General features: G+C 45.6%; 1 protein-coding gene across 3 annotated transcripts; it reads right to left on the bottom strand.

Annotated features, from left to right (window-relative positions):
• Positions 1–66,147: 66,147 nt before the first annotated feature.
• On the bottom strand, positions 66,148–142,105 carry LOC135051049 (NF-kappa-B-activating protein-like). 3 transcript variants are annotated; one of them, XM_063957237.1, is made up of 8 exons: positions 141,941–142,105; positions 104,183–104,392; positions 103,121–103,168; positions 102,807–102,866; positions 102,270–102,320; positions 102,090–102,147; positions 77,837–78,467; positions 75,278–75,365 (listed from the first exon to the last, which is right to left on the bottom strand). In XM_063957237.1, exons 2-6 carry the CDS (start codon positions 104,388–104,390, stop codon positions 102,104–102,106), a joined length of 411 nt encoding a protein of 136 aa, XP_063813307.1. In that variant the 5' UTR covers positions 104,391–104,392; positions 141,941–142,105; the 3' UTR covers positions 75,278–75,365; positions 77,837–78,467; positions 102,090–102,103. The 3 variants fall into 3 exon arrangements, with proteins under 3 accessions (XP_063813306.1, XP_063813307.1, XP_063813305.1); XM_063957236.1 differs by lacking the exon at positions 75,278–75,365 and adding an exon at positions 66,148–66,472 and having other exon boundaries at positions 102,090–102,320; XM_063957235.1 differs by having other exon boundaries at positions 102,090–102,320.
• Between the last annotated feature and the right edge of the window lie 2,074 nt (positions 142,106–144,179).

Here is a 144,179-nt window from a genome sequence, read left to right as displayed (position 1 = left end):
TGGGCTCAAGCAACCATAGTCTCGCAGGGGATTTCTGATAACACGGGCGAGACAACGGAGTTAGGGTGCCAGGGGTTACTAGGCTTTCCAGCTCCCACAACCTGTATTTCATTCCTGTACTCAGATCTCTGCCATAAGATCTTCTCCAGTCTGGAGTACAGGAATCGTAACATTATCACCGGCCATACCACAAAAAAGAAATAAAACTTTTTTTTTTCTTTTTTGGCCCAGTCCAGTGTCTAGTCTAGAATCCAGTCCTGTCTAGAATTCAGTGTGCAGAATCCAATCCGGTGTTTAGAATCCAGTCCTGTATAGAATTCAGTGTGCAGAATCCAGTCCGGTGTTTAGAATCCAGTCCGGTGTTTAGAATCCAGTCCGGTGTTTAGAATCCAGTCCGGTGTTTAGAATCCAGTCCGGAGTTTAGAATCCAGTCCGGAGTTTAGAATCCAGTCCGGAGTTTAGAATCCAGTCCGGAGTTTAGAATCCAGTCCGGAGTTTAGAATCCAGTCCGGAGTTTAGAATCCAGTCCGGAGTTTAGAATCCAGTCCGGAGTTTAGAATCCAAAAAAAAAAAAAATACAAAAAAAAAGTCTTGATTTGTTTAGCAAAATTTAGTCTTGCCTTGCCTTGCCTTGCCTTGCCTTGCCTAGCCTTGCCTAGCCTTGTCTTGCCTTGTCTTGTCTTGTCTAGTTTTAAATCCTCCTATGTCTACTATGCAAGCCCTGCAGGCATCTCTCGCAGCCCTGAACTCTGTATTCAGTGCTTTGAGACCAGAGCGACTAGAAGCTTTTCAGCAATCCCTAAAGCAACTGCAAAACCTTCTGACTAAAATCTTGCTTATTTTGCCAGAAGTCGTTGAGAGTACATCTATCTCTAAAGAGACTCTTGTTCACAGTATGGTGACAAGAGAATCCTCTGGTTTAATTGAAGAGAAAAAGTTTAAAAGTTTTCTGCGGCCCAGGCTCTCAGAAGAGGAGCGTCTGCGTCGCAGAAACTTAAACTTATGCCTATATTGTGGGGGTTTAGGCCATTATCTGCAGACCTGTGAGTTGCGCAAGCCAAAGTGTGGTGACGAGTCTTGCCCTCTGTCCAAGTTGAGTCATGATACAAGACCTACTCCTGTCTCTACTGTGGCAGAGGTACTTGTCACACAACCCACACAAAAAAGCTCTCTGTCCTATAATTGGGGTCCTTGGGCAAGGGAGCCCCATTATAGATTCAGGAATCAAAAGAGAATGTTTCTCTCCTCTCTTGAGGTTCCTGTGGAAGCGGAGTTGCAAGTTCCTGGAGTGGTGCCCGTAGCCCAGGGTCCTGGAGTGGTGCCCGTAGCCCAGGGTCCTGGAGTGGTGCCCGTAGCCCAGGGTCCTGGAGTGGTGCCCGTAGCCCAGGGTCCTGGAGTGGTGCCCGTAGCCCAGGGTCCTGGAGTGGTGCCCGTAGCCCAGGGTCCTGGAGTGGTGCCCGTAGCCCAGGGTCCTGGAGTGGTGCCCGTAGCCCAGGGTCCTGGAGTGGTGCCCGTAGCCCAGGGTCCTGGAGCGGTGCCCGTAGCCCAGGGTGCTGGAGCGGTACCCGATGCCCAGGGTGCTGGAGCGGTACCCGTAGCCCAGGGTGCTGGAGCGGTACCCGATGCCCAGAGTGCTGGAGCGGTACCCGATGCCCAGAGTGCTGGAGCGGTACCCGATGCCCAGAGTGCTGGAGCGGTACCCGATGCCCAGAGTGCTGGAGCGGTACCCGATGCCCAGAGTGCTGGAGCGGTACCCGATGCCCAGAGTGCTGGAGCGGTACCCGATGCCCAGAGTGCTGGAGCGGTACCCGATGCCCAGAGTGCTGGAGCGGTACCCGATGCCCAGAGTGCTGGAGCGGTACCCGATGCCCAGAGTGCTGGAGCGGTACCCGATGCCCAGAGTGCTGGAGCGGTACCCGATGCCCAGAGTGCTGGAGCGGTACCCGATGCCCAGAGTGCTGGAGCGGTACCCGATGCCCAGAGTGCTGGAGCGGTACCCGATGCCCAGAGTGCTGGAGCGGTACCCGATACCCAAGCTTATAGAGGGAAATCAAATATTGTAGCTCAGGTTTCCATACCAGAAGGGGTCTCAGAAGCTGTTACCCCAGGTAGGGACTTGAGGAGCGCAACCCCAGAAAGGGTATCTAAAACCATAGTTCTTGAAGGGAACTCGAGAAGCAAAACCCCTGAAGGGATCTTTGAAGTAATATCCCCAAGTGGGGTCTCGAGAGACGCAGCCCCAAAGAAGGGTCTAGAAGTCGCTTCCCCAGGAAAGAACTTAAGAAGCATAGCATTAGTGGAGGATCTGAACGTTATTGCTTCAGCAAAAGTCCCGGAAGTCATAGTCACGGAAGAACTTTCGATAATTATCGACTCAGAGAGGGAGGCCGGTGGCCCGATCCCAGTCAGGGAGGCCAACGGCCCGGTCCCAGTAAAAGAATCCGAGGTGCTGACCCCAGCGGGGTTCCCGGAGGCCACTGCCCCAGCGGGGTTCCCGGAGGCCACTGCCCCAGCGGGGTTCCCGGAGGCCACTGCCCCAGCGGGGTTCCCGGAGGCCACTGCCCTAGCGGGGTTCCCGGAGGCCACTGCCCCAGCGGGGTTCCCGGAGGCCACTGCCCCGGGTGGGGTTCAGGAGGCCACTGCCCCGGGTGGGGTTCAGGAAGTCACTGCCCCGGGTGGGGTTCAGAAAGTCACTGCCCCGGGTGGGGTTCAGAAAGTCACTGCCCCGGGTGGGGTTCAGAAAGTCACTGCCCCGGGTGGGGTTCAGGAAGTCACTGCCCCGGGTGGGGTTCAGAAAGTCACTGCCCCGGGTGGGGTTCAGAAAGTCACTGCCCCGGGTGGGGTTCAGAAAGTCACTGCCCCGGGTGGGGTTCAGAAAGTCACTGCCCCGGGTGGGGTTCAGAAAGTCACTGCCCCGGGTGGGGTTCAGAAAGTCACTGCCCCGGGTGGGGTTCAGAAAGTCACTGCCCCGGGTGGGGTTCAGAAAGTCACTGCCCCGTGTGGGGTTCAGAAAGTCACTGCCCCGTGTGGGGTTCAGAAAGTCACTGCCCCGGGTGGGGTTCAGAGAGTCTCAGCCTCGAGTAAGGTCAATAGTGACCAGGTCCTAGCAAAGCACTCCAGTCAGTCAGATGAAAAGGAAACAGATCCTGACTCTGATATTTCAACATCCATAACCTTTGATGGGGACTTCGCCCAATTTATGGCGCTTTTCAAACACTATTACACTATTATGTTGTCTAGACCATTTCTGGGCATCACTTCAGAAAACCTTGGGCTCTATCTGATTTATTCTTTTAGAGGAGAGCCTTCTGAGTGGGCAACCAGCCTAATGAAAGCTGAAGATCCCATTCTTCAGGATCCCCAAGCATTCTGTGATGCAATTGTTAAAAGATACGGTTTCAAAGAAATTGGTTCAGGTTCCTCTAAGTCACCCGTCTTGTCTGCTGAGAGTCCACCAAATACTGTAAACTCGGCACAAGAGTCCCAGCCCGTTGCTTTGACTGCAGGATGTGCTTTTCTGACTTCTTCTTCTAATAATAGTACTTTACCAGAAAGTTCAGCTCCCAAGGGTAAGAGACCTGTCTCTGATTTGAACGCAGCCTTGCTGGGTGGTACCATCAGTTCAGACAATGTTTGGGGAATTACCTTGGTCAGACCTAAAGAGCTTTGTAAAAAGAAGAAGAAGAAAAAGAAATAATTTTTGACTCTTGCCTTGATAAAAAAAAAAAAGAGAGATTTTTTTTTTTTTCTCCTTGTCTTGTGTCCAGTGGCCACCATCAAGGGGAGGGCACTGTTACAAGTTGTTGCTACAGCTTGTTTTTTGTTTTCTGGTCTGTTAGACCAATGTGTCAGGTTTTTTTTTTTTTGTATCCCTTGTTCTGGATAGTCTGAATTTTGGGGTCTTTTGACCCCTCCTCAAGGGGGGGGTAATGTTATGAGCCACGGCTGTGGCTCATTCCTGTTTTGCATTTTTGTTAGGTATTTCATGTTTATTAGTTGTCTTGCATGCCAGGATTTCCTGTTGCTCTGTTTTAGTATGCTCTTGTCTGCTGCCGCTGGTTAGTCTGTGTAATTGCAGCTTGTTCCATGTGTTCAGCCTCACCTGGCTGCTGATTGCATTTTGTCAGTTGGAATCATGCAGTGGGCCAGCTGCTCTGGATTGTTTAATTAGGACTCTCTGTTAAAAGCACTCCCAGGACTCCTCACAGACGCCGGTGATAGCTTCCTGTTTGTCTGATTCTGCTGCTGAGAGAGTTCCCAGTCCCGGTCTGTTCGTTTGTTCCTGTTCTCAGTGATCCTGTACTCGGAAGTTACCATCTGTTCCTGGAGTCTGATCGAGCACCTTTAACATCTGGTGGTGTTCGTGAGTCGCGGCGCAGCCGTGTGTTGCGGCTTGTCCGCTATTATTTATTATTTTGTTTATATTGTGTTCTGGAGCTTTGCGGAGGATTCCGCTTCCACAAGATCCACTCTGGTGTCCAGCGGTGCCGGATAGGAGTGTCGGATCAGTGGATCTTTGGTTGTCCTTTTCCCTGGCGGCTAGTCCGCACATACCTTTTGATTTAGTTAAGTTAGCTTGTAACCCCTGGCTTGGTTGCTTAGTCAGAGGGCCCCTTGTTATCACCCTGTCTCGGACTTCCCCTTGTCTCCCATTAAGACCTGCGGGGGCATCGGGGTTGGGCAGACATAATCCGCCCTTCGAACGCGGCTGCCATGGGCTCAAGCAACCATAGTCTCGCAGGGGATTTCTGATAACACGGGCGAGACAACGGAGTTAGGGTGCCAGGGGTTACTAGGCTTTCCAGCTCCCACAACCTGTATTTCATTCCTGTACTCAGATCTCTGCCATAAGATCTTCTCCAGTCTGGAGTACAGGAATCGTAACACTCGTTACCACTTCTTGCTTCAGATGATGGCAGGGCAGGTTCAGTAGTTTTTGGTGGTGCTCCAGTCTTCTGTACGTGGTGCCTGTACGCCGAAAGTGTCCCGCAATTCTTCTGGCCACCGACAGCATCTCTTGCACGCCCCTGTCGTTTTTTAAAAAATTCTGCACCACCAAATTCAAGGTATGTGCAAAACATGGGACGTGCTGGAATTTGCCCATATTTAATGCACACACAATATTGCTGGCGTTGTCCGATGCCACAAATCCACAGGAGAGTCCAATTGGGGTAAGCCATTCCGCGATGATCTTCCTCAGTTGCCGTAAGAGGTTTTCAGCTGTGTGCGTATTCTGGAAAGCGGTGATACAAAGCGTAGCCTGCCTAGGAAAGAGTTGGCGTTTGCGAGATGCTGCTACTGGTGCCGCCGCTGCTGTTCTTGCGGCGGGAGTCCATACATCTACCCAGTGGGCTGTCACAGTCATATAGTCCTGACCCTGCCCTGCTCCACTTGTCCACATGTCCGTGGTTAAGTGGACATTGGGTACAACTGCATTTTTTAGGAGACTGGTGAGTCTTTTTCTGACGTCCGTGTACATTCTCGGTATCGCCTGCCTAGAGAAGTGGAACCTAGATGGTATTTGGTAACGGGGGCACACTGCCTCAATAAATTGTCTAGTTCCCTGTGAACTAACGGCGGATACCGGACGCACGTCTAACACCAACATAGTTGTCAAGGACTCAGTTATCCGCTTTGCAGTAGGATGACTGCTGTGATATTTCATCTTCCTCGCAAAGGACTGTTGAACAGTCAATTGCTTACTGGAAGTAGTACAAGTGGGCTTACGACTTCCCCTCTGGGATGACCATCGACTCCCAGCGGCAACAACAGCAGCGCCAGCAGCAGTAGGCGTTACACGCAAGGATGCATCGGAGGAATCCCAGGCAGGAGAGGACTCGTCAGACTTGCCAGTGACATGGCCTGCAGGACTATTGGCATTCCTGGGGAAGGAGGAAATTGACACTGAGGGAGTTGGTGGGGTGGTTTGCGTGAGCTTGGTTACAAGAGGAAGGGATTTACTGGTCAGTGGACTGCTTCCGCTGTCACCCAAAGTTTTTGAACTTGTCACTGACTTATTATGAATGCGCTGCAGGTGACGTATAAGGGAGGATGTTCCGAGGTGGTTAACGTCCTTACCCCTACTTATTACAGCTTGACAAAGGGAACACACGGCTTGACACCTGTTGTCCGCATTTCTGGTGAAATACCTCCACACCGAAGAGCTGATTTTTTTGGTATTTTCACCTGGCATGTCAACGGCCATATTCCTCCCACGGACAACAGGTGTCTCCCCGGGTGCCTGACTTAAACAAACCACCTCACCATCAGAATCCTCCTGGTCAATTTCCTCCCCAGCGCCAGCAACACCCATATCCTCCTCATCCTGGTGTACTTCAACACTGACATCTTCAATCTGACTATCAGGAACTGGACTGCGGGTGCTCCTTCCAGCACTTGCAGGGGGCATGCAAATAGTGGAAGGCGCATGCTCTTCACGTCCAGTGTTGGGAAGGTCAGGCATCGCAAACGACACAATTGGACTCTCCTTGTGGATTTGGGATTTCAAAGAACGCACAGTTCTTTGCGGTGCTTTTGCCAGCTTGAGTCTTTTCAGTTTTCTAGCGAGAGGCTGAGTGCTTCCATCCTCATGTGAAGCTGAACCACTAGCCATGAACATAGGCCAGGGCCTCAGCCGTTCCTTGCCACTCCGTGTGGTAAATGGCATATTGGCAAGTTTACGCTTCTCCTCCGACAATTTTATTTTAGGTTTTGGAGTCCTTTTTTTTTCTGATATTTGGTGTTTTGGATTTGACATGCTCTGTACTATGACATTGGGCATCGGCCTTGGCAGACGACGTTGCTGGCATTTCATCGTCTCGGCCATGACTAGTGGCAGCAGCTTCAGCACGAGGTGGAAGTGGATCTTGATCTTTCCCTAATTTTGGAACCTCAACTTTTTTGTTCTCCATATTTTATAGGCAGAACTAAAAGGCACCTCAGGTAAACAATGGAGATGGATGGATTGGATACTAGTATACAATTATGGACGGACTGCCACGGTTAGGTGGTATAAAAAAACCACGGTTAGGTGGTATATATTATAATAATAATACAATTATGGATGGACGGACTGCCTGCCGACTGCCGACACAGAGGTAGCCACAGCCGTGAACTACCGCACTGTACACTGGTTGATAAAGAGATAGTAGTATACTCGTAACAACTAGTATGACACTATGACGACGGTATAAAGAATGAAAAAAAAACCACGGTTAGGTGGTATATATTATAATAATAATACAATTATGGATGGACGGACTGCCTGCCGACTGCCGACACAGAGGTAGCCACAGCCGTGAACTACCGCACTGTACACTGGTTGATAAAGAGATAGTAGTATACTCGTAACAACTAGTATGACACTATGACGACGGTATAAAGAATGAAAAAAAAACCACGGTTAGGTGGTATATATTATAATAATAATACAATTATGGATGGACGGACTGCCTGCCGACTGCCGACACAGAGGTAGCCACAGCCGTGAACTACCGCACTGTACACTGGTTGATAAAGAGATAGTAGTATACTCGTAACAACTAGTATGACACTATGACGACGGTATAAAGAATGAAAAAAAAACCACGGTTAGGTGGTATATATTATAATAATAATACAATTATGGATGGACGGACTGCCTGCCGACTGCCGACACAGAGGTAGCCACAGCCGTGAACTACCGCACTGTACACTGGTTGATAAAGAGATAGTAGTATACTCGTAACAACTAGTATGACACTATGACGACGGTATAAAGAATGAAAAAAAAACCACGGTTAGGTGGTATATATTATAATAATAATACAATTATGGATGGACGGACTGCCTGCCGACTGCCGACACAGAGGTAGCCACAGCCGTGAACTACCGCACTGTACACTGGTTGATAAAGAGATAGTAGTATACTCGTAACAACTAGTATGACACTATGACGACGGTATAAAGAATGCAAAAAAAACCACAGTTAGGTGGTATATATTATAATAATAATACAATTATGGATGGACGGACTGCCTGCCGACTGCCGACACAGAGGTAGCCACAGCCGTGAACTACCGCACTGTACACTGGTTGATAAAGAGATAGTAGTATACTCGTAACAACTAGTATGACACTATGACGGTATAAAGAATGAAAAAAAAACCACGGTTAGGTGGTATATATTATAATAATAATACAATTATGGATGGACGGACTGCCTGCCGACTGCCGACACAGAGGTAGCCACAGCCGTGAACTACCGCACTGTACACTGGTTGATAAAGAGATAGTAGTATACTCGTAACAATTAGGATGACACTATGACGGTATAAAGAATGAAAAAAAAACCACGGTTAGGTGGTAGGTATATAATAATAAATAATACAATTCTGGTCGGACGGACTGCCTGCCGTGTGCCGACACAGAGGTAGCCACAGCCGTGAACTACCGCACTGTACACTGGTTGATAAAGAGATAGTAGTATACTCGTAACAATTAGGATGACACTATGACGGTATAAAGAATGGAAAAAAAAACCACGGTTAGGTGGTAGGTATATAATAATAAATAATACAATTCTGGTCGGACGGACTGCCTGCCGTGTGCCGACACAGAGGTAGCCACAGCCGTGAACTACCGCACTGTACACTGGTTGATAAAGAGATAGTAGTATACTCGTAACAATTAGGATGACACTATGACGGTATAAAGAATGAAAAAAAAACCACGGTTAGGTGGTAGGTATATAATAATAAATAATACAATTCTGGTCGGACGGACTGCCTGCCGTGTGCCGACACAGAGGTAGCCACAGCCGTGAACTACCGCACTGTACACTGGTTGATAAAGAGATAGTAGTATACTCGTAACAATTAGGATGACACTATGACGGTATAAAGAATGAAAAAAAAACCACGGTTAGGTGGTAGGTATATAATAATAAATAATACAATTCTGGTCGGACGGACTGCCTGCCGTGTGCCGACACAGAGGTAGCCACAGCCGTGAACTACCGCACTGTACACTGGTTGATAAAGAGATAGTAGTATACTCGTAACAATTAGGATGACACTATGACGGTATAAAGAATGAAAAAAAAACCACGGTTAGGTGGTAGGTATATAATAATAAATAATACAATTCTGGTCGGACGGACTGCCTGCCGTGTGCCGACACAGAGGTAGCCACAGCCGTGAACTACCGCACTGTACTGTGTCTGCTGCTAATATAGACTGGTTGATATTTAAAGAGATATTAGTAGTATACAACAATACTATACTGGTGGTCAGGCACTGGTCACCACTCCTGCAGCAAAAGTGTGCACTGTTAATTAATATAATTGTACTCCTGGCTCCTGCTAACAACCTGCAGTGCTCCCCAGTCTCCCCCACAATTAATTATAAGCTTTTAATTTATACATTGATGACTGTGCAGCACACTGGGCTGAGCTGAGTGCACACAGACTGAGTCACACTGTGTGACTGACTGTGCTGTGTATCGTTTTTTTTTTCAGGCAGAGAACGGATATAGCAGAGAGAAGTGAACGGATATATTATATTAAATAAAAGTTAACTAGCAACTGCACTGGTCACTGACTGTGGTAAACTAACTCTGTCTGCGACTCTGCACAATCTCTCTCTATCTAATCTATCTATCTCTATTCTAATGGAGAGGACGCCAGACACGTCCTCTCCCTATCAATCTCAATGCACGAGTGAAAATGGCGGCGACGCGCGGCTCCTTATATAGAATCCGAGTCTCGCGATAGAATCCGAGCCTCGCGAGAATCCGACAGCGTCATGATGACGTTCGGGCGCGCTCGGGTTAACCGAGCAAGGCGGGAAGATCCGAGTCGCTCGGACCCGTGGAAAAAAAAGTGAAGTTCGTGCGGGTTCGGATTCAAAGAAACCGAACCCGCTCATCTCTAATTATAAGCTGTGTGAGCTGAGCAGTCAGACAGATATATATAATATTATATATAGATAATAGATGATGCAGCACACTGGCCTGAGCCTGAGCAGTGCACACAGATATGGTATGTGACTGACTGAGTCACTGTGTGTATCGCTTTTTTCAGGCAGAGAACGGATATATTAAATAAACTGCACTGTGTGTCTGGTGGTCACTCACTATATAATATATTATGTACTCCTGGCTCCTGCTATAACCTATAACTGGCACTGCAGTAGTGCTCCCCAGTCTCCCCCACAATTATAAGCTGTGTGAGCTGAGCAGTCAGACAGATATATATAATATTATATATAGATAATAGATGATGCAGCACACTGGCCTGAGCCTGAGCAGTGCACACAGATATGGTATGTGACTGACTGAGTCACTGTGTGTATCGCTTTTTTCAGGCAGAGAACGGATATATTAAATAAACTGCACTGTGTGTCTGGTGGTCACTCACTATATAATATATTATGTACTCCTGGCTCCTGCTATAACCTATAACTGGCACTGCAGTAGTGCTCCCCAGTCTCCCCCACAATTATAAGCTGTGTGAGCTGAGCAGTCAGACAGATATATATAATATTATATATAGATAATAGATGATGCAGCACACTGGCCTGAGCCTGAACAGTGCACACAGATATGGTATGTGACTGAGTCACTGTGTGCTGTGTATCGCTTTTTTCAGGCAGAGAACGGATTATAAAGTAAACTGCACTGTCCTCACTAGTAAACTCTCTCCACTCAGTCTCTACACTTCTACAGTAACAGTACTCCTCCTAGTCAGCTCCAGTAAATCTCTCTCAGTCTCTTATAATCTAAATGGAGAGGTTGCCAGCCACGTCCTCTCCCTATCAATCTCAGTGCACGTGTGAAAATGGCGGCGACGCGCGGCTCCTTAGATAGAATCCGAGTCTCGCGATAGAATCCGAGCCTCGCGAGAATCCGACAGCGTCATGATGACGTTCGGGCGCACTCGGGTTAACCGAGCAAGGCGGGAAGATCCGAGTCGCTCGGACCCGTGAAAAAAAACATGAAGTTCTGGCGGGTTCGGATTCAGAGAAACCGAACCCGCTCATCTCTAAGAGTCTGAATGCCAAAAATGTCCAGAAAGTTTTTGGGCCGCAGGCAGCACCTCCTGCATACCCCTGTCATCTTTTAAAAACCTTGTACCACCAAGTTGATTATGTGAGCAAAATATGGGACGTGATGGAATTCACCTAATTTACCTAAATCACTACAAATTCCAATATAGTATTTGTGGTGTTACCAGAAATCACAAATCTTGAGGAGAGTCCAAGTGGGGTCAGCCATTTTACTATGGCATCCCTTAGTTTTTCTAGGAGGTTGCCAGCCGTTTTCTACACAGAGTAGCCTGCTTCTGAAAGAGCTGGCATTGCTTGTTAGATACTGCTGATGCTGAAGACAATTAATCTACCATGTCGGCCATCACTGTCATGTAATCTTTAAATTTCCCACTACCACTTGTCCACATACAGTATCTGTGGTTAAGTGGACAGTGGATACAATGGCATTTTGTAGGCCAATAATTAGGTGTTTTTTTAGCATCCTGGTACAGGTGAAGTATCAGTTGTCAAGTAAATTGTGTGGGATGAAGATCCATCCCCGGCAGCAGCAGCATGCCTAGTGCTGAATGATTCATATGAGGAATCCAAGATAGGGGAGGTGTCATCTAGCCTTATCAAATTGGATGCAGGACTATCTCCAATCATTAGTGAGGATAATGAGGATGAAGTTGTTGGCAGTGGAGGTTTCAGGTGCTGTGGTCTAGTTGAGAGAAGCTGATGCTGAGCTGCTTGTAATTTTTTTAGCAGAAGTTTCTGATGTTGACAAAAACGTTTACTTAACAGGGAGGAGGTTCCTAAATGGTTAATGTCCCTACCTCTACCTACTGTGGTTTTACAAATGCTACAGATGGCTTGACAATTGTTATCAGGATTTGGGTAAAATAATTCCACACATAAGAGGTGGATTTTTTGGTCCTATGCCCAGCCATGACAATGGCATTCGTCTTATCATGAGCCAGAACTGCTTTTACTGGTGCCTGACTTACGCAAACAACGTCATCATCCTCAACATCCTCATTAGCGCTGGCATCAGCTACACAAATATCACCATCATCCTCTTGCATTTTCATGGTGGCATCCTTAATTCTATGTCATCAGCTATACTTTTGCTGCTCATCCCCAAATTTGCAGTGGGAGCAGAAATGGTGGAAGGCAGCTTCTCTGTGAGTACAGAGAAGTTCAGGCTCACACACAGCACTTGTGGATACACTTAGACTCTTCTCAGGGATTTGTGACATTTCTTTTTAAATAGAGGTGCTTTTTCTTTACAACTGTAAAATATATATTTTTTTTATTTCAGATGTACTGACTTAAACCCTCTATGTCCTTGGGCATCAGTTTTAGTAGATGAAGTTGAAGGAATAGTATGATCATGACTAATGGCAGCAGCTGCAGCGATAGTATTGGGTTGATGCTCCTGCTCTTCTCTAAACAGTTTGTAGTTATGTGACTGGCGGTCAGGAGACTGCTGGTAACTATACTGATGCCGGGTTCCCGACTGTTTGCCTGCCCGACAGTCAGCATGCCAACTAACAGGGACTATTCCCACTCATGAATGTCTACAACACCCATAGAGTGAGAATAGAACAACAGAACAGCACTGCACCCCAGCCCCGGCGATCCCGTCAGTGGATGTGTACTCCCGATATGTCTGTGAATGACATAGTTCAAAGACATATTGTGAAGGCTATGTGTACGGGCAGTCTGCCAATCCCCTATACACTTGCTAAGAGGGGAGCACATCACAACTGGGCGGGCTGGAGATCCTGACCGAAACATTGAGTGTCCGATCGGTAAATGTGTACACTTACTGTACCTTGATCGGCTGCTTGATCAGCGTGGCAGTGGGTCCACCAGCTGTGTATCCAGCCTAAGGCTGGACCAAAGTTGTGGAATTTTTGCCTGATCCCTCTGTGTACTGGACAGCCAGATCAACACAGTGGGGTATGGTGTTAAAGGGAGTGGTGTGGGGGAGGGGTGTTACAGTTTTGTGATCCAAGGCCATAGGCTCATCCTTTTCTTTGCTGGACACCTGTAACCTAGGGCTCCAAAAGTTAAAGGCACTTTGCACTTTGCATTACAGCAAGGCATACTCGTAGTCAGCTGAGGTTTGTTTTGAGGCAATTGGGGGAAGAGAGACAACAGTACACTAGTGCTACTTCAAAAGGGAAAAGAAAAGGAAGAACAATTGTGCTGTGAGAAGAGCTCAGCATGCTTCAACTGGCTATTGATGTCCATGTGAGTACTGAAAGTGTAAATGATGGCCTGAGCTCTGCTTCCCAAATGTCAGCTGTAGTAGGATGAAAGAGTGAAGTGCCAGAGAATTCCCGAAATACCTTAAATTCTAGGAGCCCGGCCATGGGTTAATAAATACAGCTCTGGTGTGATCGCATCATTGTGGCTATGCCCCCACTATACAATGCTGATATAACCGGCTTTCACCTGAGGGGCAGAAATGGTTATGATAGCACAATTCAGTGTGAAACCCGTCATCGGTCACCTAATCTGTCCACTTCACTCGGTAAGTGGGCAGCTGGGTGCCAGTAACAACCGGCTCCAGGAGCGTAGGCAAATATGGGCTGTACACACACTGGGCCTGATTCAAGTCCTATCACTAATCTGCAAAATTCACAATGTACAGATGTTTGCTTCACATGTGTGTATGTGTTACAGATGTGCACCCTACACTTTTGGGGTTTTGTGTTTTGGTTTTGGATCTGGATCTCCATTCATGTTTTGGATCTGGATTGGTTTTGCCAAAACCACCCTTTCGGGTTATGATTGTGGTCCTGGATTTATTTTATTTAAAAAACAACAATATAAAAACAGCTAAAATCACAGATTTTTTTTTTGTTCCTACAATATTAATAACCTCAATAACATTCATTTCCACTTATTTCCAGTCTATTCTGAACACCTCACACCTCACAATATTGTTTTTATGCCAAAAGGTTGCACTGAGGTAGCTGGATGACTAAGCTAAGCGACACAAGTGGTCCATCTAGGTGTGGCACTGCAATGGCAGATAGGAAGACAGTTTTAAAAACTAGGCCCCAAAGAGCACATAATGCAAAGAAAAAAAAGAGGTGCAAGATGGAATTGTCGTTGGACCCCACCACCCACCCCTATGTTGTATAAACAGGATATGCACACTTTAACAAACCAATCATTTGGACTGCCACACGACTGTGGTTGAAATTATTGCTTTGTTTGGGCCCCCACCAAAAAAGAAGCAATTAATATCTCCTTGCACAAACTGGCTCTACAGAGGTAAGATGTCATCCTCATCCTCCAATTTCTCACCCCTTCAGTGTTTACATCCTCATCCTCACAGAGTATTAAATCATCCTCACTGGAATCAGTGGTGCAAGTAGAAAAAATGTCTTACAGGTACTGTGTGCGCACCCGCCAAAAATGGGTGTGGCCAAATGCCATATGGGGCGTGGCCAATGAAAATGTGGGCGTGATACACATATTGGGGAGGGGCAGATATACATATGACCCCCACTGTGCCAGATACACGTTGCCCCACAGTGCCAGATACACGTTGCCCCACGGTGCCAGATACACGAATGCCCCACAGTGCCAGATACACGTTGCCCCACAGTGCCAAATACACATTGCCCCAGTGCCAGATACACGAATGCCCCACAGTGCCAGATACACGTTGCTCCACAGTGCCAGATACACGAATGCCCCACAGTGCCAGATATACATTGCCCCCCCACAGTGCCAGATATACATTGCCCCCCACAGTGCCAGATATACATTGCCCTCCACAGTGCCAGATATACATTGCCCACAACAGTGCCAGATATACATTGCCCACAACAGTGCCAGATATACATTGCCCCCCACAGTGCCAGATATACATTGCCCCCCACAGTGCCAGATATACATTGCCCGCCACAGTGCCAGATATACATTGCCCCCCACAGTGCCAGGTATACATTTCCCCCGACAGTGCCAGGTATACATTGCCCGCCACAGTGCCAGATATACATTGCCCCCAACAGTGCCAGGTATACATTGCCCCCCACAGTGCCAGATATACATTGCCCCCCACAGTGCCAGGTATACATTGCCCCCCACAGTGCCAGGTATACATTTCCCCCCACAGTGCTAGGTATACATTGCCCCCCACAGTGCCAGATATACATTGCCCCCCACAGTGCCAGGTATACATTGCCCCCCACAGTACCAGGTATACATTGCCCCCCACAGTACCAGGTATTCGTGAAGCAGCAGCAGAATCTCCCCCCCCCCCCTCCCCTTCCCCTGCTCACCGCTGCTGCTGACTTGTGTGAGAGGGAGGAGAGCGCAGCCTGCGCCTCTCCTTCCCCTCAGTCTCCGGCGGGTGAGTTCAATATTCAGCGCCGATCCGTGAGCCAATCAAAGCTCCGCGAGCTCTGATTGGCTCACGGGCGGCGCTGATTTGAAAGAAGACATTGAGGGGCAGGAGAGGCGCAGGCTGCACTCTCCTCCCCTCACATCAGCGGAAGCGAGCGGTGGCCCGTCGGTGTGGGTACGGCGTACCCACGGTGAAATTCTTAAGGGTACGCCGTACCCACCCGTACCCGCATACTTGCACCGCTGACTGGAATCCACCACCACAGGTCCCTGTGTACTTTCTGGGGGCAATTGCTGGTAAAGGTCTCCCTAGAGGATTTTATCATTAATTTTGATGAAAATCATCTTCTCAACGTTTTGTGGAAGTAACCTCCTACGCCGATCGCTGACAAGGTGACCGGCTGCACTAAACACTCTTTCGGAATACACACTGGAGGGGTGGGCAACTCCAGTGTGGTAAAATAAAGTCAGTTTGTGCAAGGGTCTCCAAATTGCCTCTTTTTCCTGCCAGTATACATGCGGACTGTCTGATATGCCTACTTGGATGCTGTCACCCATGTAATCCTCCACCATTCTTTCAACGGTGACAGCATCATATGCAGTAACAGTAGACATGTCAGTAATTGTTGGCAGCTCCTTCAGTCCGGACCAGATGTCAAAACTTACATCTGACTGCCCTGCATCACCTCCAGCGGGTCGGATAGAAAATGTTATTCTTTTTCTCGCAGCCCCAGTTGCAGGAGAAAATGAAGGAAGAGCTGTTGACATGTCACGTTCCGCTAGACCTAACAATTTTCCAGCAGGTCTTTGCATCTCTGCAGACTTGTATATGCCGGAAAGAGAGATACAACGTAGTCTTTAAACCTAGGATTGAGCATGGTGGCCAAAATGAAGTTATTTGATTTCAACAGATTGACCACCCTTGAATCTGTCATGAGTATACATTACACTAGGTGCGCATCCTCTAATGTTTACCCTCCATTGCTGGAGCATCAGGGAGGTGAAAACTGATGGCACAGTTCCTCCTGCAGTGGAGAGAGAGACACAGTTTCTCCTGCAGTGGTGAGAGAGAGCGACGGTACCTACTGTAGTGTGTGTCACACTGCCTGAGCGGGACGGAGAGCAGTGGGTGGTGTGTGTTCCAGGGCTGGTGCAAGGTCTCTCTGCACCCTAGGCAAAGCTTCAACCTGGTGCCCCCTAACCTGCTACCCTCCTGCAGGAGGTGCATCAGGGCTATGAGGAGTTGCCACGGGGGCACTCCTCAGGAGCCATAGTTACATCAACCTCCTATGTGCCTTCACATGACTTCATGTTACACGTGTCGGCAAGGAGGAAGCGCTGAGGCACTATGTGGTACAGCCTGATAGTGGTGGCTGCCCCTGATTAGACCCGCAGCAGCAGTCAGCACAGTGTAAAAAGAGAAGGTCGCATACAGAGACATCCTTCAGTTTTTTGCTAGATGAATTCAGTGGCGCCCTCCAGGGGCTGGTAATGGTAGAGCCACCCTGGTGTGTTCCTTCCAATGGGAGTCAGCCTTCCATCCCATACTATCAGAGTCACTACCTTACCACAGCCGCATGACGTATAGCGATAAGTACTGCGCTTTCACTGTACCAGTCTGTTATATATATGAGTGAGTTTCTGCTGCTGCAGAACATCTCCGCACTACAAATAGGGGTGTGCACCTGTTGGATCTGGATCTTTCTTCATGTTTTGGATCTGGATTGGTTTTGCCAAAACTACCCTTTAGGTTTTGGTTTTGATTTTGGATCTGTATTTTTTTGGAAAAAAGCATAAAAACAGCTAAAATCACAGAAATTTTGTTTTTTTTGTTCCTATTCTCCTATTATTAACCTCCATAACATTAATTTCCACTCATTTCCAGTCTATTCTGAACACCTCATAATATTGTTTTTAGGCCAAAAGTTCGCACTGAGGTATCTGGATGACTATGCTAAGCGACACAAACACCTGGCCCATCTAGGAGTAGCACTGCAATGGCAGACAGGATGGCAGTTTGAAAAACTAGGCAACAAAGAGTACATAATGCAAAGAATAAAAAAGAGGCGCAAGATGGAATTGTCCTTGGGAACTCCCACCCACCCTTATGTTGTATAAACAGGACATGCACACTCTATCAAACCAATCATTTCGGCGCCAGGGTTTGCCACACGACTGTGGCTCAAATGATTGGTTCGTTTGTGCCCCCACAAAACAAGCTGGCAATTAATCTGTCCCTGCACAAACTGGCTCTGCAGAGGCAAGTTGTCGTCCTCATCAACTGATTCCTCACTCCCTTCAGTGTTGTGGACATCCTCATCCTCACAGCGTATTAATTCGTCACCGCTGGAATCCACCACCACAGGTCCCTCTGTACTTTCTGGAGGCTGGTCTTCTCGGAAGAATTGATAATTAATTTTGATGAACATCATCTTCTCCACATTGTGTGGAAGTAACCTCCTACGCTTATTGCTGACAAGGTTACCGGCTGCACTAAAAACTCTTACAGAGTACACACTGGAGGGGGGGGCAAATTAGGTAAAATAGAGCCAGTTTGTCCAGGGGCCTCCAAATTACCTCTTTTTCTTGCCAGTACAGGTACTGTCTGACATGTCTACTTGGATGCTGTCACTGATGTAATCCTCCACCATTCTTTAAATGGTGACAGCATCCTATTCAGTGACAGTAGACATATTAGAAATTGTTAACCGGTCCTTCACTCCGGACCAGATGTCCAAAGTTGGCTCTGTCTGCCCTGCATCACTGCCAGCAGGTTGGTTAGGAATCGGATATCTCAGTTGTTTCCTGGCAGCCCCAGTTGCGGGAGAAAATGAAGGAGCTATTGCCATGTCACGTTCCGCTTCAGCTGACAGTGTTTTCACCAGCAGGCCTTTGCACTTCTGCAGGTTTGTGTCCGCTGGATAGAGAGACACCACGTATGCTTTAAACCTAGGAACGAGCACGGTGGCCAAAATGTAGTGCTCTGATTTCAACTGATTGGCCACCCTTGAATCCTGGCAAAGCGAATGAAGGGCTCCATCCACAAGTCCCACATACTTAGCAGAATCGCTCCATCTTAGCTCCTCCTTCAATTTCTCCAGCTGCTTCTGCAAAAGCCAGATGAGGGAAATGACCTGACTCAAGCTGGCAGTGTATGAACTGACTTCACATGTGGCAAGTTCGAAGGGTTGGAGAACCTTGCACAACACGGAAATCAATCTCCACTGGGCTTGAGTCAGGTGCATTCCCCTATGTCATAGGTGGCTATATTGGCCTGAATGGCCTTTTGCTGCTCCTCCATCCTCTGAAGCATATAGAGGGTTGAATTCCACCTTGTTACTACCTCTTAACATAGTAACATAGTAACTAAGGTTGAAAAAAGACAATTGTCCATCAAGTTCAACCTATTTGTGGTCTCCTGTGCAGTCTTATTATAGGACTAGTTATTTTTATGTTAGGACTAGTTAAATTAACTATAATGCTGCCTACGCACCATAACCCTGAATATCTTTATCCAATAGGAATTTAACCCATTCTTAAAGGTATTGACTGAGTCCGCAGTTACTACTCTCTCAGGCAGGGAATTCCAAACACGTATTGTCCTTACTGTGAAAAAACTTTTTCGCCTCAATGTGCGGAAACTCCTCTCCTCTAACCTAAGCAAGTGACCAAGTGTCCTCTGTGCTGATCTCTCTTGCTTCAGGTGATGGCAGGGCAGGTTCAAGAGTGTTTTTGTGCTCCAGTCTTTGGCACACAGTCACTGAATGTCGAAAGTGGCCCGCAATTTTTTGGGCCACCGACAGCATCTCCTGCACACCCCTATAATTTAAAAAAAATTCTGCACCACCAAATTAATTGTGTGAGCAAAACATGGTTCGTGCTGGAATTTGTGCAGATGTAATGTACGCACAATATTGGTGGCATTGTCAGATATGAAAAATTGCCAGGAAAGTCTAAGTGGGTTAAACCATTGTGCGATGATGTCCCTCAGTTTCTGTAAGGGGTTCTCAGTGATGTGCCTCTTATGGAAACTGGTGATACACAGCGTATCCTGCCTAGGAACGAGTTGGCTTTTGTGAGATGCTGCTGGTGCCGCTGCTGATGTTGCTGTGGAAGGCAATACATCTACCAAGTGGGCTGTCACAGTCATGTAGTCCTTAGTTTGCCTTGCTCCACTGGTTCAGTGACCAGTGTGTACAACCGCATTTTTGAGGACACTGAGGATATTTTTCTTAATGTCCTTGTACAGTCTGGGAATCACTAGCCTACTGAAGTGGAATCTAGATGGGATTTGGTACCAGGGACACAGTACGTCCATCAACTGTCTAAATCCCACTGCACTAATAGCAGATACCAGATGCGCGGATACCACCAGCATAGTTGTTATGGCCTCAGTAATCCGCTTTGCAACAGGATGATTGCTGTCATATTTCATCTTCCTCGCAAAGGACTGTTGGACTTCCTCTCTGGGATGACGATCAAATCCCAGCAGCAACAACAGTAGCAGCGGCAGCAGTAGGCGTATCACTCAAGGATCCTCCGGAGGAATCCCTGATAGGAGAGGACTCATCAGTCATGCCAGTGACATTGCCTGCAGGACTACTTACGATCCTGGCTGTGGAGGAAATTGACATTGAGGGAGTTGGTGGTGTGGATTGCGGGAGCTTGGATACTACAGGAAAAAGGGATTTAGGTGTCAGTGGAATGCTTCTGCTCTTACCCAAAGTTTCTGAACTTGACAATGACTTATGATGAATGTGCTGCAGGTGACGTATAAGGGAAGATGTTCCTAGGTGGTTAACGTCCTTACCCCTACTTTTTATGGCTTGACAAAGGCATCAGATTGCTTTACACTTGTTGTCCAGATTTGTGGAGAAATAATTCCACACCAAAGAGGTGGCATTTTTGGTATTTTGTCCAGTCATCACAATGGGCTTTTTCATCCCATGGACAACAACGGTCTCCACTGGTGCTTTATTCAAACAAACCACATCACCATCAGAATTCTCATCATCAACTTCCTCCTCAGTGCCAGCTACACCAATATCCTCGTCATCATGGTGTATTGCTACAGTGACATCCTCAATCTCAATTTCAGCAACTGGACTGGTGGTGCTCCTCCCAGCACTTGCAGAGGGTGTGCAAATGGTGGTAGGAGCCTCCTCTTCCCACACAGTCTTGGGAAGGTCAGGTTTAGACATCACAACCGTGGACACACTTGGACTCTCATTGAGTATGAACGCACAGTTGTTTTATCCTATGCTTTTTTTTATTTTTCGAGAGGGAGGAGGGCTTCCATCTTCATGAGAAGCTGAACCATCAGTCATGAACATAGGCCAATGACTGAGCCTTTCCTTGCCACGTCGTGTCATGAATGACATATTGCCAATTTTCCGTTTCTCATCAGATAATTTTTTTTTTTTTTTGGTTATTCATTTTTGCTTCTTGGATATTACATGCCCTCTATGATATTGGGCATCGGCCTTAGCAGACAATGTTGATGGAATTGTATCATCAATGTCATGATTGGTGGCAGCAGCAGCTTCAGCACTAGTACTAGGAACTGGAAGTGGTTCCTGATCTTTCACTATTTTTTCCTCCAAATTTTTTTTCTCTATTTCACAGGACAGTGCCCCTTTATTATTACAGCACACAGAACAGTGCCCCTTTATTTTTACAACACCCCTGTATTTTTACAGCATACAGTGCGAGAATCCGACAGCAGGATAATGCCGTTTTGTCTCATTCAAGGATCCGAATTTGGTGGGATGTCCCGAGCTGGGCTTGGTTCCCGGCTCAGATAATGAAGTTCGGGGGGGTTTGGATCTGGTAACTCGTAAACCAGTTGTAGATGTCAGGTGATTGACCATCTGCACCCATTTGGGGATGGGGAGTAGGGCAGTGATGGTCTCTGTTTCACAAAATGGAGGCATGCTGCCTCCTCTTTATGGGAGAGCAAAGGCCAGGGTCTCCAAAGGAGATTTCCTGTCCTCTGCGATGTAGCTGCTGTGACCTCAGAGTTACTCAGCCAGCTGATGGTTTCACATGATCTGATGCTGCCTGTGGCTGCATTAACATATGTAAGTATCGCTGCTTTTCCCAAGGAAGCAGCAGTTGTGCTAAATCAGACCCCACTATAAACCACACTATCAACCCCACTATATATTGATCCGCGACATAGCCGTTGATTTTGTAAGCATACACACCAATAGACCGATCAGTGTGACTGTGCAACCATCACAATGGGCAGGTATTTAATGTATGGGCAGTTGGCAGGTCACCTGTACACTTAGCCAGACATGCCGAAATACCTGCAATATATATCACCATAGACTGTACAGCAGGGCTAATGTGACATGTTTGTGAATGACATTGTTCACAGGCATATTGAATGTACACACCCTTTTATCCACTACCAATAGTATACCCAGTCTAAGGAAAAGACATCAGTTGACAGTGGGTAGCGGTGCATACACATGGCTGGGTTGAACTGGCCCATACGGGTACAGGGGAAACCACCGGTGGATCCTACTGCCTGGGGCCCCACACCCTACTCTCGGGATCAGGTTCCAGACTGTGCTGTTTACTAATTTAGTACATTATCATGCATACACTACAGTATTTACTGTATATATTTATCTAGGGGACCAACCCATGCAAAATGGTTAGGCAAACCAATATGGTGGCTAGGCACACCCCCTCTAGAGACTGGCCACACCCCTAAACATGGGCCCATACCACTGTATTTCCCCCGGTGGGCCCTACATGCCCCAGTCCGACACTGCCTGAATCAGAGGGGAATGCAATGTTAATTTTTCAGACAGAAGTGGCCAAGTTTGCGGTTTTGCGCATGTGTCTAAGATACATTGTGCATGCATGCTGATGGTGACTATCAGTAGATGCAGTGAGAATTTGAATACAGAAATATGCAATGGCAGTTACATTCCGGGAAGGTAACAGGGATGGCTACTCAGACACAGGCATTATGCCGTCAGCAACCAAAGGCACAGTTACAGTGGCACGGTCGGCCATGTTCTGATGGACATTCTAAGCCACCATATGGGCTCAGGTGTTCAATAGTTTGATGGATGTGCAATCCATTATGTGACTGTTTACACAAAGCAGTGGAGTAGAGATGCAGACAGTGGGTGTCTCTGTATGAAATCCATTGTGGTGCTTTCCACAAATGATCAATGATAATTAATGAACGAGCTGAGCAAGCACACTTCCTGACTTCTAATCAGAGGCTAAGTGCACTGGTAATGTTGCTTCTGGGGGTCAGATCTATCTGTGTGCTGTTCCCTGACATCTCCTAGGATCAAGCAGCAATCCGAGTATCATAATAGAGTAGTGGTTGTTAAGGTCGCAGCTGTGGATATTGTCCCCAGGCCCTACTACCCTTCCCTCCATCCCTGTGATCGTGGCAATAAGCACTGCCCTATCACAGAAAGGGGTGGAGCTTTCAAGCAGTGGGGCCAGCCATGAAATTTTCTAGCTCCTCAGCCCCCCAGTTCAAACCTGCTGCAAGCTTAATTGTTTTGATCCAAATATGGACAATTTCCCCATGCTTTTATTTGCTAGATAAACCAAGATTTACAATACACTACTATCAGCGCCAATAACAAAACTCTTTCTGTTTTGTATGCATACTATATATGGCATTAATACTGCTACACAGGATGTAGTTATGTGACCCGCGTTCAGGAGAACAGCGGTCACAATATCTCCCCCTACATCCCGCAGCCCCACTATCCACAACACCCATAGAGTGGGAAAAGAACCTGTGGCGAACCTGATACCAACCTGTTCCAGACCCTAGCAAAAAAAGGCAGCTGAGAATGCTAGCAACCTTAAGACTTATTGCTTCATTGAAAGGAAGCCACCACCATAGAGGTTGCAAGAGATTTAACAGTGTTAGAGTAGCTACTTTTAAAGCTGGCTAATGTGATTCATGAATTGGTGACAAATTGCAGTCTGGTCATACCTTGAGCAGGCAGTCAAGTTAGCTGATGGATCCTTGGCTAAACAGCACTGCTGAACAACATATTGAGCGATTTGGTGCTTTATCTATGGTCTAGGAATTCAATGGCAGTGCCGATGCTCTCTTTCGTATGCCTGGGAGATTGGAAGAAGAGGAAGAAGATCAATGGGAGTAAGTGAAAATTCCTACAGTTAGACCTCTGACAATTAAACAAAGGGCTGTTCTGATCAACAAAACAGAAGTCACCATCTCCAAAGTAAATTATGATATTCAGAGCAAGCAAGACATAGGGCCTGATTCAGGGTTGATCTCAAAATCTATCTCTAAAGGGCAAAACCATGTGCACTCAGGTGAGGCAGATATAACATGTGCAGAGAGATTTAGATTTGGGTCGGGGGTGTTCAAACTGAAATCTAAATTGCAGTGTAAAAAATTAGCAGCCAGTATTTACCCTGCACAGAAACAATATAACCCCCCACCCAAATCTAACTCTCTCTGCACATGTTATATTTGCCCCACCTGCAGTGCTCATGGTTTTGCCCATTAGAGAAAGTTTTTGCTTTTGCGATCAACTCTTAATTAGACCCATAGACTAGAATCAGATTCAAGTTGAGAGCCCAGTACTCCAAAGACTTAACCAACTTGTTTCCTCTGAAAAATTCCTGAGTAAGGCCGAACAGCAAGAAGCTGACCTTGAACTTGTACAGTTACTAAGGCACCAGGATCAAATTAGTTTCTTCTTTACTGGTTGATACTGGAGGAATAGGACAATGACTTTCTCGTATAGGGGTATCAGTTCCTATTGGAATATGATGTTGAATGCCTTTAACGTGTCCAAAATCTAATGAATTTTTGCTGAATGTTCTCACATTCCTAAGGACTAATTGCAGGGCTCTTTCTTTCTCCTCCTCTGGAGTATCTTCATTGCCAATTCCCAAACATGAGGTTTTTCCGATTTTCCCAGAATGTTCCTCTGCTGATACAATCTGTTGAGATGCAGTAGACGCATGTCTCCGGCAGTACTTGTCATTGCTAGGTGATTGGGATGCTTGAGTCCTTCCGCTCCATGGCAACTGGGATGCCGGGACGATGCAGCGGAAGGGGTTGCCAAACAGCAGAGATGCAGAAGACTTCTATGAGTGTCTCTCAGGAAGCTGGTGGATGTGCAGTAGCATGGCTGCAGGGGATCATTAATTAGGGAGGCTTGGCTGTACTGTGGTTCCTGATTGGGTCATGCTCCCCTTGTGTTCCCTGCCTGTCTCTCATTCCTTGCTGGTCAAAGTTTCGTGGCTGCAGTGTGAGCCCTTGTCTCTTGTTACTACCTGTGGATGCCTTGCCTTCTTACCTTACTATTGTCCAGTGCAGGATTCCTGTGTCCAGCCCCGTGTCAGCTGCATAATCTGTCACATTTATCATCTGATATTTCTGCCAGTATTATACTCTGTCTATTTACTATTTAGTTGTGTGTCTCCTCTGTGTTCAATTTCTCCTGCATATCTTCCATACCCCTACTACCAGTAGCTCCACCTGTTGGTTCAGAGACTTCAGTGTTTTGTGCTTTCATTTTCTCTATACACTCTAGCTCATATTACACCAGCCTTGTCTTTGTTTGGGACACTCCTATCTTTATATATTTGGCTTTTAAAATTTTCCCTGGCACCGTAGTGTCATTCTCTTTCTCTTGTCTTATCATCTTTGTACTTCTCCTCTACTCTTTTGGGTCTTCCTGCCTATTGACATTGATTCAGCTCACTCAGGGTTAAGCTCGTACTGTTACCAGTGGTGTAAGTCCTGGTGGTGTCCCAGTACCTGTACGCATATCACACCTTATGGGAAAAGCAGCTATTATAGGCTAGAAGCCTTGCTGGTGAGTTTTGCGAATCTTAACCCAGGGCAGAGGCGGAACTACCGGCAGTGCAGGCAGTGCACTGCACTGGGGCCCGCCTCTGTCCAGGGGCCCAAGCATGTAATGAGTCAAACTGACTCATTACATGCCGCTGTGCGCTGCAGGCAACCGCTGCCCGCAGCGCACAGCCGCCCGGAGATAGGAGCTGAGCAGCGGTACAGACGGGGGAAGGAGGAGGGAGCCGGAGGACGGAGCCGCAGCAGCGCTTTGTTACTGGTGGAGGCGCTGCTGCTGCTGCTCCTCTGCTTCCCTATAGGCTGTCTTCCGAGAACAGCCTTTAGGGAAGCAGAGGGGCAGCAGCGCCTCCACCAGTAACAAAGCGCTGCTGCGGCTCCGTCCTCCGGCTCCCTCCTCCTCATTCTCTACTGCCCGGGAATCGTCGTCTGACGCAGCTGCACCGAGGAGCCTGAGGGTAAGTATAATTCTTCCTTCTTTCTTTCTTTCTTTCTTTCTTTCTTTCTTTCTTTCTTTCTTTCTTTCTTTCTTTCTTTCTTTCTTTCTTTCTTTCTTTCTTTCTTTCTTTCTTTCTTTCTTTCTTTCGCCTGCCTGCCGCAATGTGTAAAAAGGGGGGACTACCTGCCGCAATGTGTAAAAAGGGGGGACTGTCTGCCGCACTGTGTAAAAAGGGGGGACTGCCTGCCGCAATGTGTAAAAAGGGGGGACTGCCTGCCGCACTGTGTAAAAAGGGGGGACTGCCTGCCGCACTGTGTAAAAAGGGGGGACTGCCTGCCGCAATGTGTAAAAAGGGGGGACTGCCTGCCGCAATGTGTAAAAAGGGGGGACTGCCTGCCGCAATGTGTAAAAAGGGGGGACTGCCTGCCACTATGTGTAAAAAGGGGAATCTGCCTGCCGTAATGTGTAAAAATGGGGACGCTGTCTGCCGTAATGTGTAAAAAGGGCACGCGGTCTGCCGTAATGTGTAACAAGGGCACGCGGTCTGCCGTTATGTGTAAAAAGGGCACGCTGTCTGCCGTTATGTGTAAAAAGGGCACGCTGTCTGCTGTAATGTGTAAAAAGAGGAATCTGTTCGCTGTAAGGTGTAAAAGGGTCTCTACCTGGTGTAGTGGTGCTACTGTGCGGCGTAATTTGAATAATGGAGACTACTGTGTTGGTATTATTTTGTGGCCACACCCCTTCCCCACGAAGCCACACCACTATGTATTTTTGCGTGCGCCTACGGCGCGCACTGCCCCCGGGGTGGACTTGGATGGGGGGGGGGGCCCAAAGCATTTTGTCGCACCTGGGCCCACCGCTTGCTTGTTCCGCCACTGACCCAGGGTGTACAGAGATCACTGCCCAGAAGATCTCTGAAGTCTCCTCTGAAAGAAGATTCCTAAATTGTAACATTATGACCAGCAAAAAGAATTTAGGAGGTCAGAATGTTTTCTTTTCCTTCCCGGAGTCATTATGGATCTTTCCCATCAGAGCCCGGCACAAGTCCTAGCTAATCAAATCCAAGGCTTAACTCAGAAACTTCAGGAGCTTACCGTGAAAGTTGCCACACAGGAGGATACTATTCAAGTTGGATTCGCCTCGCATGGAAGTAGAGAGCTGAAGGTTAACTTACTGAATCGGTTTTCTGGAAACAGGGAACAATTCCTTAATTTTCGCAAGAGTTGTAAATCATATTTCGACCTCAGGCCAAATTCCTCTGGTTCTGAAGTTTAGTGAGTAAAGATTGTAATTTCTTTGCTCCGAGGGGATCCTCAGACTTGGGTATTTGGGTTGACTCAGGGTCTGAGGCACTTTATTCCATTAATTCTTTTTTCTCGGCTATGGGTCTTTTATATGATGATCCAGACCATGCGGCCTCGGCCGAGGCTCATCTTCACTTTCTCAGACAGGGTCATGGAACTGCAGAATTGTACTGCACAGAATTTAGAAGATGGGCAGTAGTTGGAATGATGCGGCTCTTCAGAGCCAGTGCGGTATTGGCCTTTCTGAGCAGATTAAGGACTGCTTAGTGTAGTATTCGCCTGCCAAGTCTTTGGATGCTCTTATGAAATTGGACATTTGAGTTGATCATCGTCTTAATGAAAGGGAACATGAGAGGGAGTTTGGGGTAGTCCCTGTCTGTCCTTCCAGTTCTGATATCCTGGAACAACTGTCTGAACCCATGCGGCTTTGGGTTACTTTGTTAACTTCAGATGAGAAGCAAAGGCGGGAAAAAGGTTTATTGTGTGGTCCAAGGCCATTTTGTTGGTGTCTGCCCTAAAAGACTGGTAAAAGACAGAGAATTTGAGGACCCTCAAATTCTATTTAGTCCCTGTGGAACTTACTTCGTATTTTAAGAAGGTTCCTTTGCTTGTGGAGTGGCAGGGAATTTTATAGATTCCACCTTTGCTTCATCCCTAAATATTCCTTTTGAGCCCTTACAGTCAGCTGTCTCTGTTTGTGGTGTAAACAGCAACTCTTTAATCCATGTTCAAATCTTGTTTCGTACCCCACCTCTGCCTCTTTCTGTGGATATTCTTCATTCTGAGAAGTTGAGTTTTTTCCTAATTCATTGCCCCCTTGCTCCTGTGGTCCTTGGGCTGCCTTGGTTGAGAGAGTATAACCCAATAGTAGATGGGATATCCGGGGAGATAATCCGCTGGAGATCTGAATGTGAGTCTCGCTGTTTCTGTCTTCCTCTCCGTTCTGTACAGACTGCTCTTAAGAATCTGCCTGAGCCATATCAAGCCTTCCAGGATGTTTTCTCTAAGAAAGAGGTGGACACTTTCCCTCCACATCGAGATTTTGAATGTCCGATCGATCTCAACCCTGATGCTAAATTGCCCAAGGGAAGATCGTATGCCTTATCCATTCCTGAGAAACAAGCCAGGGATCACTACATTTAGGAAAGTTTGGCCAAAGGATTCATATGCCCTTCCAGATCTCCGGTGGGAGCTGAATTCTTCTTCATAGCTAAAAGGGATGGGTCTTTGCGACCATATATTGATTATATAGCATTGAAGAGCAATGTGAAAAATTCTTATCCTCTTCCCCTCATCTCTGTGTTATTACCAACTCTGGGAGGCAGTGATCTTCTCTAAAATTGATTTGGGAGTGGCCTACAACCTTGTGCGGATTCGAGAGGGTGACAAATGGAAGACGCCATTTAACACTCATATTAGGCATTGTGAATATCTGGTTATGTCATTCAGACTGTCTAGTGCTCCAGCTTTCTTTCAGGATTTCATCAATGAAGTTCTCAGGGAGCATATTGGTCATTTTGTTGTCATTTATTTAGATGACATTCTCATTTACTCGAAGTCCTTGCCAGAACATCGTGACCAAAGGAGAATGGTTTTCCAAAAACTTTGTGAGCGTAAGCTTCATGCTAAATTGGATAAATGTGAATTTTAGGTGGGTGAGGTGTCCTTCTTGGATTATGTAATTTCCCCTAAAGTGTTTTCTATGGACCCGAAGAAGGTTCAGGCAGTTCTGGAGTGGACCCATGCTTCTAACCTCAAAGCTATCCAGCGATTTTTTGTAATTACCATAGACATTTCATTCACTCTTTGTATACCATTGTTGCTCCCATCGTGGATCTTGCTAAGAAGGGAGCAGATGTTCAGCATTGGTCACCATAGCAGTGTTGGCCTTCGAAAGGCTCAAGAAGGTGTTTACATCAGCACCTGTCCTTCGTCATCCTAACCCGAATTTCCTTTTTTGGTGAAGGTGGATGCTTTGGATGTTGGAGCAGGGGCAGTGTTTTCGCAAAGGGATACTGAGAACCAAAAGGTCCATCCTTATACTTTCCTCTCCCAGAAGTTTTCTTCGGACAAAAGGAGTTATAATGTTGGGAACTGAGATCTGTTCGCGATTAAGTGGGCCTTTGAGGATTGGCGCCTTTGGTTGGAGGGAGTGCTACATGTAATAACTGTGTTTACTGACCACAAAAGTCTGGCTTATATTGAAGCCGCTAAGAGACTGAACCCTTGGCAAGTTCGTTGGTTCTTCACCAGATTTAGGTTTGTAATCACCTTCAGACCGGAGTCAAAGAATATTAAGGCAACCAAAATGGCTGTTTAGAGCCCTGTTGATACCAGTGGGTCCTGCTGTTTCCAGGAGGCCCACCAACAAAGGCTGTATAAAGGGTATTTCTGGTGGACCAAGAGCTTCATTGAATTTGTCTGAGAGTTGGGATGGCTGAATGCTCCCAGCAGACTGTCAGTAATTAGACAGTTGTTGGCTGCTGGCTCCAGCACATGCCTTTGCCTCCAGTCCTGCAGTACTGTGCATGTGGCCAGTCATGACACACATGTGTATGTCAGATGCTAAGAGAGAGGAGCTGGGATGTGCACAGAAAAAATCATGATATCTTCCAGTGTACTTTATTAAAGTATTTTTATTTTATTTTATACAATATTACTTCAAAGTATATAAATTAGAAATTCTATACATTATATATAATAATACTTCAAATTCCAATCAGGTGGGAGTGGGGGATGTGGGGGCGGACAGTGTTATTTAGTGTTCACTCTAGGAATTTTTTTAGGGCAGGGTGCTGACCTTGGGAGGGCACATTTTTGATTCGGGAGGGCACATTTTTGATTCGGGAGGGCACATTTTAATTTAGAAGGTAACAATTATGTACATACTGTAATATGTATGCAGGTGTATTAAACTGGCAGCACATTGTATCTTATAAACCATCCTGGGACACCTTCGCTTCAATCTGACAGCACATTTTAAGTTTAAATGTTCCGTCAGATTGAAGCGAAGGTGCCCCAGAATGGTTTATATAGCGTTCATGTGCTGCCAGTTTATTTCTGAAGTGTCTCAATAGGGTTTATATAGTTTATTAAACTATATAAATCCTATTGAGACACATCAGAATTAAACTGGCAGCACATATTGCTATATAAACCCTATTGAGACACTTCAGAAAAAACTGGCAGCACATATTGCTATATAAACCCTATTGCGACACTTTAAGAATTAAACTGGCAGCACGTGTTGCTAAACCCGATTGAGACACTTCGGAATTAAACTGGCAGCACATGTTGCTATATAAACCCTATTGAGACACTTTAGAAATAAACTGGCAGCACATCATATTTTAAGTTTAAATGTGCTGTCAGATTGAAGCGAAGGTGTCCCAGAATGGTTTATATAACATTCATGTGCTGCCAGTTTATTTCATGTGTCTCAATAGGGTTTATGGCCGTCTTTTCGTATGGGCTCAATGGGCTCTTGCCCAAGGGCCCCAAGAGAATAAGGGCCCTAGGCTAATAGCTGAGGGTCCCCTCTTTCCAGGGGTACCAGATTTTTGAAAATCGGCCCTGGGGAACCAGAGATATCTGACTTGAAAGCAGTGGTCCCCATCCAAGCCTGTTAATTGCTCTTCCCAGCCAGATATTTCGGGTTCTGTCTGACTTTGAATATTTCTAAGGGTATAAGCCAAAAGCCGGGACTCTCCACTTTTAGTGGACACTGGCAGCTTGTTTCTACTATGCCCAGAACCAGAGATATCAGCCTTCAAGCAGCTGGTCCCTGCTCCAGCTCCACATGCCTAATATGCAGTTTTAGATTTTCGTTGGTGAATTGCTCTGGCTCCTGAACTCTGATCTCCAAGTCCCCAGAACCTTCTGGAAGGTGGAACTCTCTAGTATTTTATTCCATTCAAAGCTAAGAAATATATTTTCAGGAAATTGAGATATCTGCAGTCAAGCAAGCTGCCCTCCCACCGTAAAATGATATTAAGCCCACTCCACTAGCCACCCCTCTCCTACGTATTAAACACCCCCTACCACCCTAGAAGTCATGTACCAGGGCTTCTTCATTCAGCACAATGACCCCTTCTACAGTTTAGCCCATCTGTGCAGTAAATGAGTAATTAGCAGAAATCACTGCTTCAGGTCCTACATGCTGAGCAGAAGATAGAACACCCCCTACTGCCAGCGGGACATCAAAGCTGCTGCTGATAGCTCCTCCCACCCCTTCCACTGGAGCATGGGTAGGGGGCCCAGTGCATTGCTGTGCCCAGGGGCCTACACTGCTGTTAAGACGGCTCTGGGTTTATATAGTTCATTAAACTATATAAACTCTATTGAGACACTTCAGAATATATCAGGGCCGTTTAGAAACTGGGAGCTCTCCAGGGTAAACAAGCAGGGGATATTCTCTCACATCTGAAGCCTAATAGGTTACATCAGTTTGTGTACAAATTACTGGGGGCTGATGCTGCAGGAGTGATAGCACTGGTCCCCCTCTTCACACATCGCGGAACTGGATGAAAATGGCCGCCACACTGATACTCTTTTATAGGGTCATGTACACAGAGGAGGGCTGGGTTTGCCTCGGCGGGAGAGGCAAACCCAGCCCTCCTCATCTCACCAGCAGCCTACAGTATTGCGGAGAGCTGTGAGCGCATTAGCGCAACAAGCCTGAGGCAGCGGCGGGGAGGAGTGACAGCGCGGTGGGGAGGAGTGGCAGATGCGGCGGGGAGGAGTGGCAGCACGGCGGAGAGGAGTGACAGATGCGGCGGGGGGAGGAGTGGCAGCGCGGCGGAGAGGAGTGACAGATGCGGCGGGGAGGAGTGGCAGCGCGGCGGAGAGGAGTGACAGATGCTGCAGGGAGGAGTGGCAGCGCGGCGGAGAGGAGTGACAGATGCGGCGGGGAGGAGTGACAGCGCGGCCCGGCGCGGCAGTCCTTTACTAATCAGCAGGGCGGGCACAAACGGGCAGGGCGCGTTTCTGACACTAAGAAAAGGGGCAGGGCGCAGCGCCCCGCGAAAGAAGGCTAGAGTGAACACTATTATTTTAAGTAAAGTGTCTAACAGTCACCTGCTACAATCATGGCTGGGGAGGAGGCACACACTGACTGGTGATATATCAATATGCTATAGTATAGTGTTAAGTACTACCGTGTATATGAGACAGGGCTGTTTCTAGCCAATTTGGCTCCTAGTGCAAGATTTAAAAATGCACCCCCCCCATCGACATTCAAAAAATGCACCCCCCATAGATATAAGAAAGAGGAGCATGGCCTAGCTAAAATGGGTGTGGTCTCGCTAAAATGGGCATGGTCTTGCATGAAAAGACTACTCTACACCCCAGTCTTTGAGCCTGCACCATCAGACCTCGCCACCACAGGGAAATTAAAAATATTCCACCATATTAAGCCCCACACAGTAATGCCCCCTGCACCATATTATGCCACACATTGCAATGCCTGTGATAAATTATGCCCAACAGTAAAGCTTCTAATTACTTTTAAATTACCTGCTCGTAGCCAACGGTTTCACGCGTTGGGTGTCATGCTCGTTGCCATACTCATTGCTATGCTCATTGCCAGGGGTTTCATGCTCTGGGATGGGTGTCATGATTGTTGCCAGTGGTAATGCTCATTGTCAGTGCTCAGGGGAGTGTAATGCTAGTTGCCAGGGGTGTGTAATGCTAGGAGTGTGTGCTAGTTGCCAGGGGTGTGTAATGCTAGTTGCCAGGGGTGTGTAATGCTATTTGCCAGGGCTGTGTAATGCCAGGGGTGTGTATGGTCTGTAATGCTAGTTGCCAGTGGTGTGTAATGCTAGTTGCCAGGGGTGTGTAATGCCAGGGGTGTGTACAGTGCCTGCCTGCCAGCAGCTCCCGCCTGCCAGCCCGCATTTCCCTCCTGCCTGCTCACCAGCAGCTCCAGCCCGCCAGATGCTTCCCTGCTCCCCCTCCTCGCTCTCATTAGTACTCCGATCATGGGCGGAGTTTTGTGAAATAATGCGTTGCGTCTTGACATCATGATGCAAACGCATCATTGTGCGATACTCCGCCCTCCCCAGCGAAGTACTAATGATGGGGAGGAGGGTGAGCACCCAGAGCATGCACAAGTGCCTTGGCGGTTGCCCCATGAGATAGCACGGCTAGCGCGCTGCAATAAACAGCACTGATGGGAGATGCCTACTTCAAACAGTGGGGCACTGATATATAATCAATACAGTCACACTGACTGAGGGATGTAATAATGAGTATTATAAGGGATGGGGACATGCTAGGCTGCTACAATCAGTAAGGGGGGGGGGGGAGAGGCACTCATACATAATGCAGTCAACACTAATGTAATTGAGTGTAATAATAAGTATTACAAGGGAATCAGTGTGGATTACCAGCACCTAGGAATCCCGGCATTCATAATACCGATGCCAGGATCCCAATGTTCAAAATCCCAACAGGGGTAAATAGAGGGTATTTCCCCTCTCCTCTGCTCCCTAACCCTCTGGTCCCATAGCCTAAACCTAACCTCCCCTTTTGTACCTGAACCTAACCCCCCCCCCCCCCTCCCGGAGGTGCCTAAACCTAACCTCCCATCCCCATTGCCTAAACCTAACCCTCCCTCCCCCACAGTTGGACCCTAACCTTCCCTGGGTGGTGGCATGAACTCTGTATCACCACCCGAGGGAGAATCTCACTACCAGGCCCGCAAGGGGACTCGCTGTGCTCGCTGATAGTATTATGGCTGGGTCCTGACAGCCAGCATCCCATCAACCGGGATACCATATCCAACCCGTTGCCTGACAACATGATCCCACAAACACCAGAAGCTGCAAGGTAGACCCGCTGCTACTGGCCTTGATGAGAAGGGGGACCAGCCGCTGCCACTTGTACTGAAGGGGGCACAGTGATGCTGGGGAATAGGGGTACAGAGCAAAGTACACATACAACCTGTAACCCCCCCCCCCCCTCTATCTCTACCCAGCCCCTCTCTCACCCCCTCTCTTTTTCTCTCCCTCCCCTGCACTCTCTCCTTCTGCCCCATCTCTAAACCCTCTCTCTCACCCCCACTCTGTCTCACCTTTCTCTTTCTTTCTTTCTCTCCCCACTCTCTTTCTATCCCCCTGTCTCCTCTCTCTCATCCCCTTCTCTTTCTTTCTTTCTTTCTTTCTTTCTTTCTTTCTTTCTTTCTTTCTTTCTTTCTTTCTTTCTTTCTTTCTTTCTTTCTTTCTTTCTTTCTTTCTTTCTTTCTTTCTTTCTTTCTTTCTTTCTTTCTTTCTTTCTTTCTTTCTTTCTTTCTTTCTTTCTTTCTTTCTTTCTTTCTTTCTTTCTTTCTTTCTTTCTCAACCCTCTATCACCCTCCCTCCTTTGTCTCACCTCTCCCTCTTTCTTTCTTTCTTTCTTTCTTTTTCTTTCTTTCTTTCTCTCTCCCACTCTCACCTGCTCTCTCTCCTCCCCTCTCAACCCCACTCTGTCTCACCTTTTTTATTTTATTTTTCTTTCTCTTTCTTTCTTTCTTTCTTTCTTTTTTCTTTCCTTCTTGTCTCTCCAGTCTCCATCTCCCCTGCTCTCTCACTTCCCCCGCCCAGCTCTCTCTCAACCCTATCTCTTATCCCCTCCTTTGTCTCACCTCCCTTTCTTTCTTTCTTTCTTTCTTTCTTTCTTTCTTTCTTTCTTTCTTTCTTTCTTTCTTTCTTTCTCTCCCCTTCTCTCTATTCCCTCTGCCTCAATCTCTCACCCCATATCACCTCTTTCTTTAGCTCTTTTTTCTCTCCTTTCTTTCTCTCTCTCACTTACTCTCTCTCTCTCTCTTTCTCTGTCCCCTCCCCCTCTCTCTTTGCCCTGCTCTCTCTCCCCTGCCCCTCTCCCTTTTTCAACCCTCTCTCTCATACCCAATGTCTCACCTCTTTCTCTCTCTTTCTTTCACTCTCTTCTCACTCCTGCCCCTCTCTTTCAATCTTATCTCTCATTCTCCCTCTCTGTCTCACCTAACTCTCCCTCTCTCTCTCATTCTTTTTCTCTATTTCTTTATCTCTCTTTCTTTTTCTATCTCTCTCTCTCAACTCTCACACCCTCACTCTCTATCTCACCTCTATCTCTCTTTCTCTATCTCAAACACTCTTTCTAACCATCTCTATTGTTTTTTGCTTTATTTCTTTCCCTCTCTCTTTCATCTCCCTCCCTCCCCCTTCTCTCAACCCTCTCTCTCACTACCCCACTCTGTCTCACCTCTCTCTCTCTCTTTTGCTTTCTCCTCTGTCTCTCTTTCTCACCCTCTCGCCTCTTTCTCTCTCTCCTCTCTCTCTCATCCTGCTTTCTCTACCCTGCTGTCTGTCTCACCTCTCTCTTTCTCTCTCCTCCTTTTCTATCTCTCCCTCCTTTCTTTCTCTCCTCTCTCTTTTTCTCTCTCTCATCTCCACTCTGTCTCACCTTTCTTTCTTTCTTTCTTTCTTTCTTTCTTTCTTTCTTTCTTTCTTTCTTTCTTTCTTTCTTCCCCCCCCCACCCCCCTCTTAAACCCCTCACTCCTTCCTTCCTTCCTTTCTTTCTTTGTTTCTTTCTTTCTTACGTTTTCATTCTTTCTTTCTCTCGTTTTTTCTTTTTTCTTTCTTTTATGCTTTCTCTTTCTTTCTCTTTTTCTCTCTCACTCTTTATCTTGCCCCCGATGCTGAAGCACCTCTTTATGCCCCTGCTGCTGCAGCGCTTCTCTCTATGTCCCAGAAGCTGCAGCACATATATCTGCCCTAGCTGTTGCAGCACCTCTCTCTGCATTAGGAGCTGCTTAGTAACATGTATAAGCATCTCTACTGTGGCATAATGTATATAAGGGGCTCTACTGTATTGTATAAGGGGCTCTACTTTGTGGCGTATTGTGTATAAGGGGCTCTGCTGTGTGGCATAAAGTGTATAAGAGGAGTACTACTGTGTGGTGTAATGTGAATAACGGTGTAATGTGAATAACAGACACTACTGTGCGATGTAATGTGAATAACAGACAATACTGTGCTGTGTAATCTGAATTGGTTCTATTATGTGGCCCCGCCCCTTCCCCATGAAGCCACACCCCTATATTTTGTGCGCCCTTATGTTAATCATAGGGGCGCCCAAAGGAAACTTTTACCCTGAGCACCACTAGAACCAGCCTTGTCACCAATTTAAGATTTTAAAATATTTTTTTATTTCAAATGTAACCAAATTCAGTAAAGTGGAGGGGGCACCAAAACATGCCCTTGCTCCAGGCACCATGGCGCCTAGCTACACTTCTGCTGTTAGCTATTAAGGGTGTTGTGAACCTACAAGTCCTGTGATGCCCTACTATAATTTAGCAAATAGGGAATTTCAAAATGAACGCAAATGGGAATTTTAAAGTGCAGGCTGGGGCTTGTAATTTCATAACACTGGAGAGCAATATGTTTGCTTGATCTGTAGCTCTATTATGCCTTCACTGTAATGGAAAGTTATTTTTAACATGTTCTCCTCTTTCTTCAGTTGCTTCCCTTTTCTTTATTCATCTTCAACATCAACTTAACCAATTTCTTATTTCGAAGACATTCATAAATATATATTAATTTTTAACACTGTACCATTTTTTGTCACGTTTTTATCAATGTTTTTCAAATATAGCTATCAATTAAAAAACATTGTTTTTCTCTACCCACAGTTTTCTATGAGAATCATCAATTAAGAATGGCCCAACCATTAATACTCCACAAGAATTAATTTCCAGAGATAATTCAACAGCTCTGCTACCACGCTTACTTGTATAATGTAAAAGAATAATGTACCACTGGAGTAGCTCACCTGGATTCAAGGAACTGCTAGTCCGGCATCAAAGAGACTGTTACCCTAAAAGACTTTGAAAACTATCCCACCCGGATGAAAGGAACTGCTAGTCCAGCATCAAAAAGACTGTTACCCTAAAAGACTCTGGAAACTATCACACTTGGATGCAAGGAACTGCTAGTCTGGCATCAATTGGTTTTTGTACCTTGATAATGTCGATATTATCTTAAACCATAAAGAAATACCTTTAAACACACTTTTACCATGAAGCCGCTACGGCCGCTAAACTTAATGTTCACTCTATATACCTTTTACGCTATTTGCGTAATGAGTCCCGTATCGTGTACGGACTCTGCGTACAAACGCCGCGCTGGGGGTACAAAGTACACGCAGCGCGTACACACTCAATTTGATACACGTTAAAACCTTATACAGTTAGGCAATGTAATACACTTTAAACCCTAGCAGGGAAAAGAGGACACAACACCGATTTGTAGTTAATCACTGGGTTCCGACACCACAGAGTAATATATCTGAAAGGGGGTTAACAATACAATTTATACACTACAATACAACAGAGTAAATGGCTACAGTCAATGTACATACGTGAGAATATTCGCATGCGCTTCCTGGTCCAGTCCTCCGCTAATCAGGTAGATAGCGTTAAGAGTCTTCTGACCGGCCAGGCAGCAACAGGCTTTTTATACAATACTTCCAAAAGCAATACAATGGATACTGTAATCCCTTTGTCCATTGGACACAGGGATGCATCTTTACAGTACAGGAGAGGTCATAGGTTGATTTGAAAAGGTGGGCGATGTCTTTCTCAACTGCTCTTGTGGGTGGTCTTCTCTGGATTCCCGCCGCATACATAATATACAGTAAATACAGTTTATATCTATATTCTGCTTCTGCACATAACTATCCACAGGAACATGCGATCTTCCGCAAACCAACACCGGAATGTTACCCTTAAAATACCCTACAGCTGGATACCAGACATCACCTTATAACCTTAGTCTGTCCCCTCCTATCATGCAAAGGTGAATCCCTTTGTTCTGAAATCATTTAAACTGTTACTTGCTGATGTGGTGCAGGAGGACTATGTGTACAATGTGCACTATTTGGATTAAATATGTAATGTTTTGATAGCCCTCCATGCGTTCACAAACTCCGCCGTAAATACCCATACCACGCGCAGGACCGCGGGAGCGACCATACGCAAATTGCGGATATGTGCACGCACGGCGGAACAAGTGCACGCGCAGTGGGCATTTGTGTGTATTTTATACGTGCTGTGTGTTCTGGGAATATGTTTCGACTTTGACAACCTTAAAGACCCGTACAAAATCTAACCCACTCTAATTTCTAACCACCCTCAGAAACCAAAACCCTAACATTAATAAATGTGACTTTCCCAAACCACAGAATTTCACCCATCACATCTCCCAAATTCTTAAACTTTGTTAAATAAAGACAATTATTAAAATAATGCAGTTTTTATTAAAAAAATATTAGTGTACAAATGTGTTTGAATTTTATTATATTTTTCTTTTGAAGAAATCATTACTTGAATTTCATCAGATATTTTTCACCCTCGGTAAATCTTTACTGAATATCCATTTTGAAAATCTAAAAGTTAAAAAAAAAAAATGAAAAATTTTATTTTAAAGAAATTTCTTCAAAAAAATCTAATGGACAGGCCACACAGAAGAATAATAAAGCTCATAATACCTGCACAGCCCATTCTTTTCATAGATCAACCTTAAATGAGAACATTTGGCTATGACAATCAGGGCTGTGTGGTATGTGTCAGTGAAGTCAATTGACTTGTTTTTGAGAAAATTGTGACTTCTGTTTTATTACTTTCCGCGTCGGCTGCAGAGGTGGGGCTTCCACGCCATCTAAAATTCAAATAGGGGAGTTGCTTAGGTGATAGCAGAAGTAACAGCCAAACCAAATAATAGCTATTTGTTGCAAGAACAATTAGTGTTGTTCCACAATGCCAGTCAGTAGTTGTCAATAAGCACAAGCTTAAGGGGTAATTAGGTACAGTTGTGAACTTGCACATATCGGAAGACAGCGGTGCATGTAGCGATGTAAAGTGTTGTAACCCGGAGGAACCCGAACGTCCTCGGGTTATGGGGGTAATTCAGATCTGATCGCTGGGCTGCGTTTTTTGCTGTCCTGCGTTCAGATAGTCACCGCCTACAGTGGAAGTGTATTTTCGTCATGCAAGTGTGTAATGCTATGTGTACGCCGAGCTGCTAAAATTCTGTGTGTGCAGTCTCTGCGCAGCCCAGTACTTACTCTTCCAGTGTGAATGAATCAGGCTGACCGGGGCCAGAGCTGACGTCAGACACCTTCCCTGAAAACGCTTGGACACACCTGCGTTTTTCCGGACACTTCATGTAAACGGTCAGTTGCCACCCACAAACATCCTCTTCCTGTCAATCACCTTACAAACACTCATGCGTTTGGATTTTTTGCACCATCTCGTCACTGACCAGCGATGCCCGTTGTTGTTGTCCGACGCTTGAGCATTGCGGTGCATACGCATGCGCTGTTATGACCTCATCGCCTACTGTGCGAAAATGCATAGTAGCGATCAGATCTGAATTATCCCCTATGTCAGTATTGAAGCCGGTCCCATATGCTCGCGGGGGAGGGCAGTGCTGTGCTGTGGGTAATATGTAAATGGTATCCCGCTGTGTAGTTCTCTGCGTCCTCTTCACACTCTCTGAAATAGCTTCCCCAGCCATAGGAACAAGGAGGGACCGACAGCGTCTATGCAGGTCACAGTGTGCAGGCGGCAAGTCCGGGATTGTAGGATTGTAGGAGGAGTCTTAACGAGTTTAGTCACGGAAACACGTGACTTTCTCAAAGGCAATGGTGTTTGAGACATAGTGTCAAATTTAAGGCTCTACCTGATGTCCAGATGGCTTCCCCTGTGGAGCTGCTTGTCCTGTCTGACATTGTTCTCTCCATGGAAGCGGAAGCTAGCAGGAAGTGAGGAGGAGTCAGTGAGCCCGGGAAGCGTCGCCGGGTGGAGCGGAGCGGGCAGCGGGAGATCGCCAGGTGCCAGCCGGAGCGGAGCGGGTAGCGGCTGCCGCTGGGGTCTGTGTGTGGGAGCGAAGTACAGCGGAGCAGGCAGTGGGGGATCGCTGCTGCTGCTGCCGCTGTTGTGCGAGTGTGTGGTTGCTGGTGTGAGTGAGAGGGCACTGACTGACCTTGAATTGTGTGTGTGTGTGTGTGTGTGTGTGTGTGTGTGTGTGTGTGTGTCTGTGTGTGTGTCTGTGAGGTAGAGGGAAAGGGGAGTGCTGCTGCTGAGTAAGTGACTGGGGGTGAGCTGCTGGGGAGAATAAAAAAATAAATAAAATAAAATAAAAATTTGAGTGCTGCTGCAAGGAGAGAGGAGTGACAGAGTGCTGCCAGGGGAGTGAAAGAGTGTGAGGGCTTCTGGTACTGGGAGTGTGTGCTGCTGCAGCCACATCCTGCACAAGTGAGGTCTGCGTTCGGTGGGCGAAGCAGGAGCCGGAAGCCGAGTAAAAAAGAGGTGCAGAGAGCTGGAGCAACTGCAAGGTGGAGTATCGGTGCCGCAGGAGAAGTCCCACTCAGATAAGTATTGATTACTTACTTATTGTGTATTGATTGTATTGGCTATTTTTTTTTATTTTTTTTATTCATTATTGTGCTTTCGAAAGGTAATAGGGAGTTAGTTTTTCAAACTGATGGGAGGGGCCGTGATTGAGAGTCTCACTCAGTGCGTGTCGTACAAGATGTATACGCACCTGAAGCAGCTGACCCAGGGCGAATACATATGCGCGAGATGTGAGCGAACCGTTTCCCTGGAAGCCCAGGTAGCTGATCTAGAGCAAACCGTTACGTGACTGAGGGATCTTCACAATCTTGAGCGAAGTCTAGATAGAACGGTGGAGGAGTTGCAGCAGGGGTCACTGGTAGACGAGGATAATCAAGTAGGCAGTTGGGTCACGGTTAGAATGAAGAAAAAGAGGGGGAGGCACGACATCTCGGATCTATCAAACCCGAACAAATTTGCCCGATTGGATGAAGATTCGGTGGATGATAGTGACAAAATGACGGAGCCGGAGGAGACTGCTCCCTCTAGCAAACGGAGGAGTGGTCCCTCTGGCTCAGATGGGATGAAAGCTAGAGAGGTGCCCAGGCAGATGGTGGTGGTAGGGGACTCTATCATCAGGAAGGCAGATAGGGCAACATGCTACCGGGATCGTGATCGCCGTATGGTATGTTGTCTCCCGGGTGCTCGGGCACGGCACATCGCGGACCGGGTAGATAGATTGTTGGGAGGGGCTGGGAAAGACCCGGCGGTCTTGGTGCATGTTGGCACCAATGACAAAGTTAGTGGTAGGTGGGATGTCCTTAAGAAAGGTTATAGGGATTTAGGCCAGAAACTATAAAAAAAGGACGTCTAAGGTAATATTCTCGGAAATATTACCGGTGCCACGCGCTAGCCCAGGGAGACAGAGGGAGATTAGGGAGATAAATATGTGGCTCAGAGACTGGTGTAGGAAGGAGGGGCTTGTGTTCTTGGAACACTGGGCGGACTTCTCAGTCAGGCGCCATCTTTTTTCTCGTGACAGATTGCACCTGAATGAGGAGGGGGCTACGGTGCTGGGGGGGTAGGATGGTTAGTAGGTTGGAGGAGTTTTTAAACTAGGAGCCTGGGGTGAAGGTTTAGATAGAAACTATGGGTCATGCAGCAAGTATAGTAGGGATGGTGGTAGTGAGTTAATTGGGGGTGGAGAAGGGGGAAGGGAAAGAGCAGCCGGCAAGGGTATTTACATGGGTTCTAAAAAGGGTATTAACAAAGGTATTGCCAAAACATTAACTAACAACAATCTTGTGTCATCATTACAGCATATAGAAAATGTATGGGACTTAAGGGAAAATATTTATGTCAGGGTGGTGAATTTAGGCGGGAACATTGGGTTGACCAAAGAGAAAAGTAAGGTGGGCAATACTAAGTACGGTGGGGTTGGGGAGGGAGCGAGAAGGACAGTCTGTATCAATAACTCTAGGGATGCACTAGTAAACCAGGATGGGATAGCTTTAAAAAAAACAAACGAATAAAGGAACCGATAAACTAAAATATATACTTTAGCAACAAAACATCAATCATTAAAGGTTGTAGCAATTCATATTCCTCACTGAGGACCTCCTTTGAAACAGTGTATCAATCTGCCCTCTATATGATATATTGTGACTATTAAAGTTAGATGGAATTCCTTGAGATAAGCTCCACGCGTGGGCTAATTAAAACACTTGAAATCATATATTGATTGAAGGTTTAAGAGTTCATCTGTGGTAGGTATAAGAACGGTTCACAATGACAATTGACTTCTGATGAAACAGCCCCAGGATTGTGGCTGAGAAACGCATCAAGCATCCCGTTACATTGCCCGACATTCTGCCCGGCATCCTGCTGACTGCTATAATCAGAGACGGATTCCAGCAGCACGTCCCTGACGGCCTCCACCACTCAGCGTCTCACCCGGCACTTGCTCGGCACTTGGCTGACCGCACCAAACGGAGATTCAGCTCATGACAGCCAATAGCACGTTCCTGACGAGTTTCAACGGAATGTGGTGAGAGAGCGTTATAGTGTCTGAATGTTCATGCCGCTCTGAAAGATATTGTGAGCGCTCTACCTATTATCACCCACAAGCCCTTAATTCTTCTTACTGCAGTATCCAAGAGTGGGCAGCCGGCGCCCCACGGACATAAAGTAATTGTTGTTATACTGCACAAGCTGGGTTAAGCATAAATAACAGACTCTCAAATAGCGGTGAATGCTTAAACTGTTATTGTGCTACTATAAGCTTCGCTAAGAAAAGCTTGTCAATTCTGGACGTCATCATTGGGGATTAAGGGTTAATAGGGATCTCACAAATAACTGAGCGGATAATGCCATTGTGAACCGTTCTTATACTTACCACAGATGAACTCTTAAACCTTCAATCAATATATGATTTCAAGTGTTTTAATTAGCCCACGCGTGGAGCTTATCTCAAGGAATTCCATCTAACTTTAAGTCACAATATATCATATAGAGGGCAGATTGATACACTGTTTCAAAAGAGGTCCTCAGTGAGGAATATGAATTGCTACAACTTTTAATGATTGATGTTTTGTTGCTAAAGTATATTCTATAGTCACAGGATGTCTAGGTTTTTTCATAATCTTTATTAATGTGATTAAGGTTATTTTAATAAAATATATTAATACCTTTAGTGACAGCGCTTCTCTTTGTGGTTTTTACTATTATTTTGATGTTTTTTGAGGTTCAGCACCTCGAATAAGTGAAGCTGCAGTCAGTATTAATATTATCACTGTCTCATAGCCAGTACACTAGCGCCTACTTGTATTATTTCTTTGTGGATTTTTTAACTAAAATATATGCTTGCAAACGCTAGAAGTCTAGCAGGTAGAATGGAGGAATTGGAATCGTTAGCATCAAAGGCTGAGTATGACATTATAGCTATTACGGAAACATGGTGGGACGACTCTCACGACTAGGTTGCAAACTTGGAGGGGTATTCTCTTTTCAGGAAGGACAAGACAAACAAAAGAGGAGGAGGTGTATGTCTTTATGTTAAACCATCACTTAAACCATACCTAAAGGAGGTTATTTATGAGGAGACTGTCGATAATGTGGAGTCACTATGGGTTGAAATCTCAAGTGGGGGTATTGATGCAAAAAAACTAGTCATAGGCACGTGCTACAAACAGCCGGATATTAGTATACATGAGGAAGAACAACTCTTACAGCAAATCAAAACGGCTGCGGGATTGGGGGACATCCTTGTAATTGGGGATTTTAATTACCCGGATATAAACTGGAGTAACGATTCATATGCTGAGGTACAAACCAAGTTCTTAAATATGTTTAAGGATCACTACTTGTCTCACTTAGTCGAGGACCCAACTAGGGGTAAAACTACCCTGGATCTAGTAATTACTAATAACATAGAAATTATATCAAACACTAAAGTGGGGGAGACTTTGTGCAACAGTGATCACTATATGATCACTTTCGACATCAGTTTCAGGAAACATACTGTAGCTACAGGGGCTCCACCAAAATGTTTAACTTTAGGAAGGCTAAATTCAGTATGCTTAGATGTGCACTTAACGACATTGAGTGGGAGGTTCTGTCTAATAACAAGAACACTTCGGAAATGTGGGATGTTTTAAAAGGGTTGCTGGAGAGCAATATTCATTAATTTATTCCCATGGGCAGTAAATGCAGGAGTCTTAAACTCAAACCGATGTGGCTTAACAAGAAGGTTAAGGCAGAAATGGATAAAAAAGAGGGCTTTCAAAGCATTTAAATCTAATGGAAAGGAGGAGTCCTTCAAGTATTACAAGGAGTGTAATAAGTAACGCAAAAAAGCAATAAGAGCAGATAAAATGGAAAATGTAAAGCAAATCGCTATAGAGAGTAAAACCAATCCTAAAAAGTTTATTAAATACATAAATGGTAAAAGGTTAAAAAAGGAGAATATAGGTCCATTAAAAGATGAATTAGGAGAATTGATAAATGATGACGAAATAAAAGCAGAAATACTGAACAAATTCTTTTCATCAGTATTCACCAGAGAAGAAATGAGGGTGGGAGTAGAGCATAACAATTGTGACAGTAATGATTTATGGTTACATACTTGTTTAAGCTAAGAAGTAGTCCGGGAGAGACTAAGCAAAATGAAGATTATTAAATCACCTGGTCCTGAAGGACTCCACCCGAGGGTTCTTATGGAGCTTAGTTCACAACTAGCACGACCCCTACACTTGATTTTCAATAGTTCAATTAGATCAGACATGGTACCGAGGGATTGGAGTATAGCTGAGGTAGTGCCATTATTTAAAAAGGGATCCAAAAATCTTCCGGGAAACTACAGATCAGTTAGTTTGACATCTATAGTGGGGAAAATATTGGAAGGAATTCTAAGGGACAGCATACAGGAGTATCTGCAGTCAGCTAGGATCATTAGCAAGAACCAGCATGGGTTTGTGAGAGACAGGTCATGTCAGACTAACTTAATTAGCTTCTACGAGGAAGTGAGCAATAATCTTGATCAAGGAAAAGCAGTGGATGTGGTCTTCCTAGATGTTGCAAAAGCCTTTGATACAGTGCCTCACAGGAGACTGATGATCAACTTAAAGGAGCTTGGCCTAGGAAAAACTATTTGCACATGGATAAGCAACTGGTTGGATAGCAGGGTACAGCGAGTAGTGGTCAACGGGAAGTCCTCAAAATTGGTCCCCAGTAAACAACATAAAAAATATGGTGTAAATAGCGCTGTTAGCACACAAATCAAAGGGTTCAGGAGCACCACTGAATTATTTTCCATCACTACTGGGACTAGGCATTTGGGTATTCCCTGTCAGGCATCTACATGGCCGGTCTGTGCCATTCAGGTATACCCTTGTTCCATCTAATGTCCAGTATCCCATGATTCTGTATTGGAAATTTTTATTTGCATTTTTATTTATAATACATTTTTAGCCATTTAAAGTTCCCTATTTTTTTGTTTTTTTGTGTGGTCCCAATCCCGTTTGGAGAACCAGTGGTAATACCACCTCCTGTAACGAGTGATACACAGTTGGACCACGGAATAAAGAAACCGTTATGGGAGTTTCATTACCATGTGTTATGTGAGTACGGTACGTCCCGTTATGGGGATCATTGCATGAAGGTGTGTGCACAGCTGGTCTATTTATGCAACGGACATCTGGTGACTAAAGATACCTTTATGGGAGTTAATCACCTCATTATAGTGTGAGTCTTGGTACGCAGAGTGTTCTTCACATCCATCCTTCTGTATTCACGCTGGTGCACATACTTCATTTTTAAACCTACTACACTATGCCATTTTATTTAGATTTTTTTCCTGAGGTACATTCCCAACTGACAGTTACTGTATGGAGTGATGAACAGCTGTTTGACGCTTTGGATGCAAGTACTACATTGAACTCCAAAGATATATCCCGAAAAGGTTTCATTTGGACTTTGATTTGTGTGTTAACAGGACTGAGCGCTATTTACACCATATTTTTTCTGTTGTTTGCCAATTTTGGGGTCTGGTGGACCCTTTATGTGTGTTTAGCTGCATAGGTTTTTTTTTGCGCCTTGGGACAGTTCACAAATTGTGTTTCTAGTATTGGTCCCCAGTAGTCAGCGGAATACCACAAGGGTCCATACTCAGACCATTACTGTTCAACATATTTATCAATGACCTAGAGATAGGCCTGGAAAGCACAGTGTCAATCTTTGCAGATGATACTAAACTGTGTAAGGTAATTAATTCAGAATTGGATGTGGAGTCCTTGCAGAATGATCTATCTAAACTTGAACTCTGGGCGTCTAAATGGAAAATGAGATTCAATACAGCAAATGCAAGGTTATGCATTTTGGGACTAAAAGCAAACTCGCAACCTACATATTAAATGGGGAAAGCCTAGGGGAATACGAGTTGGAAAAAGACTTTGGGGTATTCATTGATAATAGGCTTAATAACCATACACAATGTCAAAACGCAGTAAAGAAGGCAAATAAGGTGCTAGCGTGCATAAAAAGGGGAATTGAGACAAGGGACTCGGATATAATCCTGCTGCTGTATAAAGCATTGGTACGTCCGCACCTGGAATATTGTGTTCAGTTTTGGGCACCATTGTATAAAAAAGACATCAGTGAACTCGAAAGGGTTCAAAGGCGAGCTACTAAATTGATTAAAGGCCTAGAGGGACTGGATTATGAAGAAAGGCTTATTAGGTTGAATATGTATACACTAGAAAAGAGGCGCCTAAGGGAGATATTATTAATATCTTCAAATATGTAAAGGGACATCACAAAGAGTTATCAGCGGAATTATGTATTAAAAGAACACAGTTTAGGACACGTGGGCACTTGTTGCGGCTGGAGGAGAGAAAGTTACGAACGCGACGGAGGAAATGGTTCTTCACTGTTATGGCAATTAGGATGTGGAATTCCCTGCCAGGGAAGGTGGTAATGGCAGACTCTGTAATTGGATTTAAAAAAGGAATGGATACATTTCTGAATGAAAATGATATCCAAGGTTATAATATTTAAAATATCAACGTGGTTAATTCGGGGGTAACATGCGTTATAGTAGTTAACTAGTCATAAAACTTATTCAGCAGGTATGTAGAATCATCACAACTTAATACAGGTTGAACACGATGGGCAATTTGCCTCTATTCAACATCAATTACTATGTTACTAGCAGGGCCGGTTCAAGCCCGCTCTGCGCCCCGGGCAGGAAACGGGGCGTGGCCTAATACAGGGGGCGTGGTCAGTTACGCCCCCTGTACATTACTAGCGCTGCTTGACTGCTGAGCGGTGCGCTACGCGTCTAGTTTCCCTTCGTGGAGAGGACCTTTTGCTGTGCGGTGCGCGATGACGTCATCGCGCACCGCTCAGCAAAGGTACACTCCACGAAGGGAAACTAGACGCTACGTGTCTAGTTCCCTTCACAGGAGGCGGGGACACAGCGGGCAGCGGAGGCGGACGGGGGACACAGCGGGCAGCAGTGGCGGATCTTGCCACGGTGCGGCGCCCTCCGGAAGGCGCCAGCGCCCTCCGGAAGGCGGCGCCCCGGGCAAAAGTCCTGCTTGCCCGTGGCAAGATCCGCTACTGGTTACTATGTTACATAGAGTCTTTTGTGTTGTGAGTGGCTCTTCTTTTTCTCTATGCCATTTCTGCTTCTAAAAGAAAAGAGGTGTATTTTAGGATCAAAATAAATAATTTCTGATTTACCTGCATGGGACAGATCATCACAAATTCAAGGAAGTGGTCACTAGCACCCAATGTTACAAATATTGAAAGAAATTACCTTGAGGCCTACTTTGCTGGACTTTAACTGGCCTCGCCACAGACACATTTCCAGATGGTCTTGTTTCCTCTTGTTGACATTGGGCTGATCCTCTGGGAGCTTGGATTTCTAAATGAAAGATTTTTTTTTTCTATTTTAGAGTTACACAATAACATGGAGACTTAAAAAAATGGTTTTCATTACCGCTTCTTCGAATGCTGGAGGCTTCTTGGCTGTCAATTGTTCCCTCCAATCTAGCAACCATCATTTATTTTACCTTCTGCTCCCAGGGAAGCCAGTGGATGTCAGTTCCATGCTGATTGTCACAATCCGTGCAGTATCTCTTCCGTGCCTGGGGTGTCACTCTCTGCTCTGGTGCTTCAGTGCTTGAGTATCTGTAGCTTGGTAATTAGCCTTTACCATAGCTGTGAGCAGCACCTGAATTCCCGGGTGTAGTATGGTATGCCGGCGCTCGGGCTCCCGGCGACCAGCATACCAGCGCCGTGAGCCCGACCGCCGGCATACCGACAGCGTGGTGAGCGCAAAGGAGCCCCTTGCGGGCTCGCTACACTCGCCACACTACGGGCACGGTGGCACGCTACGCGCGCCACACTATTTTATTCTCCCTCCAGGGGGGTCGTGGACCCCCACGAGGGAGAATAGTTGTCGGTATGCCGGGTGTCGGGATTCCGGCGCCGGTATACTGTGCGCCGGGATACCGACATTCGCATACAGAAGACCACCCTGAATTCCCTATATAGATCAGCCACACGAGCTCCCTGTTGCCAGTTCATTATGTCAAGTCTGCCTCAGTGTCTGCACTTAGGATCATGCTGCAAGCAAATATAACTTGTGCTTTCCTGATGACTCTAGGTCCTGGTCTTCTGCAACATGCTATCCTCATGCTTAGGGTTTCCACCTCATTCCTTTAGTTTTGGACACATATTAATTACACAGGTTCTGTAAAACCAGGTGAAAATGGAATCTTGAAGTCAGCCAACCACAGAACCTGTGTAATTAATATGTGTCCAGAATTACAGGGATGAGTTGGCAACCCTACTCATGCTCCTCATGTGAGTTATCTTGGACACTGCAACCTCAGTGTGTAATATATTCGCTAATTGGGACTTTGTTCATTGCCTTCGTACAAGTCTATATCAGTTTGTCTGGACTTCACCTTGCTACCAGTAATCACATACTGCATCCTACAGTTAACTTTCTATTTGGAACTACATCCTTTTTGCCTATAACTACCTGGATTTGCTGCCTGTTTATTTTACTGCCTACAACCTTGCCAGTTCTTTCTGGACATTGTTAATCAAGTGTACTTCAGCCACAGTTATCAAATATTCATTCTTTAGTGTTCTTCAGCCAGTTATCAAGTAATCATTCGTCTGTGTTTTTCAGCTACAGTTGTCAAGTATTCATTCTTCAGTGCTCTTCAACCACTTCAACCACTTTTACCAAGTATTCATTCCTCAGTGTTTTTTAACCACAGTTATCAAGTATCCTGTCTTTTAAGTAAATCTCCTGAACATTATTACTTTAATTTGTGTCGTAGCCAGTGTCTGTGGTATTTTAAAGCTTAATCTGTAAACTACTGTATTTGGACTTATACCATAGTTGTGACTGGCCTTTGATCCCTGCTGTCATTTGCTGCCTGTATACTGCATTACCCTTTATGAAATAAACCAGCTATTGCATCTTGAACATAGGCCCTCATTCCGAGTTGATCGGTCGCAAGGCGAATTTAGCAGAGTTACACACGCTAAGCCGCCGCCTACTGGGAGTGAATCTTAGCTTCTTAAAATTGCGACCGATGTATTCGCAATATTGCGATTACTAACTACTTAGCAGTTTCAGAGTAGCTCCAGACTTACTCTGCCTGTGCGATCAGTTCAGTGCTTGTCGTTCCTGGTTGACGTCACAAACACACCCAGCGTTCGCCCAGGCACTCCCACCGTTTCTCCGGCCACTCCTGCGTTTTTTCCGGAAACGGTAGCGTTTTCAGCCACACGCCCCTGAAACGCCGTGTTTCCGCCCAGTAACACCCATTTCCTGTCAATCACATTACGATCGCCGGAGCGAAGAAAAAGCCGTGAGTAAAAATACTTTCTTCATAGTAAAGTTACTTGGCGCAGTCGCAGTGCGAACTTTGCGCATGCGTACTAAGCAGATTTTCACTGCGATGCGATGAAAAAGAACGAGCGAACAACTCGGAATGAGGGCCATAATTTGTTTCCTGTGAGTATGTCCATACAGGAAAACTCCCACATGAATCTTGACAGTATGAACTGGCCCATCAAATGCAATGGCAGGGAAGGTAATTGCAGTCTGTCTGAGGGAGTTTTCTCACAGCCTGTTAACTCATCATGTCCTCAGACATCATTTTCTTTAGATTCTGTACAACTGGGGATTTTCAAAGAAAAGTTAGACCATTTGAAGACTTTGTTAACTGGTATATTATGCATTGTACGGTTTCAACCTGAATTTCAGGGGAGACTGTTAAACCCCATTAAAGTGGCTTCAGAAAAGTAGTTTTCTTGGGACCCTGGGACTATGGGGGTCATTCCGAGTTGATCGGTCGTTAGCAGTTTTTAGCAGCCGTGCAAACGCTAAGCCGCCGCCCACTGGGACTGTATTTTAGCTTAGGAGAAGTGCGAACGATAGGATCGCAGAGCGGCAGCAAAGTTTTTTTGTGCAGTTTTAGAGTAGCTCAATACCTACTCAGCGCTTGCGATCACTTCAGACTATTCAGTTCCGGATTTGACGTCACACACCCGCCCAGCGTTCGCCCAGCCATGCCTGCATTTTCCCTGGCACACCTGCGTTTTTCTGAACACTGCATGAAAATGGCCAGTTGCCTCCCAGAAACTTCATGTCAATCACTTTGCGGCAACCAGTGTGACTGAAATGCATCACTAGACCCTGTGCAAAATTGCATCGTCCGTTATGCCCGTACGTCGTATACGCATGCACAGAACTGCTGTTTTTAGCCTGATCGCTGCGCTGCGAACAAATGCAGCTAGCGATCAACTCGGAATGACCACCAATGTGTGTTAGGTGTACTTCTCCTGCACAGACAAAAGGCAAGTTTCAGAGTTTTGCTCGCCCTAGTCTCTCAGCAACTGAACGCCAACATCGTAGAGACAATAAAGTTTGTCTGTATTGTGGAGGTCCAGGACATTTTATTCTAGCCTGTCCCATTCAGAAATAAAGAAAAAGGAGTTCCAAGCCTGTCACCCCAGGAGGAGGTTCCTAACCTGTTACCCCAGGAGGGGGTTTTGAGCCTGTTGCCACAGGAGGGTGTTTTGAGCCTGTCACCTCTAGCTCCAAGAGGGAATTCTGAGTCTCCAGCCCCAAGAGGGTGTATAAAGTCTGCTAGTCCCAAGGAGATTCATCTGTCTGCTGCTCCTGAAAGGTTTTTGAAGTCTGTTTCACCCCACAAAACTCCAGAAGGGATTTCGAGCACCAAAGCCCCAGGAGGAGTCTCAAAAGCCAAAGTCCAAAGAGGGGTCTCTAGTGGATCAGCCCTAGAAAGGGTTTATAGTGCTTCAGGACTTAAGGAGGATCTGAGTGTTCAGCCCCTGGAGGGAGCTTTGATTTTCTAGCCCCAGGAGGGGGGTTCCAGTGTCCAGCTACAGGAGGAAGCTTCCAGTGTCCAGCCCCAGGAGAGGGATCTAAGTCCGGCCCCAGGAGGGGGCTCCAAGTATCCAGCCCCAGGAGGGGGCTTTGGGCATCCAGTCCCAGGAGTGGGCTTTGAGCATCTAGCCCCAGGTGGGGGCTCTGAATGTCCAGCCCCAGGAGGGGGCTCCAAGCGTCCAGCCCCAGGATGGGGCTCAGAGTGTACAGCTCCAGGAGGGGGCGTTGAGCATCCAGCTTTAGGAGGGGGCTTTGAGCGTCAAGCCCCAGAAGGGGGCTCTGAGCATCCAACCCCAGGTGGGGGCTCTGAGCGTCATGCCGATCGCAGGAAAAGAATCTAGCGTCTTAGTTTCTCAAGCACAGCCCCTGTATCTAGGCATGTGGGCACTGCTGTACCCTTGGTTGCCAATCTTAGTACTGACTTGTTGGCTCAGGATTTGGGTGCATCCCAGTCTCCCAGGACTTCCAGCAAAGAGCAAATCCAAAAAGTGCCATATGAATCTCTGGTCAGATCTCAGCTAGGGTCATCATTTATTTCTATGGAATGCAAAAAGAATCGGAGGATGCTGCTACACTGGCACTGGATGTAGCTGCCCTGGATTGCTTACCACCCTAAGATGTCACCCAACATCTAAAACCACACAAAGCAAACAACGAATATGGGAGGTATACAACCCTGGGCGCTTTAATTTGATATAAAGTTATTATATGTGCTATGCGTTCCTTTTAAAGAAATCTTCAGTGTCCATCTTTAGATCCATTCAATACTTGACTCCCATTCGAAGTGACGTAGTGCATGAAAAAGAAATAAAAAGACAAAAACTGTGTAATACAGCTTTTTGTAACAATAACTATACATATGAATGTGATTGTTTTTCGTGTGTGAATTATTCCATGTGTTGAGCGGGCATACCGAAACTCACACTAAAAGTGCTAAGATGTGCAACAAAAGGTTTCTTTAGTGCTTGAAATAGTTTTGTTCAGAAACAGTGATAAATTGACAACGAAGAGCATACCCACTCACTGGAGTTGTGCTATGGAGCAGACATATAAAGATATCTTTTAGCCAAGAAGAAAAGGCGTACCCCAACTCACAATGATACAGATGGTTTTGAAGCACATCAAGTTATCTTTTGGATGTCTCCTATGGGGCTCCCCAAACTGATCCAGTCAAAGCATCCAACTCATATATGTACCGGGAACAAAACAGAAAAATACCCAATGTATGTACAATTAAGTTTCAAACTTTTCAATTGTATTCCCAGCCGGGATACGTGCTTTATTAATTATTAATAAAATGTCACCCCGATCATGCCCAAGCCATCCCCCCCATTTGCCTCACAACGCCTCTGTTTACCTAACACCACCCCGACAACGCTCTATCTCCGCATAGGAAATGGAGCGTTGCCACCCCCTCCTGCCCCACAAATGCCTCTGACAGGCAGAGGCATTTGCATTTACTGTGGGGCAACCGCAGTAAATGCGGACGCATGCGCAGGACGGGTCCTGTGCATGCGCACGCGTCATCATTGTCATTTTGGCGGGTGGATCACAATTGCGATCCAACCTGAATGAGCTCCTATATTCTCTAATTGGGATTTTGTTCATTGCCTTCGCATAAATCTATATCTGTTTTTCTGGACTTCACCTTGCTACCAGTAATCAATTACTGCATCCTGCAATTAACTTTTTATTCGGAACTACAGCATTGTCATTTTTGCCTATAACTACCTGAAATTGCTGCCTGTTTATTTTACTGCCTAAAACCTTCAGTTGCCAGTCTGAACATTGTTAATCAAGTGTTCATTCTTCAGTGTACTTCAGCCATAGTTATCAAATATTGGGCCCGATTCAGACCTGCAATGCGCACGCGTGTTGCCAAACAACAGCAGGCATCACCAAACAGCGACAAGCTGGTGCAAATTTTTTTTATCACACAACCAATCGCAATCTGTTTGACATGAAGAGGCCGTTTGTGGGTTTGTGGGTGGTAACTGACCGTTTTCTGGGAGTGTCAGGGAAAACGCAGGCGTTTCCAGGGAGTTTTCTGTGTGTGTGACGTGAGCTCCGGACCCTATCAGCCTGTTCTTTTTGCACTGTAGGAGTGAGTCCTGGACTGCGCACAGACTGCACACACTGAAAAATCATTAGATGGTGAGTGAGGTGAGAACAGATTTACAGCTGTCCGCTGAATGAGGGACATTTTTTAGCGTACACATGCAATCGCACACTTGTACGGGGCGAATATATACTCCCCTTGGGCGGCGACTATCTGATTGCAGGGTAGCAAAATTAGCAGCACAGCGATCAGGTCTGAATTGGGACCATTCATTCTTCAGTGTTCTTCAGCCTCAGTTATCAAGTATTCATTCGTCAGTGTTTTTAGCTACAGTTGTCAAGTATTTATTATTCAGTGCTCTTCACCCACTATTACCAAGTATTCATTCTTCAGTGTTCTTTACCCACAGTTATCAAGTATCCTGTCTTCTAAGTACATTGAACATTATTTCTTTCATTTGTGTTTTAGCCAGTGTCTTCAGACTTATACCATAGTTGTGACTGGACTTTGATCCCTGCTGTCGTTTGCCACCTATATACTGCTTTAGTCTGTATGAAATTAACAACCTTGAATATAGGTTGTTTCCTGTGAGTATGTCCATACAGGAAAAATCCCATATGAATCCTGACCTTGATGCTGACTCTCCTTCACCAGCTTCTTCTTTGTGAAGTGGCAGCAATCGTTGTAGTGTTTCTTGCACACCCCACCTTCACGTTGTGTCCCTGAGACTGCTGTAACATTTGAGGCAATCTCCTTCCGTATGCAATCTTGTCCTTGGAGGATGTCTTCGCCTCCCTAACTCCCAAAAGTTTTTCATAATGTCGATGAACTCCATCTATCAGGATGTTGTTTTCCACATTGGTAAATCTTGTGGAACTGGTTGCCTTGGATCTTTGCCTTTGTCCCGGATCTTCTTCTTCATCGGAAGCTTGATCAACTGTCCTTACAGTACCTTAAGTAAAATTAAAGGAAATTAATAAAAATATTAGGGTACCTGGGTGAGTGTTTGAGTGTACATGTGAGTGTGTGAGGGTACCAGGGTGAGTGTGGAAGTACCTGGTTTATTTAGGGGGCAGTAATGCTGTGAAGTGCCCACCTCCATCAAAAACTTGTGCAGTAATCAGGTGATTTCTCTCCTGCTTACTCCCCATCTCTCTCTGTCCCCTCTATCTCTCTCCTGCTCACTACTCCTCCCTCTTTCTCTCTCCCCCTCTATCTCTCCCTGGCACACACTCTCTCTCTCATGCTCGCTCTCTAACACTGTCTCTCTCCCACTCTCTGACAATGTCTCTCTCCTCTCTCTCCTTGACAATGTCTCTCTTTCTCACTCTCTCTCTCCCTGACACTTTCTCTCTCTCCTTCTGTCTCTCTAACACACACACACTCTCTTTCTGCCTGATATCCCCACTACCTCCCCCTCTCTCCCTTTCTCTCTCTCCCTGACACTCTCTCCTTCTGTCTCGTTCCTTTCTCTTTCTTTCCCTCCCTCGCTGACACACTGTCTCTCTCTCCTACTCGCTCCCCTCCCACTCTCTCTCTATTGCTTCTCCCTCTCCTGAAACTGTCATTCTCTCTCTCACACACTTACTCTCTCCCTCTCTCTCTCTCTCTCTCTCTTCATGACACTGTATAAGCACACACTATCTCTCTTACACTGTATCTCACTCTCTCTCTCCCTGACACTTTCTCTTTCTCTCCCCTGACACTCTCTCTCTGCCTGACAACCCCTTTCTCTCTTGTTCTGTCTCTCTTCTTGACACCCTCTATCTCTACCTCCCTATCTCTCACTGACACTTGCTCTCCTTTCCCTCTCTCTTGCTCCTCCCTCCTCTCTCTATCTCTGATGCCCACTCCCTCCCTTCTCATCCCTTTAATTCTCTTTATCCCTGACACACTCACTCTTCCTCCTCTCTCTCTCATTCCCTCTTTTTCCACAAATCTCTCTCTCTCTTTCTTTATTACTGCTCTCTTTCTCCCTGACACCCTCTTTGCTTATCTCTCTCACTCCCCTCGCTCTCTTTTTCTTTTCCCCCTAAGCAGCATTGTATTGACAAGCGGAGGGGGCCCTTTCAAGATTTTGCTATGAAGCCAACAAAGTTCTAGTTACGCCCCTGTGTGGAAGTACCTGGGTGAGTGTGAATAACTCACAATATAACAGAAGAAGAAAGTAGGTAGTTTACCAGGGTGCACTGGTTGCAGCACACAGAGCCAGTCTGTGTAAGCACCTAGCGGACATAACACAGATTATAGCCGTATGCACAGATATTGGCTGAGGAGACGCTAAAACAAAGAAACTTGATCAAATTCTCTGTGGTATTCTAACAGCTGTAATATGAATGTGTAGACTGCAATAAACAGCTGACAAGTGTATACTCACTTACTGAACTTGTTACTGAAATACAGTGAGTTTACAGCACATTATATAATATCAATGGCAGCTTTATTAAAACAGAAGTCTAATAAAGTTCTCTATGGTATAATACTGATAGCTGTGATCAGAATGTATAGACTACAATAGTTAAAAACATCTGACTAGTATATACTTACTCACTGAAGTTATAACTGAAATAAAGTGAGCTTATAGTATCCTAAATATCATCAAATAGCAGCTATATTAACTGACTGTGACTGTAAAAGCCACTCAAATAGCCTATGATGATATCAGAGATTGAGAGATACATTGTGTGGGGTGTAGTACGTTATGCCGGCGCTTGGGATCCTGGCGCCCAGCACACCGGCGCCAGGATCCCGACCGCCGGCATGCAGGCAGCGGGGTGAGCGCAAAAGAGCCCCTTGTGGGCTCTCTGTGCTCGCCGCACTGCAGCCACGCTATTTATTCTCCCTCCAGGGGTGTCGTGGACATCCCAAGAGGGAGAATAGTTGTCGGTATACTGGCTGTCGGGATTATGGCGTCAGTATGATGAGTGCCGGGATTCCAACAGCCGGCATATCAAATGCCTCCCATTGTGTGATAATAGAACATTTCAGATATTGTAAGAGTTTGTGGATGAATCTGTCACACCAGAACTAGTTACCCCTTATGCAGACTAAAGAACACTAATAGGCATATGGATTTAGTGGAATATAAGCATACCCTCTAACATTTTACACATAAAACCCGGTACAAATTAGGAAATTGGCGTGGCCACAGGTAAAGGGGGTGTGGCCACCCCCCATTCCTATACTTTCAATGTAAATTTGGAGAGTCAAAAATCTGTACAAAGCCCTTTTTGGCAGGTACAGACCATAAAAAAGGTACAGTTGGAGGGTATGTATAAGTACAAAAATATAATTTGTGAGAGATAATAGCCACTGTGCTCGCATTGAATTGATTTAAAAAAAATTATAAATAGGATAATTTTATTACACACACTTTTCATTTCTTTTTCTTTTTTATTTAACATTTCACTGTTTTAACAATTAAATTATGAGTCCCAGTGCACGCTGGTAAACGACTTAGGGGGGTCATTCTGACCCGTTCGCACACAGCGGTTGTTCGCTGCGGTGCGAACGGGTCAGAACTGCGCATGCGTGCCTTTGCCCAGCAACAGACGTCGCCAGGCAATGGAGCGCCTAGCGAGAAGAAAAGATGCAGCGCTGGACGGAAGAAGATTGACAGCGGAGAGGCGGTCCGGGGCGGATTCTCACCGTTGGAGGCCGTTTTCGGGGAGTGGTAAGAAGAACGCAGGCGTGTCCAGGCGAACGGAGGGTGGATGTCTGACGTCACAGCCGGGACCTTCATCGCTGGATCTGTCGCTCTGAGTAAGTAGCTGTAGGGCTAGTCTGAGAGAGGAAAATAATAACACTATAGATACTTTACATATATTTACTGGTGCAGGCTTTGTTTTATGTTTGTGTATATTGAGTCTATGGAAGTACCTGGGTATGTGTGGAAGTATCAGTGTGTGGGTGTACCTGAGTATGTGTGGAAGTACCTGGGTGAGTGTGTATGCACCTGGGTAAGTGTGTGGAAGTGTCTGGTTATTTGTGAAAGTACCTGGGTTAGTGTGTGGGAGTATCTGGATATGTGTGGAACTACCTGAGTATGTGTGAAAGTACCTGGGTTAGTGTGTGGGAGTACCTGGATATGTGTGGAACTACCTGAGTATGTGTGAAAGTACCTGGGTTAGTGTGTGGGAGTACCTGGATATGTGTGGAACTACCTGAGTATGTGTGAAAGTACCTGGGTTAGTGTGTGGGAGTACCTGGATATGTGTGGAACTACCTGAGTATGTGTGAAAGTACCTGGGTTAGTGTGTGGGAGTACCTGGATATGTGTGGAACTACCTGAGTATGTGTGAAAGTACCTGGGTTAGTGTGTGGGAGTACCTGGATATGTGTGGAACTACCTGAGTATGTGTGAAAGTACCTGGGTTAGTGTGTGGGAGTACCTGGATATGTGTGGAACTACCTGAGTATGTGTGAAAGTACCTGGGTTAGTGTGTGGGAGTACCTGGATATGTGTGGAACTACCTGAGTATGTGTGAAAGTACCTGGGTTAGTGTGTGGGAGTACCTGGATATGTGTGGAACTACCTGAGTATGTGTGAAAGTACCTGGGTTAGTGTGTGGGAGTACCTGGATATGTGTGGAACTACCTGAGTATGTGTGAAAGTACCTGGGTTAGTGTGTGGGAGTACCTGGATATGTGTGGAACTACCTGAGTATGTGTGAAAGTACCTGGGTTAGTGTGTGGGAGTACCTGGATATGTGTGGAACTACCTGAGTATGTGTGGAAGTACCTGGGTGAGTGTGTCGGAGTACCTGGATATGTCTGGAAGTACCTGGGTTAGTGTTTGCGTGTACCTGTGAGCAGTGACGTACTTGGCCTCCATTTCGGCCCAGGCACTCATGAGTCACCACGTGGACCAGGGCTGGTGCTAGGGTGTTCGGCGCCCTCCTGCAAAAAATGAATTTGCGCCCTTCCTCACACATATGTAACAGTGACAGATGCGCGCCAAAGGCGCACAGAAAAAATTTAGGGGCATGGCTTAATGGGGAAGGGGCGTGACCACAGAATAGTACCAATTCTCATTACACTGCACAGTAGTGTCCATCAGTCACATTACACAGTGTTACTTATACAATAAAATGAATTGCTGAGTTAATAAAGGTCATTTACGACAAAACTGAGCGCTAGTATTTGCACAAATGCTCTGATCCCTTGAGGTGGCAGAGGCCCTATCACCATACTAGTAACTGGATGTATACTGCACTTTCCAATTGCACTTGATAAGCAGATTTCTGCACACACCTGCACCAATGCAAAGCAAACACGTCATGATGTACCCAACTCTCAATATCGAGTTCAACCGAATGTTAACAGCTAAAGAAGATGTCCCAAAGTGAGAATAGGTCAGATTTGTTTTTCATTCTTTCCACCGTTTTCAGGTGGACCCACAAACCACACAGGTGCGTCCAGGGGCAATGCCTGGATGCAACTTTGTGTGACAGCAAACAGCATCCCCCTTTTTACACATTACAGCAGACAGCGTCCCACTTTTTACACATTATGGCAGACAGCGTCCCCTTTTTACACATTACGGCAGACAGCATCCCCCTTCTTACACATTACGGCAGACTGCATCCCCCTTGTTACACATTATGGCAGACAGCATCCCCCTTTTTACACACACATTACGGCAGACAGCGCCCCCCTTTTTACACATTATGGCAGACAGCGTCCCCCTTTTTACACATGACGGCAGACAGCATCCCCTTTTTTACACATTACGGCAGACAGCATCCCCCTTTTTACACATTATGGCAGACAGCGTCCCCCTTTTTACACATTACGGCAGACAGCATCCCCTTTTTACACATTATGGCAGACAGCATCCCCCTTTTTACACATTACGACAGACAGTATCCCACTTTTTACACATTACGGCAGACAGCGTCCCCTTTTTACACATTACGGCAGACAGAATAGATAGAGAGATAGATAGACAGAGATAGATAGATAGATAGATAGATAGATAGACAGACAGACAGATAGATACTTAACCATCTCTCCCCGCTGGCTCAGGCAGTCAGGCTCCTCGGTGCTGGCAGATCCCGGGTAGGGGAGAAGGAGGAGGAGGGAGCTGCAACAGCGCAGTGTAATTGGTGGTGGCGCTGGTGCAGCTGTCCCTCTCCTTCCGCATTGGCTGGCCGCCGCCGCTGTGAATGCTGGGATGAGGGAAGCGCATCCTAGCATTCACAGCAGCGCCGGCCAGCCAATGCGGAAGGAGAGGGACTGCTGCAGTGGCACTGCTACCAATTACATAGCGTTGCTGCGGCTCCAGTCCCCCTCCCTCCTTCTCCTCCGGGTCCTCCCCTGACGCTGCTCCTCTTCTCCTCTGGTGGCGCACACAGCACAGGCGGCTTGTAATGAGTCAATTTGACTCATTACAAGACGCTGACATAGTTGATGGCCGTTATCCAGCACGGCGCTTCCCTGCATTGCAGACCTTGCTGAGTGGCTAGCACCGGCCCTGGTACTACCCCTGCCCGCCTTCCACGCATACTACAATGCAGCTGCTACCATAAACCACACTCCTCACACACTACATCACCGCTACCCTGCATCCGCCTCCCCGCACACATTAATATGAACCCAAAGCACATATTAATAGGACACCCCCCTCCCCCAGCACACATTAATAGGACCCCTTCCCCTCCCCAGCACACAGTAATAGGACCTCCTCACCCTCCACAGCACACAGTAATAGGACCTCTACAGCACACAGTAATAGGACCTCCTCACCCTCCACAGCACACAGTAATAGGACCTCCACAGCACACAGTAATAGGACCTCCTCACCCTCCCCAGCACACAGTAATAGGACCTCCTCACCCTCCACAGCACACAGTAATAGGACCTCCACACCCTCCACAGTACACAGTAATAGGACCTCCACAGCACACAGTAATAGGACCTCCTCACCCTCCACAGCACACAGTAATAGGACCTCCACAGCACACAGTAATAGGACCTCCTCACCCTCCACAGCACACACTAATAGGACCTCCACAGCACACAGTAATAGGACCTCCTCACCCTCCCCAGCACACAGTAATAGGACCTCCTCACGCTCCACAGCACACAGTAATAGGACCTCCACACCCTCCACAGTACACAGTAATAGGACCTCCACAGCACACAGTAATAGGACCTCCTCACCCTCCACAGCACACAGTAATAGGACCTCCACAGCACACAGTAATAGGACCTCCCCGGCACACAGTAATAGGACCTCCTCACCCTCCCCAGCACACAGTAATAGGACCTCCACACCCTCCACAGTACACAGTAATAGGACCTCCACAGCACACAGTAATAGGACCTCCTCACCCTCCACAGTACACAGTAATAGGACCTCCACAGCACACAGTAATAGGACCTCCTCACCCTCCACAGCACACAGTAATAGGACCTCCACAGCACACAGTAATAGGACCTCCACAGCACACAGTAATAGGACCTCCTCACCCTCCCCAGCACACAGTAATAGGACCCCCCTCCCCAGCACACGGTAATAGGACCCCCCCTCCCAGCACAAAGTAATAAGACCTCCTCACCCTCCACAGCACACATTAATAGGACCTCCTCACCCTCCCCAGCACACAGTAATAGGACCCCCCTCCCAGCACACAGTAATAGGACCCCCCTCCCCAGCACACAGTAATAGGACCCCCCTCCCCAGCACACAGTAATAGGACCCCCCTTCCCAGCACACAGTAATAGGTCCCCCCTCCCCTCCCCAGCACACAGTAATAGTACAGTCCCCCCCTTTATTTATCTGCAGCAGCTGCACTAACCTGAGCCACCACTCCTCGTGGCAAGCCCCCATTTCCCTGGATACCATTTCCATGGAGGCAGCTTAACCAGAGAGCTGGAGGCTGCGCTGCGCACGGCCTTCCCTGCTCTCTGAGGTACCGGACCGGCCCACCTGCCCATCGGCCCTTCTGGCATATGCCAGAAGTACCAGATGGCCCTGCCTGTGAGTGTACCTGGGTATGTGTGGAAGTACCTGGGGGAGTGTGTGAATGTACCTGGATATGTGTGGAAGTACCTGGGTGAGCATGGAAGTACCTGGGTAAGTGTGTGGAAGTACTTGGGTATGTGTGGAAGTACCTGATGCCCCTAGGGATACATGGATGGCCATGTGGTCACATGGTATGGGGGCTGGGGGGGGCATGGGGGCCCCTAAGTGTACAAATTACTGGGGTGGGCATGCTATAGGGATTAGGGTGCAGTGGTACTCACAGGTGAAAGAAATTGGTCCTCTCTCTTCCATGTCTGCAGGTCTCCCCTGCTCCTACTGGTGCTGATGGTGCTGCTGCTGCTGCAAAAGTGATGTTTGTGTAGCCACAAACAAATCCAATTGACTAAACTTGCACAACCAATTCTACACAGTGCAGGCTGATCAAAATGGTGACTGGACTACGCCTACATCACCATTATATAGTGTGATAAAATGGCGGGAATGCGATAAGCCACTTCCCCCTACTGGGATTGGTCACGTTTTGTGAGAAGATGCCAGAAGTTCACTTCTAATAGGACAGAAGTGATAAAACAAAAGCAAATATAGTAGTTTTATCATGATGACATGAAACGTGGAGACCTGCTACAATGCCACTATTATCATGGTTAATTGGATACCAGCCAAGATTGCATTTTGGATGCACCAGGACCTTCACACACTGTTCAGCCAGCACACCACACTGACCGCAGCATGACGTGACCCAGACCACAGACGAGGAAGGAGGAAACAGGTAGCGCCACTAGCGTCAACTGAACCATACCTATATGTGTTTCATCATGGACTTCGTCGGGAGCCTGGCCCGGAAGACACTTAACTCACACTATAACAGTGCCTGTAGCCAATCCCCATTTAGAGTCACAGAGCTTATTAGCATATACTGTATAAACAAACTCACTCCCAATCACACCGTATCCCTGTCAGTGACCTTCTTATACTCATATATCCTTACTGATTTAATATGGAATCTATTTATATGCAATTTAGTAGTGCTATGTACTGTAGGGAATACCTCATAGTCTCAAAATCTTATGTACATGTTCACTGGTGTGATCTGGGGCGATTTACATATTAAAGTACACATACAAGATATACTGTACATACAAATTACAATAAAATAAAATATATATTTTTTTTAAACCATGCTGAACCTCGTTATAAACCATAGACCTACCTGTAAAATCCTAATATATTTTGATATAAAAGAACTTACTCAATATATTACTAGCAATGTACTAAATCTTGATGCTAGTGGGGAATCCAATTAGGAGCAGGATTTGTAAAAATCTTGCCCCACATATTTTTTTCCACATACAAAAAACCTTGCACTATACAAATGCACCTGTTTTCCTTGTGCGACCAATTTTTTTTTTTTTTTTTTTTTAGCACTCAGGAAACTAGAACAAGCACGAGGAAAATGAGAATGAGCATGTATTTTTATACTGGAAAGTACAGGGCTAGGCTATACAATTGAACTGGCGACCAAAAATCTTGCGCTCAATTTTTATAATATCTCACTCATTTTTTCATTCTTGTCAGTGGGGTGCGAGATTAGCACTTGATTGTGACTAAACAGTGTACAGCAACACTCCAACCCAAACAAAAGCAAGTGGTACAGTCCATAATAACTGAATGGAACATTCCCATCAATTTCCTGTTTTGAAAGAACTGTTCTTCTTCCTGAAAATTACAGGAGCAAGTCTGATTAAACACTATTTCAACTTCTCAATACAGTGATGGATGCATTTGGATTTGTTCTATGGTTGGGCCTCATTGATGAGGTTATGGAAGATGATGTTTTTGGGGTTAGTCAATCCACTGATAATGAGCATCACAAGGCACCACCTATAAACCTACGAAACTGAGTGTAACCATAACAGTTTATCTAAATTATTGTCAGCCATACATTTTTTGGGTATGGGTCGTTGGGTCGACACAACTTAGGTTGACAGTCATTAGGTTGACCACTATTGGTTGACATGCATTAGGTTGACAGGGTCACTAGGTCAACATGGTCATTAGGTCGACATGTACTAGTTTGACAGGTCAAAAGCATGTCAACCAATAGTGGTCGACTGTCGACCTAAGTGGTGTCGACCTAATGACCGTATCCCCATTTTTTTTCTGCTGGGGCATTTCAGCCCACACTTTCTGTCATTGCTGGATTTTCAAAAGCATTGTTTTCAAGGAATCTAACCAAGGTTTTAAAGATTTTCCTTAAGCTAACCCCAAAGTTCATAAAATGGCCATCTGAAACAGAATGGGTGGAGATCAAACATGATTATTTCCAAATTGCTGGAATGCCAAATGTCATGGGTTAAATAGACTGCACCCATGTAGCAGTGACACCACCATTGAGTAGTGAAGAATGTTTCCGTAATCGTAAACTTTTTCACTCTCTCAATGTCCAGATGGTCTGTGATTCTCACATGAGAATAAGAAACATTGTAGTTGACTTCCATTGATCTTCACATGATTCATTCATCTTGCAACAGTCATTTCTGCATTCTTTCATGGAGGGCAGGTGTGAACCTGGATGGCTTGTTGGTAAGTACTGTTTTTTTTGCTGATCATTTAAAAAACTGTGGTATTTTGTGTATGTACCGTATATACTCGAGTATAAGCCGACTTTTTCAGCACTTTTTTGTGTGCTGAAAAAGCCCCCTCGGCTTATACTCAAGTCAGTGTTTAGGAGGGACACGGAGGGCACAGCGCGCGGCTCACCTGTGTCCCTCCTGCGTCTCTGGCGGCAGCGGCGGGTCTATTAAATGAATTGCCCATTCGTGAGCTCTGATTGGCTCACGAACCGGCACTTCATTTAATACACACACGCCGATGCCGCCGGAGACGCAGGAGGGACACAGGAGAGCCGCGCGCTGTGCCCTCCATGTCCCTCCTTCAGAAGACAGTGCGGGAGCGATGGAGGGTAAGTAACTGGCATTGGGGGAGCATATTTGGCACTTGGGGGAGACATATGTGGCACTGAGTGCATATCTGGCACATCTGGCACTGTGGGGCATATCTGGCACATCTAGCACTGTGGGGCATATCTGTCACATCTGGCACTGTGGGGCATATCTGGCAGCATGAGGGCATATCTGGCACATCTGGCACTGTGGGGCATATCTGGCACATCTGTCACTGTGGGGCATATCTGGCAGAATGAGGGCATATCTGGCACATCTGGCACTGTGGGGCATATCTGGCAGCATGAGGGCATATCTGGCACTGTGGGGCATATCTGGCAGCATGAGGGCATATCTGGCACATCTGGCACTGTGGGGCATATCTGGCACATCTGGCACTGTGGGGCATATCTGGCAGCATGAGGGCATATCTGGCACATCTGGCACTGTGGGGCATATCTGGCACATCTGGCACTGTGGGGCATATCTGGCAGTATGAGGTCATATCTGGCACTGTGGGGGCATATCTGGCAGTATGAGGGCATATCTGGCACTGTGGGGGCATATCTGGCACTATAAGGGCATATCTGGCACTGTGGGGGCATATCTGGCAGTATGAGGGCATATCTGGCAGTATGAGGGCTGTGTACGGCTTGAGCTGCATTTCCCATCCTAGGCTTATACTCAGGTCAATAAGTTTTCCCAGGTTTTTGTGGTAAAATTAGGTGCCTCGGCTTATATTCAGGTCGACTTATACTCGAGTATATACGGTAGTTATAACTGAGTTAAATTAACTTTATTTTTTTTTATTTAACAGGTGATGCTGGTTATGGATACCTACCTTGGCTGTTAACGCCATTATCTAATCCACAGTCCACTGCTGAGAAAAAGTACCAGTCAACATATATTGCAACTAACTTACTTTTGGTGTCTCGAAAAGTAGTTTTCGGTGATTGGACCGATCATCGGGTGTGTTATTATACTGATTCTCCAAAGTATGTCAAATAGTAAATGCATGCACAATTTTACATAACATATGTGTCAGCAAAAAAAATTACACTGGACATTGATCCTGAGGTTTTAGTAGATCAGGATATTACTTTGCCAATTGACGATCATGATGCTGCTGGGAGTGGAAGTCAACTTGTCAACAATTTTTTTTCCCGATACTGAAAATGTTGTCTAGACTATTATTCTACTTGTTACTGATTGTTGTGTGTGGACTGTTTAAATCAAATCATTGCAAAAGTTTACTTTTTCAATAAACATCCATTCTGAAGATTTTTAATTTCGATAAAAAGAAAATGTTCACAAAATTAGATTTTCCTGTTTGTTGTATGAGTGGCCAGTGTGTGTATGTGTGCGTATGTGTATGGGGAGGGGGGGGGGGGTCTTGGGGGGGGAGGGGGGACTTCTGCAAGGCAACCTTTCTAGTGGTTGTGTATTGTTACATGGCTGTTCAAAAAAAGAGGCAAAGCCATGTGACAATACACAACCATTGTTAACCTTACCATCTGTTTGTAAAACAGTACCTTTACTTTACACACATTTCCTTTCTAGTGGTTGTGTATTGTTACATGGCTGTTCAAAACAAGAAACATGGCCATGTGACAATACACAACCAAAAATAAGTTTCAAAAACATACAATATTACTTAATCAAACAAGACAACTGAATATTTTTTCAGGAATTTTACTAAAACATTATTTCATTACATTTTAAAAATGTAAATTTATGGGGTCTTGCAATGAAGTTTCTTTATCCTCTTGTTTCAACTTCTTTCCATTGTTGAATAAAGAATAACCTGTTGGAAAAAGTATTGGAAAAAGTATTTTAATTTAAGTAGAGGTTGAGATTATCAACACAAAAACAATCAAAGATAGAAAAAAGATGAAGAGAGGATTATGAAGGACATGAGCAAGGAAGGAATGAATAAGAAGAGCAATAACTGAGGAGTAGGGGAGAGGGAGCAAAGAGAGTGGGAATATAAGAGTATAAGATAAGAAAATGAGGTACAGAGAAGAATGGAAGGAAAGAAAATGAGACAAGAGATGAGGAAAAGATAAGTCCTCTGAGCCTTCCTGAAATTTTTGATGTATTGATCCAACAGAGCTTGATCTTGCTTAGAGAGCGATGGATCGGAGAACTGGCTACTGGGTGAACTTTCTGTAAGTTGTGTGATCGATGTACCCAAACGCACTGTCTTCGGAGCAAATTCTTGTTGAACTGCATCTAGGAAAGCAGGAAGATCGTTTAAAATTACATCTTTGGACTCAATGAGAAGACTCGCACATTCCAAAGCCTTGCCTCTAAAGAAAAGTAGTAAATATTTAATTGCGTTAGCAGGAGTTATACTAATCGAAGATGCTGACTCAGTGAGGTATTGGCATGCTAATGCACCGAACTGAGCATAATCACCATCAAAGTAAATGGGTGCTGGAGTATCAAATGGACGGATTGACAAGAGTCCATTACTTGAATCACTAGATTGAACCAGACCGGGTTCGGAGGAACTGGAATCGGAAGGAATCGAAGGATGTTGATCCGGACAGGCGGATGGGACCGGAATAAGTCCAGAAAAGCATGTAACAACTGGGACTGGAGAAGGTAGGTCAGCACTGGACACAGAGCTACCTAGACTGGCTGGAACCCGTGGATTCTTTGGACCAACGGCTGCACCCGGATTTTGTCCAGGGATACTTGAATTGGCTTGACTAAAAGGGGCTGATCCGGACCGATGGATAGGACCGGATTGGGATCGGAGATGATTGGATCAGTAGAAGTGGAATCTGGGTGTTCAGATAGCTCTCCTAGAAGCTTGACCGTGCTGGATGCACTCTTAGAAAATGATGGACGGAAGTTCAGGTCCATATCTGGGGCCTTAGCCCTGGATACCTCCCTTGGGGCTGAAACGCTGGAAATCTCTCGTAGAGCATGCAAATCCAGTGCCCTCCTGGGGTTAACAGACTAAACATTTCTTTTGAGGTAGTAGACTCCGATGCCACTTCTTGAGCTTGAACAAGGGATACCTCACCAGGGGACAGCAGAATGGATACTTCTTCTGAAGCCACTGGGTTGACGACCCTTCTGGGGCTAAACCATGGAACACCCTTTCTGGGGTTAGAATATCAGATGCCTCTCTTGAGGCTATAGAGTCTATCACCCTTCCGGACGCAGAAAGTTCAAATGCCCCACCTTGGCCTGAACCCTTGGATACCTCTCCAGGGGCTGCACACTCGGAACCCCCTCCTGGGGCTGGACACTTGGAACCCCCTGCTGGGGCTGGACACTCAGAGCCTTCTTCTGGTGCTGGACACTCAGAGTCCCCTCATGGGGCTGGACACTCAGAGCACTCTCCTGGGAATGGACACTCAGAGTCCCCTCCTGGGGCTAGACACTCGGAGCCCCCTCCTGGGGCTGGACACTCAGAGTCCCCTCCTGGGTCTAGGGAGTCAGAAAACTCTTTAGTGAGAAGTGTTTTTAACGACCTCCTTCGGTGCCCGAATTGAAAATTGGGTCTTCCTGTCCTAGGACCCCAATCATAGATTTGAGCTTCTTTACGGATGTCTTTATTGAATTCTCTGTCGGAGGACACTGTAGATGGAGAGAACGCTTGAACTGATTTGTGGACATAGACACAGCGAGATTGGGATGTGACCTCTTTCTTAGGCTTGCGAAGAGAACAGTCTCTAATGAAATGATCAGAACTCCCACAATAGAAGCAAAGATTGCGACGTTTGCGTTCATCTTCGGAAAGTTTAGGCCGCGGGTTACACTGGAATTTTTTCTCAATGCAGGTGGTGAAGACTTAGTTCTTCCAGAGGAAGTAGCATTGATTTCCTTTGTGCAAGTGAGCAGAGAAGATGTTTCCAGTGAAGCAGGTGTTGAGGGGAGTTTTACCATATCAGAAGGGTCACCAAGAACTTCAGAAATATTCTGTACAATACTGAAGAGATGGTCTTGTAACTGCTTCAACAATGGAAGAAGAGAGTGGTCGGAGAATAAACAAACGAAGGAGTCGACCTCTCTGAAGAAATGCTTCTAACATCAGCACTATGAAGATCTTTGAAATCAGGAATCTGGATAAGAGGTTCAGTTGACGCACCTGAAATTGATGCTGGAGAATTCGGGCTAGAACTCTTGGAGGAGGCAGGAGGAAATGACGGAGAGCTTCGAACTGCAGACTGTGGTGGTGGCGTAGCCAGAGTCACCTGGAACCAGTCTTGTCGAGCAGAAAGATCCTGTAAGCCTTTAACCATCTGACGCTGTACTAACTCAAGTCCTTCCAGATGACCTGCTACTGCTTGGAGCAGGTCTGCACTTAACCCAGTACCACTAGCAGGATCCATTTGGTCAGTGCTTACTGTCACGGCTGAGGTTATTTGTGAACCCGGACTAGTACTAGACACTGGGTTTGGTCTTGAGCGCAGTGGACAGAATCGGGCTGGCTTAGTGAATGATCCGCTCATCCAGACGTGGCAATCAGGCAGTATAATTTATGGGAAAGGTGACCTATGGGTACTGGAACATTGGTGGTGGAAGCCAACAGTGCAATGGATAGCTGGGTTGTCACCTAATGGAGAGTCACATGAGAACTGGTGAGTTGACGGAATGCTGGGAGGATCAGCAATGCAGCAAAGTCACAGATCACTGGCTGGAACAAGTGTGATAGCTGTCGACGAGGCTGAGGACAACAGCAGTATTTGAAGACAAAGCTGAGGATGTCAGCGATACTTGTACATGAAGCCAAGAATGTCGGCAATGCTTGTAGCAGAAGCTGAGGACGTCAGCAATACTTGTAACCGAAGCCGAGGACTTCGGCAATGCCTGTAGCAGAAACTGATGACATCAGCATTACTTGTAACCGAAGCTGAGGATGTCAGTAACACAGGTTTCCAGATGCTGGGCAGCTGAGGTAGTACAATGGGGTTTCCGTATGCTGTGCAGTGCAGTGTCGGCACTGCTGGTTTCCCAGTAGCTGTGATGCGGTGGTTTTGCACAATGGATACTGCAATGTTTTAAATCATTCAGGGAGTCAGGCAGTGTGGGGATTGGTAACTTGCACAGAGTCTATTACCAGCAGGAGATTCTGGAGCTCACTCCAGGCTGAGAGACACCAAAGCACAGACAGTTTGCTAGTGCTTGAGACCTGGAACTTATACTCAGTGCTTACAGCTGAGTGGATGAGCGGCTCACATGATGCGGAAGTGAATACGGATTGGACCCTAGAAGGTCAGCTGGTTTTGGAGGGAACTCCTGCATGGTGTGTGCATAGACAGGCAATAATGGCCACAGGTCCTGAGAGCACAGGAAGGTATATCTGGGAAGCATGAGTATCCTCAATGATTGCTATGCAGGCACACCATGCAGAGACTTGCTGAGTTCTGAATTCACACAGAAGGTTAATCAATACAGATGCACTCATTAGCAGAGAGTGAGCTCAGCACACAGAGAACTCAAGATACTGGCGAGATGTATATCCCATGATGAAATAAGGTTTTGCAACTGCGCATGAAAATATATCAATTTGCAATGTTTGGTAATATATCTGTTTTATTTTACCACCAAATATCTTGGGATAAGCTACATACGTGTTGATGTATTCACAAAAGGATGTTCTATAAATACACAAAAGAAAAATTGAAGAAATAAAGAAGAAAAAGGAAGAAAAATAATAATAATTGACAATATTATAGGAATAATGCTACTAACATCAAAATCAAAAAATATGAAAGAATAAGAAAAATATGAAAAATATGTATAAATACATGCACAATAAACTATAAAAACAAGTGTAGATACTGAGTCCAGGTAATGTGCTGGAAAGGAGCGTGGCGTCCCACCTCCTTAATATTGCACTGTGAAGTTTGAACAATGTCTGTAACTGTATATACCCACACAGTCCTGGTTAATTGCGTGCTCCAAATTGATGAGTGGTTCTGCTATGATAAAAAGTCTATTGCAAGGGAAGATGCAAAGATGTGTCCTTTGAGGGATCCTTTACTCCAGCAGCGTTTGCAGTACACGGAGTACCCCCGGTGGATAAACGGGGGGAATGCTCAGAGGGATCTGTAACTATTAGCTCCGGACTGGCCGCTGTCTAACCCCCGTCTGGAATAGTGGAAAGTGCCTGTTGCTACAGACGCCGTCCACCAGCCAGATCGACGGGAAGCGGTCCTGTCTCTGTGGGGAAAGTGACACTAGCTTTGAGACCCGAACCGGGACTGTCCGCCATGTCCTTCCCCCTTTACAGAGCTGTTACCTGTGTCTCCTGTGATGGTTTCCCAGCATCCGTCTCCACTCGGCTTCACCGTGCATCCTGTGGCTCCTGGTGTAGAATATTTTTCCTGGTTGACGAGACTTGCGGTCACGTAACCCCAGTCTCCGTTCTCGTATCTGTGCGCCTCCAGAGTCACTTGCATGCCAAAAACTCCTGGGCCGTGTGGAATAGTTGATTTAACTGTCAAGTTGAGCAGTGAATATGTTGTACACTGCTGTATTCTGTATTGCTCCTACGCGTATCGACCCATGTGGGTCTTCGTCAGGGAGTCCTTGGTAGCCATGTTTACTGTGGGCTATTTAAGCCCATAAACGCATTACCTCATCAGAGGTGTGGGGGGGGGGGGTTGTTCAAAGTGTCTTTCAAATCCAACAGAATTTGATGGTATAGTGATGTGATAAAATAAAACTAAATAAAAATAAAAATAATTATAAATATAAAATAAAATAAAATAACAATAAATAATAATAGAAATAGAGGAAATTAGAATGAAATAAATGGAGATGGATGTATCATAGTCATAAATCTAATAAGAATAACATAAAATGTAAATTCAGAGTAAAAATTAAAATAAAATAAAAATAAATATAAATATAACAATAGTATAAACGAAATTAGATGTAAAATAAAGACACGTGCAAGTAAAAAATATATATAATATGAAATGAGAGAGGGATATAATTAATACGTATAATGTGGAAAAGTTATCCATAAACATACATCAGTTCATGGATATATGGGCATGTCAAAAAGACCGTGGTGCATGAAAATGGATGTTGATATGAATAATAATGTGAGATAAGTGTGAACAGAGAATAATTTAGATCATTTAGATAATTTAGATATAATTTAGATATAAGTATGAATGAGGATGAGACAAAAAACTAAAGCTAAAACTAAAGACAGCAACGTTTCATAATTGGTTGGGGTATAGGATATTTAACTCATTATCACTGCCCTCACTACATTATCTGCATTAAGGCCATATGGTTTGAGAGTCTTTAGTGTGTATATCCATTTTAATTCCTCTTTGTTGATTTGTTTTGTGAAGTCCCCCCCTCTCCAATTGGGTGATAATTGTTTGATGCCTAAAATCTTCATACCTGCAGGATTACTCCCATGTATCTCTTTGAAATGATTGGATAGGTTGGCATCTCCAATCCCTTTCTTACATTTCTCATGTGTTCAGAAATTCTAGTTTTTAGAGGTCTGATAGTCCTACCTACATACTGTAGGTGACACGGGCATTCTATGAGGTAAATTACCCCTTTACTTTGGCAGGAAATGTGTTCTTGTATGACAAAATTCTCCCCAGTTCTTCTTGATTCAAAACTGGTTACTCTTTTAGTGCTGCACTTTTGTGTTTTGCAATAGGCGCATGTTCCACAAAGAAAAAAACCTTTACTGAGTTTTTGCGCTGTTAATGTGCTTTATGTTAATTCTGTCTGTTTGAGATGATTGTGTGATAATTTAGATTTTAAATCTTGAGCTCCTCTGTAGACCACTTTGGGTCTGGACGGAAGTATGTTTGCCAGTGTATCATCCTCCAGGAGGATGTGCCAATGTTTATACAGTATTTTTTTTAATTGCCTGTTGTTAGTGCTGTATTGTGTAAAAAAAACTGTCTTGAATTTATCAGTCGGTTCTTCTTTGTTTTTGTATGTGAGGAGGGTATTTGTTTCTAGCTCCATGGCTGTATGTAGATCTTGCTCAAGTGTTTCTTCTTTGTACCCTTTCTCTAAGAACTGTTCTTTCATTCCTGCGGCTTGTGTTTGAAAATCTTCTAATTTGGTGCAATTTCTACTCACCCTCTTAAATTGTCCTAATGGAATGTTCCGCAGCCAATTAGGATGATGTCCACTAGTACTTAAAATATAACTGTTCACGTCTACGCCTTTTTGATAGGTTTTGGTGTGTATGGTTAAATTTTCTATAAAAATGGTTGTGTCTAAGAAATTCACTGGCAATCGGCTATAATCTGTAGTGAAAACTAGATTATTGTTGTTTGAATTGATGTGTATCAAAATTCTAGTAGACTCTCTTCCGTTCCCTGCCAGATGAAGATTATATCATCTATATATCTTCTCCAGAGGACTAGGTTTGCTCCAAAATCGTGCCCACACCAGATGTTGTTAACCTCCCACCTACTCATAAACAAATTGGCATAACTTGGAGCAAACCTAGTCCCCATCGCTGTACCTGTGGTCTGCCTGTAGTGTGTACCTTCAAAAAAGAAATGATTGTGCTGCAGAATATAATTAATGCAATCTAAAATGAAATGTGATTGTTTTGTTTCCATACTTGGATCTGACGACAGAAAATGACCCACTGCCTCTAAGCCCTGTTTCTGATCTATAACTGTATAAAGGGAGGTGATGTCACTCGTGCAGACCCAATAGTCCTCTGACAAAGTGACGTCACTCAATGTTCTGATGATGTCAGTCGTGTCTCTGATATAGGACTTCTGAGTTTGTACGTATGTCTGTAAGTATGAATCTATGTATTGTGACAAGTTTGATGTTAATGAACCTATTCCTGATATTATTGGACGTCCTGGTGGGTTGAGTTTGTCTTTGTGCACTTTTGGTAGATAATAGAATACTGGGAGGACGGGATCTGTGATGTTCAGAAATTCGTATTCTTTCTTCGTGAGCATGCCTGTTTCCAGTCCTTCCTTGAGTCATTTATTTAAACTATTCTTGAATTTGCCTGTGGGATCTTGTGTTAATGTTTCATAGGTGTTTTTGTCATTGAGAATTCTCAGTGATTCTGCCGTGAAGTCTTTTCTGTACAACAAGACTATCCCCCCCCCCCTTTGTCTGTGGGTTTTACTATTAAATCTTTGTTGTTACTGAGATCTTTAAGTGCAATCTTTTCTGTTGCTGTTAGGTTTAGTGTTCTTGGTTTTGTTTCTAATTTGTCTAGGTCACGAGTGACTAATTGTTCAAATGTACTTATGAGAAAACCTCTCATATGCTGTTGGTAGAAGCTAGATTTGGGCTTCAAATCCGAGTGTTTGTATGTTTTGTCCACATCTCTAGGTTCTGTAGTGTTGATTGGGCCTTTACTGTAATATTTTGCAAGAGTTAATTTTCTCGTGAACCTGTGCAGGCCTAAATATGTCTCAAACTTGTTTAGTTGTTTGGTGGGTGCGAACTTCAAACCTTTGTTTAAGAGTGTTATGGGTTCATCTCTGAGTGTAACTGTACTTAAATTGAATATACCCTTGGTTTATACTTTAGGTTGTTGTTTCTCTTGTTTCTTCCTATTGCCTCCACCTCTACATCCTCGTCTAGATCCTCCAGTTTTCATTTTTGTGGTGTCACTTGGTTCTGTTCGCAGGACAGATGGCCTGTCTTCTTCCCTAAAAAATAATCTGCACATATTTCTACGGTTTCTGGATCAGTAATTTGTGTGTCTATATTCATGATAGAGGTAACCTCTCCTAGGTTTGCTGATATCTGAAATCCCTTTTCTAAAGAGACTCCCGCTAAATTCTCATAATTGTCGTACTCTGCGATACTGTATGTCGAAAAATCACTATCTATTGTAGTATCGGGTCAGATCTGTCTGTACTTGCCTTCCTATCTTCAGGGATGTTAAATTTACCGGTGGTAATTAAAGTTTTGTGGTGTAACTTAGTCATATACTGTTGGTATGTCAAATTTAGTTTCTTGTAGATGGGTGTCTTGTTTTAAACTCTACAAGTTTTCTGTATCTTTCCTATTCTTGGTGTTTGTAATAGCATGGTGCTGGGCTTGTGTTTGTCGGTATGTTTCCTGTTTGATTTGACTTTACCTATCTTGTCTCTGAGAATCTTTGATTTCTTTGTGGCTATGATTTCTTCTTCTACCTTTCTTAATCTATTCTGAGAAATCGTTTCTAATTGTTGGTACTCTTTATCCTGTTTGTGTACTTCTAATGCTGTTTGTAATGACTCTATCTCTGTTTCTAGATTGCTCAATTCTGTTTCGTGTGAGCTGTATATCCCAGCCAGCAGAAAACATGCAGGTTACAGGACAAATGGCAGAGGTAAGTCACCAAATGATATGATTTTAGTCAGGATTGTGACAGTACCCCCCTTTATGGGTGGACTCTGAACACCCTTGTAGAGGCTGGAAGAATAACTTGCACACAAAAAAAAAGTGGAATCAAGGGAACACTAAAGAAAATCTAAGCAGGATTCCAAAGAAGTCTTCCTGATCCTCAGCTTCAGAACAGGTTGACCATTTATCATTGACAACATTTGAATCTCCTTCATCAGAAAGGACTGAGGAAAAAACTGCACAGGGATACTTCCCTGGATCAGAAGTGCGAGAAGATTGGGCTTTTGAAGCTAGAACTCCACTAAGGCTCAAATTAAATCTTGTCCTGAAGCTAGTCCTTTCATACAGAGGCCTGTAGACCTTGCTGGAGACTCTGGGACTTCCTCATGCGAAAAAGCGTAACTGGGAAGAACGGGACCTCCCATAACATAATCGGAGTCATCAAGAAATTCACTATCAGAGTCTGAGTCCAAGTCTAAGGTAAGCATGGGTATCTTCTGCTTAGGAATAATGATATCCGTGGCATACGATGGTTCAGGGAACCTGGAACTACACAAGGATTCATGAATAGAGTCAAAAGATGCATAACCGATTTTCAAATCAACAGCTTGATGTCCTTGAGCTGTCTTTGAAGTCCTCTGAGCCTTCCTGAAATTTTTGATGTATTGATCCAACAGAGCTTGATCTTGCTTAGAGAGCGATGGATCGGAGAACTGACTACTGGGTGAACTTTCTGTAAGTTGTGTGATCGATGTACCCAAACGCACTGTCTTTGGAGCAAATTCTTGTTGAACTGCATCTAGGAAAGCAGGAAGATCGTTTAAAATTACATCTTTGGACTCAATGAGAGGATTCGCCCATTCCAAAGCCTTGCCTCTAAAGAAAAGTAGTAAATATTTAATTGCGTTAGCAGGAGTTATACTAATCGAAGATGCTAGCTCAGTCTCAGTGAGGTATTTGCGTGCTAATGCACGGAACTGAGCATAATCACCATCAAAGTAAACGGGTGCTGGAGTATCAAATGAACGGATTGACAAGAGCCCATTACTTGAATCACTAGATTGAACCAGACCGGGTTCGGAGGAACTGGAATCGGAAAGGAATCGAAGGATGCTGATCCGGACAGGTGGATGGGTCTGGAATAGGTCCGGAAAACCTTGTACCGGCTGGGACTGGAGAAGGTAGGTCAGCACTGGACACAGAGTGCAGACTTAACATTTCTTTTGAGGTAGTAGACTCCGATGCCACTTCTTGAGCCTGAACAAAGGATACCTCATCAGGGGACAGCAGAATGGATACTTCTTCTGAAGCCACTGGGTTGACGACCCTTCTGGGGCTAAACCATGGAACACCCTTTCTGGGGTTAGAATATCAGATGCCTCTTTTAAGGCTATAGGGTCTATCACCCTTCCGGGCACAGAAAGTTCAGATGCCCCACCTTTGCCTGAACCCTTGGATGCCTCTCCAGGGGCTGCACACTCTGAACCCCCTCCTGGGGCTGGACACTCTGGACCCCCTGCTGGGGATGGACACTCAGAGCACCCTCCTGGGGCTGGACACTCAGAGCCCCCTCCTGGGGCTTGACACTCAGAGCACTCTCCTGGGGCTGGACACTCAGAGTCCCCTCCTGGGGCTGGACACTCAGAGCCCCCTCCTGGGGGTGGACACTCAGAGCCCCCTCCTGGGTCTAGGGAGTCATAAAACTATTTTTTTTGTACAATACTGAAGAGATGGTCTTGTAACTGCTTCAACAATGGAAGAAAATACTTTATTTGTTCATATTTATGGTCAAAAGAAATCCGGGTGGTCGGAGAATAAACAAACAAAGGAGTCAACCTCTCTGAAGAAACGCTTCTAACATCAGCACTATGAAGTTCATTCAGATCAGGAATCTGGATAAGAGGTTCAGTTGACGCACCTGAAGTGGATGCTGGAGAATTCGGGCTAGAACTTTTGGAGGAGGCAGGAGGAAATGATGGAGATCTTCGAACTGCAGACTGTGGTGGCGGCGTAGCCAGAGTCGCCTGGAATCAGTCTTGTCGTGCAGAAAGATCCTGTAACGCCTTTAACCATCTGACGCTGTACTAACTCAAGTCCTTCCAGACGACCTGCTACTGCTTGAAGCTGGTCTGCACTTAACCCAGTACCACTAGCAGGATCCATTTGGTCAGTGCTTACTGTCACGGCTGAGGTTATTTGTGACTAGTACTAGACACTGGGTTTCGTCTTGAGCGCAATGGACAGAATTGGGCTGGCTTAGTGAATGATCCACTCATCCAGACATGGCATTCAGGCAGTATACTTTATGGGAAAGGTGCCCAGCTATTGGTACTGGAACATTGGTGGTGGAAGCCAACAGTGCAATATATAGATATAGTGGCAGCGATGGCCCTTTAAATCATCTAGTGAGTCAGGCAGTGTGGGGATTTGTAACTTGCACAGAGTCTATTACCAGCAGGAGATTCTGGAGCTCACTCCAGGCTGAGAGACACCAAAGCACATACAGTTTGCTAGTGCTTGAGACCTGGAACTTATACCCAGTGCTTACAGCTGAGTGGATGAGCGGCTCATATGATGCAGAAGTGAATCTGGATTGGACCCTAGAAGGTCAGCTGACCAGGAACTGTCATGGCAACGTCCATAGCTGGTTTTGGAGGGAACTCCTGCGTGGTGTGTGCATAGACAGGCAATAATGGCCACAGGTCCTGAGAGCACAGGAAGGTATATCTGGTAACCACTGGACTTGTGGATGCTGACACGGAAGTATAGGACAACATGAGAATTCTCAATGATTGATATGCAGTCACACCATGCAGAGACTTGCTGAGTTCTGAATTCACACAGGTAAATCAATACAGATGCACTCGTTTGAAGAGAGTGAGCTCAGCACACAGAGAACTCAAGATACTGGTGAGCTGTTTATCCCATCCAGCAGAAAACATGCAGGTTACAGGACAGATGGCAGAGGTAAGTCACCAAATTATATGATTTTAGTCAGTATTGTGACACTAAGATTTTGCCATCAACCCGAATTTTCCAAGGAAGAAAAGGAGCGCTGAAAGTAAATGTAGTTTGTACAATACATACACAATTGGATATTTTATTAAACATAGCCAAACTATTGATAATGGTAACAATTCCAAACCAAAAGTAATTAGAATATTAAGATTGCTCATGTTTAATAATTAAAAAATAAATTATTAACTCTAAACAGTTTTGGAAAAATAATAGAATTAATAGATAAAAAAATTAAACAAAAGAAAATATTACTGTTGAGTATCTGGAGGATCACCATCATCTTCCTAGGCCTCCTCTTGTCTGGATAAATGACAACGTCTCAATCCCAGGGTTCGCCTGAGGTCTAATTCTGCAGTTTGTGGGTCATCTGACAGCATGGGTTCCTGGGTCGGTGGATCTAAAGATGCAGCTGTGGTCGTGCTCGGAGGAACCTGGATTTTTCTAAGCTGCAAATTGACCAGCAATTCCAAGTTGTTGGCTGAGTGTGGAATTAGCTGCGGATTGCTGAAAACTTGAAACCATCTGTGCTTGTCTGTGTGTTTGACATTCCATGCTGGCAAAGAACTTCACAATACACTCGATCAGTGTGTCTTGTCCTGAAGCGTTGTATTGTATTTGGGACACAATCTTCTCACGACTGACGTTCATGTTGTCCAGTTTCTTCTCAAATTTTGCAAATCCACTTTCAACAACCAATTGAAGTCTCAGATGTTGTTGCTTCATCTGTTTGCCATTTTCTGCGATGAGGCGAGTTCATCTGATGCAGTGGACTGTGAGAATTCAGTCAGAGCTGTAGCTGTTCCTTGACTCGCAGCTGTCAATTGAATGTCAGAATGGATGCTGTAGTGTGAAAGGTCTGTTGGCTGATCCGTCTCACTAGAATCTGCTTAAAAAGAAAGATCTGTTGTGAGGAAATGAGAGGTCTGTGACAATTAATATAGTTATGCCTCATTTCCCACGTCAAATATGTACTTTTTATCCCCATAGGGGCGAAGTCAAAAATATTATAGCCACATGAATCACGTGCAAACACCATTCAGAGTGGACTCTGTGCGGTTGCGTACCATCCATGCATGCACAAACCCGGATGCTGTGTACATTGGCTCGTGAAGCCCTGCGTATTAGCACGTGGTATGAGTAAATACGGTAACATATGCATTCGCATAGAAAAGCCACAAAAGTCATATTCAATATTTTATCCATATAGTGCATAACTCACACACCATCTGTACATTCTTCAATAGCAAGTTACTGTGCACACACAAATTAATCAAACCACTCATGCGTATAGAAAGGTGATTCTTCTAGAAACTCAATCACAAACAGTGCCTTGAATGTATCAGACTGTCTTGTTTACACAAAGCTTTGTTATCATGGAACATGGACCCTGACTCTATGAGGAAGGTAAATACCTTTGGTTGCCTCCATTGTTTTAAAGTGTACATTAAGACAACAGATACTGGACTGTCATTGTTTTACTAGAAGCCAGGACAAACAAGAAGACAACCCTACACAAAACACAAGCCTTGCTTGTACAATCACTAAATAGCTGACAAATTACAGACCAGACATTTAATGTATGATATATTGTATAGCAATGATATTCTCATACACATGGTCTGGACTCATCCAGCCCATGGTAATATATGTATATTTCATAACAAATTGTAATAGCAGGAATGTATGTGTATGTATACAGTATGTATGTATATATATATATATGTGTGTGTTTGTATGTGTATACATGTATATATATATATGTATATCTCAAGGATGGAAATGGATAATCATATCATGTGTGGGATCATATTGTTCAAGGTCACATAAGCAGTAATCCGGTGGGTATGAGGATATTGTTGCATATTGCAGCAATAAGTTATTCGTAATACCGGATTTATGTATAATTAATGTGGTGGGTTTAACTGGTCTTGGGGCGGGAACTCAGATGTAAACAACAGTAATCACATCTCAAGACTCAGCCATCGCCCACCGCTTGAGCTGACGAATGATCCCCAGTGCACAGGATATGTCCCACCCCCGAACCAATGGAAGAAGAGCATACAGTTTCTATTGTTTCATGCTTTGGAATATTATAAAAAAGCCAAGCCTCCTGTCCTGTCAGATTCTCCAAAGGTCATCTACCCAGATTGACTGAGGACTGGAACCGGGTGGCGAAGGCGAAACAAACGTATGTATCCATTGATTGTAACCCTTTTCTCTTATATGATTGTAATTATTGTTGTAACCCCTTTTTAGTAAATAACTGTTGGTGGGTCGGATCCCAACATTTTAAATACAAATGGTGTGGTGTTCCTTTCCTGCTAGGGGTTATAAAGTGTACTCTGCCTCACGTGTAGCTCCACCGTGCTGACAGTGTGACGGTGTGCTTACACAACTTGTACGCATCTGTTAGGGGTTTCACACACACACACACTTAGCGGTCGCAGCGGCCTGAACAGATATATATTTAAGATATTGCTTTTCTTCCTATAAGTTAATCAGCTTTAACAATTGGGGGCTCCCCCGGTTCATCACATACTCACAGACGTACAGGCCATAACAGACTTTGATCTATCAGCAAAGGGTGGAGAAGCATGCCTTCATAACCTTCAATTGTGTTAAAACCAGTTTGTGCTGTTAGATCACGTATGTTCTGTCTAGTCTAAAGAGGTGCTGGTGTAACCGGAAGGACACAGGAAAAAAGCTATTTAAAATTTGTGTGTAATTTTTGGCACGAAAAGCGCACACAAAGCGTACAGATTTGCATACTCTCTCACATATTGTTGCCATAGGTTAACAGTCATTTTAGATCTGTATGAAATCGGATACATTTGTTTGCTCTCTCTCTCTCTCTCTCTCTATATATATATATATATATTTATTTGAAATAGTGTATTAAGGGTGTAATTGTAAAACACGAAACCCAGTTCTGGCCTAGTCGTTTAGGTTTATACGGAACAAGTGTGGGTTGTGTTAGTGAGCGATAGTAGTTTTATTGCTCACTTTTATCGAGATAGTGTGGTTTATTGAATTGCGAACACACGGTTATTGCGTAGAGTTGCAGGTGCAAAGTATAACCACACGATAGTTCAATTTAAGGTGGGATTACATTTAATACAATAGCACATAACTATCCGATTTCAAAAGCAGATTAATATAATATTTTGCTTAAACTGTACTACCTCTGGGGTAAAGTAACCATCAAAGGGAGTGATATTTTATATACAGAAAAGAAAAACACAGTGTATCTGAGTGAGTGAAAGTAGGAGTGATTGTATTGAACCTGGAAGAATCGGATTGTCGTGGAAACACTGGATTAGTAGAGGCCTGGCGGCGTAAGGCCCGCTACCTTATGTGAATACAGAAGACTTGCACAGGAGCGTGATAGGGAATTGTGAATTGTGATAGAATTGCGAATTGAAGTAAAGGTTTTTTGTTACGCTCTGGCTGAGGAGCGCAGCTTGTGAAATTCGACTCCCGTGATCGTATGGCATATAGATAACAATTAGCTACAACCAATGGTGCATCGATAAAGGATAGCAAAATGATTAATCAATGTGTTAACTGTAACCCATGCCAGTTGTATCCTGTTTTGAATTTTCCCCAAGGTAGTGAGGAGGATGATGAGTCTAGCACGATATCGGCACTCTCTTTAGCAGCCACCACACAGAATACTCAGGTGGGCACGGCCCAACCACCAAGAGTAGTAGTGATGCCCCCCAGCGGAGGGATAAGTGAGGTTGTGTCCACCGGTAAGTACGGTACCATACATTATGCAGAGACAATAGCTCCCCATAATATAGAATCAAACAAAAATGATGTGGCTGAATTAAATCCAGTCAGGGTGATTGCAGTGCCCAATGGGAGAACTGATAGTCAGATACTCCCATCAGGAACATTGCAATGCATTGTCCTTGGTCCTGATCAGAACTGAGATCAATTATGTCAGAATTCCCCGATCCCAGAAAAGATCTAGTCGGATGCCAGAAATTCATTAAAGAATTGGGCAATGCCCATGAGCCCACAAATAAAGATTGGCGAACAGTGCTACGAGCGAGTTTACCCTCAAACATTGACATCCCAAAATGTATAACTGATTGTAAATTAGATGTAGAAGTGGCTCTCACTGATGAGTACAACCAGGAGAATGTAAAGAAAATCAGCCTGCAATTAGGAGGGTATTTCCCCACTGTTGTTAAATGGAACAAAATTTTCTCCATAAGACAGAAGGACAGTGAAATAGCATACAAGTTTTTCCACAGAGCACTGCAGGAAATGGCTAGATACACTGCGATAGAGGATATTAAGGAGAATGCCAACCACAGGGAGGTAGCTGTCTCTGTTCTAATGGATGGATTAAAGGAGGCACTGAGGACAAGGGTGCAAACCTCTCTGCCAAATTGGAGAGGTATCTCGGTGGCTGCGCTAAGAGAGTCCGCCATCGAGCATGATCGCAACATCAGTAAGCACAGGGAGTCACAAGGGGATAAGCTGATGATGGCAAGTATACAGGCTCTTACAGGGAAGTTCCATAAGCCTAAACCCCAGACCCCCGACGATTGGAAAAGGACGGTAACATGTTTTAATTGCAGGAGGGAAGGGCACGTTGCAAAGGAGTGTAGAAGTAATGAGACACATAACGTATATAGACCCCCTAAACATGAATACGGACCACGTTACCAGACACATAGTTGGGAACAGGGAACACATAGAAGAGATTATGAGCCGCATAGAGGGGAAACAAGGAGGTACCCACCCAGGAGGGACTGGCAGGCCCCCGAAAACTCACAGTTATCCCCCGCACATATGGTAGCTGCCAATGCCTGGCAGGAGGGTCCCAATACACAATAGAGGTTAGGCCACACCTGTAGTCTGCAGCAAGTGAAATTGACTGCTGGCCTTGGTAGTGAACCTGAGGTCATGGTTGATGTAGCTGGTGTTTTATTACCTTTTCTTGTACATACAGGGGCGGCCAGATCAGTGTTAAACTCTACCACAGGTGTAACGACCACAGGAAAAATTATTTCGGCAATGGGAGTAACAGGAAAGGTGCAGCAATACCCTTTGAGTAGACCTGCAGAGGTTACGATAGGGCCCTTGCAAACCATACATTCCTTTCTGCTGGCTGCATCGGCTCCGACTAATCTACTTGGCAGAGATCTGTTGTGTAAAATGCGGTGTGTCATATACTGTACTCCTGAGGGTGTCTTCTTAGATATACCTGAGAACCATGCACAGGAGGTGCAAGATATATTAGACACCCCTCAAAGGCTAATGCTGCACTCTACTGTTATAGACACGTGTCCATCAAAGGTAGAGGAAATGATCTCGCAAATACCGGGTTCCCTTTGGACCAAAGATGGACAGGACACTGGATTGATGATGAATGTAGCACCAGTAGCAGTACAAGTAGAAGATGGCAGGATAGCTCCAAAAATTCCACAGTATCCTCTGAAGCCAGAGGTAGAATTAGGAGTGTACCCTGTCATAGAACGGCTGCTACAGCAGGGCATCCTAGTCAGGACGTCCAGCACAGCCAATAGTCCCATCTTCCCTGTGAAAAAGAGTGTGGAGTGGGGTTACAGGCTAGTGCAGGATCTAAGGGGGATAAACAAGATAGTTGAGAGTCAATTCCCCGTAGTGCCCAATCCAGCTGTCATCCTAATGCAGATTCCCTCAACCTCAAAATTCTTCACTGTCATTGATCTCTGCTTTCTTTTCTGTCCCTCTCCACCCTGACAGCCAATACCTCTTTGCCTTCACCTACAGGGGAGTACAGTACACCTAGACTCGTCTTCCCCAAGGTTTCATTGACAGCCCAAGTATTTTCTCCCAGGCCTTACATGACTGTTTGCAATCTTTTCAAACTGAGAGTGGGTCAGTGCTAATACAGTATGTTGATGACTTGTTGTTGTGCTCTGACTCATTCAAGTCGTTCTTGGCAGACACTAAACAGCTTCTGTTTCATCTCTCCCAGACAGGACACAAGGTTTCAAAGGATAAGTTGCAGTTGTGTCGGACTAAGGTTAAATACTTGGGGCATTGCTTGATGCAGGGACTTAGGCACCTGACCACTGACCGAATACAGGCCATCCACGACATGACTCTGGCGGGTGTGGTTCGTTTTATCGACAGTATCTAGGTCGACAATGTTTAGGTCGACCACTATAGGTCGACAGTCACTAGGTCGACATGGATGGAAGGTCGACAGGGTTTCTAGGTCGACATGTGCTAGGTCGACAGGTCTAAAGGTCGACATGAGGATTTTTTTTTTGTCGTTTTCTTCGTAAAGTGACCGGGATCCCAAATTAGTGCACCGCGTCCCCTCGCATGGCTCGCTTCGCTCGCCATGCTTCGGGCATGGTGCCTTCGCTCCGCTACCGCTTCGCTCGGCACACTTTACCATTCCAATCATAGTCCACGTGGATCGTTAAGTATGAAAAAATCCCCCCCAAAAAAATGTGAAAAACTCATGTCGACCTTTAGACCTGTCGACCTAGCACATGTCGACCTAGAAACCCTGTCGACCTTCCATCCATGTCGACCTAGTGACTGTCAACCTATAGTGGTCGACCTAAACATTGTCGACCTAGACACTGTCGATCTTCAGACCGGATCCCGACTCTGCCACAAACTCAGCAACAGATCCGCACTTTCCTTGGAATGTGTGGGTACTGTCAGAACTGGATTCCAGGGTTCTCTATACTGGCACTACCACTGCAAGAAATGGTCTCCTCAAATAAACCAGAACAGGTCTCTCACACAGATGAGTCCAAACTGGCGTTTGAGAGACTAAAACAGTGCTTGTCGCATGCACAAGCATTGGGTATGCCCGATTATGAGAAGCCCTTTGAATTGTATGGTACTGAAAGCACTGGGTGCGCGGCAGGAGTCTTAACACAGAAACATGGTGAAGCCAGCAGACCGGTAGCCTACTATAGTGTACAGTTGGACACTGTAGCACGGTCTCTCCCCACTTGCTTGCGAAGAATTGCAGCCATAGCTCTCCTGGTAAGTAAAAGTGAGGTCATAGTGCTAGGACACAACTTGACCATCCATACACCTCATGCAGTATCAGCCTTGCTAAACTCCACCCAAACTAGACATGTCTCATCCGCTTGGTTTACAAGGTGGGAACTATCACTGATGGCCCCTGTAAACATCACCATTAAGAGGTGCAGCTCACTAAGTCCTGCAACTTACTTGCCAAGTGTGCCTTGTCATGCACAAAGGGTGGAGGATGAGAATGATGGTGAAGGAGGATTTAGTGCAGACACTGATACGCATGATTATATGGAATACCTGAACCAAACTTTCACTGCGAGAACTGACATCAGTGACAACCCACTGGAAGGAGTAGACTTTACCTTTTACACTGATGGTAGTTGCCACAGACAGACGGAATCGGGAGACCTGTGCACCGGATACGCAGTTGTAGATGACAAAGGTATTATAGAAGCTGAACCCCTTGGCCCACCACACTCAGCACAAGTCGCTGAGCTGGTAACACTGACCAGAGCATGTGAGTTGGCAAGGGGTAAGTCAGCTAATATATACATGGATTCTAGGTACACCTTCAGAGTAGTGCATGATTTTGGGGCCCTATGGCGCCTTAGAAATTTCATGACGGCAGCTGGCACACCAGTAGCGCATGCGTCTTAGATCAAAAGGCTTTTGACAGCAATACAGGAACCTGACAGAGTGGCTGTTATCAAGTGTAAAGCACACACTGACAACCAAGACCTAATTTCACTTGGTAACAGCCGGGCAGACGAAGCTGCAAAATCAGCAGCAAGCACTACCATACAAACTAACATCACACCGCTGATGACATTTAACACAGTTAACATTAAACAGTTAATTGAAATGCAAAATTTGTGTTCCCTACAGGAAAAGGCAGTCTGGAAGGCGAAGGGATATGGTCAGGAGTCCTCAGGACTTTGGACAGATGGACATGGTAAGCCAGTGGCCCCCAGAGCATATCTCCCAAGTCTAGCTGAGGCGGCACACGGTCTGACTCATCTAGGTAAGGAAGGTATGTGTAAACTGGTAGGAGCCTACTGGACTGCACCAGGGTTCTCTTCTCATGCAGGTAAGAAAGCAATGACATGTCTTACTTGCTTGAGGAAGAATGTTGGTAAGGCAATACCAACGGAGCCATCCCATATCCCTCCTACAGATGGACCTTTTCAGGTAATACAAATCGACTTCATACAGTTACCACCCTGTAGGAATTTAAAATATGTGTTAGTATGTACTGATGTGTTTTCAAACTGGGTAGAAGCATTCCCCACTGCCACAAATACTGCTGTGTTCACTGCAAAGAAAATAGTACAGGAATTTGTGTGCAGATATGGTATCCCTAGAATGACTGAAAGTGATAGGGGTACCCATTTTACAGGTGAAGTCTTTCAGGTCATGTGCAAACTGATGGGTATTAATAGCAATCTGCATACTCCATACCGGCCACAGGCAAGTGCAAAGGTGGAGAGCACTATTAACAATAAGCTGAGCAAAGTGATGGCTGAAACTGGATTGTTGTGGCCAGAGGCCTTACCATTAGTGTTGTACAGCATCAGAACCACTCCCAGGTCACCGCTAAACTCATCACCCTTCGAAGTTCTTTTTGGTCGACAACCCCATGTAATGATAGACCCCCAGGATGATTTGAAGTGCAATAACAAAATAACTGTGCAATATTTGGTTAGGATGAGCCAGCAACTGAGAAATCAACAAAGGAATATAAAACTGGCGATTCCTGACCTACCAAGCAGTAATTGTCATGACATTGAGCCAGGGGATTATGTGATGATTCGAAATTTTTTACGCTCAGGTTGCCTCGCAGACAGGTGGGAAGGACTGTATAAGTTTTGTTGACCAGCACGACAGCACTAAAGGTTGCCGAGAGAGAGACTTGGGTCCACTCGTCCCACTGCAAGAAGGTTGCTGACCCGGAGAAAACTCGTGACAAAGAGCAAGGTGAAGAGAACCTCGTATCACTAGAGAATTTGTGCTGGGAAAGCTGAGAGGCAGGACTGTTGACTGGCACCTGAGCGCGGAGAACAACAAAATCAAAGACGGTTGACGTACTATTTTTCTTTTTTTTCACCCCCACTGCATTTTTATTTTTGTTTCCCTTCTTACTTTTTTTTTTTTTAAATAATGTTTTATTGATTATATAAGCATATAAACAGACAAATAAACCGTTGTAAACAGTAAAAGGCATATCAAAAATAATAATGGGATATTATGATAGGGAGGGGGGGCGCTCAATAGACGTATCAATTAGCAGATATCAAACATGCCTCCGTGTAAACAGGTTACATAAACTGTTACAAATATCAATTAAAGTAAAAAAGGGAAGAAAAAGAAACAAGGTACATAATGGAGAAGGATACAGGGTAGAGAAGAGAGAACAGTGGAAGGAGGGGATTATAAAGAACAGGGGAAGGGAAGAGAGAGAGAGAGAGGTCGGCCAGTCAGAGCCATGTATAATAGTAAATTTGTGGCATAAATATAGTATAGATTAAATATTAAATATTAAATAGTTGTCAATGGCGGTTCAGCATTAAAGTGTAGGGTCCAAGGTGTCCATGTCTCAGTGAAGGATACTGGGGAGTCTCGGAGGGCAGCAGTAATTCGCTCTAGCTTATATGTGAACCAAATTGCGTTAATAGTAGCGGTCAAAGTGGGAGGGGTCACGGATTTCCAATTAGACGCAATTTGACATTTAGCCGTATTCAAAATGTGTTTAATTAGGGTTCGTTGGTGGCGTGAGGTGTCAGGAATGGGACGGGAAAGTAGTGAGTAAAGAGGCGAGTCAGGGACGGTTATATGTGTAACCTCTAAAACCAATTTATGGATTTGTCTCCAATATTGGCGGATCGATGGACAATACCACCAAACATGCAGCAGGGTCCCCCGGCACCCACATAGTCTCCAGCACTCATCCGAGCACGTGGGATAGATAGTATGTAGTCTAGTAGGAACCAGATACCAGCGGTAGTACAGTTTATATGAATTTTCAGCGATTCGAACTGAGATAGAGCTTTGGTAATTTCTTGTCTAATGTCCTCCCAGTCCTCAACGGTCTAGGTCTCTCCCACCTCTTTTTCCCAGGCCAGTTCGTGACTCTCCTTAGGGGGGACATTGTGTGTCAGTAACACCCGGTAAATGCGAGAGAGCAGTCCGTTCGTTGAGTGAGATCCGTGACACCATATCTCCAGGGGGGTAGCAATAACAGGATGGGTGGGTTTAGTGAGAGTTCCATAGAAATGTCTAATTTGCAAAAACTGATAGAATACCGAGTGGGGGAGCGAAAAGCGGGATTGTAGATTCGCAAAAGATGGGAATGAGGAAAGAGGAGCTACGTCCTGTAGAAAAAGAATATTGTGCGCAGTCCAATGGTGGAATGCAGAGTGATTATTGCTTGGAGGGAATTGCGCATTGTTCCATAGAGGAGTTAAGTAGGGGTTGTGAGAATGGAGTTGATAGAAGCGAGTACAAAAATCCCATATTGACAAGGAAAAGCGCACTGTTGGCAAGAGAAGATTAGAGGTGGGTCGGGAGCGGGATGGGCACCATAACAGGGTTGAGGATGAGAACATATGGAGAGAATGCGCCTCGAGAAAAGTCCACGTTCTCTGTGCCGGAGGTGAGTGCCAGAGAACACAAGAGGCCAAATGCGTGGCACGGTAGTAACGAATAAGGTCTGGAACACCAAGGCCGCCCTCTGAGCGGTGCTGTTGGAGCAGCCGTATCTTGACTCTGGGTTTTTTCCCAGCCCAGATGAAGTTAGATATATCTCGCTGAAGATTCTTCAATATCTTAATGGGAATGTGAATAGGCAGGGTTTGCCATAAGTACAATAACCGCGGCAATAGGTTCATTTTGACTGCCGCGATGCGACCAAACCAAGAAATAAATAATTTATTCCATGCGGTGAGATCGGATTTCAGTGAAGATATTAAACGCGGGAAGTTGGCAGCATATAACGATGAATAGGATTTGGTTAGGTAAATGCCTAAATATTTGAGTTTAGTACTTTGCCATTTAAAGGAATGGGAGGAGCGTAAAAGTCTAAGATCCCGTGGAGTGATATGTAGATCTAGAACCTCTGTTTTGTCGGCATTAAGTTTATAGTTCGAGATGGAGCTATATGTTTGGATCTCCTCAAAGAGGTGTTGTAGGGAAGTGTGCGGGTCGGTCAGAGTCAAAATGACATAATCTGCATATAGTGCATTTTTATATTCATGGTTGCCTACCAAGATACCTGAGATGTTGGAGTTCAGTCGGATTTTCGCCGCCAACGGTTCCATTATCTGGGCAAAAAGTAGGGGGGAAAGTGGACATCCCTGTCGGGTGCCATTTCTAATAGATAGTGGCGGGGAGGAAAGACCGTTAACCAGGATAGACGCTGAGGGGTTAAAATAAAGCGATGTGATGGCATTATAGAATGTACCATGAATTCCTACAGCCTGTAGGGCTTGCTGTATGAAGGGCCAGGCTACCCTATCAAAGGCCTTTTCCGCATCAAGAGCCACCACCAGAGTCGGAATGGAGTCCCGATGGGAGAGGTGTATGAGATCAATAAGGCGCCGTGTATTGTCTGCAGCTTGACGATTGGGGATGAAGCCCACTTGGTCCGGGTGAATTAATGTGGGGAGATAAGGGGCGAGTCGGTTTGAGAGGATTTTAGCGAATAACTTTAGATCTGTGTTTAACAATGAGATGGGCCTATAGTTTTTCATTTCCAGGGGATCACGATCAGGTTTGGCAATAACTATAATATTGGATCTGGTGGTGGCTGCATCGAGGGAGCTCCCCTCCATCAATGAATTGAAGAGTGAGTGTAACATAGGAAGAAGGGCTTGGGAATTTTTTTTTAAATATATGGCAGTATACCCATCAGGACCCGGGGCGGAAGAGCGGCGAAGTTGCCTAATTGTTGTAAGGATTTCCTCGTGAGTAATAGGAACGTTGAGTGTCTTAAGATCTGCTGTAGAGAGTGTCGGTAAATGACAAGAGGAAAGATACTGTTGGATAGGTGACACATGGTGTGGAGCGGTAGAGACCTCTGAGGGGAGGTTATAGAGGGAAGCATAATAATCTTGGAAGAGGGAAGCCATCAGTTTAGGGTCACACGTTGTGGATCCATCAGGGCACCTCAAAGCCAGTATCCTATTGAGCGTGCGTTTCTCGCGCAGTCGACGGGCTAACAAGGTATCTGCCTTGTTTGACTTTTCGTAAAATTTCTGGCGGATCCACAAGAGTGACTTGATCATTTTCTTGGTGAGGATTTGTGACAATTGCCCTTTCAGGGCAAGTATCTTTAGGTATAGTTTGCGTTTGGGGAAACGCTGATGGCGAAGAGTCAATGAAGCCAAGTCAGCCTCTAAGTCCGCGATCCGTTTAGACTCAACCTTCCTCTGGATAGATGTAAGGCTAATGAGGAGACCCCGCAGTGTTACCTTATGTGCTTCCCATAGTATTGCTGGTCAGATGTCAGGGGAGACGTTATCAGCAAGGTAGTGATGGATCACGGCCTCTATTTGAGACACGTTAAAGGATTTAAGAAGCAGGGACTCATTAAGGCGCCACTTGCGGGAAGTTGAGGGTTTATGAGAAAAAGCGAAATCAAGTAATATCGCATAATGGTCAGACCAGGTGATCGGAACTACTTAGGCGCTCAAAAGGGTTTGAGTGGAGTCCCTATCTACAAAAACGTAATCGATACGAGTATATAAATCGTGTTGTGGGGAATAGTGCGTGTAGCCCTTAGCGGACGGGTAAAGTGTTTTCCAACTATCATATAAATTGTGTGCCGTGATGCATGACTGGAGGAGTTTAGACAGTTTTGTATGGGGAGAGGGCCCCACGCATGGACGGGATCTGTCAACATGGGGGTCTAATGTAGCATTACAATCACCGGCCACAATAACCCAGGGATTCGAAAATTTAGAAAGATGGTCAGAGAACGTCTTAAAGAAGGAACCCTGCTGCATGTTCGGAGCGTAAACCGACGCCAAGGTGATGGGGGTTTGATTAAGGGAGCCGGAGAGAATCACAAATCTGCCATGGTCATCGAGATCTGTGTCCTGGACAACCAGGGGAAGGTCACGATGGACCAGGATGGCAGTGCCTCTGCGCTTAGCTGACATTGTGGAATAAAAGGCATGAGGATAACGCTTGGAGCTTAAAGAGGGGTGAGGGGCCCTAAAATGGGTCTCCTGTAAGAATATGATATCAGCTTTTTGTCTGGCAAAAAACTGAAACGACATGGAGCGCTTGGTCGGGGAATTGAGGCCATTGACGTTAATGGACAAGACTTTTAAAGTCATGGAGGATGAAAAACAGCATAGCTCAGTAGAAAGGATAACCCTTGACATGGCCGACCAGGGGACATTAAAAAGGGAAGAAAAAGACAAGAGTAACAGGTGAGAGAGATCGTAAGTACGAACTTAAGAGATAGACCCTTTCCTAGAAACGGGTTGGGTCCAGGAATGAAGGGGCGGGTGCCAGGCGGGCAGCCCCTTCGGTGTGGGGGGTAGCGCCAATAATAAAAAATAACAAGGAAGAAGAGGAACATACAGAAAAAAGGGGGAGATACATTCTGCGAGCCAGGGTAAGGGGTGTGGGAGAATCAGGTCAGGGAGTAAAGAGGAGTAGGAAGAGAAGAGAAGACATTGCTATCAATATCTATGTTAATAATAACAGTACCTTAAGATGTGAATTCAACCAAGGCATCCTAAATATAACATGAATTAGACCTATAACAATGCCTTGATGAATCAATGGTGGTATGCGAAAACAACAGCAACCAAAACAATCACTTCCAAATTCTAGGCCAGGGTGGTCCCTCAGGATTGAGCGGTAGATTAGCCTTACCAATTCAAGGCACGAGACCAACACAAAGAAAAGGGACCATCCAGGACTGATGTGTAGGAGGTCTAGACAACATGTAGACCAACCAGCCACCAAACTCAAATGTGGAAAACAATGTAATAGGAAGAGGGAGAAACTAGCATGATATAATAAACATAGCGAGAGGACATTTAAATGCGAAATAGCTAACTCCTCTAAAGACAAGGCGAAAGTAGGCAGGTATACATTGAGAACTAAAGAAACTATTGGCAATCTGTAAAGAACCTAACATTTGGAACGGATAAACTGTTTGTATAAGACTATGTCGTTCCCTGGTGCAGAGCGGCACAGCAGCCGGCCCACCCCAGGGCACGCAGCCATCATAGAGATGGGGTCACCATGTGGCATTATGCAGGAGTCAGGAAGAACACCTAGTCCACTAAATCATAAAGGTCAAATATGCGAAACAATATATCATAAGACTAATATGATAATAAAGGGGGGGACTAATGTGCAATGTCCATTATAATTGCTGATCCTGAGAGGGGATTCCAACCGCTCATTTAGCAGACCATTCAGGGGTAGGAGCCACGGGTCTTCTAGGGGAGGTGATAGTGAGCTGATTCCGGATCTCATCAGGAAGAGACTCAAAAATGCCCAGGGACCTGAGAAGGTCATAGCCCTGGGCAGGCGTTTTAATCGAATGATGAGAGCCATCTTTTGTAACATGTAGCTGGAATGGGAAGCCCCACTTGTACTTGATGGAGTTGTCTCGAAGGACTTTGGTGATAGCGGTAAGGTCCTTGCGTTTTCGAAGTGTGGAGGGGGCCAAGTCCTGGAAAATCTGCAGCTGGGCCCCAGAGTAAATAACTGATTGATGTTCCCGGGCCGCCATCATAAATTTCTCTTTTGTTTTGTAATAATGGAACCGCAGGATGACATCCCGCGGGGGTTGGGTGGGTGGAGGACGTGGGCGCAGGGCTCTATGTGCTCTATCGAGAAGGAGGAAATCTTTAGAGACCTCAGGAATCATAGTCTGCAGCAAGCCCTCCAGAAAACTTGGGAGGCCCTCCATAGAAACGCTCTCCGGTATGTTGCGGATCCGGACATTGTTCCGGCGATTCCGGTTGTCCATATCCTCCAAGTGGTCCTCCTGTTGGGCCATATCTGTGCGAATCTCCGATAGCTCCTGTTCGACCACTATTTGATATTGGCAGACTTCATCCACTTTACGTTCCAGGGAGTCTGTGCGGGTGCCAAGATCAGCGAGTTCAGTTCTGAATTCAGCTAGGATCGACCTCATTTCCGTCTGAATGGTCTTAGTGACGATAGCAATTACATCTTGGGTCGTGAGACCTGTCTTCGGAGAAGGAGCATCATCGGCATCCGACATGGGGTCCACGGTGTGGGAGCCGCGAGGTGTAACGCCTGCTTTTTCCCATGCCCGGAGGATACTAGGCTTAGCCTGAGCAGGGGTTTTGCGGTTCCTCTGTGACATAGTGGAATGAGAAAGGTAGATGGGTAGCAGCTGATGCTATCGGTTCAGCGGAACAGGTGGCACAAGTGTGAAATGGGTTGATGCCGGCTCCCATAGACCTTATAAGTGGTATCAAAATGAGCCCCTTAGCGCTGCCTGGCCGCAGAATGATTTAGCATAAAACAGGAATCATGTGATCCTCACATCGTAGAGGACGAGATAAGTAGTAATCAGGTGTGGAGCAAACCAGTATTGCAGAGCAAGGTAAGTAGCCTCCACAAGTGCCAATCACGGTAGCCAGGCGATGGGGGAGAGCACGCCAGCACGGCCACGGACCAGCCAGCGACCGGCGGCAGTACAACAGGGCTGAGTAGAAATATATGTGCTTTATCTGCTTTCTTGCACCACGGTATCCCAGTGATGGCAGGGAACTAATCCCAGTCAGCCGAGCCCAGGAGGGGGGGGGGGGGGAAAGGAGCTGGGCCACTGCCCGGTGCAGCCGGAGTGAACCTTCCGGCCCATGCGGTTATGGAGCCCCAAGGAGAGCGGCCACCTGTGCAGCCGGCAGCGGGCAGCGAGGGCCGTGGCGAGCCGCCCCCACTCAGGGAGCTCCCGAGACCACCACCCCAGGGCAGGAGGAAGAGACCGGCCGGCGGCAGGAACGGCCGCGGGAGCCCAACAACACTGACCTGAGCGGCGCCGGGGCCCAGCCGATGCAACAGTGAGGGGATTAGCAGTCAGGGGGGGGCAGCAGCTCACCCGGCCGATGTCCCGTCGTCCCGCGAGCTCCACAGCCGAAAGCAAGATGGCCGCCGCTCAATCCCCGTCCCGGTGGGCCGCGTCCTCCCCTCCGTGTCCCGTGCGCCGGGGTCGTAGTGCGGCAGGTGGGGGGTTGTAGAAGCTGGCTGCCTGCAAGACGCCCACCGGGGACCCGGAAAGCTCCGTGGAGTCAGCTGCACGGCTCCGGATACACAGCCCGGCCATGATCTCAACTTCAGGCTCCGGCTTCACGCCGAGGGGAAGGCCGCAATCCGCAGGAGGGCTGAAAAGCACTCCCCGACTCCGTGGGACCCCCCAGCGATTGCAGCAGGGTAAGAGGGGCTGTTGGAGGCACTCCAAGACTCCCAGGGAGGGAGCAGGTAGATGTCAGGAGAGGTAATATAAGGTGCCCTCAGGAGCAGCCATAGAGCACGTCCTCGCAGTATGAAAGCCAGGCCACTTCCCTTCTTACTTTTATTTTTGCTCCTTATCAAAATGGATCTACCTCAAGAGACTGTGTTTCGGGTTTTTCTGGTGACTGTTTTTAATCAGGACAATCTGTATTTGTGAGGGTTCCAGAGACGTCGAGCAAGGATCTGCAATGGGTTCTGATGGTGAGTACGGATTTGTAGGATCTCAGGAGCAGCACATCACTCTAGTAAAGGCTGGTATCAGTAAGCGATCTGGTAGTCACGGAGCTCGGAGGCAATGTGAAGGGTTATTGTCTGATGAATATTGTATATGTAGGCATTGCGAGAACATAATCGAAGATGGGTGCATACAGAGATGTCAGTCAAACAGTAATATCGACATTGACCGACATGATTACCACTCATTAGTGCAGTGATTTTCAACCTTTTTTTACTCGCGGCACACCGAACAATATTTTAAATTTGCCAAGGCACACCATCAGTTCCCGACAGAAAAAAAACAAAACACACATTGGCCCTCACAGTAAAAAAAATCCACACATACATTGTCCTACACAGAAAAAACAATCACATTGCTCCCCACATAAATCAATCGTATTTCTCCCCACATAAATCCTATTGCTCCCCACATGAATTATTCACATTGTTCCCCCCATAAATCCTATTGCTCCCCACAGGAGAAATAACACAACAAATATTAGCCCCTACAGGTCAGCTGTCCTCCTCCCTGTCCCCCAGTGGCGGGGGTTGTTCATAGTGAAGTGCTGCGAATACTGAGCAGCAGGCGGTCGGGCAGGTGTGGATGTGGGTGGACAAGGAAAGCTGTGGATGCAGATGGGAACTGGAAGTTGTGTATGCAGGTGGGTGGGCTGGCTGGGTGGTGAGATGCGGCGGCTGTGACCTATGATATCACACCGCCGCGTCATCAAGGTTTAGGCAGGGACGTGCAGTCAGGGGAGGCAGTGCCTCCCCTGTGATTAATTATTAAAATCATACAAAGAAGATACTTATGACACATAGTCTGTGTCATAAGTATCTTCTTTATTTAATTCTAATAATTTGATGCATTTAAATGACTTTGGGAGGCACTGATAGCAGTGCCTCCCGTGGATAATGGGAACGGGGCAGAGCGGGGGGCGGGGCCAAACACTGGGCTGTAAAAGCCCATTGAAACAAAGCAGGAAAGCGCCACTGAAACAAGTGCCTCGCTGACAGGGACACCACCCCCATGTCAGCGAGGCACCTGTGATTGGGCAGCGGATCCAGTGCTGGATCCGCTGTCCAATCACCAACACGACGCTGGAGGGGGAAGAGGCGGCGGGACCCGGCGGCTGTGACTGGCGTTGGAGCGACGAGCCTGAAGCAGGAGTGAGGGGTGAGTTCTATGTTTGTATGTTTGTGTTGTCTTGTCCCCGTAGTGCTCACCTCTCCTCCTGGCCCTCCGCCTCCAGCCGCTGCCGCCTCCTTCCTGCCTGCAGCACTGTGACTTGTGTTGCCAGGCGCGTCCCGTTGCTAAGCAACGGGCCGGGAGCTGTCTGTCAGTGAGAGTGAGCCCGGGACTTCTCTCTCTCTCGTAAGTGTTTATTTCTATTCTTGTTCCAGGTGCCTGGTTCCAATATGGATTCTACTGGACAAGTGGACGTGACCGGCGTGGGATGTAGGTAAGTAATCTGTCTCTCATTTTTACAGGAACCACCTATTGGATTCTACTGGACAAGTGGACGTGACCGGCGTGGGATGTAGGTAAGTATGTGTGAGTGTGTAAGTGTGTTTTTAATAAACTTTTACTGTCACGGTGTGCGAGTTGTGTTTTTATTTGGGTATTTTTGTTGTTGTAGAACTACAGGTACCAGTGGGCCCGTTATTTCCCCGCATGCTGGTACTTGAGGTTCTCCAAGTACCAGCAAGCGGGGGAGGCTTGCTGGGCCTTGTAGTTCTACAACAAAAAACAATACTCTTTTTTTTTACACACTTATGGCTATCAGTTTGGCACCCACCGCCTAGGGGTGCTGGGGACAGCCTCGGGCTTCACCCCTGGCCCTTGGGTGCCTGGAGGAGGGGACCCCTTCATTTAAGGGGTCCCCACACCTCCAGGGAACCCCGGCCAGGGGTGACTAGTTGGGGGGGGGGTAATGCCACGGCCGCAGGGACCTACATAAATGTGTCCCCCGGCTGTGGCATTATGTCCCTGGCTAGTGGAGCCCGGTGCTGGTTTCAAAAATACGGGGGAACCCCTACATCTTTTGTCCCCCGTATTTTTTGGAACCAGGACCGGACTAAGAGCCCGGTGCTGGTTGTCTAAATACGGGGAACCCCTGTCCAATTTTTCCCCAGTATTTAAACAACCAGGACCGGCTCAAAGAGCCCGAGGCTGGTTACACTTAGGAGGGGGGACCTCACGCATTTTTTTTTAACCCATTCAGACCCTTTTCCATTAAGTTAATGGAAGCCCTGGACAACAAAATTGCATTCATGTCCTCCTCCCACTCCCTTCCCAGTCCCAAACACTATTTTTTTTTTTATAAAAATGTACAATATATCACAAGTATGATGAGCAGGCAGGCAGCGGGCATTGGCGGCATCGGACTGAGATGCAAATTAGTGGCGGAGGGCTGGGTCAGTTGATGGTGGGTGAGTTTGTAAGCCATTGGCGGTGGCACAGGGCATCGACTCAGGGTCAGTAGCGGGCATTTACTCGGCGGCGGTAGGGGTCATCGGCAGATTCGGTGGACATTATGGCTGTAGTGCCTCACCAGCCACTGACCTCACCGCACGCCACTGTGTTTAGGTCACGGCCGGAGCATGACTAATCCTCTAAGAAGAGCCCGGGCCAACAGTTCACTGTACATGAAGCTGCTCTGGCTCCATGGAACACCTTGCAACTGGTCGCGGCACACTAGTGTGCCACGGCACAGTGGTTGAAAAAGCCTGCATTAGTGGGTACGGTATTAAACCAAACAGAATGTTGGGTATGCTCACAGGTACCTCAAGGACAGAGTAAGTCAGGATTAGTGCCATACCCTTTAACAATAGATGAGGTACTCGAATTACAGGGTGGGAGACCGGTGGACAAGAAATTCAATATATCTAGGCCCCCTAGCTTGAAGCTCCATCAGTACCACATAGATAGGTCACTGTTGTGTTTTAATGTTTCCAATTTCCGAAAACAAGGAAATTGGGAAGTGACGTGGAATAACCAGACAATGACCTTTTCACACAGAGCTGATAAGATACCTATTGACTCCAAACTTGTACGCAAAATAGCCACCAGTGGGAAGTACTTCGGTACAGGTATACAAGTGGGAGCAAAACCATGTGGGATGGGAAAGTATCGCAGGGGTATTGTGCCCACATCATCCAGCCCGATACTTTTACTGAGCAAATGAGAGAACTAGGGATTGGTTTCTTTATAAGGAAGATATGTGATATGGTGTTGTTGCATTTTGTCCCTTATGTTCTCCCAGATGATGCTTATTTCATATGTGGTAGGAAAGCGTACAAGTGGCTTACTCCGAGGTCTGAAGGGTTGTGCTATATTGGGAGAGTACTACCAGAGGTCATGACCATAGCACACGACAAAATGAAAGACATTCACCACAACACTCAGACTCTTTATACTCATACCCATTATGAACACATCATCAAGAGACACCTCATAGATAGGGCAGAGCATGCAGCCTCTGATTTGTTCCATGAATCCACCGGGATTCAAGTTCTTCTTGCATTAGACATCACCTGTACTGCCAGAGGAACTATAAATTACAGGTATATCCATGCGCTAGCGAACTTGATAGATAATATCACTGAGATGTATGATGACACCTTCAGGTATACGGGCAGGGAGTTACAAGCCTACAAGAAGGAGCTGGTCCAGCACAGAATGGTCCTTAATTATGTTATGGCTGTGACAGGTGGGTACTGTGTTACTCTAGCAACTCAATATGGTTTGAAGTGCTGTACGCATATTACGAATAGCACTGACGACCACACGGAGATCATCAATCAGAAGATGAATGAGATCTTGCAGTTGAAGTGGGAGTACAGAAGGAAACACAACCTAACCTTGATGGCTGTGGGTAATGAATTTACCGACTGGGCCTCATGGTTTAACCCACTCAAATGGTTTTCTGGATTAGGGGAGTGGGCGCAGAATGTAATTGCAAGTATAGGAAAGTTTCTCCTTTGTATCCTGGGTGTCGTCATAATTATTGGTCTGATATTCAGGTGTGTTCGAATTCTGATGCGGCACAAGCACATCACAAATTTAATGAGTCTAAGGAGCAAGGGCGTTGTTACAGCAGCAGATTTGATTTATGATCCATCCATAGAGACAGTGTTATGATAAGGATTGCAAATGAATTTCATGGCCTGTTTCTTTCACCATTTTTCTCTGTTTCCCCCTCTACCCAGAAATATCCAACCGGAAAAGACGTCAACCATACCGAATAATATGTGAATGTATTTTTTTCTATATGTGTCTTACCCTCATCTCTGCAACCTCCAGTTAATGGCACACATTGTCGACAGGTGTTATCCACATATAGTAGCACTCACATATGTTTGCCCTCCATGTATCATAAGATAAATGTGCTCCCCATTTGTTAGTATAAGAAGCCAAAAGGGTGAGGGTTAAAAGCCCTTGCCCGAAAAAAGCTTGGTAGTGTTTGTTTTCCCATGTACAGACCCTTAGTACGGGATGAGAAGGATTTAATGTATACTTCACAATTCCTTGAAGCTTACTTAGAACATATACAGCACAATGATACATGCCCCTCAGACATTGATTCATACATACATGCTTTTTCCTCTCCCACTAGGCTACACGTTTCCTACCTACAACTCTCTCCCGGTCATTCAAACTTTGTATATATTGTATAGATAATATTTTCAGTTTTATTACTTAAGTGTGGCAGTTATTGTTGACTGCCAAAGGGTGGACTGTCAAAGTCAAAAATATTATAGCCACATCAATTATGTGCAAACACCATTCAGAGTGGCCTCTGTGCGGTTGTGTACCAGCCGTGCGTGCGCAAACCCAGACGCTGCGTACATTGGCTCCTGAAGCCCTGCGTATTAGCACGTGGTATGAGTAAATACGGTAACATACGCATTCGCATAGAAAAGCCACAAAAGCCATATTCAATATTTTATCCATATAGTGCATAACTCACACAACATCTGTACATTCTTCAATAGCAAGTTACTGTGCACACACAAATTAATCAAACCACTCATACGCATAGAAAGGTGATTCTTCTAGAAACTCAATCACAAACAGTGCCTTGAATGTATCAGACTGTCTTGCTTACGCAAAGTTTGTAATCATGGAACATGGACCCTGACTCTATGAGGAAGGTAAATACCTTTGGTTGCCCCCATTGTTTTAAAGTGTACATTAAGACAACAGATACTGGACTGTCATTGTTTTACTAGAAGCCAGGACAAACAAGAAGACAATACCCTACACAAAACACAAGCCTTGCTTGTACAATCACTAAATAGCTGACAAATTGCAGAACAGACATTTAATGTATGATATATTGTATAGCAATGATATTCTCATACACATGGTCTGGACTCATCCAGCCCATGGTAATATATGTATATTTCATAACAAATTGTTATAGCAGGAATGTATGTGTATGTATATGTATGTATGTATGTATATATATATATATATATATATATATGTGTGTGTGTGTGTGTGTGTGTGTGTGTGTGTGTGTGTGTGTGTGTGTGTGTATGTGTATACAGGTTGAGTATCCCTTATCCAAAATGCTTGGGACCAAAGGTACTTTGGATATGGGATTTTTCCGTATTTTGGAATAATTGCATACCATAATGAGATATCATGGCAATGGGACCTAAATCTAAGCACAGAATACATTTATGTTACATATACACCTTATACACACAGCCTGAAGGTAATTTTAGCCAATATTTTTTTGCAACTTTGTGCATTAAACAAAGTGTGTGTATATTCACACAATTCATTTATGTTTCATATACACCTTATACACACAGCCTGAAGGTCATTTAATACAATATTTTTAATAACTTTGTGTATTAAACAAAGTTTGTGTACATTGAGCCATCAAAAAACAAAGATTTCACTATCTCACTCTCACTAAAAAAAGTCCGTATTTTGGAATATTCCGTATTTCGGAATATTTGGATATGGGATACTCAACCTGTATATGTATTATATATGTATATCTCAAGGATGGAAATGGATAATCATATCATGTGTGGGATCATATTGTTCAGGGTCACATAAGCAGTAATCCGGTGGGTATGAGGATATTGTCGCATATTGTCGCATAGTTTTTAGTAATACCGGATTTATGTATGATTAATGTGGTGGGTTTAACTGGTCTTGGGGCGGGAACTAAGATGTAAACAACAGTAATCACATCTCAAGACTTAGCCATCGCCCACCGCTTGAGCTGACCAATGATCCCCAGTGCACAGGATATGTCCCACCCCCGAACCAATGGAAGAAGAGCTTACAGTTTCTATTGTTTCATGCTTTAGAATATTGTATAATAGCCAAGCCTCATGGCCGGTCAGACACCTTCTCTGAAGGTCATCTACCCAGATTGACTGAGGACTGGAACCAGGTGGCGCAGGCAAAACAAACATATGTATCCATTGATTGTAGCCCTTTTCTCTTATATGATTGTAATTATTGTTGTAACCCCCTTTTTAGTAAATAACTGATGGTGGGTCGGATCCCAACATTTTAAATACAATTGGTGTGGTGTTCCTTTCCTGCTAGGGGTTATAAAGTGTACTCTGCCTCACGTGTAGCTACACCGTGCTTACAGCGTGACGGTGTGCTTACGCAACTTGTACGCATCTGTTAGGGGTTTGCTTTAATTCCTATAAGTTAATCAGCTTTAACAATAGCATGTCCCAGATTGTGTTTAAATCAACCTTCATATTGCTAATATATGCAATTGTGTTATTATCTGTTACACTTTAGGTAATGTATACATGTAAAGGTGTGTACACACGGTGAGATAAATCTGTAAGATTTTGACAATATAGTCAAAAACTTAAGGAACGTTAGTGAACATCTCAAGGCGATCCCGATGCGCACTCCCGTGGGGTTGGTATCGCAAGGCTAGATAGACTGCGCAGGCAAGTCAATATTGACTATCTACTGTACTATCCAGTACACAGTATAGTCAAAATTGGCACGTAGTCAAAATCGTACATAGACAAACTCGAAAGTACAGATAGTAAAAATCTGTGCTATCTGGGCTCTGCGGGAGTTCAAGGGAAATTGCATAGTCAAAATTGGGCATAGCAAGGATCTCACCATGTGTACACACCTTTAAGGAGGGTACACACGGAGATATCCATGCTTAAAATCTAAGCAGTCTAACTAGATTGCTTAGAAGTTAAGCATGGATCTCTCCGTGTGTATGCCCAACAGCGATAGCGATGCACGGCCCTGCACACCACTATCGCCGGTGTTAGATTGGCCTGCATGAAGGAACAACCTAGCACATCACGCATTTCGCCACTGGGTGAAATGAGCAGCCCCCCATCCCCCCTCGCTCAGCACACATCGCGCTGTGTGCTGAGCTGAGGAGAGATGTGTGTTGAGCGTTCGGGCTAGATCGCTCAGCACACATCTCTGGGGAAATCTCCCTGTGTGTACGTGGCATAAAACCTAGTTTCCTATTGTTAACTAACACAACAGTGGACACTTAAAGTTTGAGTCATACAAGCTGAAGCTACCATTGTCCTTTTTTGTTTACTCCCTTTTGTTTAACTGTAAGGTGACCAGACTGGTAGGGCTCTCTGGCTGATGCAATCACCCTGATTAGAATATGTATTGTATTCCAATACTTTAAGATCCTAAGACAAAGAAGTCAAATATATATATATATATATATATATATAGATATACAAACACACACACACACACACACACACACACACACACAGTACATACTGTATATACCATCAAGTCCGATATCAGGACGATACATCATCAGCCCAGCCGATGTGCCATGGTTGCCCTAAATTGGAAGAAAAATAAATTAGTTGAATGTACAGAAGATTACTTTCAATTACAAGAGATTCTAAACTGGCATCACATTTGTGTCAAAGTCCGACATTCTTTCATCAGCATGTGATCTACTTGTATGCTGGACATCTCCGACTCCAAAATCTGTCTGTGATGGTCCATTACCTATGCCAAATTAAATAGTTACAATAATTAAGAGAGACAGAGAGAAAAGGAAGGAAAAAAAGATAGAAGGAAGAGAAGATAGAGAAAAATAAGAAGGGAGAGATGGATGAAGAGATAGAGAGACAGAGAAAGAGAGAAAGAAGGAAAGACAGAAAGAAGGAAGGAGAGTAGGATGGAGAAAGAAAAAAAGAAAGAAAGAAAGAAAGAAAGAAAGAAAGAAAGAAAGAAAGAAAGAAAGAAAGAAAGAAAGAAAGAAAGAAAGAAAGAAAGAAAGAAAGAGAAAGAAAGATGGAGATTAGGATAGAGAAAGAAGGAAAGAAAGAGAGAGAGAAAGAAGGAAGGAGAATAGCAAAAAAAGAGAGAAAGACAGAATGAAAGAAAGATAGACAAATAAGGAAAGAGAAAGAAGGAATGAAAAAGAGAGAGAATAATAGAAGGATAGAGAGCGAGAGATAAATAAAGATATACAGAAGATATTTAACTGACCACTGGTCTCCACGATGTTTAGAAGTGTTGATGGCTCACTTGATGGACGTGTTGACGAATCTGAAAACAGCAAATAAACGTCTTAGAGGATGCAAAAAAAATAAAAGCATTATGAAAGAAAGAGAGAGAGAGAGAGAGAGAGAGAGAGAGGTAAGTGGAATAAAAAGCATGTGTGAGAGAAAAACTGATCGGGCTCCACAAATGATGATTCAATTGATGGACGCTTTGAAGAATGTTCCAAAAAAAAAAAGTAAAATAAAAAGAGGCAAGTGATAAAAATCCCTTAGAAAAGTTAAATTTTTTAATAAACTCACCCTTCTCCTTTCTTGTCTTCCTGCCTGTTCTTTTTCTTTTTTGTTGTCCTTCAGCATTAATTTTAATTAATTATATAAATGAAAAACACTATTACATTAATACATTAAAAATACAAGTGTACACAAGACATGACACCATATGCCCAATCAACCATCAAGACCTTCCCATCCCATATACATAAACTGCACCATATGCCCCCACCCCAAACGGCACTATACTCACCCACACACAAGCATATCCCCCACACGCATAGGCAACCACCTCCCACACATGCACGCACATGCAGGCACCTACCCCACACACAGACACTGCACCATACACCTCCACACGCACCCCCCCCCAAACATCCACACATGCCACTATAGAATGGAGCCCTAAATTCACCAAACTGCTGAGATCATTCACTGGGTACTGTAGGTGTACGAGTGGAGATGGAGGACGTAGAGCATGGTGATCCTTCTGAGTCTGTACATCATATTTAAAATATAATATTAGAGTTACAGTAACTTTGTTGATATGCCACCACACTAAACACACAAACAACATCATGCTACATACATACACGTACATCATCCATACTACACACACACACACACACACCATACTAGATACATACACATTTTTTTTAGAAATATCAATTAAGATTAACATTGGGGGAAATAAAAAAAATACATTATCAAAAAGGGTAGCCCACATCGAGTCGACAGTCCCGGTGGCACCTTCAACCATTTGAGGGTGAATCTTCTGATGCATCTTCTGTTCCCAGTCCAACTTCTTCATCGTCTTTACAGGTTCACCACCGTTTCCACGGGCATATCTTGTCTCTTTGTCCATTTTGGCTTTGGTTTTCCACTTGCAATCCATGTACCTCTTCTTGCAAGCTTTACCACTACTTGGAATAGGACCTTGGGCGTTGACTTTGGTGGCAATGTTATGCCAGATCACTGTCTTCTCTCGGGGAGCTGTGGTCTGGGCTCTGCTGCCTATGATCTTGTCATAGTGCCGATGTATTTTCTCTACAAGACATAAATTCTCAGGGTTAGTGAATCTCAGGGACTTACCAGCAGCTGCAGAACTTGGACCATCAGAAGCATTATTGTCATCTTCCTGCTGCTGAGTCGTTACTTCTGCAGATTTTTTGTGATGACTTTTCTTTTTCCAGGCTTCCTTTTTCTTTCTTCGTTGTAGCTCCTCGAGGTCTTGGGTAGGACTGTATTCTTCAATGGATCCCGCAGAGGAACCTTGACTCGGTGGCTGTTCACTTGCCATTTCTACAACAATAAAATCAGAACAGAAAGAAACACAGGAGAAACAAAACACAGGACAGTACTATATTTAATCAAAAATAAGATACAAATAAACCTGAGAAAAATGTAAAATAGGGAAATATATTAAAAAAAAAGGGAAAAGGGTAACCAGTATGGGTGTGTTGCTTGTTCAGATAGCTGATGAAAGGGAGGGAAGGGAAGGGAGGTGGAGGAGGAGGGAGAGAGGGGGAGGGAGAGAGAGACAGGGAGAGAGGAGATGGAGGGGCATTGTGTTTGTGAGTGTGTTCCAAAAACTGCTCTGGTAGGGGTTGTCTGTGATGTGTATTTGGAAAAAACTGCTTGGTGAAGGGCCTTTGTGTGATATGGGTTATGGAGAAGTGGAAAATGTGATGGTTAACTGTGGATATATAATGATAGATGAATGTGGGTGCTGTGAATAAACAAAAAAAATGACAGGTGTGGTTATGAAATATCTGTGATGTGTATGTTGAGTAAAGGAATGGGGTGTTGAGTACTGTGATAAAAGGGGGATGTGTTTGTGATGTGTATTGGGGAGATAATGTGAGGGCTGTTTTGTGTTTAAAATATATAGGGATGTGCAGTGCAGGAGGTGGATGAGTGTAGTGTTTGTGAAGTGCAGAATATCACTCAGAAATTAGCAGGCAGAAGTCAGAAGGGCGCAGTCCACATCTCTAGCTCCTTGCCACTGTTTTCCAAAATGGATGACAAGATCCTGTAAGAAAAGCTTTTTATATACCACACATCATAATGAACCTTCACACCATAACGAATCATTATTACCACCTAGGTAATGAATCATAGAACTACACTTACCAGCAACTTGTATTGCATCTGCTGATTATCTCAAATGAATACCATGATTGCATAGTTCTAGGTACATTGAAAAAGAGTTTTGTTTTTTGTTTTTTTCCATTTGTAAAGATTCAGTTGTCTGCCTTGTTGGTATGTAATGCTTGTTTGTATAAGATAATGTATTGCCTTAGCTTTAAAGTGGGATTGTATTGGGAGGAGTTTGCAATCATTGCATTCACATGGAAATTTTTACTATTTAAAGTGTAGTATATAGCTGGTAGCCGTCGGCTGGTAGTGCTTCCATAGAAGTGCTGACATAAAAGTGTTAATATAAAATTAGCATTATACCTGCGATAAACAGAAGGGAAACATCAACACACCAACACTACCACATATGGACTGCCTTAATGCCTCAAAAGTATGTAATTCATCTTATGCATATTATCTGTTTTTTTAAACTATGAAAATACATCCCCAATCTGCTCACTACAGTTCTCTCTTATGCAAATTCATGTATGTTTTTTTGATGTAATGATTTGCTTGTAATTGGCATTGCATGTGTGGGAGAGTTGCTCAGTGAAACATAATTTATTATTGCATGCTGTCTGTTGTTCACCTCCTTTGATCATTTGGCCATTTGTGGTCAGGTGTACTATACCTTTGCATTTAGTGAGGTGTAGTCGTGGTGTAAAGGACAGAGTGTGATTCCTGATTAGTAAAAAAACAAAAACAAATACTAAACACTGAGCAACATCACCAAACAGGTAATTTCAACTGTAAACTTGTTATTTACTTTGTACTGTCTGGACATGGCTACTAATGACAGATGCACAAACAAAATTCTTAATGCTATGTGTGCAAATTCTAGGGCTAATTGCGATAATGACAAGGGATAACCTAGATATTGTGGCAATTACAGAGTCATGGTGCAATGAGAATCATGACTGGGACATAGCTATACCAGGATACAACTTATTTAGGAAGGATATAATGGGAAGAATCGGAGAAGAGGTAGCAATGTATGTGAAAAAAGCATAAATGCTACTTTATTACAAAATATTGAAGACAAAACTGAGGCCTTTTGGGTCACCACAGAAACCTCGAAGAAGGACATTATTCGCATTGGGGTGACCTATAGACCATCAGGCCAGGGGCAGGATTTGGACAAGAACCTATTGTTGGACATCACTAAAATGGTTTTAAAGGGAGAAGTCATAATCATGGGAAACTTTAATTTACCTGATGTAAATTGGAAGGGGTCTTTTGCAAGTTCAGCTACAAGTGGCAAATTTCTAAACTTCTTACAGGAAGCATCTCTCAAGCAATTGGTGAAGGAGCCCACTTGCAAAGGCTCAATATTAGATTTAATTCTTACAAATGGTGACAGGATTTCAGACATATATGTGGGTGAGCATCTGGGATCCAGTAATCATCAAGTAGTATGGTTTAGTATAAAGACAGGATCCAACTCCTGTCACACAAAAACAAAGGTGTTGGATTTTAGAAATGCTGACTTTGCAAAAATAGGGAGATGTTTAAGTGATTCATTGGCAGACTGGAGGAACTTGGAAAGAGTGCAGGAGAGGTGGGGAAAACTGAAAAGTGCAATACTAAGGGCAACAGACCTTTGTATCAAAAGAGTTAGGAAAAGCACCAGGAAAAGGAAGCCAGTGTGGTTCACAAAAGAAGTATCAACTAGTGTGAAAGCGGCTTTTAGGAAATACAAACAGACTCAAAATAATAACCACGCAGATGGAAGGATGCTAAGAAAGTGATCAGACGTGCCAAGGCAGAAGCTGAGAAGAAAATGGCCAAGTCAGTAGATAAAGGAGTTAAGTTTATAAATGAAAGGAGAAAATCAAATGGAGGAATAATAAGTTTTAAGATAGAGAGTGAGAATTTGGTGGGAGACAAGGCAATAGCAGATCACCTAAATAATTATTTTTGCTCAGTACTTACTACAGAAGAAGGGAATGAGCCACAGTTAAGTTGCAAGGACATTTATAAAAATAAGGTAGATGAAACTACATTTACAGAGGAGAAGGTCTTAATAGAACTTTCAAAACTAAAAGTGGATAAATCAATGGGGCCAGATGGGATACACCCAAGGATACTAAAAGAGCTAAAAGATGTGCTGGTGGCACCATTAACAGAATTATTTAACCAGTCACTAAATACAGGTGCTATTCCAGAGGACTGGAAGAGAGTGAAAGTAGTTCAACTATATAAAGTGGAAGCAAGGAAAAAGCAAGTAACTACAGACCAGTAAGCCTTACATCAGTAGTAGGGAAAGTAATAGAAAAACTATTAAAAGAAAGAGTTGGGGAATATCTTAAATCAAACAACTTCCAGGATCCAAAACAGCATGGATTTACTGGTGGGTGATCATGCCAAACAAATCTTATTGACTTTTTTGACTCTGCGATGAAAATAATAAAATAATAGATCAAGGGGGAGCTGTAGATGTAGCATAACTAGACTTAAGTAAGACATTTGACACTGTCCCACATCGCAGACTGCTAAATAAACTTGAAAGCGTGGGGGTGGATTATAAAACAGTTAAATTGATAAGAACCTGGTTGCAGGATAGTAAACAGTCAGTTGTAGTACATGGAGTGCAATCTATGGAGGAAATGTTACCAGTGGAATACCCCAGTGATCTGCACTTGGACCAGTTCTCTTTATTAGCTTTGTTGGTGACATTGCAAATGGTATTGAAGGGAAAGTATGCCTTTTTGCAGATAATACAAAGATTTGCAACAGGGTAGACACACCGGGAGGGGTAAAACAAATGATTGATGACCTAGCTAGGCTTGAGAAATGGTTAAGAACGTGGCAACTACAGTTTAATGCTAAAAAAATGCAAAATCATGCACTTGGGTCTCAAAAACTCAAAGGCTAAATATAGTATCAAGGGTACTATAATGGAAACTATTGAGAAGGAAAGTGATTTAGGAGTCACTATTTCAAGTGACTTAAAGTAGAGATGAGCGGGTTCGGTTCCTCGGAATCCGAACCCGCCCGAACTTCAGTTTTTTTTACACGGGGCCGAGCGACTCGGATCTTCCCGCCTTGCTCGGTTAACCCGAGCGCGCCCGAACGTCATCATCCCGCTGTCGGATTCTCGCGAGGCTCGGATTCTATCGCGAGACTCGGATTCTATATAAGGAGCCGCGCGTCGCCGCCATTTTCACACGTGCATTGAGATTGATAGGGAGAGGACGTGGCTGGCGTCCTCTCCGTTTATAGAGAAGAGAGTGAGACTAGAGTAGAGAGAGACACAGTATTTACTTTAGTAATTTTGGGGAGCATTAGGAGGAGTACTACTACTTGCTGAAGTGATAGTGTGACTGTATATCTGACTTGTGGGGGAGACAGTGGGGAGCAGTTAGAGTCTGAGAGCAGGAGTACATATTTTAACGTACAGTGCACACTTTTGCTGCCAGAGTGCCACACTGCCATTGTCACCACACTGACCACCAGTATATTGTGATTGTCTGCTTAGGAGTACTACTTGCAAGTTGCTGATAGTGTGACCAGTGACCTGACCACCAGTTTAATTAATCTCCACCAGTTTAATATATATATATATATAATTGTATATATATATATAATTGTATACCACCTACCCGTGTTTTTTTTTTTTTCTTTCTTCTTGATACATACTATAGTAGCTTACTGTAGCAGTCTGCGGTGCTGAGCTGACAGTGTCCAGCAGGTCCGTCATCAGTCATTACATAATAAATATATATACCTGTCCGGCTGCAGTACTAGTGATATTATATATATTATATATATATATATTAATTTCATCTCATTATCATCCAGTCTATATTAGCAGCAGACACAGTACGGTAGTCCACGGCTGTAGCTACCTCTGTGTTGGCAGTCGCTCGTCCATCCATAATTGTATACCACCTACCCGTGGTTTTTTTTTTTCTTTCTTCTTGATACATACTACTATAGTAGCTTACTGTAGCAGTCTGCGGTGCTGCTGAGCTGACAGTGTCCAGCAGGTCCGTCATCAGTCATTACATAATAAATATATATACCTGTCCGGCTGCAGTACTAGTGATATTATATATATATATATATATATATTAATTTCATCTCATTATCATCCAGTCTATATTAGCAGCAGACACAGTACGGTAGTCCACGGCTGTAGCTACCTCTGTGTCGGCAGTCGCTCGTCCATCCATAATTGTATACCACCTACCCGTGGTTTTTTTTTTCTTTCTTCTTGATACATACTACTATAGTAGCTTACTGTAGCAGTCTGCGGTGCTGCTGAGCTGACAGTGTCCAGCAGGTCCGTCATCAGTCATTACATAATAAATATATATACCTGTCCGGCTGCAGTACTAGTGATATTATATATATATATATATTAATTTCATCTCATTATCATCCAGTCTATATTAGCAGCAGACACAGTACGGTAGTCCACGGCTGTAGCTACCTCTGTGTCGGCAGTCGCTCGTCCATCCATAATTGTATACCACCTACCCGTGTTTTTTTTTTTTTCTTTCTTCTTGATACATACTACTATAGTAGCTTACTGTAGCAGTCTGCGGTGCTGCTGAGCTGACAGTGTCCAGCAGGTCCATCATCAGTCATTACATAATAAATATATATACCTGTCCGGCTGCAGTACTAGTGATATTATATATATATATATATATATATATATATTAATTTCATCTCATTATCATCCAGTCTATATTAGCAGCAGACACAGTACGGTAGTCCACGGCTGTAGCTACCTCTGTGTCGGCAGTCGCTCGTCCATCCATAATTGTATACCACCTACCCGTGGTTTTTTTTTTCTTTCTTCTTGATACATACTACTATAGTAGCTTACTGTAGCAGTCTGCGGTGCTGCTGAGCTGACAGTGTCCAGCAGGTCCGTCATCAGTCATTACATAATAAATATATATACCTGTCCGGCTGCAGTACTAGTGATATTATATATATATATATATTAATTTCATCTCATTATCATCCAGTCTATATTAGCAGCAGACACAGTACGGTAGTCCACGGCTGTAGCTACCTCTGTGTCGGCAGTCGCTCGTCATCCATAAGTATACTAGTATCCATCCATCTCCATTGTTTACCTGAGGTGCCTTTTAGTTGTGCCTATTAAAATATGGAGAACAAAAATGTTGAGGTTCCAAAATTAGGGAAAGATCAAGATCCACTTCCACCTCGTGCTGAAGCTGCTGCCACTAGTCATGGCCGAGACGATGAAATGCCAGCAACGTCGTCTGCCAAGGCCGATGCCCAATGTCATAGTACAGAGCATGTAAAATCCAAAACACCAAATATCAGTAAAAAAAGGACTCAAAAATCTAAAATAAAATTGTCGGAGGAGAAGCGTAAACTTGCCAATATGCCATTTACCACACGGAGTGGCAAGGAACGGCTGAGGCCCTGGCCTATGTTCATGGCTAGTGGTTCAGCTTCACATGAGGATGGAAGCACCCAGCCTCTCGCTAGAAAAATGAAAAGACTCAAGCTGGCAAAAGCACCGCAAAGAACTGTGCGTTTTTCGAAATCCCAAATCCACAAGGAGAGTCCAATTGTGTCGGTTGCGATGCCTGACCTTCCCAACACTGGACGTGAAGAGCATGCGCCTTCCACCATTTGCACGCCCGCTGGAAGGAGCACCCGCAGTCCAGTTCCTGATAGTCAGATTGAAGATGTCAGTGTTGAAGTACACCAGGATGAGGAGGATATGGGTGTTGCTGGCGCTGGGGAGGAAATTGACAAGGAGGATTCTGATGGTGAGGTGGTTTGTTTAAGTCAGGCACCCGGGGAGACACCTGTTGTCCGTGGGAGGAATATGGCCGTTGACATGCCTGGTGAAAATACCAAAAAAATCAGCTCTTCGGTGTGGAAGTATTTCACCAGAAATGCGGACAACATTTGTCAAGCCGTGTGTTGCCTTTGTCAAGCTGTAATAAGTAGGGGTAAGGACGTTAACCACCTCGGAACATCCTCCCTTATACGTCACCTGCAGCGCATTCATAATAAGTCAGTGACAAGTTCAAAAACTTTGGGCGACAGCGGAAGCAGTCCACTGACCAGTAAATCCCTTCCTCTTGTAACCAAGCTCACGCAAACCACCCCACCAACTCCCTCAGTGTCAATTTCCTCCTTCCCCAGGAATGCCAATAGTCCTGCAGGCCATGTCACTGGCAATTCTGACGAGTCCTCTCCTGCCTGGGATTCCTCCGATGCATCCTTGCGTGTAACGCCTACTGCTGCTGGCGCTGCTGTTGTTGCTGCTGGGAGTCGATGGTCATCCCAGAGGGGAAGTCGTAAGCCCACTTTTACTACTTCCACCAAGCAATTGACTGTCCAACAGTCCTTTGCGAGGAAGATGAAATATCACAGCAGTCATCCTGTTGCAAAGCGGATAACTGAGGCCTTGACAACTATGTTGGTGTTAGACGTGCGTCCGGTATCCGCCGTTAGTTCACAGGGAACTAGACAATTTCTTGAGGTAGTGTGCCCCCGTTACCAAATACCATCTAGGTTCCACTTCTCTAGGCAGGCGATACCGAGAATGTACACGGACGTCAGAAAAAGACTCACCAGTGTCCTAAAAAATGCAGTTGTACCCAATGTCCACTGAACCACGGACATGTGGACAAGTGGAGCAGGGCAGGGTCAGGACTATATGACTGTGACAGCCCACTGGGTAGATGTATGGACTCCCGCCGCAAGAACAGCAGCGGCGGCACCAGTAGCAGCATCTCGCAAACGCCAACTCTTTCCTAGGCAGGCTACGCTTTGTATCACCGGTTTCCAGAATACGCACACAGCTGAAAACCTCTTACGGCAACTGAGGAAGATCATCGCGGAATGGCTTACCCCAATTGGACTCTCCTGTGGATTTGTGGCATCGGACAACGCCAGCAATATTGTGTGTGCATTAAATATGGGCAAATTCCAGCACGTCCCATGTTTTGCACATACCTTGAATTTGGTGGTGCAGAATTTTTTAAAAAACGACAGGGGCGTGCAAGAGATGCTGTCGGTGGCCAGAAGAATTGCGGGACACTTTCGGCGTACAGGCACCACGTACAGAAGACTGGAGCAACACCAAAAACGCCTGAACCTGCCCTGCCATCATCTGAAGCAAGAAGTGGTAACGAGGTGGAATTCAACCCTATATATGCTTCAGAGGTTGGAGGAGCAGCAAAAGGCCATTCAAGCCTATACAATTGAGCACGATATAGGAGGTGGAATGCACCTGTCTCAAGCGCAGTGGAGAATGATTTCAACGTTGTGCAAGGTTCTGCTGCCCTTTGAACTTGCCACACGTGAAGTCAGTTCAGACACTGCCAGCCTGAGTCAGGTCATTCCCCTCATCAGGCTTTTGCAGAATAAGCTGGAGACATTGAAGGAGGAGCTAACACGGAGCGATTCCGCTAGGCATGTGGGACTTGTGGATGGAGCCCTTAATTCGCTTAACAAGGATTCACGGGTGGTCAATCTGTTGAAATCAGATCACTACATTTTGGCCACCGTGCTCGATCCTAGATTTAAAACCTACCTTGGATCTCTCTTTCCGGCAGACACAAGTCTGCTGGGGTTCAAAGACCTGCTGGTGATAAAATTGTCAAGTCAAGCGGAACGCGACCTGTCAACATCTCCTCCTTCACATTCTCCCGCAACTGGGGGTGCGAGGAAAAGGCTCAGAATTCCGAGCCCACCCGCTGGCGGTGATGCAGGGCAGTCTGGAGCGACTGCTGATGCTGACATCTGGTCCGGACTGAAGGACCTGACAACGATTACGGACATGTCGTCTACTGTCACTGCATATGATTCTCTCCCCATTGAAAGAATGGTGGAGGATTATATGAGTGACCGCATCCAAGTAGGCACGTCAGACAGTCCGTACTTATACTGGCAGGAAAAAGAGGCAATTTGGAGGCCCTTGCACAAACTGGCTTTATTCTACCTAAGTTGCCCTCCCACAAGTGTGTACTCCGAAAGAGTGTTTAGTGCCGCCGCTCACCTTGTCAGCAATCGGCGTACGAGGTTACTTCCAGAAAATGTGGAGAAGATGATGTTCATTAAAATGAATTATAATCAATTCCTCCGTGGAGACATTGACCAGCAGCAATTGCCTCCACAAAGTACACAGGGAGCTGAGATGGTGGATTCCAGTGGGGACGAATTGATAATCTGTGAGGAGGGGGATGTACACGGTGATATATCGGAGGATGATGATGAGGTGGACATCTTGCCTCTGTAGAGCCAGTTTGTGCAAGGAGAGATTAATTGCTTCTTTTTTGGTGGGGGTCCAAACCAACCCGTCATTTCAGTCACAGTCGTGTGGCAGACCCTGTCACTGAAATGATGGGTTGGTTAAAGTGTGCATGTCCTGTTTATACAACATAAGGGTGGGTGGGAGGGCCCAAGGACAATTCCATCTTGCACCTCTTTTTTCTTTAATTTTTCTTTGCGTCATGTGCTGTTTGGGGAGTATTTTTTTGGAAGGGCCATCCTGCGTGACACTGCAGTGCCACTCCTAGATGGGCCAGGTGTTTGTGTCGGCCACTAGGGTCGCTTATCTTACTCACACAGCTACCTCATTGCGCCTCTTTTTTTCTTTGCGTCATGTGCTGTTTGGGGAGTGTTTTTTGGAAGGGCCATCCTGCGTGACACTGCAGTGCCACTCCTAGATGGGCCAGGTGTTTGTGTCGGCCACTAGGGTCGCTTATCTTACTCACACAGCTACCTCATTGCGCCTCTTTTTTTCTTTGCGTCATGTGCTGTTTGGGGAGTGTTTTTTGGAAGGGCCATCCTGCGTGACACTGCAGTGACACTCCTAGATGGGCCAGGTGTTTGTGTCGGCCACTAGGGTCGCTTAGCTTACTCACACAGCTACCTCATTGCGCCTCTTTTTTTCTTTGCGTCATGTGCTGTTTGGGGAGTGTTTTTTGGAAGGGCCATCCTGCGTGACACTGCAGTGCCACTCCTAAATGGGCCAGGTGTTTGTGTCGGCCACTAGGGTCGCTTAGCTTAGTCATCCAGCGACCTCGGTGCAAATTTTAGGACTAAAAATAATATTGTGAGGTGTGAGGTATTCAGAATAGACTGAAAATGAGTGGAAATTATGGTTTTTGAGGTTAATAATACTTTGGTATCAAAATGACCCCCAAATTCTATGATTTAAGCTGTTTTTTAGTGTATTTTGAAAAAAACACCCGAATCCAAAACACACCCGAATCCGACAAAAAAAATTCGGTGAGGTTTTGCCAAAACGCTGTCGAACCCAAAACACGGCCGCGGAACCGAACCCAAAACCAAAACACAAAACCCGAAAAATTTCAAGTGCACATCTCTAACTTAAAGTCAGGAAAGCAATGCCATAAAGCAATGAGAAAGGGAAGTCAGATGCTTGGTTGCATAGCGAGAGGAATCAGTAACAAGAAAAAAGAAGTAATAATGCCACTGTATATGTCAGTGATGGCTAACCTTGACACTCCAGCTGTTGTTGAACTACAGATCCCAGCATGCCCTGCATCAGTTTTAGCATGGCCAAATAGAAAAACGGTAGCAGGGCTTGGTGGGATATGTAGTTCAACAACAGCGGGAGTGTCAAGGTTAGCCATCATTGGTATAGGTCATTGGTACAGCCTCATCTGGAATACTGTGTCCAGTTCTGGAGACCATATCTCCAGAAGTACATAAATACATTAGAGAGTGTGCAAAGAAGGGCAACTAAAATGATGCATGGCCTACATCACAAATCTTACCAGGAAGGGCTAAAAGATCTTAACATGTATAGTTTGGAGTAGAAAAGGGAAAGGGGGGACATGATAGAAACTTTCAAATATACCAAGGGTTTTAACAAAGTTCAGGAGGGAAAGATTCTTCAAAGGAAGAGAAGTATATATATATATATATATATAAGGGGACAATTACTAGAGCTAGCGGGGGATTTGTTTTTGGTAAGATCAACACAAAGGACACGTGGAAACTAGAGATGAGCGGGTTCGGTTCCTCGGAATCCGAACCCGCCCGAACTTCATGTTTTTTTACACGGGTCCGAGCGACTCGGATCTTCCCGCCTTGCTCGGTTAACCCGAGCGCGCCCGAACGTCATCATGACGCTGTCGGATTCTCGCGAGGCTCGGATTCTATCGCGAGACTCGGATTCTATATAAGGAGCCGCGCGTCGCCGCCATTTTCACACGTGCATTGAGATTGATAGGGAGAGGACGTGGCTGGCGTCCTCTCCATTTAGATTAGAAGAGAGAGAGTGAGATTGAGACAGAGACACTTGATTTACTGGAGCTTAGGAGTACTAGAGAGTGCAGAGTTTACTAGTGACTGACCACTGACCAGTGACCACCAGTGCAGTTTTATTTAATATAATCCGTTCTCTGCCTGAAAAAAACGATACACAGTGACTCAGTCACATACCATATCTGTGCTCAGCCCAGTGTGCTGCATCATCTATGTATAATATCTGACTGTGCTCACACAGCTTAATTGTGGGGGAGACTGGGGAGCAGTTATAGGTTATAGCAGGAGCCAGGAGTACATACATATTATTAAAATTAAACAGTGCACACTTTTGCTGCAGGCAGGAGTGCCACTGCCAGTGTGACTGACCAGTGACCTGACCACACTGACCACCAGTATAGTATACTATATTGTGATTGCCTGAAAAAGTTAAACACTCGTCGTGTGACTTGTGTGGTGTTTTTTTTTTTATTCTATAAAAAACTCATTCTGCTGACAGACAGTGTCCAGCAGGTCCGTCATTATATAATATATACCTGTCCGGCAGCAGTAGTGATATATATATATTTTTTATATCATTATTTATCATCCAGTCGCAGCAGACACAGTACGGTAGTTCACGGCTGTAGCTACCTCTGTGTCGGCACTCGGCAGTCCATCCATAATTGTATACCACCTACCCGTGGTTTTTTTTTTCTTTCTTCTTTATACATACTACATCTCATTATCATCCAGTCTATATTAGCAGCAGACACAGTACAGTACGGTAGTCCACGGCTGTAGCTACCTCTGTGTCGGCACTCGGCAGTCCATCCATAATTGTATACCACCTACCCGTGGTTTTTTTTTCTTTCTTCTTTATACATACATACTACATCTCATTATCAACCAGTCTATATTAGCAGCAGACACAGTACAGTACGGTAGTCCACGGCTGTAGCTACCTCTGTGTCGGCACTCGGCAGTCCGTCCATAATTGTATACCACCTACCCGTGGTTTTTTTTTCTTTCTTCTTTATACATACTACATCTCATTATCAACCAGTCTATATTAGCAGCAGACACAGTACAGTACGGTAGTCCACGGCTGTAGCTACCTCTGTGTCGGCACTCGGCAGTCCGTCCATAATTGTATACCACCTACCCGTGTTTTTTTTTTCTTTCTTCTTTATACATACATACTACATCTCATTATCATCCAGTCTATATTAGCAGCAGACACAGTACAGTACGGTAGTCCACGGCTGTAGCTACCTCTGTGTCGGCACTTGGCAGTCCATCCATAATTGTATACCACCTACCCGTGGTTTTTTTTTCTTTCTTCTTTATACATACTACATCTCATTATCAACCAGTCTATATTAGCAGCAGACACAGTACAGTACGGTAGTCCACGGCTGTAGCTACCTCTGTGTCGGCACTCGGCAGTCCATCCATAATTGTATACCACCTACCCGTGGTTTTTTTTCTTTCTTCTTTATACATACATACTACATCTCATTATCATCCAGTCTATATTAGCAGCAGACACAGTACAGTACGGTAGTCCACGGCTGTAGCTACCTCTGTGTCGGCACTCGGCAGTCCATCCATAATTGTATACCACCTACCCGTGGTTTTTTTTTCTTTCTTCTTTATACATACTACATCTCATTATCATCCAGTCTATATTAGCAGCAGACACAGTACAGTACGGTAGTCCACGGCTGTAGCTACCTCTGTGTCGGCACTCGGCAGTCCATCCATAATTGTATACCACCTACCCGTGTTTTTTTCTTCTTTATACATACATACTACATCTCATTATCATCCAGTCTATATTAGCAGCAGACACAGTACAGTACGGTAGTCCACGGCTGTTGCTACCCCTGTGTCGGCACTCGGCAGTCCATCCATAATTGTATACCACCTACCCGTGGTTTTTTTTTCTTTCTTCTTTATACATACTACATCTCATTATCATCCAGTCTATATTAGCAGCAGACACAGTACAGTACGGTAGTCCACGGCTGTAGCTACCTCTGTGTCGGCACTCGGCAGTCCGTCCATAATTGTATACCACCTACCCGTGGTTTTTTTTTCTTTCTTCTTTATACATACATACTACATCTCATTATCATCCAGTCTATATTAGCAGCAGACACAGTACAGTACGGTAGTCCACGGCTGTAGCTACCTCTGTGTCGGCACTCGGCAGTCCATTCATAATTGTATACTAGTATCCATCCATCTCCATTGTTTACCTGAGGTGCCTTTTAGTTGTGCCTATTAAAATATGGAGAACAAAAATGTTGAGGTTCCAAAATTAGGGAAAGATCAAGATCCACTTCCACCTCGTGCTGAAGCTGCTGCCACTAGTCATGGCCGAGACGATGAAATGCCAGCAACGTCGTCTGCCAAGGCCGATGCCCAATGTCATAGTACAGAGCATGTCAAATCCAAAACACCAAATATCAGTAAAAAAAGGACTCCAAAACCTAAAATAAAATTGTCGGAGGAGAAGCGTAAACTTGCCAATATGCCATTTACCACACGGAGTGGCAAGGAACGGCTGAGGCCCTGGCCTATGTTCATGGCTAGTGGTTCAGCTTCACATGAGGATGGAGGCACTCAGCCTCTCGCTAGAAAAATGAAAAGACTCAAGCTGGCAAAAGCAGTAGCACCGCAAAGAACTGTGCGTTCTTCGAAATCCCAAATCCACAAGGAGAGTCCAATTGTGTCGGTTGCGATGCCTGACCTTCCCAACACTGGACGTGAAGAGCATGCGCCTTCCACCATTTGCACGCCCCCTGCAAGTGCTGGAAGGAGCACCCGCAGTCCAGTTCCTGATAGTCAGATTGAAGATGTCAGTGTTGAAGTACACCAGGATGAGGAGGATATGGGTGTTGCTGGCGCTGGGGAGGAAATTGACAAGGAGGATTCTGATGGTGAGGTGGTTTGTTTAAGTCAGGCACCCGGGGAGACACCTGTTGTCCGTGGGAGGAATATAGCCGTTGACATGCCTGGTGAAAATACCAAAAAAATCAGCTCTTCGGTGTGGAACTATTTCAACAGAAATGCGGACAACAGGTGTCAAGCCGTGTGTTCCCTTTGTCAAGCTGTAATAAGTAGTGGTAAGGACGTTAACCACCTCGGAACATCCTCCCTTATACGTCACCTGCAGCGCATTCATAATAAGTCAGTGACAAGTTCAAAAACTTTGGGTGACAGCGGAAGCAGTCCACTGACCAGTAAATCCCTTCCTCTTGTAACCAAGCTCACGCAAACCACCCCACCAACTCCCTCAGTGTCAATTTCCTCCTTCCCCAGGAATGCCAATAGTCCTGCAGGCCATGTCACTGGCAATTCTGACGAGTCCTCTCCTGCCTGGGATTCCTCCGATGCATCCTTGCGTGTAACGCCTACTGCTGCTGGCGCTGCTGTTGTTGCTGCTGGGAGTCGATGGTCATCCCAGAGGGGAAGTCGTAAGCCCACTTGTACTACTTCCAGTAAGCAATTGACTGTTCAACAGTCCTTTGCGAGGAAGATGAAATATCACAGCAGTCATCCTGCTGCAAAGCGGATAACTGAGGCCTTGACAACTATGTTGGTGTTAGACGTGCGTCCGGTATCCGCCGTTAGTTCACAGGGAACTAGACAATTTATTGAGTCAGTGTGCCCCCGTTACCAAATACCATCTAGGTTCCACTTCTCTAGGCAGGCGATTCCGAAAATGTACACGGACCTCAGAAAAAGACTCACCAGTGTCCTAAAAAATGCAGCTGGACCCAATGTCCACTTAACCACGGACATGTGGACAAGTGGAGCAGGGCAGGGTCAGGACTATATGACTGTGACAGCCCACTGGGTAGATGTATGGACTCCCGCCGCAAGAACAGCAGCGGCGGCACCAGTAGCAGCATCTCGCAAACGCCAACTCTTTCCTAGGCAGGCTACGCTTTGTATCACCGCTTTCCAGAATACTCACACAGCTGAAAACCTCTTACGGCAACTGAGGAAGATCATCGCGGAATGGCTTACCCCAATTGGACTCTCCTGTGGATTTGTGGCATCGGACAACGCCAGCAATATTGTGTGTGCATTAAATATGGGCAAATTCCAGCACGTCCCATGTTTTGCACATACCTTGAATTTGGTGGTGCAGAATTTTTTTAAAAACGACAGGGGCGTGCAAGAGATGCTGTCGGTGGCCAGAAGAATTGCGGGACACTTTCGGCGTACAGGCACCACGTACAGAAGACTGGAGCACCACCAAAAACTACTGAACCTGCCCTGCCATCATAAGAAGCAAGAAGTGGTAACGAGGTGGAATTCAACCCTCTATATGCTTCAGAGGTTGGAGGAGCAGCAAAAGGCCATTCAAGCCTATACAATTGAGCACGATATAGGAGGTGGAATGCACCTGTCTCAAGCGCAGTGGAGAATGATTTCAACGTTGTGCAAGGTTCTGATGCCCTTTGAACTTGCCACACGTGAAGTCAGTTCAGACACTGCCAGCCTGAGTCATGTCATTCCCCTCATCAGGCTTTTGCAGAAGAAGCTGGAGATATTGAAGGAGGAGCTAACACGGAGCGATTCCGCTAGGCATGTGGGACTTGTGGATGGAGCCCTTAATTCGCTTAACAAGGATTCACGGGTGGTCAATCTGTTGAAATCAGAGCACTACATTTTGGCCACCGTGCTCGATCCTAGATTTAAAGCCTACCTTGGATCTCTCTTTCCGGCAGACACAAGTCTGCTGGGGTTGAAAGACCTGCTGGTGAGAAAATTGTCAAGTCAAGCGGAACGCGACCTGTCAACATCTCCTCCTTCACATTCTCCCGCAACTGGGGGTGCGAGGAAAAGGCTCAGAATTCCGAGCCCACCCGCTGGCGGTGATGCAGGGCAGTCTGGAGCGACTGCTGATGCTGACATCTGGTCCGGACTGAAGGACCTGACAACGATTACGGACATGTCGTCTACTGTCACTGCATATGATTCTCTCAACATTGAAAGAATGGTGGAGGATAATATGAGTGACCGCATCCAAGTAGGCACGTCACACAGTCCGTACTTATACTGGCAGGAAAAAGAGGCAATTTGGAGGCCCTTGCACAAACTGGCTTTATTCTACCTAAGTTGCCCTCCCACAAGTGTGTACTCCGAAAGAGTGTTAAGTGCCGCCGCTCACCTTGTCAGCAATCGGCGCACGAGGTTACATCCAGAAAATGTGGAGAAGATGATGTTCATTAAAATGAATTATAATCAATTCCTCCGCGGAGACATTGACCAGCAGCAATTGCCTCCACAAAGTACACAGGGAGCTGAGATGGTGGATTCCAGTGGGGACGAATTGATAATCTGTGAGGAGGGGGATGTACACGGTGATATATCGGAGGATGATGATGAGGTGGACATCTTGCCTCTGTAGAGCCAGTTTGTGCAAGGAGAGATTAATTGCTTCTTTTTTGGGGGGGGGGTCCAAACCAACCCGTCATATCAGTCACAGTCGTGTGGCAGACCCTGTCACTGAAATGATGGGTTGGTTAAAGTGTGCATGTCCTGTTTATACAACATAAGGGTGGGTGGGAGGGCCCAAGGACAATTCCATCTTGCACCTCTTTTTTCTTTTATTTTTCTTTGCGTCATGTGCTGTTTGGGGAGGGTTTTTTGGAAGGGCCATCCTGCGTGACACTGCAGTGCCACTCCTAGATGGGCCCGGTGTTTGTGTCGGCCACTAGGGTCGCTTATCTTACTCACACAGTCAGCTACCTCATTGCGCCTCTTTTTTTCTTTGCGTCATGTGCTGTTTGGGGAGGGTTTTTTGGAAGGGACATCCTGCGTGACACTGCAGTGCCACTCCTAGATGGGCCCGGTGTTTGTGTCGGCCACTAGGGTCGCTTATCTTACTCACACAGTCAGCTACCTCATTGCGCCTCTTTTTTTCTTTGCGTCATGTGCTGTTTGGGGAGGGTTTTTTGGAAGGGCCATCCTGCGTGACACTGCAGTGCCACTCCTAGATGGGCCCGGTGTTTGTGTCGGCCACTAGGGTCGCTTATCTTACTCACACAGTCAGCTACCTCATTGCGCCTCTTTTTTTCTTTGCGTCATGTGCTGTTTGGGGAGGGTTTTTTGGAAGGGACATCCTGCGTGACACTGCAGTGCCACTCCTAGATGGGCCCGGTGTTTGTGTCGGCCACTAGGGTCGCTTATCTTACTCACACAGTCAGCTACCTCATTGCGCCTCTTTTTTTCTTTGCGTCATGTGCTGTTTGGGGAGGGTTTTTTGGAAGGGACATCCTGCGTGACACTGCAGTGCCACTCCTAGATGGGCCCGGTGTTTGTGTCGGCCACTAGGGTCGCTTATCTTACTCACACAGTCAGCTACCTCATTGCGCCTCTTTTTTTCTTTGCGTCATGTGCTGTTTGGGGAGGGTTATTTGGAAGGGCCATCCTGCGTGACACTGCAGTGCCACTTCTAGATGGGCCCGGTGTTTGTGTCGGCCACTAGGGTCGCTTATCTTACTCACACAGTCAGCTACCTCATTGCGCCTCTTTTTTTCTTTGCGTCATGTGCTGTTTGGGGAGGGTTTTTTGGAAGGGACATCCTGCGTGACACTGCAGTGCCACTCCTAGATGGGCCCGGTGTTTGTGTCGGCCACTAGGGTCGCTTATCTTACTCACACAGTCAGCTACCTCATTGCGCCTCTTTTTTTCTTTGCGTCATGTGCTGTTTGGGGAGGGTTTTTTGGAAGGGACATCCTGCGTGACACTGCAGTGCCACTCCTAGATGGGCCCGGTGTTTGTGTCGGCCACTAGGGTCGCTTATCTTACTCACACAGTCAGCTACCTCATTGCGCCTCTTTTTTTCTTTGCGTCATGTGCTGTTTGGGGAGGGTTTTTTGGAAGGGACATCCTGCGTGACACTGCAGTGCCACTCCTAGATGGGCCCGGTGTTTGTGTCGGCCACTAGGGTCGCTAATCTTACTCACACAGCTACCTCATTGCGCCTCTTTTTTTCTTTGCGTCATGTGCTGTTTGGGGAGGGTTTTTTGGAAGGGACATCCTGCGTGACACTGCAGTGCCACTCCTAGATGGGCCCGGTGTTTGTGTCGGCCACTAGGGTCGCTTATCTTACTCACACAGCGACCTCGGTGCACATTTTAGGACTAAAAATAATATTGTGAGGTGTGAGGTATTCAGAATAGACTGAAAATGAGTGGAAATTATGGTTTTTGAGGTTAATAATACTTTGGGATCAAAATGACCCCCAAATTCTATGATTTAAGCTGTTTTTTAGGGTTTTTTGAAAAAAACACCCGAATCCAAAACACACCCGAATCCGACAAAAAAAATTTGGTGAGGTTTTGCCAAAACGCGGTCGAACCCAAAACACGGCCGCGGAACCGAACCCAAAACCAAAACACAAAACCCGAAAAATTTCAGGCGCTCATCTCACCCGCTTAGGTTAGAGGAGAGGAGATTTCACACACAGAGACGGAAAGGTTTCTTCACAGTAAGGACAATACGTATTTGGAATTCCCTGCCTGAGAGAGTAGTAATGGCGGACTCCAGGGGCTAATTCAGACCTGATCGCTGCTGTGCGTGGGTGGGAGAGGGCGGACCGGCGGCGTTGTGCCGTCGTTTTGGGGGTGCGGTCTGGGCAACGTAGGCATTCCCGGACCGTGCGGGGGGCAGGCCGCGGTGGCTGCGTGACGTCACACGCAGCCGCTGCAAACCGGAGGAACAGGAGCTGCTCTGGTATGGAGCTATTCTTCAGATACAAAAGCATCGCCCCGCCGTGCAATGCTTTTGTACCTGTGTGTGTATGGGGGCGCGGGGGGGGCGGAGAGCAAGACATGCAGGGCGGACTAGCTCTGTGGTGGGTTTCCCCCAGCATGTCTGTGAAAGTGATCGTAGATGTGCTAAATTTAGCACATCTACGATCAAGTCTGAATTACCCCACCAGTCATTAATTTTAAGAATTTGCTAGATAGATTCTTAATTGATAAGGATATACAGGGTTATGGTGGGTAAATCAAGCACTATAGTAATAATAAATAAAAGGAATAGACAAAACGGCTAAACATTCACCACAGATTCATTTAGTCTTAAAAATTCTATAGCGTAGGACAGTGGTTCCCAAACTGTGTGCCTAGGCACCCTGGGATGCCTCAGGACACTAGCAAGGGTGCCTTGGATTTGTGGTCCAGGATCAATTCAAACTATTTTTGGTCAACGTAATAGACAAAACCAGTGCTTGTGGCTGCCAATTATAAAATATGAGGACAAACAGAAGCAAATATTGTCCCGCAACACACTAAGATGACACATAAACATAATTTACTTATTGTTTTCTAAAATTCTCAAAGAAACTTTTGGCCTAGGGGTGCCGTGAAAAAATTCTGATACTTTAGGGCGCCATGATTAAAAAAAGCTTAGGAACCACTAGCGTAGGAGATCACTAACAGGTTGAACTTGATGGACAAATTGTCTTTTTTCATGTTTTTCAACCTCAGAAACTATACACACGCCCGCCCAGTTCAGCTGTCAATCACCACCGTACACACACAGCGATGCGCCAATATATCGGTAGATATATTGGCCGTTGGCTGTGCTGCGTGGTCGACGCAATACGTCTGTGAACGACGGAGTTCACAGACGTATTGGCCGTACAAACTGACCAACGGACCCGCGATACATCGGCCATTCAAGAGAAAGGCCGATATATCGGCCAGTGTGTACGGGCCTTAACTCTCTCTGCACATCTTATATCTGCCCCACCTGCAGAGCACATGGTTTTGCCCAACTGCTAACAAATTTGCTGCTGCAATTAACTCTGAATTACCCCCCATGTTACTATGATCTCAGAAATGTGAGGCAACAAGGTTAAGCAGTGTCCCTTATCAACTTGTTTATATCCCTTACAGCCATAAGCCTAAAACCCAGGTTTTTCCACATGAACACGCATCTACCAGGTGTCAGCGTATGTTTTAAAGGTCAATCCGGCTTGACAGTCTGAAAAGTTGACAGGCGACAGTAGGAAAGGTCAACCCGGGTTGACCGCGGACCCTGGTTGCTATCAGGGTTTTTTCTGGGACATGAACATGAACCACTTGGCCCATCTAGTCTGCCCTTTCTTTTATCCTTTAGGTAATCTCAACCCTTTTTGAACCTTAATTCTTTATTAATTATTTGTAAGGATATTCATATGCCTATCCCAAGCATGTTTAAATTGCTCTACAGTCTTAGCCTCTACCACCTCTGATGGGAGGCTATTCCACTTATCCACTACCCTTTCTGTGAAGTAATTTTTCCTTAAAATTCCCCTGAACCTGCTTCCCTCCAGTTTCAGTGTATGTCCTCAAGTTCTAATACTTCTCTTCCTTTGAAGAATGTTTCCCTCTTGAACTTTGTTAAAACCTTTGGTATATATGAAAGTTTCTATCATGTCCCCCCTTTCCCTTCTCTCCTCCAAACTGTACATGTTAAGATCTTTTAGCCTTTCCGCGTACGTTTTGTGATGTAGGCCATGCACCATTTTATTTGCCCTTCTTTGTACATTCTCTAATGTATTTATATCCTTCTGGAGATATGGTCTCCAGAACTGGACACAGTATTCCAGATGAGGCTGTACCAATGACCTATACAGTGACATTATTTTCCTCACAGAGTCAAAAAAGACAATAAGATTTGTTTGGCATGATCTCCCACCAGTAAATCCATGGTGTTTTGGATCCTGTAAGTTGTTTTATTTAAGATATTCCACAACGTTTTCTTTTAATAGTTTTTCCATTACTTTCCCTCCTACTGATGTAAGGCTTACTGGTCTGTAGTTACTTGCAGCTTCCTTGCTTCCACTTTTGTACAGTGGAACTACATTAGCTCTTTTCCAGTCCTCTGGAATGGCACCTGTATTTAGTGACTGGTTAAATAATACTATTAATGGTGCCACCAGCACATCTTTTAACTCTTTTAAAATCCTTAGGTATATCCCATCGGGCCCCATTGATTTATCCACTTTTAGCTTTGAAAGTTCTATTAGGACCTTCTCCTCTGTAAATGTAGCTTCATCTATCTTATTTTTATGAATATCCTTGCAACTTAACTGTGGCCCCTTCTCTTCTCCTTCTGTAGTAAATACTGAGCAAATATAATTATTTAGGTGATCTGCTATTGCCTTGTCTCCTTCCACCAAATTCTCACTCTCTGTCTTAAGTCTTATTATTCCTCCATTTGATTTTCTCCTTTCATTTATATACTTAAAAAAAAGTTTTGCCCCCTTTATCTACTGACTGGGCCATTGTCTCCTCAACTTCTGCCTTGGCACATCTGATCACTTTCTTAGCATCCTTCCATCTGTCAAGATACACCTCATTGTCATTATTATTTTTGTATTTCCTAAAAGCCATTTCTTTTGTTTTTACACTAGTTGATACTTCTTTTGTGAACCACACTGGCTTCCTTTTCCTGGTGCTTTTCCTAACCCTTTTGATACAAAGGTCTGTTGCCCTTAGTATTGCACTTTTCAGTTTTTCCCACCTCTCCTGCACTCCTTCCAAGTTCCTCCAGTCTGCCAATGAATCACTTAAACATCTCCCCATTTTTGCAATGTCAGCATTTCTAAAATCCAACACCTTTGTTTTTGTGTGACAGGAGTTGGATCCTGTTTTTATACTAAACCATACTGCTTGATGATCACTGGATTCTAGGTGCTCACCCACAAATATGTTGGATATCCTGTCACCATTTGTAAGAATTAAATCTAATATTGAGTCTTTGCAAGTGGGCTCCTTCACCAATTGCTTGAGAGATGCTCCCTGTATGGAATTTAGAAATTTGCCCGGAACAACGACCTACCTTGTCTAAAAGGTGCCACCTCTGTCTTGATGACCCGGGTCACACCTAAAACAATTTAAGTAGCCGGGGACAGTAGCGTTTGGTGACAATATCATCTCCAAGTGCCCACTTAAAGCCAGAAAACCTGGGTTACTGAAAGACACAGGTCCAGTGTGAAGCATGACTACTTGGGAATAACTCGTGTCTTCACCCATGGCTTTAATCTGTGCTCTGTGTCCTTGGTACATACCAGGTTGAAGATGGGATTTTATGTTTGTAGATGTATTCGTTTGATTATTGTCAGGTATAGGAACAGTAGCAAAAAAGGCTAAAGATTTTTTGTTTTGTTTCTTGCATGGTGATGTTAAATCTAATACGACAAATAGTAATTAGCTAACTCTTTAATCTGCAGGTCTAATGGGGGGAGGAGATGAATTGGCAGACACACCTGACACAGGAAACACTATTTAGAGGGCTGCTTGCATATTGTAAATACACCTACAGTATAATTTCACAGTTTGGACAGCTGAGGTAGATGTGGAGGAGCTGAAATATGGCAGAGAACCGATGGTTGTGGAAATCTCAGGCTTATGAGGGATTTGCTTTGCATAGTGGAGAGAAAGCATCGCGCAGTGCAGAGAGTCTGAGGAACAGCTGGGTAAGTACAGACTACACTCTGTGTTGCACTTATTCTTGATGGATTTGATGTGACGGCATAGCTTGCTATTTTCTGTCTGATCTACTCTATCATTCCTATTCCTATGTGTCATCTATAAAACAGAAAACATATCTTTACAATAATGTGCATACAGCGTTTTTCTGTTTGTAGAAACTCAATGACAGCTTCCACTATGATTCTGGATTGTTAAAATCAGCTGTATGCAAGCAATTTACTGTTTGATGTTGAGGCTAGTATCAGTAGGTCATGTGGAAACCTGCATATTATATTTCATCAGATAATTATTGGGTGGAAGAAATAATTGCGTGTACTGACGAAGCCTAATTTCCAAGGTCTTTTTCTTTCCTGCCAGCTCTTGTTGGTGAATGTGCTCTGTTCTCCGTTCCAAGGGGGTTATTCAGGTTTGTTAGCAAACCAAAAAGGCACACCAATAGGCAAAACCATGTTGCGCTGCAGGTGGGGCAGATATAACATGTACAGAGAGAGATTTGGGTGGGTTATATTGTTTCTGTGCAGGGTAAATACTGGCTGCTTAATTTTTACATTGCAATTTAGATATCAGTTTGAATACACCCGACCCAAATCTAACTCTCTCTGCACATGTTATATCTGCCCCACCTACAGTGCAACTGCAACATGGTTTGCCCATTGTGCTATTAATTTGGTTTACTTAAAAACCTGAATAAAGCCCCAACTCCCTTTCTGTCACAATTGCGGCTTTTGTTTATTCTTTATTGTCAAGTTACTGGAAATAATGTATTCCTTCTTTCACCATAAGAATTAAGGAATAATAATCCAGATCTTCCACGTGGTTAATGTGCAAAGCATAGTAAAGGAATACTATTATGTTCCAGTAAAACAATCTGTGTGATCATCCTTTTAGTGCATCCACAGATAGCAGCAGATAACTAATGCAAATTTATATATTATAGCACCTCCCATTGCTCCCACCCATGAGAGGAGTGTGCCTTGCCCTATATGTCTGTGTTTATTACTTTTGTATATCCTCTTGGCATCTCCAGGAAAATGTTAAGCTGCTGGGAAACTTTCTGCGTCCTGGTATTTCGGGGGCGAAGGGGCCAAAGATGGCCACTGCAGCCCTATAAGGGGGAGGGTCGCCAGGTGGCCCGGGGACCAACGGCGGGAATCCTGGAGGGGGGGGAGGGGGGTCGCTGGCAGGCTGGCCGGTCCCCTTCCTAACACCTGGTAGCCAGAGGGGCTAATTACAGAGGAGGAGGCAGACGGGGGGGGGGGGGTTAAAACTAGAGATGTGCACTTGAAATTTTTCGGGTTTTGTGTTTTGGTTTTGGGTTCGGTTCCGCGGCCGTGTTTTGGGTTCGACCGCGTTTTGGCAAAACCTCACCGAATTTTTTTTGTCGGATTCGGGTGTGTTTTAAAAAACACTAAAAAACAGTTTAAATCATAGAATTTGGGGGTTATTTTGATCCCAAAGTATTATTAACCTCAAAAACCATAATTTCCACTCATTTTCAGTCTATTCTGAATACCTCACACCTCACAATATTATTTTTAGTCCTAAAATTTGCACCTAGGTCGCTGGATGACTAAGCTAAGCGACCCTAGTGGCCGACACAAACACCGTGCCCATCTAGGAGTGGCACTGCAGTGTCACGCAGGATGGCCCTTCCAAAAAACCCTCCCCAAACAGCACATGACGCAAAGAAAAAAAGAGGCGCAATGAGGTAGCTGTGTGAGTAAGATAAGCGACCCTAGTGGCCGACACAAACACCGTGCCCATCTAGGAGTGGCACTGCAGTGTCACGCAGGATGGCCCTTCCAAAAAACCCTCCCCAAACAGCACATGACGCAAAGAAAAAAAGAGGCGCAATGAGGTAGCTGTGTGAGTAAGATAAGCGACCCTAGTGGCCGACACAAACACCGGGCCCATCTAGGAGTGGCACTGCAGTGTCACGCAGGATGGCCCTTCCAAAAAACCCTCCCCAAACAGCACATGACGCAAAGAAAAAAAGAGGCGCAATGAGGTAGCTGTGTGAGTAAGATAAGCGACCCTAGTGGCCGACACAAACACCGGGCCCATCTAGGAGTGGCACTGCAGTGTCACGCAGGATGGCCCTTCCAAAAAACCCTCCCCAAACAGCACATGACGCAAAGAAAAAAAGAGGCGCAATGAGGTAGCTGTGTGAGTAAGATAAGCGACTCTAGTGGCCGACACAAACACCGGGCCCATCTAGGAGTGGCACTGCAGTGTCACGCAGGATGGCCCTTCCAAAAAACCCTCCCCAAACAGCACATGACGCAAAGAAAAAAAGAGGCGCAATGAGGTAGCTGTGTGAGTAAGATAAGCGACCCTAGTGGCCGACACAAACACCGTGCCCATCTAGGAGTGGCACTGCAGTGTCACGCAGGATGGCCCTTCCAAAAAACCCTCCCCAAACAGCACATGACGCAAAGAAAAAAAGAGGCGCAATGAGGTAGCTGTGTGAGTAAGATAAGCGACCCTAGTGGCCGACACAAACACCGGGCCCATCTAGGAGTGGCACTGCAGTGTCACGCAGGATGGCCCTTCCAAAAAACACTCCCCAAACAGCACATGACGCAAAGAAAAAAAGAGGCGCAATGAGGTAGCTGTGTGAGTAAGATAAGCGACCCTAGTGGCCGACACAAACACCGGGCCCATCTAGGAGTGGCACTGCAGTGTCACGCAGGATGGCCCTTCCAAAAAACCCTCCCCAAACAGCACATGACGCAAAGAAAAAAAGAGGCGCAATGAGGTAGCTGTGTGAGTAAGATAAGCGACCCTAGTGGCCGACACAAACACCGTGCCCATCTAGGAGTGGCACTGCAGTGTCACGCAGGATGGCCCTTCCAAAAAACCCTCCCCAAACAGCACATGACGCAAAGAAAAAAAGAGGCGCAATGAGGTAGCTGTGTGAGTAAGATAAGCGACCCTAGTGGCCGACACAAACACCGGGCCCATCTAGGAGTGGCACTGCAGTGTCACGCAGGATGGCCCTTCCAAAAAACCCTCCCCAAACAGCACATGACGCAAAGAAAAAAAGAGGCGCAATGAGGTAGCTGTGTGAGTAAGATAAGCGACCCTAGTGGCCAACACAAACACCGTGCCCATCTAGGAGTGGCACTGCAGTGTCACGCAGGATGGCCCTTCCAAAAAACCCTCCCCAAACAGCACATTACGCAAAGAAAAAAAGAGGCGCAATGAGGTAGCTGTGTGAGTAAGATAAGCGACCCTAGTGGCCGACACAAACACCGGGCCCATCTAGGAGTGGCACTGCAGTGTCACGCAGGATGGCCCTTCCAAAAAACCCTCCCCAAACAGCACATGACGCAAAGAAAAAAAGAGGCGCAATGAGGTAGCTGTGTGAGTAAGATAAGCGACCCTAGTGGCCGACACAAACACCGGGCCCATCTAGGAGTGGCACTGCAGTGTCACGCAGGATGGCCCTTCCAAAAAACATTCCACAAACAGCACATGACGCAAAGAAAAATGAAAGAAAAAAGAGGTGCAAGATGGAATTGTCCTTGGGCCCTCCCACCCACCCTTATGTTGTATAAACAGGACATGCACACTTTAACCAACCCATCATTTCAGTGACAGGGTCTGCCACACGACTGTGACTGAAATGACGGGTTGGTTTGGACCCCCACCAAAAAAGAAGCAATTAATCTCTCCTTGCACAAACTGGCTCTACAGAGGCAAGATGTCCACCTCATCATCATCCTCCGATATATCACCGTGTACATCCCCCTCCTCACAGATTATCAATTCGTCCCCACTGGAATCCACCATCTCAGCTCCCTGTGTACTTTGTGGAGGCAATTGCTGCTGGTCAATGTCTCCACGGAGGAATTGATTTTAATTCATTTTAATGAACATCATCTTCTCCACATTTTCTGGATGTAACCTCGTACGCCGATTGCTGACAAGGTGAGCGGCGGCACTAAACACTCTTTCGGAGTACACACTTGTGGGAGGGCAACTTAGGTAGAATAAAGCCAGTTTGTGCAAGGGCCTCCAAATTGCCTCTTTTTCCTGCCAGTATAAGTACGGACTGTGTGACGTGCCTACTTGGATGCGGTCACTCATATAATCCTCCACCATTCTTTCAATGGTGAGAGAATCATATGCAGTGACAGTAGACGACATGTCCGTAATCGTTGTCAGGTCCTTCAGTCCGGACCAGATGTCAGCATCAGCAGTCGCTCCAGACTGCCCTGCATCACCGCCAGCGGGTGGGCTCGGAATTCTGAGCCTTTTCCTCGCACCCCCAGTTGCGGGAGAATGTGAAGGAGGAGATGTTGACAGGTCGCGTTCCGCTTGACTTGACAATTTTGTCACCAGCAGGTCTTTGAACCCCAGCAGACTTGTGTCTGCCGGAAAGAGAGATCCAAGGTAGGCTTTAAATCTAGGATCGAGCACGGTGGCCAAAATGTAGTGCTCTGATTTCAACAGATTGACCACCCGTGAATCCTTGTTAAGCGAATTAAGGGCTCCATCCACAAGTCCCACATGCCTAGCGGAATCGCTCCGTGTTAGCTCCTCCTTCAATGTCTCCAGCTTCTTCTGCAAAAGCCTGATGAGGGGAATGACCTGACTCAGGCTGGCAGTGTCTGAACTGACTTCACGTGTGGCAAGTTCAAAGGGCATCAGAACCTTGCACAACGTTGAAATCATTCTCCACTGCGCTTGAGACAGGTGCATTCCACCTCCTATATCGTGCTCAGTTGTATAGGCTTGAATGGCCTTTTGCTGCTCCTCCAACCTCTGAAGCATATAGAGGGTTGAATTCCACCTCGTTACCACTTCTTGCTTCAGATGATGGCAGGGCAGGTTCAGTAGTTTTTGGTGGTGCTCCAGTCTTCTGTACGTGGTGCCTGTACGCCGAAAGTGTCCCGCAATTCTTCTGGCCACCGACAGCATCTCTTGCACGCCCCTGTCGTTTTTAAAAAAATTCTGCACCACCAAATTCAAGGTATGTGCAAAACATGGGATGTGCTGGAATTTGCCCATATTTAATGCACACACAATATTGCTGGCGTTGTCCGATGCCACAAATCCACAGGAGAGTCCAATTGGGGTAAGCCATTCCGCGATGATCTTCCTCAGTTGCCGTAAGAGGTTTTCAGCTGTGTGCGTATTCTGGAAAGCGGTGATACAAAGCGTAGTTGGCGTTTGCGAGATGCTGCTACTGGTGCCGCCGCTGCTGTTCTTGCGGCGGGAGTCCATACATCTACCCAGTGGGCTGTCACAGTCATATAGTCCTGACCCTGCCCTGCTCCACTTGTCCACATGTCCGTGGTTAAGTGGACATTGGGTACAACTGCATTTTTTAGGACACTGGTGAGTCTTTTTCAGACGTCCGTGTACATTCTCGGTATCGCCTGCCTAGAGAAGTGGAACCTAGATGGTATTTGGTAACGGGGGCACACTGCCTCAATAAATTGTCTAGTTCCCTGTGAACTAACGGCGGATACCGGACGCACGTCTAACACCAACATAGTTGTCAAGGCCTCAGTTATCCGCTTTGCAGCAGGATGACTGCTGTGATATTTCATCTTCCTCGCAAAGGACTGTTGGACAGTCAATTGCTTACTGGAAGTAGTACAAGTGGGCTTAAGACTTCCCCTCTGGGATGACGATCGACTCCCAGCAGCAACAACAGCAGCGCCAGCAGCAGTAGGCATTACACTCAAGGATGCATCGGAGGAATCCCAGGCAGGAGAGGACTCGTCAGAATTGCCAGTGACATGGCCTGCAGGACTATTGGCATTCCTGGGTAAGGAGGAAATTGACACTGAGGGAGTTGGTGGGGTGGTTTGCGTGAGCTTGGTTACAAGAGGAAGGGATTTACTGGTCAGTGGACTGCTTCCGCTGTCACCCAAAGTTTTTGAACTTGTCACTGACTTATTATGAATGCGCTGCAGGTGACGTATAAGGGAGGATGTTCCGAGGTGGTTAACGTCCTTACCCCTACTTATTACAGCTTGACAAAGGCAACACACGGCTTGACAAATGTTGTCCGCATTTCTGGTGAAATACTTCCACACCGAAGAGCTGATTTTTTTTGTATTTTGACCAGGCATGTCAATGGCCCTATTCCTCCCACGGACAACAGGTGTCTCCCCGGGTGCCTGACTTAAACAAACCACCTCACCATCAGAATCCTCCTGGTCAATTTCCTCCCCAGCGCCAGCAACACCCATATCCTCCTCATCCTGGTGTACTTCAACACTGACATCTTCAATCTGACTATCAGGAACGGGACTGCGGGTGCTCCTTCCAGCACTTGCAGGGGGCGTGCAAATGGTGGAAGGCGCATGCTCTTCACGTCCAGTGTTGGGAAGGTCAGGCATCGCAACCGACACAATTGGACTCTCCTTGTGGATTTGGGATTTCGAAGAACGCACAGTTCTTTGCGGTGCTTTTGCCAGCTTGAGTCTTTTCAGTTTTCTAGCGAGAGGCTGAGTGCTTCCATCCTCATGTGAAGCTGAACCACTAGCCATGAACATAGGCCAGGGCCTCAGCCGTTCCTTGCCACTCCGTGTGGTAAATGGCATATTGGCAAGTTTACGCTTCTCCTCCGACAATTTTATTTTAGGTTTTGGAGTCCTTTTTTTACTGATATTTGGTGTTTTGGATTTGACATGCTCTGTACTATGACATTGGGCATCGGCCTTGGCAGACGACGTTGCTGGCATTTCATCGTCTCGGCCATGACTAGTGGCAGCAGCTTCAGCACGAGGTGGAAGTGGATCTTGATCTTTCCCTAATTTTGGAACCTCAACATTTTTGTTCTCCATATTTTAATAGGCACAACTAAAAGGCACCTCAGGTAAACAATGGAGATGGATGGATACTAGTATACTTATGGATGGACTGCCGAGTGCCGACACAGAGGTAGCTACAGCCGTGGACTACCGTACTGTGTCTGCTGCTAATATAGACTGGATGATAATGAGATGAAATCAATATATATATATGTATGTATAGATAATATCACTAGTACTGCAGCCGGACAGGTAGATAATATATTTATTAGGTAATGATGACTGATGACGGACCTGCTGGACACTGTCAGCTCAGCAGCACCGCAGACTGCTACAGTAAGCTACTATACTATAGTAGATTTCTCTGCCTGGCTCCCACACTTCTTATCCTCTGACATCTCCACCATCATTATGGGCGATTTCAATATAGCTCTTGACAGTCCACAATCTGTTCATGCATCCAAACTCCTCTCTCTAACCTCCTCTCTTGGCCTAACCCAATGGTCCGACTCCTCTACTCACCATGAGGGCCACTGCCTTGATCTTGTGTTCACCAGGCTCTGCTCAGTTTCCGAATTCACTAACACTCCTTTCCCTCTCTCTGATCACAACCTGATCACCTTCACAATCTCTTCTATTACTTTAAATTCTAGGACACTAAAACCAAGCAAGCCTCCTCTAACCCGCAGAAATACTAACAATATACATTTTCAACAACTTTCCACTTCTCTGCAACAACTGCTCTCACCAATCTCGACATTTACTACACCTGACACTGCTGTATCACACCTGCACCAGACCCTAGAGAGTGCCCTTGATGAAGTGGCTCCAGCTACCCATTACACTCCACGTAGGCTTAGATGCCAACCATGGCACTCTAAATCAACAAGACACCTACAAAAACTGTCACGTAAAGTAGAACGTCAGTGGCGGAAATCTCAGAATCCAAGTGACTTTCTCACATATAAGACTACCTACCACTCCTATCGTCAGGCCCTGGACACTGCCAAACAAACATATTTCCAATCTCTCATCTCTTATCATGCCAACAACCCCAAGCGACTTTTTAATACATTTAAATCACTTCTTTACCCTCCCTCACCTCCCCCACTAGCTACTATCCGTGCACAAGAACTTGCTTCCTACTTCAAGGATAAGATTGATAAAATCCGAGATGAAATGGTATGCTCTAACTCAGCCAGTGACCTGCTCAATTCCCTACCTGAACCCTCTGGCACTTTCTCTTCATTTGATCCCACAAGTGAAGATGAAGTATCAACACTCTTTTCATCCTCCTACTCCACTACCTCTCCTCTTGATCCTATACCCTCACAGGTCAGTAAAACTTTGTCTCCTGTGCTTATCCCAACCTTAACTAAAATCTGTAATCTCTCTCTCTCTACTGGTATCTTTCCCTCTCTGTTTAAACATGCAGTCATTACTCCCATTCTAAAAAAACACAACTCTGACCCAAACACACTCTCTAACTACCGTCCCATTTCTCAGCTACCCAGTCCCTCCAAGCTACTTGAGAGGCTTGCCTACACTCGCCTTACACACTTTCTTAACTCGCACAACTTATTGGATCCACTTCAGTCAGGCTTTCGTGCCCAACACTCCACAGAGACGGCACTGACCAAAGTAGTGAATGATCTAGTCACTGCTAGATCAAAAGGCCATTACACACTACTTATTCTTCTAGATCTCTCTGCTGCTTTTGACACTGTTGACCACTCTCTTCTCATACAAACACTACAATCCCTAGGTCTTCAGGACACAGCCCTTTCTTGGTTCTCATCCTACCTATCTAATCGCTCTTTCAGTGTTCACTTCTCTGATTCTACCTCCTCTTCTCTACCTCTATCAGTTGGAGTACCGCAAGGCTCAGTCTTAGGTCCTCTGCTTTTCTCAATTTATACCTCCTCTCTTGGTAAACTAATCAGCTCCTTTGGATTTCAGTATCATTTGTATGCTGATGATACTCAAATCTACCTATCCTCCCCAGATTTGTCACCACCAGTATTGGCTCGTGTCACTGGATGCCTGTCTGCCATTTCATCTTGGATGTCATCTCGCCACCTCAAACTCAACATTTCCAAAACCGAATTAATTATTTTCCCACCAGCTAAGAGTAGTTACCAACCTGATATCTCTATAACTGTTGACAATGCAACTATCCACCCCACCCCACAAGCTCGTTGCCTAGGTGTCACCCTTGACTCTGAACTGTCCTTTGTTCCACACATTCAATCTGTCTCTAAATCATGTTACATGCACCTTAAAAACATATCCAAAATACGCCCTTATCTTACACAAGACACTGCAAAAACTCTAATCCATGCACTCATCATCTCCCGCATTGATTATTGTAATAGTCTCCTTACTGGTCTTCCCAAACATAGGCTATCACCACTTCAATCCATTTTAAATGCAGCTGCGAGGCTAATCTTCCTCGCCAGACGTTCTTCATCTGCTGATCCGCTCTGTCAGTCCCTCCATTGGTTACCGGTATTCTACCGTGTCAAATATAAAATACTTTTACTTACATACAAGGCTATTAACCAAACTGCACCATCATACATCTCCTCACTCATCTCAAAATATCTCCCTACCAGACCTCTCCGCTCTGCACAAGATCTGCGTCTCTCATCCACATGTATTACCTGTTCCCACTCAAAATTACAGGACTTTACCCGGGCTTCACCCACTCTGTGGAATGCACTCCCACGCACAATAAGACTCTCCTCTAGTCTCCAAACCTTTAAACGTTCTCTGAAAACTCATCTCTTCAGACAAGCCTACCAAATTTCAGACCCACACACATAACCTTCACAGCTTCCCTATCAAGTTACATCCCCTCTGTACAGTCCACATAAACTCACATTTTGTCTTCCAACATTGCTGGGTGATCATATCATATAAGAACCTAGCAACCTGGGGAACCATTATGTGACAGGTAGCATCTATCCTTGTGTATCAATGCCTATTTCCCTATAGATTGTAAGCTTGCGAGCAGGGCCTTCCTACCTCTGTCTGTCTGTCTGTCTGTCTTTGCCCAGTTTTGTTCTATAATTGTTGTTCTAATTGTAAAGCGCAACGGAATATGCTGCGCTATATAAGAAACTGCTAATAAATAATAATAAATAAATAAATATAGTAGTATGTACAAAGAAGAAAGAAAAAAAAAACCACGGGTAGGTGGTATACAATTATGGATGGACTGCCGAGTGCCGACACAGAGGTAGCTACAGCCGTGGACTAACGTACTGTGTCTGCTGCTAATATAGACTGGATGATTGATAATGAGATGAAATCAATATATATATATATGTATGTATATATAATATCACTAGTACTGCAGCCGGACAGGTAGATAATATATTTATTAGGTAATGATGACTGATGACGGACCTGCTGGACACTGTCAGCTCAGCAGCACCGCAGACTGCTACAGTAAGCTACTATACTATAGTAGTATGTACAAAGAAGAAAGAAAAAAAAAAACCACGGGTAGGTGGTATACAATTATGGATGGACTGCCGAGTGCCGACACAGAGGTAGCTACAGCCGTGGACTAACGTACTGTGTCTGCTGCTAATATAGACTGGATGATTGATAATGAGATGAAATCAATACATATATGTATGTATATATAATATCACTAGTACTGCAGCCGGACAGGTAGATAATATATTTATTAGGTAATGATGACTGATGACGGACCTGCTGGACACTGTCAGCTCAGCAGCACCGCAGACTGCTACAGTAAGCTACTATACTATAGTAGTATGTACAAAGAAGAAAGAAAAGAAAAAAACCACGGGTAGGTGGTATACAATTATGGATGGACTGCCGAGTGCCGACACAGAGGTAGCTACAGCCGTGGACTAACGTACTGTGTCTGCTGCTAATATAGACTGGATGATTGATAATGAGATGAAATCAATATATATATATGTATGTATATATAATATCACTAGTACTGCAGCCGGACAGGTAGATAATATATTTATTAGGTAATGATGACTGATGACGGACCTGCTGGACACTGTCAGCTCAGCAGCACCGCAGACTGCTACAGTAAGCTACTATACTATAGTAGTATGTACAAAGAAGAAAGAAAAAAAAAAACCACGGGTAGGTGGTATACAATTATGGATGGACTGCCGAGTGCCGACACAGAGGTAGCTACAGCCGTGGACTAACGTACTGTGTCTGCTGCTAATATAGACTGGATGATTGATAATGAGATGAAATCAATATATATATGTATGTATATATAATATCACTAGTACTGCAGCCGGACAGGTAGATAATATATTTATTAGGTAATGATGACTGATGACGGACCTGCTGGACACTGTCAGCTCAGCAGCACCGCAGACTGCTACAGTAAGCTACTATACTCTATAGTAGTATGTACAAAGAAGAAAGAAAAAAAAAAAACCACGGGTAGGTGCGGTGGTATACAATTATGGATGGACTGCCGAGTGCCGACACAGAGGTAGCTACAGCCGTGGACTAACGTACTGTGTCTGCTGCTAATATAGAGTCTAGACTGGATGATAAATTATTGATAATGAGATGAAATCAATCTAATATCACTAGTACTGCAGCCGGACAGGTACTATATATATTTATTATGTAATGACTGATGACGGACCTGCTGGACACTGTCAGGTCAGCACAGCACCGCAGACTGCTACAGTAAGCTACTATAGTAGTATGTATAAAGAAGAATGAAAAAAAAAAAAACCACGGGTAGGTGGTATACAATATATATATATATATATATATATATATATATATTCTATACAATTATATATATATATATATATATATATATATATATATTAAACTGGTGGTGATTGATTATTAAACTGGTGGTCACTTCAGGTCACGTTGCAACTTGCAACTAGTACTCCGAGGCCTAAGCAGACAATCACAAAATATATTATTATACTGGTGGTCAGTGTGGTCACAACAATGGCAGTGTGGCACTGACTCTGGCAGCAAAAGTGTGCACTGTACGTTATATGTACTCCTGAGTCCTGCTCTCAGACTCTAACTGCTCCCCACTGTCAGTGTCTCCCCCACAAGTCAGATAATACACTTACAGTCACACTATCTATTATCTAATCTATAAATATCACTTCAGCAAGTAGTATAGTAGTATACAGTATAGTAGTACTCCTCCTAATAATGCTCCCCAAAATACTGTGTCTCTCTCTTCTCTAAACGGAGAGGACGCCAGCCACGTCCTCTCCCTATGACTCTCAATGCACGTGTGAAAATGGCGGCGACGCGCGGCTCCTTATATAGAATCCGAGTCTCGCGATAGAATCCGAGCCTCGCGAGAATCCGACAGCGTGATGATGACGTTCGGGCGCGCTCGGGTTAGCCGAGCAAGGCGGGAAGATCCGAGCCTGCTCGGACCCGTGTAAAAAACCTGAAGTTCGGGCGGGTTCGGATTCAGAGGAACCGAACCCGCTCATCTCTAGTTAAAACGTGCTGAAAGGGGAGGAGAGGGCCCTCTTACCTCACAGCCCGTCAGGACACACAGTGCCAACGGTAGCAGCAGGCATCCCAGCACCAGTACACAGACAGCGGGGCTCTCCGGCAACGGCAGGCGGATCAGGGCTGCAAAAGTCACGCAGCTGCTGAAAGGCTTTCTCCCGCAGCGGTGACCGGGAGACCAAACGCATGGCCGCATAATTCGGGGTCACCGGGAGCAGCCACCCAGGAAGCATGGAGGTACAGAGGAGCAGAGCCAAGCGACCGGAGAGGAGGAGGGCGCTCCCGACACGTTACAGGGAGGACGGGATGCCGGAGCACAGCAGGACTTCCTGACGTTCAAGCGGGCAGCCAAGTCACAGGCAGAGGAGCTCGAGAGCGCCATCTGGTGGTCGGAGGCCCAGCAGCAGGAAACAAAGGGATACAGGTAAGTCCTCAGCAAGAGCGCACAGGCAGCAGAGGTCGCCATCACCCGGGGTAACAGCTGCAGCGGGGGAGGGTTATTACCAGCGCATGCTGGTGGACTTATTACCGGAGGCCACCGAATCAGACTGTCCAGAGTCAGGGGTGGAGGAGCAGAGGCCCCGCATGTTGCAGCAGGGATATAACCCCTCTCCCGTAGAAACACAGCCGCAGCAACTCTCGCCCCCCATCCGGCCAAGTAACAGACATGACTCGAGGCGCATGGAAGAGAGTAGAAGCCAGCCGCAGTCGTCAGAAACACGGGGGAAATGGGTGTTCATAGCAGAGACTCAGAGGTATAACAGCCCCGCACATCACCCTGGTTTTACCCCTAGAGGCACAGACATTAGTGGGCAGCGCGGGGGGGGGGGGGGGGGGCACCGTGGACAAGGGGTCGCTATGGGGGCTACAGGATTATCTCACATGCTCCCCCCGGTACACCTCACCCCCAAGAAGGTCGTACCAGGAACTATCAGCCTCTGCCAGCAGGCAGCTGTTAATCGCAAGGGTGGAGGTGCAACGGGAGACACCAGGGGCTGCGGCAAGAAGGCAGAGGGCTATTATTGAGGTCAATGGACACATGCAGCGAGGAGGTCAAGAGCAGTTCGACCAGGGAGACCCATTGCAGACTCTCCTGACGCAAGCCAGAGGAGGAAACCAGGCGGGATACAGCGCATCCAAGAGCGGCATGGCCCACGCATCGTACGGCGGGGCAGCAGCGCAGCCGAGCGCCATCGCAAGTGCAGCACAGGCTCCGACGGCGGCCGGCGCCCAGGCAAGCACGGCGCAGAGACCTACCGACTCGTCACAAGGGAACGGTGAGATGAATCATGTTTATAATGTGCACTCTGTCGATAACATGTTGACTCAGGGTTATGAAATGCAAAGTGGGTTTGCCAATGTGGATAGCGTGGGCAAGCCGCACAGTGATAACACTAGTCTTGTTCAAAGTACAGCGGTTCAAGTAGCCAGCAGTGGCACACAGGCCGAAGATAGTGGTAGCGCAAGTGCGCAGGTCAGCAAGGGAGGCGACAGCGCGTCTGATTCAGGGGACGACGAGTCCTACAGGGTCCTGAAGGAGCAGTTGCGCTCAGCTGGGGCTAGTTGTAAAAGGAAAAGATTGTCAGCCTCAGGGGCAGACACTGCATTGAGTAAGATGGGTCAGGTTGGGATAGCTAAGTTAGAATTCTTGCACCAGGGAGGAGCATTAGATCACAAACTAAGCGCGCTGGATGCGCATATGCCCATGCTGCTCAGGAAGGAAATTGAAAAGGGAGATTTCATTGATATATGCTCCCTTACCGAGGAAGGCTTGAGGGACAAGGAAAGATGCAGCAAAAAAGGAGGGTGGCAAAAAGAGTCCTATAAGACAGTCGAGCATTGGGTAAGTGGTATGTTAGCTTACTCTGGCTGTTACATACAGGCATACCCGGATATGGCCATGAATATGATGAAGTACGTCAACCTCATCTATACTATTTACAAGGATCATGGGGGGCAGGCATGGCGTAGATACGATGAAGCGTTTAGGCTTAGGGCGTAGGGGCAGAAACCCATTAAGTTTGGCACAAGAGACATCGATCTGTGGTTTAAGGCGCAGGCGAGAGGTGGAGGCGATAAAGGCAGTACGTCGCATAAGCCGACAGGGAGGCCTAACACGCCCAGACAGGACAAGCTTAAGTGTTATGCCTTTAACGATGTGCAGTGCACCAGAACCGCCTGTAGATTCAAGCACGCCTGCACACTCTGTAGTGGGAACCATCTGGCAAAAGAGTGCTATAAGCAGACGGGAAAGCAGGGAGAGAAGGTATCCGGAGCGCCTGTACCTGACAAAGGCAACTAGCCCAGTGAGGCTAGGGGGAATCCGGGAGTGGCTATCCCGGTACCCCAAGCATTCGGAAGCCAAGTTGCTGCAGGAGGGGTTCCAATGGGGGTTTAGGATCCCGATAAAAAAAGGTGGTTACCCCAAGCGCTTGCAGCAGGAACCTGCATTCCATCAGTGCGCAGCCAGAAGCAGTGCGCAAGAAGATTGTAAAGGAGCTGTCTCTGGATAGAATGGCGGGCCCATTTGCATCCCCTACCCTAGAGCAGGGACGTGCAGTCAGGGTAGGCAGTGCCTCCCCTGTCATTAGTGATTCAAATAATACAAAGAAGATACTTATGACATATATTCTGTGTTATAAGTATCTTCTTTATATTATGATAATCTTTTTCAGAGAAAATACCTGTTTAAGATGATTTCAGAGGCACCGAGAGCGGTGCCTCCCGCTGCCAATTAAAAGTTGCCGGAAGCAGGGGGTGGTCAGGGGGCATGGCCGAGCTGATGGCTGTAAAAGCCTATTAAGAAAATCACTGTAAGCGGCACCTATACAAGTGCCTCAGTGCAGGGACGTGCTTTCAGCCCATATGAAAGCACGCCCCTGCACTGAAAGCAGATGCGATTGGACACCAGATTCAGCACTGACAGTGACTGTGTCCGGCTGTCACTGTCAGTGCTGTACAGTGGGAGTTAGAGAGATAGTGTCAGCCAGGGACGGATTTGTCTGTCGGCATGTCTGGATGAAATACCAGTGGCCCGCTGCATAATCTCTACTCTGCAGGCTTGCGGTACCTGCTGCTGTGTTTTTTTTTTTAAGGGGCGTTGGCACAGTCTGTGATTAGGCCACGCCCCCAACTATACCGAGATGCCTGTCAGCGGACCTGCAGCTCACTAGCGCACGTAGGGGGGGTTTCTGGGTACTCAGAAACCCCCCTGACAGGACAATTTTCTTTTAAAAAGCTGTCTGTGGGCCCGCAATCGCAGCCACGCCCCTCCCGGTATTTTGGCTCCGCCCCCTCATATACCCGCGAATCGCGGCATCACGAGTGGGCGGAGCCTAATACTACCGCGTGCCTTGCCCCGTTCTCATCCTCAGCACGGTCTTGTCCTGCTTCTGCCTGAGACACAACAAGTGTAAGTTTAGCTATACTGTGTTATACAGACACTCGGCACTGGACTTGTTAATGTATAAAAAAGGAACTTAAACTTTGGAGTAAAAGAGTGGTGCAAGTAGCATTTTTTTTAAACATTAACACATCCTGTGATTGCCTCCAGCCTGGTTATGTACATCATTATCTTTGCAGTGTGGCGGGCACCTGGGCATCATTATATTGCTGTACGGAGTGCTAGTCATTTATTTTTAAATATATACAGTATATGTTTGTGTGTATATATATATGTGTGTGTTTTTGTATGTGGAAACCTCAACAAATTCTGCGTTTGCCTCTGCTTGCTCCTCGTGTAGCTGGCTCCTCATCGTCTGGCAGCCCCCCCCCCCCCCCCCTTCCAGTGCTCATGCAGACATGCAGATTCGGCTCCTGCACAGTCAGAACGGGACCCAGACAGACCCACTGCTGCAACATAAACTGGGAGGGGAAAGGTGACTGGGCAGTGGAGTAACTAGGGCCCCGCAGCCACTACAATCGCTTGGAGGCGCAGGGCTGCGGTGGCAGCGGCGTGTCTGTTAAATGAAGTGCCGGTTCGTGAGCTCTGATTGGCTCACGAACCGGCACTTCATTTAACAGACACGCTGCTGCTGCCGGAGACTCTAGAGGGACACACAGGAGAGGTGCATGCTGTGCCCTCCGTGTCCTTCCCAAAACAGCACAGCAGCGGGGGAGCCCGGGGAGGAGGGTGGTGTACCTGGCACTGGGAGGGGGGGGGGCATATTTGGCACTGGGGGGTATATGTGTACTTGGCACTGGGGGTGGGGGCATATTTGGCACAGGGGGTATATGTGTACCTGGCACTGGGGGTGCATATGGGGCACTGGGGGCATATGTGTATCTGGCACTGGATACACATATGCCCCCAGTGCCCCATATGCACACCCAGTGGGGGAATATCTGGAAGTAGGGGCATATATGGCACTGGGAGCACAGGCCTAGCAACAAGCATTACCCCCCTGGATACAAGCACAACACCCAGCTCATGAAATCCCTGGCAACAAGCATTACCCCCTAGCAACGAGCATGACACCCAGTGCATGAAACCCTGGCAACAAATATTACCCCCTGGCAACACACTTGACACCCAGCACATGATACCTCTGGCAACAAGCATAACACCCAGCGCATGAAACCCCTGGCAACAAGCATGACACCCTGAGCATGAAAACCCCTGGCACCGTGCATGGAACCAAGAGCATGACACCCCTGGCAGCGAGCAGGTAATTTAAAAGTAATTAGAAGCCTTACTGTAGGACTTAATGTGTAATGGGCATTGCGGTGTGTAGCATAATGTATCACGGACATTGCGGTGTGTGTCATAATGTGTCACAGGCATTACGGTGTGTGGTATACTATATCACAGGCATTGTGGTATGTGGTATACTATATCACGGGCATTGCGGTGTGTGGCATAATGTATCACGGACATTGCGGTGTGTGTCATAATGTGTCACAGGCATTACGGTGTGTGGTATA

Source organism: Pseudophryne corroboree, chromosome 2 (assembly GCF_028390025.1).
Source record: "Pseudophryne corroboree isolate aPseCor3 chromosome 2, aPseCor3.hap2, whole genome shotgun sequence".
In the NCBI taxonomy this organism is placed as follows: domain Eukaryota; kingdom Metazoa; phylum Chordata; class Amphibia; order Anura; family Myobatrachidae; genus Pseudophryne; species Pseudophryne corroboree.
This window is presented reverse-complemented; position numbering and strand designations above follow the sequence as displayed.

Excerpts from the sequence above, each read along its gene's own strand:
- LOC135051049 (XM_063957236.1), bottom strand. The coding sequence starts at position 104,390 with ATGGCAAGTGAACAGCCACCGAGTCAAGGTTCCTCTGCGGGATCCATT. Across the intron at positions 102,867-103,120 it reads GAAGACAAGAAAGGAGAAGG|ATTCGTCAACACGTCCATCA; the intron begins GTGAGTTTATTA and ends TGCTGTTTTCAG. Across the intron at positions 102,321-102,806 it reads AAACATCGTGGAGACCAGTG|GTAATGGACCATCACAGACA; the intron begins GTCAGTTAAATA and ends AATTTGGCATAG.